The 142,259-nt window shown below is 44.9% G+C and overlaps 7 protein-coding genes across 9 annotated transcripts; 3 read left to right on the plus strand and 4 right to left on the minus strand.

Moving 5' to 3' along the window:
* Window positions 1–931: 931 nt before the first annotated feature.
* Window positions 932–13,662, plus strand: LOC128398904 (uncharacterized). The gene is made up of 13 exons (XM_053360169.1): window positions 932–1,211; window positions 2,426–2,689; window positions 3,772–3,835; window positions 4,572–4,858; window positions 4,950–5,095; window positions 6,190–6,254; window positions 7,241–7,464; window positions 8,345–8,589; window positions 10,413–10,541; window positions 10,714–10,855; window positions 10,959–11,009; window positions 11,355–11,424; window positions 12,205–13,662. Exons 1-13 carry the CDS (start codon window positions 1,139–1,141, stop codon window positions 12,488–12,490), a joined length of 2,046 nt encoding a protein of 681 aa, XP_053216144.1. The 5' UTR covers window positions 932–1,138; the 3' UTR covers window positions 12,491–13,662.
* A 2,854-nt stretch (window positions 13,663–16,516) lies between these two features.
* Window positions 16,517–38,849, minus strand: LOC128399706 (interferon-induced very large GTPase 1-like). Its single transcript, XM_053361394.1, is given in 8 exon segments — window positions 16,517–21,371; window positions 22,336–22,407; window positions 23,342–23,413; window positions 24,105–24,176; window positions 28,483–28,542; window positions 29,204–29,266; window positions 29,375–29,667; window positions 38,754–38,849. Coding segments are annotated over 7 exon segments (5,337 nt in total). The 5' UTR covers window positions 29,652–29,667; window positions 38,754–38,849; the 3' UTR covers window positions 16,517–16,650.
* On the plus strand, window positions 37,478–54,315 carry LOC128398905 (uncharacterized). The gene is made up of 11 exons (XM_053360170.1): window positions 37,478–37,557; window positions 39,639–39,972; window positions 45,954–46,161; window positions 47,201–47,258; window positions 47,881–48,167; window positions 48,259–48,404; window positions 49,630–49,694; window positions 50,670–50,893; window positions 51,794–52,038; window positions 53,862–53,990; window positions 54,163–54,315. The coding sequence occupies exons 1-11, from the start codon at window positions 37,478–37,480 to the stop codon at window positions 54,313–54,315; spliced, it is 1,929 nt and encodes a 642-aa protein (XP_053216145.1).
* Window positions 54,316–55,608: 1,293 nt separating this feature from the next.
* Window positions 55,609–56,298, plus strand: LOC128399704 (pyrin domain-containing protein 1-like). The gene has a single exon (XM_053361391.1). The coding sequence runs from the start codon at window positions 55,639–55,641 to the stop codon at window positions 55,918–55,920; it is 282 nt and encodes a 93-aa protein (XP_053217366.1). The 5' UTR covers window positions 55,609–55,638; the 3' UTR covers window positions 55,921–56,298.
* Window positions 56,299–61,470: 5,172 nt separating this feature from the next.
* Window positions 61,471–80,752, minus strand: LOC128399696 (interferon-induced very large GTPase 1-like). The gene is made up of 8 exons (XM_053361369.1): window positions 79,685–80,752; window positions 77,474–77,892; window positions 75,546–76,160; window positions 74,720–74,864; window positions 70,266–70,561; window positions 68,592–68,663; window positions 67,098–67,169; window positions 61,471–66,253 (listed from the first exon to the last, which is right to left on the minus strand). The coding sequence occupies exons 2-8, from the start codon at window positions 77,772–77,774 to the stop codon at window positions 61,533–61,535; spliced, it is 6,222 nt and encodes a 2,073-aa protein (XP_053217344.1). The 5' UTR covers window positions 77,775–77,892; window positions 79,685–80,752; the 3' UTR covers window positions 61,471–61,532.
* Window positions 80,753–84,255: 3,503 nt separating this feature from the next.
* Window positions 84,256–107,598, minus strand: BCKDK (branched chain keto acid dehydrogenase kinase). 3 transcript variants are annotated; one of them, XM_053361366.1, is made up of 13 exons: window positions 107,474–107,598; window positions 100,615–100,681; window positions 96,944–97,159; window positions 95,132–95,200; window positions 94,015–94,125; window positions 92,670–92,717; window positions 91,414–91,533; window positions 89,908–90,006; window positions 89,388–89,461; window positions 87,595–87,723; window positions 86,570–86,659; window positions 86,155–86,316; window positions 84,256–85,327 (listed from the first exon to the last, which is right to left on the minus strand). In XM_053361366.1, exons 3-13 carry the CDS (start codon window positions 97,139–97,141, stop codon window positions 85,183–85,185), a joined length of 1,245 nt encoding a protein of 414 aa, XP_053217341.1. In that variant the 5' UTR covers window positions 97,142–97,159; window positions 100,615–100,681; window positions 107,474–107,598; the 3' UTR covers window positions 84,256–85,182. The 3 variants fall into 3 exon arrangements, with proteins under 3 accessions (XP_053217341.1, XP_053217343.1, XP_053217342.1); XM_053361368.1 differs by lacking the exon at window positions 107,474–107,598 and adding an exon at window positions 107,176–107,225; XM_053361367.1 differs by lacking the exon at window positions 107,474–107,598 and adding an exon at window positions 103,738–104,104.
* A 4,876-nt stretch (window positions 107,599–112,474) lies between these two features.
* VKORC1 (vitamin K epoxide reductase complex subunit 1) lies at window positions 112,475–115,256 on the minus strand. The gene is made up of 3 exons (XM_053360738.1): window positions 114,999–115,256; window positions 114,086–114,195; window positions 112,475–113,240 (listed from the first exon to the last, which is right to left on the minus strand). Exons 1-3 carry the CDS (start codon window positions 115,166–115,168, stop codon window positions 113,011–113,013), a joined length of 510 nt encoding a protein of 169 aa, XP_053216713.1. The 5' UTR covers window positions 115,169–115,256; the 3' UTR covers window positions 112,475–113,010.
* Between the last annotated feature and the right edge of the window lie 27,003 nt (window positions 115,257–142,259).

A 142,259-nucleotide genomic window follows, 5' to 3' on the forward strand; every position in this document is an offset into this window, starting at 1 on the left:
CTTTATATCTTGTCCAGACATTAAACAATGCTTTCCTGACAATATGGTTTTTAAATACTTTATGTGCTTTAACCTTGTCGTACCACAAGTATGCATGCCACCCAAAAACATTATTAAAACCTTCTAAATCCAAAATGTCTGTGTTCTCAAGAAGCAGCCATTCTTTCAACCAGCAGAATGCTGCTGATTCATAATAAAGTTTAAGTTCTGGCAGGGCAAATCCACCTCTTTCCTTTGCATCAGTTAATATTTTAAATTTTATTCTGGGCTTCTTGCCCTGCCAGACAAATCTAGAGATATCTCTCTGCCACTTCTTGAAACAGTCCATTTTGTCCAAAACTTGTAATGATTGAAACAGAAATAACATTCTTGGCAATACATTCATCTTTATAGCCGCAATTCGCCCCAACAAGGAAAGCTTCAAATTTGATCATATTTCTAGGTCCTTTTTCACTTCTGACCAGCATTTTTCATAGTTGTCTTTAAGAGACTCCAGGATTTCAAGAAAGTCTGTCCCATCCCTTGCTGGAGACCCCAGGGGTTGAACCTGGGACCTTCTGCATACAAAGCAAATGTCCCAACCACTGAATCAGAGTCTTCCAATGGCTTGCAATCATATGCTGTGCTGCGTGTCATCAAGGGAGCAATGAGGCTCTTGTGGGAAAGTTGTTGAGCAGCTTCTGAATAGTATGATAGGAGTGCTATTTTAACTAATCAAAAAGACCACATTTGAAAATCTGACGTATCAGGCAGATGTTGTGATGTGGGTGTAGGTCCCTGTTTCCAAGCCGCAGCGACGGTGCTTTCTGAGGACTGCAGCCCCGCCCACTTCCTTCCTTCCTCCCTTGCTTGTTTTTCGATGCTGCGACCTCTGCAGCCTCGCGACTTTTGGTGGAAGGGGCCAGCAACTAGCTACGGTTTTACCCCTTCCCGCTGCCCAGTCGCCCTCGGGAAGATTCGGTCTCCCGTGCCCGCTGCTGAAGACCCTGCCGGGTCTGGGCGAGGACGACCCGAAGAAGTTCACGGGCAAACTCCGCGGGATCCCTGTCCTGAAAGGCTATGCCCATTTCCCCGAAGCGTATCCTGCTTGGCGCCTTACAGACCTGTTGATCAGCTCCCACACTGCGTCCTGGACGGGATGGCCGATGCACCGAGGGACATCGATGGCAAGGACGAGGCGAGCAGCCTGGTCCTCTCCTTCACCAGGCCAGGTAAACCTGCGTACGTCCTGATCATCCCAAGAGTTGAGTCTGCCATGGGAGCAGATTTCTTGGCTGTGCGTGCCTTCATATGCAAAGCCTGCTGATAGCAATCAGATACAGTGGTACATACGCTTCAGGTTACAGACTCCACTGACCCAGAAATAATGCTTCAGGTTAAGAACTTTGCTTCAGGATGAGAACAGAAATCGTGCAGCGGTGTCGCAGCGGCAGCAGGAGGCCCCATTAGCTAAAGTGGTGCTTCAGGTTAAGAACAGTTTCAGGTTAAGAACAGACCTCCAGAACGAATTAAGTACTTAACCTTAGGTACCACTGTACACAGAAGCCACCTAAGGGCCCAAGGAGGTCTTTGGCCATAAGCATAACCAGGGGGGTGCAGGAGGGCAGCCGCCCCGCCAAGTCAAGTCAATAAATAAAAATACTTAACTGACCAATTGCGTCACAGATAGATCGGTTCTCCCTCCCCCTAACAAAAGTCCTGCCCTCCCCTAATATACCGTAAATCCTGGCTACGCCCATGCTTCGCCCTCCCCCAATAAAATATTTGAGGGGGGCCACTTCCCCCAACTTGATGAGCATTGCCATTCAAATGGTGTGTGTGTGTGTGTGTGTGTGTGTGTGTGTACAGCATCATGTGCTTGATTATGCGGGGAGGGGCTTACCTGCCCCTCCCCCAATGTTTTATTCAAGTTGGCACCTCTGACTTGTGTAAAGAGTTACTATTATTCCTTAAGGCATTACAAATACCTTCAACACCCTTAGGATACACAGAACAGCAAAAACGAAGGAAAGGAATTGCCTCAGTCCTTTGGACTTGGGGTTCGGGTTGTCCTATGCAGAAGGCAGAGTCTTATTCCGCTCCTGTTTCAGCACTGCAAATATTTAACAACAGGTTAAGTTCAGAAACAATAAGTTCAGAAAGCTTGCAGGCCTTCCCAGACCCTCTGGAACACCAGAAGCTCCCATCTAATATCTGAATTGGTCCATCTAGTTAGTCCAGCATTGAACCTGGGGCTTTCTGCAAGCAAAGCATGTGGCCTGCCTCTCAGCCACATCCCTTCCCCAGTCAGCCCAGCCTGACGACCTTGAATGAATGACTTTGAAACTGCTAGGAAGGGAAGGGGAAGGGGAAATACTGTATTTTATGTTGGTAAATGTGGTGGGCTCACTGGATTTGCCCCCATCAATATTATTATGCAAAACAGTGAGAAGAGCATGGCCTTCACATACCTTTCTACTGAACACTCTGAAAATATTGAAGGAGTCTGAGCTAAAGAAGTTCAAGGGCAAACTCCACCATTTCCCCATCAAGAAGCGCTTTGTGAATATTTCAAAGGAGTTGCTGGAGGAAGCAAGTGTTTCGCACCTCAGCCAGCTGCTCCTCGTCTACTATGGCCCGGATTATGCCTTGGAAGTGACGGCCAGAGTTCTGAAAGCGATCAACTGTGAGCTGCAGGCAGACAGGGAAGGTAAGGAATTTGGGAATAAACAGCCATCAGTTTTGAACAATGCTCATTGCTATGTGGTGATTTGAAACCCGCAAGAAGTTTTGGGTCACACCAAATATCCTCAATATGTAGAAAAAGAAAGAGGAAGTGAACATGTGTACCCCAAAATAAGCTCAGGGTCACTTCAGATAATATGCTCACCATCCTCTACAAGGTGGCATTGAGTTGTGTCCAGCCCAATGCTTTTGGGGGGCACAAAATACCGTTAAGGGTGTCTGCCTATGCCAATACAGTGGTACCTCGGGTTACAGACACTTCAGGTTACATACGCTTCAGGTTACAGACTCCACTAACCCAGAAATAGTACCTCAGGTTAAGAACTTTGCTTCAGGATGAAAACAGAAATTATGCTCTGGCGGCGCAGCGGCAGCAGGAGGCCCCATTAGCTAAAGTGGTGCTTCAGGTTAAGAACAGTTTCAGGTTAAGAACAGACCTCCAGAACGAATTAAGTTCTTGACCTGAGGTACCACTGTAATAGCCAAACTATGTGAAAGAAAGGAAGAGGAGGGAGGCAGGAAATTAAATGGCATTTTCCACAAAGGTTATTTCTGAAAAATTTCCAGTGCAGTGAGTTGAAATAGTTTCTTCTAGATAATTTACAACTCCCTCAATATTTTTTGTAACAGTTTTACTTTAAAATATATATCGCTTAAAATTGAAAATCAAAACCATAGCTTATTCAAGGAGGAGAAATTGTGTTGTTTACTCAATTGGAAGGGGCCAACATTTGCTGCATAGATAAATTCTGCCACCTTTGAATAACTTCTGGTCGTGCGGTTTGGATGCAGTCAAGCCTGCTTTGACAACACAGAAATTACACTGTATATGGACTCTGCATTCAACTCCACTCCCACTTGCCATACACACTGGAAATATATTTGGGGTGGGGAGTCAGTGTGACCCCCCCCCCCCGCCTGGGGTATTGGATGGAGATTAAGAACATAAATAGTTTCGCACCAATAAATGTGTTTTTTTGGGGGGGGAATTAAACAAATAAGACTATGGGGGAATAAACAACTGGTATGGATCTTTCCCACTCGCAGATGACCTGGTCATGCCCGCTGATGTGGACAGAGTGCAGAGAGAGGTGGGAAAGAAACGAGTGTGGTAAGTTCATTGCTATTTTGCTTGGCAGCTTACAGAGAAAGGGCTAGGACTCCTGTCTGGCAGCATATCACGTTAGTTGGCATGAGGCAACATTAGCAATTTCCTTGGGAGGGTGATGCAGCTAGAAACAAGGATGTTTCCTGGTCAATGTGGGGAGACTCATCCTTGAAGAAATCTTGGGTGCGAGGCCAGAGGGCAACCTGTCAGCCAGTTCAAGCTTCTGTATGCACGGCCATTGGTCATGCTTTGCAAGCAGAAAATGTCACTAAGGCCAGGCGGTGGGGTACAACCTGGAGAAAGATGCAAAGTGGACCACAAAGACTAGATACCATATTTTTCGCTCTATAACACGCACCCGACCTTAACACGCAAGTAGTTTTTAGAGGAGGAAAATCCGTAGGCATGCCACCCGTAGGCATTTCCTCCATAACATGCACAGACATTTCCCCTTACTTTCTAGGAGGAAAAAAGCGAGTGTTATGGTGCAAAAAATACGGTATATACTTGACAGTTATTAAAGTGGTGGCAAATCACATCCTAGTTTCTTTTCATTACGGATTATTTAAGCATGTTTTCCGGGCGGCAGATGAGAGTCAGATTGCAGGTGGCCGAGAGGGTCAGCGAGGGCAGGAGACCAGGCGTGGGGAACCTCAGGGCCAGCTTGTAGCCTAACCAGATTCTAAGGCTTTCTTCCCCTGTCCTGATGCCTGAAACAAATGGAACATTTCTGCAACAGGCCACTGGAAGGAGTCGCAATCTCTGCTAAGAAGATTATCTGCAAGGGAAGGAAAGAATTAACTGAGATTCTTGGAAGGGACATTTTACATGTGTTATACTCTCGCTATATTATCACACGGAAAGAATTCTGGGACTTGCTGGAAGCAGAGGAAGACTCCAAGGAGAAAAGTAAAAAATTGCTGCGTATGATCCAGGAAAGGGGGGAGCAAGCTTGTTGCCAGTTCCTTGAATGTGTAGAAATGGAACATCTGGGTTCCATCCAGAATCTGCTGCTTGCAATACATGGTGAGTTTGGCTTAGAGTCCAAGGACAATGCAATTTCCTCCTTCCTCCTTGCAACAATCAATTCAGGTAAAGAGTTGTATTTCTTTTACAGGCTCGGGGCAAGATCCAGTCCAGACTTCTGGCCACTCAGGGCTACAGTTAGAATCCCCCCTGTTTGCAGAGGAAGGAGGAAGCACAAAGATGGAAAACCCGGCAGGTTCTGGGGAAAGTAGCCGGGGTAGCTGGTGCCTCAGTGAGGTAAGAGGATGCAGTTTTAATCATTTGCATCACCAATGGTACTTTTAAAGCAAAGGTTCTGAATCTGAATTTCTAATTCATTGTGTACATTAATTAATGAACTTGCTGTTCAGCTTCAAAGGCTGCCTCTAGACAGGTGGCTCCTGGTGCTAAGAAATCATCACACTTCTGCAGAATTGCCAGCGGCATTGCAGTGGACTTTCTGTGCTGTGATTCCTGTTCAGTGTGCCTCGCACCCATTTTACAGAGGGCCCACATGCTGTGGTCGTCCTCCCCCTGTAATCCTCCTGCAGTTTCCTGTGCTTTAAACATAGGCCATTAATGTGCATTCAGCTTGTGTTAGACTTCAGGTGTCAGCCTCCTGAAGTTAATTCTCTGAGCGCATCTTGGCTCCAAATGCCTGAACACTTATTCCATTATCCTTACTTATCAGGAAGGTGAATGTTGTTGAGTTTGTGTGAGTTGCAGCAGTCCTATGCAGACAATTCCCCATTTACATGGGGGGTTTTTTCAGCGGTATTTTCAGCAGATCCGTTACATTTTTTATGAGACGTTAGAGTTGAGTATAGTTTAAGGTCAGGGAGAGGAGGGGTGGTGTGGTGAAACTTACCGGTAAATTATTTTTTATAGTGTAGGTATGTGTTTTTTACAGCATTTCTGAGTCACTTCTGGGTTCGGCATGATGCGTGCATGTGCAGTCTCACACATATTAAAAAGGTAACGGACCCCTGACAGTTAAACCCAGTTGCAGATGACTCTGGGGTTGAGGCGCTCATCTCGCTTTACTGGCTGAGGAAGCCAACGTTTGTCCTCAGCATGACTAAGCCACTTCTGGTGAAACCAGAGCAGCGTGTGGAAACACCATTTACCTTCCTGCCAGAGTGGTATCTATTTATCTACTTGCTTTCAAACTGCTAGGTTGGCAGGAGCTGGGACAGAGCAACGGGAGCTCACCCCGTCGTGGGGATTCGAACCACGGACCTTCCGATCGGCAAGCCCTAGGCTCAGGGGTGTCAGATACAGACAAGAATACCCTGTTTTCAGATGGGAAAAGAGATCTGCCCTCCACACTAATGGTTACCATTTTCTTGTAGGAGCTTCCAGAAAAAATCAAACCAGACATTGTTTGGGACTCAGAAGGGGGTCACAAAAAATACAGGTGTGTGAAATTTCTCTTGGATCTTTTAAGGATTTCTCACATCAGGGAACAGTTTAAACTGTGATTTGAATTTTGGGATTCTGACCCTTTGGAATCCTCTCCCATTATACATTGGACAGGTGATGTAGCTCTGAAGACCTTCTTCCTCCAAAAAGAGTTTAGATCTTCATCTCAGTCTCCACCTGCATTGGAAGTACTTTCAAATGCTTTTGTATATGAATTTTAAAAATGTTTATATAGATATTTAAAAAAAAAACTATGGAACTGTTTTTTAACTGATTTTATACTTCTCCTTACCTCTTGGTTCTAAATGTTTTGTTTTCATAATTGTATATTTCCTTGTTGTAACCTGCCCTGGGCCCTTATGGAAAAGAGCAAGTAAGGAAGCTAAATCAAATAAATAAATGCTCCCCATCTGCATTCTATCCTGCTTTTCACCAGCTCTTGACCCACTCAAATAACAAACAGGAGTGCTGACTATGGGGCAAACTAGATGTGATGGTGACTGGTCCACTTTTTTACACCTGAGTCTCTTCCAATTACTTGAAAGAAGTTTTTTTGGGGGGCTAGGTCCAGTTTTTAGAGCAAAAAGGGGTACATGTTGTAGAATATTTGTAGAATATTTGCTGTGAGAATTTTCACTGAAATGCTAACAGACACCAAAACACTGGTGAAAACAAGGTGAGTAGTTACTCACAAGTTTACTTTGTACCCACTTGAGCATTTAAAAGTCACCTTTCCCGTATCGGAAGAAAATGTGTTTTATTTATTAGGCCGTCTCTTAGTGAAAGTGTTTCTCTATGGCAAAATGCTTGAATGCAACAGAGCGATGTTTACCCAGGCAATTTCCTTCCCTAAACTTTTCACCTCCTTACTTGGCATATGAAGGGTCTCCTTGAAGAAAAATTGATAAGAACAGCAGAAGAAGTTCTCTTCATCCATGTTCAACCCACTTCCCCTTTCATCTTCCCCTTTGTGCCATTCAGAGTGAGCTCCACAAAGGCTGGCTCCTTCTCTTGTTTAGATACGGATCTCATATGTGAGGTGAGAGAAGCTGTGACCTTAACATACTACTTTGATTCGTGGCTGGAGCTCCTGGAAGTACAGAACACTGAGGAGTTGCATGTCGCTGGCCCTCTGCTCAACATTCAAGTGGATGTAGTGGAGGCTGTGACAGCCATTCACATCCCTCACTTCCTGTCTCTTTCAGGTAGGGCGGAGGGAAGGAAATCTTCCAAGTGTATAACCGTAAGAGGAGATCCTAAAGAGGAATAACTTGCATGGACAGGCGAAGAATGCTATGGGGTTCCATGGCTCAATAGTGCTGGCTTTCCTGTGTCTTGTATCATTTTTGTGTTACAGTGCAAACTTGGTTGTCAAACGCTTTGGAAGTTGATCATTTCGGAAGTGAATGCTTGTTTTCAAATGCACCTTGGAAGTCAAATGGCTTCTGAAGTACTTTTCTCCATTTTTTTTCACATTTCTTCTGACCGGCAATTGCGCCTCAGTTGTCAAACGTTTCAGAAGTTGAACGGTCTTCCGGAACAGATTACATTCGACAACTGAGGTTCCACTATATATTTTAACTGTGCTATTCCCATTGTTTCCCGTGGTTTATCATATTTTGTTTGCAAGCTGCCTTGAGAGGATATTGTTCCATAAAATGACATAAACAAACTTTAATTGAGAAGAATGATGATGACAACATAAATACTTGCATGAAACAGGCAGGCTGAAGTGATGAGCTTTGTCACTCAGTCCAGCCATGAGGGAGGTGAAGCCATTGCCTCAGGCGTGGCAGGCTTGGGACTCTTCCTCCATGCCGCTACCTGCTCTGGCTTCCTCCCCCTGCAGGCCTTATTTTTTACCTCCTTTTTTAACCCCTTTTCTTGTCTTTTGTCAGGGGGGAGCAGCAGAGGAGGACACGGGAGGAGGCCGTGTCGGCTGGGGGTTGGGGAGGAGGCAGCATGAGGACGGCACTTTCTGTTTTGCCTCAGTGGCACAATGGGCTGGGCCAGCCCTGTTGTCCCCCAGACTCAAGTCCACACTTGTAACACATTTATCTATGCTTCCTTTGGGCTCCTTTTTAGCTGAAGACCATTCCAGGGTCTACATTGCGCATTTTATCAAAGGGGAGATGAATCTGGAGAAGCCAGACCGAGTGGAGCCTCATCACGTTGTGCTGGAAAACCCCAAGTTCTCTTCCCTTGGAATCATTTTCAAAAAGATGTTTAATCAAAAGATCAACACTGTGGCAAGGCTCTATCAGAGACTTCGATTCAAAATGCCAATATTCCACCTATACCTCTTACCCAATGACCCCTCCCTGATAAAGGTAAGCGGGAACCCCCAAGTTTGATTTGCATTCCAGATTGCCTGGATCATACTAATCCTACCACAATAGCAATGCAAAAATCATGCACCAGGATGTGCTATTGTTAGTGAACTGCTTTAGTTGGGCTGCAGCTAATTTACCAAACTTCTTGTTGTTGTTTAGTCCTCAGCTTCAGGATCTGTCCTTCCAGTGAGCACTCAGCGCTGATTTCCTTAAGAATGGATAGGTTTGATCTTCTTGCAGTCCATGGGACTCTCAAGAGTCTCCTCCAGCACCGTAATTCAAAAGCACCAATTCTTCAGCGATCAGCTTTCTTTTTGGTCCAGCTCTCACTTATAGCACAAACTTATAGCCGACATGAAAATGCCACCAGATATGTGATTATCAGCTGCCATTCACGAGGTTACTTTGGTTCCCAACAACAGTGATGTTTACTAAAAGTGAACTTTCCAATATTGAAATAAACAGTTTTCATTTGTTTGGCAGTCTCCTTGCTAATGGCTAAAGGTCTTGCCTAGAGAACCAGTTAGCAGTTGTTGCCAAATTGTGAAAATGGAATATATTTATGCTACACTGAAGCCAGTGGGGCTTCCCTCAGAGAAAACACATTTCATGAAGAGCAAATTCCCCTTAGCTCATTTAGCAAAAGACTTGGAACAGTGGTACCTCGGTTTATGAACTTAATCCATTCCGGAAGTCCGTTCTTAAACTGAAACCGTTCTTAAAATGGAGCGCGCTTCCCCCCTTTTTAGTTATCAGTCCTATTATTCAAATTTGTAAGGGACCTTATTTTATTTTATTTCCAATTTATTTAACACAATTATTACAAAATATAAGCAAAATATTGTAAATACATGCATACATATATATTTCAGATAAGCACACACATATATAAAAAGAACAAAAAAGAAGAAAAGGAACAAAAGAAAAAAGAAAAAGCAAAGATAAGGAGAAAAAGAAGAAGAAAAGTTGGAAGAATTTCCTCCAAATTTATTCTACAAATATCTCAATAATAAAATTTCATTGATTGACTTCCATCGCTTACACTGCACTTCCTATATACATTTTAAGCAAGATTGCATCTGTTATTGCATATTTTCCCCATACAATCTCACACACAATCTTCCACCATTCAGATTCTGTTCTTAGACCGAGGTAAAGTTCTCAAACACTACTTCCGGTACTGTCCTTAAACAGAGGTACCACTGTACTTATGAGCTCTTTGAGGAAAACATCCCTCCTGGTTTGCAATGTTGGCATGTTGGAGATAAAGCACACTGTTATTTTGCCTTATCAATTTCAGTGCTCCTAGAAATGTTGCCTTATGTTTCGTGGTAATATTGAAGTATAATTCCTTCTGTGGGTTCCTGCATTGTCTCATCAGGAGACTGACCCAGGGTTGCTGGTAGCTCTCTGCTGTGTCACAGTTCAAGGTAGCCAATCCAAGAGCCCCAACTTCAGTTTCTCATGTGGCCAATAAATCTCCTGTCCCCATTATAGTTTCTAGTGCCAAAGCAGTTTAGTTTTCCTTGCCCTGTGGATGGAGAACCTGTGTCCTTTCAGGTGTTGTTAGACTACAACATCCACCATCCTTGCCCCATGCTGGCTGGGGCGGAAGGAAAGCCAACACAACCTGGAAGGCAGCAGATTCCCTATCCCTGCCTTATCGACTGTAACTGTGCCAAGAAAGTTGTGGGGCTTCGAGGAAAAGAGCTGAGCTTCTGCTCCAAATGCCCTTCACCCTATTTGAAAGGGACCAAGTATTGTAGGAGCTTGCTGCCTTCTTTGCATGCCTCAGAAGTGACCTCGTTTGCCCTTCCCAGGCTGTGGATGAGCACGAAGCAAATTGCCATTCACGGAGAATAGAGAAACCCCCTGGGACCCTGAAAAGTCTGAAGATTGGCACTCCCGTCTTTGTGCAGACCTTAGACGACGTCACAATCTGGCCTGAGGTGAGACACAAAGATGATGAAATATTCTGTCAATGCAGAGCCAAGCGGTGATGCATGAGAATGGGAAGGAACTAAAGCAGGACCCCTGCTCGCCCTTTAATTTGACTCTGTTGGGATCATGGGCGGGGCTAAGCCACATTCACACCTACAGTGGTTTCCCGCTTTCCCTCAGGAAGTGAAGCTTCAATACCTGGATGCTGAGAAGCTGCAGCAGTACGTGGAGCTGTCTGCTGAGCAAATGCAAGAGAAGTTCAGCTTCACGCTGGTGGAGAAGCACACAAATAAACTCATCTGGAAGGCCCATGTGAAACGAGGTGCATTTTGACCGAGGGAAGATCACAAGGTTGGACTGTAGGTTGGGAGGCAGGATGGCAAAGGGCATCCCAGTCACATTGCCTCTTTCCTGTTCTCTTGCAGAAGAGTTAGATCCAGGTCAGATGAATTCCTCTATTCTACGCCCAGTACAAGGTAAACAAGTTTTATTTCCCTGTATTTATATCCCACCTCCCTCCCAAGGTGGCACAGAGCAACTGGTGATACAGCGCTACACACATGGCAGAATAATAATAAAAAGTAACATTTGTAATGTCATGGAAGAGCCTTCCTAGACAAGCTGACCTGGCTTCATCATGTTCTTTGCTGCCTGATCAAGATCTTTAAAAACACCTAGGTTTTTAAAGTTTGGCTGAACTCAGCTATCTAGACATGTCAGAGGAATCCAGTGCATGGGCTCCCAATAACTCATCTCCCATCGTCATCAATTTCTTATAGTTCCTGCTTGCTTCATTCATATCCTCTCTCTCTCCTTTCCAGGTGATTGTGGCTACTCACTGCCCCATACACCATGCCAGAGAACTGACTCAGGCCGTGATGCAGAAGGCAGGTAGGGATTAACACTTTCTCTTGAAGGAGATGGGAAAATATATTAATTCCTGTGACCTGTGTGTGTGTGTGTGTGTGTGTGTGTGTGAATTAACAAGAGGAAAATTGCTGGGTACCTAGATTAAAAAGCTGGGGCTGAACACACACTCCACTAGGAGAGAGCCTCAGTTGCAAAGTAAAGACCAATAATAATAATATACAGTGGTACCTCGGGTTACAGACGCTTCAGGTTACAGACTCCGCTAACCCAGAAATACCTTGGGTTAAGAACTTTGCTTCAGGATGAGAACAGAAATTGTGTGGTGGCGGTGCGGCGGCAGCAGGAGGCCCCATTAGCTAAAGTGGTGCTTCAGGTTAAAAACAATTTCAGGTTAAGAACAGACCTCCAGAACGAATTAAGTTCTTAACCCGAGGTATCACTGTATTACTTTTACCCCACCCATCTGGCTGGGTTGCCCCAGCCACTCTGGGCGGCTTCCAGCAAAACATAACAGGCATGATGGAGCCGGCCTTTCATAGCAGAGCTGATGAAGGGAATTCTGCTTCTCTGCTCTCCCAGTGCTAGAATGGTCAGGCAGCAGTATAATGTTGAAATACAGGTCATTTGACCTCCTTTATCCCATTTTGGCTCCATGTAGCAGCCAACCTCTTCCCCTCAGTGTCATTCCTAGTTGTGGAAGTTGGCAGTATCTTCTAATGATCTGCCTCATTCCCAGGTCCATTTGCTGAGCTTCTCTTGCTTTGTGCCTGCTTTTCCTTGCTGCTGGGGGTGACATTGCAGGGCAATGGAGAAGACCATCGCAGACTGCCTGATGTCCACGCTGGAGAACTTGCGGGAGGACGAACTCAAGAGATTCAAGCTCAAGCTCAACGAGTTCCCCCTCAGGGAGGGCTATGACAACATCCCCCTAGGGACACTGGAGAAGGCAGATGTGGTGGACTTAAGCCAGCACCTTCTGAGTTTCTACCTGGAAGATTATGCTGTGCAGGTGACGGCCGAGGTCCTCAGAGCCATCAACTGCAGAAACGAGGCACAGAGGCTCCTTGCCCTCACCGGGAAGGAGTAAGGAAAAAGGAATGCCGTCTCATGGAACTCACCATGAGTTAAGGGGAAAGGACTGTCATTTTCCTCAGCCCTCTGCAAATGGAGGGAGATTGATTCTGATCCTCTTTTCATGGGAGTCATGAGGGTGGAAGTGGTAGTTTAAATGCATGCAGAATCTTGTTCAGTTATGTATCTGCGTTTGCAAAGCACAGGAAATTTAGGTTGCTAGGCCGTTTAAATATCCCAGTATTAGGCACTGACAATGTGCTCTCCCATCTCTACCCCTCTGGCAATGAATTGGACCACATGTTGCACAAGTTTTAAAAGGTTTACTACTTCCATAATACAAGGTCTTAGTCACAGATCTGAGCGCCACAGCAAAAGCAATGCAGGTAGACAAATTAACTGAGTACAAAATTACAAAGTCAGTTCCAAAATGGAGTCTGGGTTCAGGAAGGAGCTCAGACACGTGTTCTCTGATCTATGTTCCACAAAGGAGAGGGAGAGAGAGAGAGAGAGAGAGAGAGAGAGAGAGAGGAATAGGAAGAAAGCTTTCGTTACGGAAAAATCTAGGTGCGAGGCTGCTCAGTCACCCAGCTCGTCTCTCAGGAGGAGTGACGTCACGGAGCCTTCTCTAGGCAATTAAGAAACTGTGAGGTTTTTAAGCCCTCCATTCAAAATGCTGGGCTGCAAAAATCTTCCACAATGCCTCCATCGTTGTCTTTTTTTGTCCCTGCAGCCGGAAACCCTTTCTATACCAACACGTCTAAATACAACAATTGTAACCTTGGGGTGTTCAGTCTGTATGATGCTCGAGCCCAGTGTAATTCCTGGGGTCCTGGATCCAGCGAGGATTAAAATGTAATGGAGGATTCAATTCCATTGCTGAACTAGTCAGGCATGTTTTTTTGTGATAGAACTGGCCATGGCTCCCACCTAAGGACCATCATTCTTAGTATAACAAAAGAAGTGATGGTGCCTTCTGGGCAAATGGATTGGGGTGGCATGCAGCAACAACATTTTTGATGATGTCACACATACAGATTAATACATATTTTTAACTGCCGCTATATCTGAATTGTCTGTTATACCTAACTGTGATTCAATGTATTCCTGTTGTGTTTTATGATTTTCCTGATACTGTAAGTGAGCCGGAACTGGTCTGTGACTGTAATAATAAAATTCATTCATTCACCTTCTGACCCCCTCCTTTATCTGCCTCCTCCTCAAGAGGTCTGGAGAGTGGCAAAACGAGAATGCTCTCCTCTGGAAGTTCACCTGGAGCCTTCATAATACACCTTTAGGTGCCAAGCAGAAACGTTCCTTTTTAACCAGACCTTTGGTTGATTTTGATGCACGTAGAGACCTATAAGCTTGAAATGTGGGGGGTTTTTGGGTGGGGTCGTTATTGGGTTGTTGTTTTTATATTTTGTGGTTTTATTTTTAAAAACAAGCAGAGCTTGAATCATAGCTGTCAACAGATTTGAAAATAAGGGATCAGCAGCCTCGAAAATAAGGGATCAGCAGCCTCACCTGTCCCGGGGACAGTCTATGGGATATCTAACAATCCGGGATAGCAGTGGGAAACTGCGCTGGAATAAGGGAATTTCCCGTAAAAAGGGAGAAGGTTGACAGCTATGGCTTGAATCTTGGCAAGACTGAGGTACTGTGAACAAATAGCTCCTGCGCCTGAAATATTGGCCTGCTGCCTACCCTGGATGGGGTTGCGCTCCTGCTGAAGGAGCAGGTTCACAGTTTGGAGGTGCTTCTCCATCCAGCTACTGGAGGCTCAGGTAGCCTCAGTGGCTGGAAATGCCTTTTACCAACTGTGGCCGGTTCAACAGCTACAGCCATTTCTGTACCGGAAAAACCTTGCCACAGTAGTTCATGCATTGATTACAGTGGTACCTCTGGATACGTACTTCATTCGTTCCGGAGGTCCATTCTTAACCTGAAACTGTTCTTAACCTGAAGCACCACTTTAGCTAATGGGGACCCCCGCTGCCACCGTGCCCCCGCCGCACCGCCACCACACAATTTCTGTTCTCATCCTGAAGCAAAGTTCTTAACCCGAGGTACTATTTCTGGGTTAGCGGAGTCTGTAACCTGAAGCGTATTTAACCGAGGTACCACTGTACTTCAAGACTGGGTGGCTGCAATGCACTGTACAGTATGTGGGGCGCCCCTCACTCTTTGTACGGAGGCTGCAGTTAGTGCAGGATGCTGCCACATGACTGCTGACAGGAGTGAGGACTTGTCAGCATATACTAACTGAGCCTGGATAGTTCAATTGGTAAAGAACATGGTGCCGATAATGCCAAGGTTGCAGGTTTGATCCCTGTGTGGGACAGCTGCATATTCCTAAGTTGCAGGGCGTTCAACTAGATCAGGAGTGCCCAAACTTTTTTCAAAGAGGGCCAGATTTGATGAAGTGAACATGCGTGAGGGCTGACCAAAGTTGTTGAGGATTTGACCCCCCCCCCAACAAATAAACTGCCACAGGGGCCGGACTAGGTGATGATCCTCAAGGTCCCTTCCAACTCTACAATTCTATGATACGTAGCTCACACTAAAACAAAATGGACCTAGAGAGCAGAGAGAGAAATGGCGCCACAAGAAATGTCACACTCAGGCAACAATTAATTGTATATTTGATACACTTCCCTTATTGTATTTTCCCTGATTTGGGAAAATCAGAATTTACTGTGGGAAAAAACTGTTGGACAAGTAAGACCTCAAGTGGACAACACCCAAAGAACTTAAGACACATCCAGCTTCAAATACACATTAAATGCCCTTGTGATTAAACCCAGAGTCTGCAAGGGGATAGTTATCTACATCTGGATGACGTCTGCCTGCATTTTGAAGATCTCTAAACTTTTTGGATCTTTGTCCATTTAAGATTCTGCACTCTCCCATCTGTATTGCAGTTCTGTAGCAATGAAGATAAATGGCCTTAACTGGGAGACTTGGAAGGATTTGGAGTGGTGCATCCGTAGATCAACTGACCTGAATTTCTCCACACCACCCAACCAATCACTCTGAAAAGGACTTGTGTGTTTCCCTGAAAACAGTCTGTTCTTTCAGAGGGAAGCTGAAGACTAATGGATTTTTTTAAGCGGTAGAACTCTTTAAAAATATGTTTATTAATATTGTTTTCATTGCAAGACAGTGCATTACAGAATACATTGCATTCATGTAGACAAGTACATGAAATTGGACCCAAAATACCTTCAGACATTCATTTTACTATCATTTTTATAAATGTCATCGCAAAAAAGAAGTGAAAATCAGCATTGGTAGACTCTACCATTCCTAAAGGCTAAAGCTTACTAAAGAAATTCTACTCAACAAAAGTTTTCTTCCAAACATGAGAGTAGATAGGGAATTACAATTATCATGATAACTGAGAGAGTAATAATAATAAACAGGAAGGGAAGCAAGGTTACCATCTGTAGAACCCCCACTATGAGCAAGCCTGAGCTGGCATTGAGCTGTACTGCTGCCATCACCTGGTGAATTTCAAATTCCAAGTTAGCAGCAGTATTTTAATACAATGGAGTGGAAGAGAAAAGATTGCTGCTCAGGGTAAATAATATGCTCTGGATTAAGGGCATCGGGAAAGAGAAGAAAAATGAGACTGGAATAAACGTGCACCTGAACGGAAAAGATGAACATAGTGATACAGGTAGACACGACTGGCTGAAAACATTCCACTATATGTGGCACAAAATGTAATAAATGGAAATCCAGCCAGGGACTTAGGGATGCAGAACCCTAATTGTCCTATCTATCAGCCAGTGTGGTGTAGTGGTTAAGAGTGGTAGTCTCGTAATCTGGGGAACCGGGTTCGCGTCTCCGCTCCTCCACATGCAGCTGCTGGGTGACCTTGGGCCAGTCATACTTCTTTGAAGTCTCTCAGCCTCACTCACCTCACAGAGTGTTTGTTGTGGGGGAGGAAGGGAAAGGAGAATGTTAGCCGCTTTGAGACTCCTTAAAGGGAGTGAAAGGCGGGATATCAAATCCAAACTCTTCTTCTTCTTCTATCAGTGTTAGGGATCCTTCAAAGAGATCCATTTTAATTTTCAAGGGGCCTTTTCTACGTTATTAAGACTTGCATACTTTGTGGAATGCTTTCATGGGAAGATTATCCATGTTTCTCTTCTGCTAAGATAAGAATGCTCACTTCATATTATAAATGCCCTTTAAGGCCTCCAGTGCTTGTTCTTCAGTAATGTTTTTCCAGTCCGCTGGCAGATCAGCTGGTTTAGCTTCATATATTCTTGCAAAATCATGGTTATATTTGTTCAAAACAAACTTCCAGTAATCTGAAGCATTGATACTGGGATCTGGTTGGATGCACCAGTCTGGATAATATGCACGATAATCTTTGAATGGATAGAATTCCCAATTTGTGTCCCGATTTTTGAACTTAGTGTTGGATGCCACAGCAGTTGAACAGATATCATAAACAAGCTTTTTTGACTCTTCTTCTCTGCACCTTCCCAGTCCTTGAGGCCGATGGACAGTTGCAAAATGCTCTTGATGAGCACTCCCTCCAGCTTCACAGGGGACTTTGCAGAAAGGACACTGCTTCCCACAGCCAAACACCCGCTTGAAGATCTCATCCTGGGGGCTCACAGGCAATTTGGAGAGTTTAGACTGGAGATCCAGGATATTATATTCAGCTATTATTTGCTGCTGCAAATCGGGAAGGAAGTTTTCAACACAAGCAGCAAACTGTGCAGGATCCGTTGCATTCTTAAACTGTACCCCTAACAGACTGTCCTTAGAAATGACTAACTCCTTCTGCATTTCTCTGCAAAAACTGTCCAAAAATTCTGAGACTGTCTCAATATCTTGATGCTTTAATTTTTCCAGTGTTTCTATAATTTTCTTTACTATCGCAGAGAGAATCTCTTCCTCCAGTTTCTTCAGACCCTCATTCTCTGCATAGTAATCCAAAATTTGTTTCTGGATCCAGTTTTTGACAAACTTTTCATAAGCCCTGATGTATTTTACGTAACTGTCGACATTACCCTCTTCCAACAGTTCCTTCAGGACAGTAAACTGGAAGAAGCTCCGACTGGCATACCCAATGGACTGTGCACTGTTGAGAAGATCATCTACTATTTCTATCCCAAGTCTTTTGTTGATATAACTCACAAGGGCAGGATGGAGACCCTGGTCACAGAAATCCTTGGCACTGATTTGCTAGGCATATTTTTCCAGATAAAGATCTCTGAAAATTGAGAAATAATGAGGCTTCAGTTTCTCTAAGCGTATATAGGGATCATTTTCTTTAATAAACTCTTCATGCATCTTTTGAAATTCATGAGCTGCTTCCCCCAAAATGTGAAGCTTTAGATCTACTTCAAAGCATGTTGTTATATGAAGTTTCTGAGCATCAGACTGTTGAAGCATTTCATTGATAATCTGTAAAAGTTCACCACAATATGTATCATCATAGTCTCCTTTGGAATCAACCTTTTTACAAATGTAGGAACTGCATTTAGCCATCAAGGAGTTAGCAAGTTTTTCTATCTCATGCAAACCATCATTTTTAACAATCAAGTGTTTCACATGGCGCCACCATGTTGAATCCATGTATTCAGATTTCATTTGAAAAGTATTCATTCTGTAGCTTAACAAAGATTTTGCTCCCTGTACTTCTACATTGACTGAACTGCCTCGATGTGACAATTCCTTTCTCAAATATAAGTCAACCTCTTCATATATTTGTCGTTTCTCTAAGGGAACAGGTGATATTTCTGACAATGTTTCCATCCACATTCTTTCAAACTCTTTTTCCAGTTCTTGATCTTCAATCCTATCTTCATTTTCCCGGCATTTTTTAAGTAGCCCATCAACCTTTCCTTCAATTATTTTCAAGTATTCAGTTTGTAGAGAGTGAATCTTGTGAAGCCCCTTTTTAATGCGAACAGCTTCCTGACATTTGTTGTAAGAATAACTTTCAAGTTCCTGCTTGAGGCTGTGAGCACTGCGGACAAAATCTTCTCTGTACCTTTCTACCAAATGCAGATTTGCTGCTCTGCTTTCAAAGTATTGCTTCAAATTCTCCAAAATCTGCTGTTCTCCAGCTAACAGCTTCTGATAAAGCTCATTTTGCAAACTGCGTATATCAAATTCATCAGGAGAAACATTCTGTATTGATGTTTCCTGTTCAGATACCCAGAGGTGCATCTCTCTGCGAAAATGCCAGTCCCATTCAGAATATTTCATGGAGAGCTGGTTATAAGCTTCTGCTATGAGGCTGTTTCGGAAGCTGAAGATGAAGTTCTCATGTTTCACAGCATTCCACAGACTTTTCACCCATTCAATAAACTGAGGGATGTCCTTGGGAGGTATTTTACATGTGCGGTTCTTTATGAATTCAAATATGTACTTCTTTAATTCAAGGACTTTTTCACTGTATCCCATGTTAACTGGGGCCATGGGTGGGACTCCATGCCAAAGACCTGGGATGTACCAATTGTGCATTTCTGGGTCATAGTCCATGATGTCTGAAAACTTGATATCCCTATTGAGTTTTTCCATTTTTGCTGCAGCCTGGGTCATTTCATTCAGCTGTTCTAAAAGACGCTTCCTGTCCCTCATGTTTTGGTCATGTGCAGAAACATCACTGACGTTCTGATGAACAAACTGGCAGTTGGGTTTTTGCCCAATCCTCTCCATCCTGAGGAAGGCATGGGTCACAATTTGCAGGATGTCCTTCATTTCGGTGGCATTCTCCATGGCCATGTTGACAATGGTGATGTCGCTCAGCCCAATGACTAGAGTGGCTAATTCGTTGTCATGCTGATAGCTGTCTTCCAGTTTGGCCAGTTCAGGGGCTTTCAAGCCCTCTGTGTCTATCACCAGGATGAAGTCACAGCCAAGTTCCTGAACCATATTCTCTCTGACGTTAAGAAGCGTCATGAAGGCACCTCGTGTGCACCGCCCACTGCTGACAGCAAACTGCAGGCCAAACATGGTGTTCAGAAGGGTGGATTTCCCAGTGCTCTGCACCCCCAGAACGGTTATCACCATCATCTTGGATTGTCCCCTAAGTTTGTTATTGAGTTTATTCAGAACATCAGTTATCCACTGCAGGGGGATATTGGATGCATCACCATCAATGAGCTCCAGGGGAAACCCTTCCAGCAGTAGTTCAGCTGCAATGCTTGGGAAATGGGCAAACTGTCTATTGTTTTTAGCTATTTTGCCCTCATTAACCATTGAGCATTCTGCCTCATAGAACTGCCCCAGCTCACGCATGAAATGCTCAACTCCCAAGGAAGAGGATGATATCAACTGGTCTACCTCTGCAATCTTCTGCCCATCATCTCCTGACTTCTTGCATTTCTCTTTATAGTCAGCACGTAACTTGGAAAGATTTCCCCTAGCAATATGGTCCAGGTTGAACTTCATCCATTTCAAGAAGTAATTCCTCTCTGCATCCTTCAAATGTGTTATGCCGTGGATGAAATATATTAAACCAATGGTGAGATCACATTGACTCTGTTGCTTACGCAGTTCCAACCATCTGCCTCTCAATTCTGATCTGTATTTTTCCGAAGGCATGTCCCCTTGTCTTTCCATTCTGCATAGTTCTTTCTCCACTTTGGCCAGATTTTTCCAGAGATCACCTTGGAGTATCAGTGTTTCCTTCTTATAAACTGCTACATCTTTTATCTCTCCTGAAATTTCTGTGGCACGTCTGAGGGCATCCTGACATTCTTTGTGGTCTTCATCCACCTGGATTGTAAGTTCATGGGCCGTTGAACACATCTTACCAATACTTATACACTTAGGATTTGAGGCTATTATTTTTCCAACTGCAGCTCGAAGGAGTTCTACAAATACTGCTTTATTCGTCATGGCAGTCTTTACCAATATATGTGAATTGTCAAGTTTAATCACTGGTGCCAGTTTATTTAAGAACTCCAAGGTACAACCAGATTTTCTACTGCGACCTTCTAAGATAAAGTAGAACTGAGTTGACAAGTCCTTCAGTGATGACAAGAGAGTATATTCTCTCTCGCCAATGCATTCAGCAAATATGAAGACAGCTGAGGAGACCTGCGTTAAAAAGCTGAACTGCACCCAGTGAGACTCAACATCTCCACGGAGATTTGCAACAGCAACTGGCTCTGGGAAGAGATCTGTGTTTGTCCATCCTCCTGGGAAATACCAGGCAATCTCTACAAGCCCATCAGCAATTTCCCGAGGGACGTTCCCACACTCCATATCTCGGTGTAGAAAGAAATCATTATGCTGCTGAGAAGGGCTGAGGAACTCGTTGAGGACTTTGGACTTGGATATGTTACAGTTTCCCATCCGTACGAAGGAAACAGTCGGCATGGATGTCAGTACCAGGCTGTCCTCCCTAAAGCCTCTGCTTTCAGCCAAGGAATGGGGCCTCCATTTTTTCACAATGTCCCTCATGGCCCAGAGCATCAGGGTGCATTTGGGAGTCTCCAAGGGAGGGAGGAGCAAAGGCAGGGCAAACTGGCACATGGACATTTTGAGGAGGATCTCCTGTTGGAGGAAACTGTCAGAACAAAGCAGAACAGCACAAAGGACATCAAGGGGGTTGACAGAATGACTCTCACCCATTTCAAGAGTAACAAAAATGTCCTTATCAATCCTCTCATTCCCCTCCTTTCTTCTAAGTACTTGATCATCAGAAACAACTTGTTTGAAGCTGGTGCTCCTGGCTGTCACATTCAGAGCCAATATCTTCCTCAGAAAATGCCAAGGCAAATCTTCCCAGGTTTGAGGGGTGAATTCCTTCAAGCTCCCTGAACCTATTTTCAGGACTTCTTGGAGGGAGAGCGCCTTGCTTTTATGCTTTTCTAGATTTAGTTTGCACAGAATATCCATAACTGCTTTTCTTTTCTCTGTAGAAAATGAGAAACGTATTTACTAATATATTAAAATTGATAATAACATAAAAAACCATAATAACAAACACCCCCTCTGTTTAAAAGGCCATGAATTTTGTTTAACTAGCAAAAGGCCTAAGAGAAGAAAAATGTTTTTGCTTGGAACCAAAAGATATGTAACAAAGGAACCAGGCAAGCCTCCCTAGGGAGAGCATTCCACAAGCAGGGGGCCATTGCAGGAAAGGCCCGTTCTCGTGCTGCCTCCCTCTAGATCTCTCATGGAGGAGGCACAAGAAGATGATGATTGCAGGTTCTTGGTTGCTTTGTATGGGGAGAGGTATTGTGGTCCTGAACTGTTTCAGGATGATCCTACTCAGTGGTTTCAAGTAGATGTTTAACAGCATAGGAGATAAAATTGAACCCCAAGGAACTCCACATTGATGGTTCCATGGAGCTGAAGAGCACCCCCTAACATCACCGCAAACCAGTGCCACCCACTCCTAGCTTGGATAGCCACTCCAGAAGGATAGTATGGGAGATAGTATTGAAAGACTGAGAAGAATTTACAAGAACACATTCCCCCTATTTCTCTCTTGACAGATTCAGCTTGTGCAATTAAAAAGCAGATTTGGCACCCTTGTGCAACAGAGCTGCATCCCCCACAAGGTGGACTGTTTGGACGAAGATGAGTGATGGGACAACAGACATCAGCGTGTTACAATGTTAAATATCGCTGCACATTTCTGTTATGTTCAATAAGATTTTTGAAGAAGATGCAGTTACATTCCTTTGTGGGTTACTTTCCAAAGGCCGCAGGCCAATGGTTGGGTGAGGGCACAGAGGCAGATGTGGGCAGAGCAAAACAAATATGATGACTTTTCCAGCAGATCATGTCATTGCTCCTGCTCTGAAAAAGGAATCCCTGAGCTGCACGCCCTCACTTTCTCCATTCATTACACCATTGATTAGGTGGGATTACCTATTTCAAGATCTCTCTTCTCTTCCTCTGGGTGTTTCTGTATTTCACCTTCCTCTTCACCAACTGACCAACCTAGAAACAAACAAGTTTCTAGCAAAATGGGGTAGACATTCTGAAGATTTGCAGTTATACAGTATGCTAGATCAGGAGGAGGAGGAGGAGTTTGGGTTTGACATCCCGCTTTATCACTACCCGAAGGAGTCTCAAAGCAGCTAACATTCTCCTTTCCCTTCCTCCCCCACAACAAACACTCTGTGAGGTGAGTGGGGCTGAGAGACTTCAGAGAAGTGTGACTAGCCCAAGGTCACCCAGTAGCTGCATGTGGAGGAGCGGAGACGTGAACCCGGTTCACCAGATTACGAGTCCACCGCTCTTCACCACTACACCACACTGGACCAGGGGATGAGAAACCTGTGGACACGCCCTCCCAAGGTTGTTGGACTATAATAGGCATGTCCAAATTCAAATAGGTTGTGATCTACTACCAGTATATCAAACTGGCTTTGATCTACCACCCTCCAAAGTCATTTAAGTTTATTTGTTTATCTATTTATTTACTTAATTAATACCCAATCAATCAATCAAATGGATCTTTATTTCACATATACAATAGTCATGTTTGGATATCTTCATGAAAGATTCAAATTGTTACTAGATGGACAAGTAACTAAACCTGTGAGAAAAGTCAAACAGACCTGAGGAGACTGTCGGAGCGCGCAGGCCTCTCTCCACCCCCCACCCCAAAGCAGGCCTTTCTCTCTGAGGAGACTGTGGGTGGTCCTGAACTGTTTCAGGATGACCCTACTCAGTGGTTTCATGTAGATGTTAAACAGCATAGGGGATAAAATTGAACCCTGAAGTACTCCTCACTCCATGGAGCTGAAGAGCACTCCCTAAGCATGCAGCATTTACTCTGCTACGAGAGCGTAAGATCTCTCTTCCAAAACTCTCTCTCCAACACACCCTACATTCCCTTTCCACTGTGATGATGATTAGGAGGGATTACCTGTGGTGGGGTGTTTATTCTCTTCCTCCAATTCTTCCCGGACATCATCTTCTTTCTCTTGACTTGGACAACCTAGAGACAGAAGCTCACATTAGCACAACCATCTAAAAATGCCTTCTCCAATGTGGCAACCTATTTACGTATATATTTCCCATGAAACATCTCAAAGTGGTTTAACAACAAAAGCTACATGCTGAGATAAGAATCACCACTAAAAAGCCATGTTCCCCATTAAGTGACCAACAATGGGACAGACATTTCTGCAGCCTTGGCCAATATTCGTAACAGCTCCTGAAACCACACAGCAGCAGTGATGACGAACGAAACTGTACTAGTAAATTCTTTCGTTCAGGAGCTCCTCAACTTCACAGGTACTTTTCCAGCAGATCATGTCATTCCTCCTGCTCTGAAAAAGGAATCCAAGAGCTGTACCCCCTCACTAGAGCCTAGGACTTCCTGATCAGAAGGTCGGCGGTTCGAATCCCTGCGACGGGGTTGAGCTGCCGTTGCTCGGTCCCTGCTCCTGCCAACCTAGTAGTTCGAAAGCACGTCAAAGTGCAAGTAGATAAATAGGTACCGCTACGGCGGGAAGGGAAACGGCGTTTCCGAGCGCTGCTCTAGTTCGCCAGAAGTGGCTTAGTCATGCTGGCCCCACGACCCGGAAGCTGTACGCCTGCTCCCTCGGCTGATAAAGCGAGATGAGCGCCACAACCCCAGAGTCGGCCATGACTGGACCTAATGGTGTGGGGTCGCTTTACCTTACCGATTTCAAGATCTATCTTCTCTTCCTCTGGGTGTTTCTGTATTTCACCTTCCTCTTCACCAACTGAGCAACCTAGAAACAAACAAGTTTCTAGCAAAATGGGGTATACATTCTGAACATTTGCGATTATACAGTATGCTAGATCGGGGTGAGAAACCTGCGGACACACCCTCCCAAGGTTCAACAACTTCCTTCATTCTTGACGTCTAGCCATGCTGGCTGGGGGATGATGGGAGATGGAGGACCACAGGTTCCCCACTCCTGGAAACAGATGCCAAGGCCTGGTTTCCAGTCACACCCACAAATATGGTGCCTGCTCTCCTCTGCTCTCTGGTGCAGGGGTGGAGATTCCAGCAGGGGTTAACCAGATTTTTATGAGGTGAAATTCCTGGCAATGCTCCTCATGGGATACTGGGGAGTTCACTGTATCCTGTGGTGTCGCTTAAGTCCAAGGCTGCCTAAAGCAGGCACAGGCAAACTCTGGCTCTCCAGATGTTTGGGACTACAATTCCCATCATCCCTGACCACCGGTCCTGTTAGCTAGGGATGATGGGAATCGTAGTCCCAAACATCTGGAGGGCTGGAGTTTGCCTATGCCTGGCCTAAACTGAAAGGCAGTATGGATGCAACCTGGGAGCGTGTCCCTGCCATGGATGCTCCTCCATCGGCGGCTTGATTTGTGAAGGGTTTCTTAACACTTTGAAACACTGAGGGCAATCAATGTCCTGAAGCGACATATGATAATGGGCCAAACAATCGGCTGCGAAAAGGACCGCAATTAGCTCCCTGGAGGTATTGGATGAACTTTCTGTTTGAAGTGTGACAAACTTTACTTCAGCAACTGATGGAAGGGGAGGACAGGGGGGTTTGTGCTCTCTCTATATGGATGCCAAATGGTTTCTTTTGCCTGTCCTCACCTGCGAAAATAAAAGAACCGTGTGTATGTTGTGTTGATGTTATTGTGTTTGTACTAAAGTGGTACCTCTGGGTTACAAATGGGATCCATTCCGGAGCCCCAGCCATATCCCATAAAGTCCATAACCGAAGGTGCCCTTCTGCACATCCTGCATTCACAACCCGAAGTTTATGTATCCAGAGGGATACGTAAGCAGAGGTACGACTGTACTGTGATACTGAGGAAAGGGGGGGGCAAATAATTTATGTTTAACAAGGATTTAAAATGATTTTACTATGTCCTACCCCCCCTCCCCGACCAAGGTTGAATGGACGGCAATTAAAATGATTTATAGATCAGACCTGTAGGGAGGGAGAAAAGGCCCAAAGTGGATCATCCGGGGAAAGTTTGTGTTAAGGGAAACACCAGAGTAGAATTACAATGGCACAGTATGAATATGTTATCTGGGAGCTATTTTTAGCCTTCAGACAAGAAGGCTTGGAATGTGACTTTGTAAAAGTCGCAGAGAATGAAACAAAGAGGACAAACCAATATTGCTCTACAACAGGTCTGAGAACAGCAATTTGAATTTTACAACAGCAATTGATGGAATTTGCACAACAGGATTACCAAGAAAATAAGGGGGGAGGGCAAATATGCTTAATAAGGAATTTAAAATGATTTTACTACACCCTACACCCCAGCCCAAGGTTGAATGAACTGTAATTAAAAGGATTTACGGACCAGATCTGTAGAGAGGGAGAAAGGTGCCGAAGTGGATTATCTGGGAAAAGACTTTGTGTCAAGGAAAAGCAAGCTATTTTTAGCCTGCAAGCAAGATGGTTTGGAATGCGACTTTGCAAAAGCTGCAGGGATGGAAACAAGAAGTGAGACCAAATATCCCTCCACAACAGGTCTGAGAATATTGATTTGAATGACTATACATGTGAAAAGGAATCTGTACTTATGGAAAATAAGAAGACTACTGTTTATAAAGATGATATATCGGCAGCAGTGAGAATGATTTACATTTGACTTCCGGGTTGGCGCCTCTGGCAATGGCGGAGCTCCTCCGATCGGGAGGGACTAGCTCCGTGAAAAGCAGGGTCTGACCGCCACGGCGAAGGCGGAGACCCACTGAAATCACAGGCAGGAGAAGCTTGTGAACTTGGGATTCGGCTGGCACCTTTTGCGCCTCCCCTACTCGCGGGGAAACCCTGTTTTGGGGATCCGGAGCGAAGTGGGGTGAGCGGTGTGGTGCTTCGAATCGACTGCTTTTTTCACGGAGTGAAGCCGCATTGCTGTTGCCGGAGAGCGCTGACTTTTTCCTGTGGACTATTGGACTTTAAACAACTACCCGTGAGTAGAACGGAAAATTGGATTTCAAATATCTTAATTTGGCATCGAAACGGGAAGGTTCTAAACAGGAAGTCCGCCTTCCTCTTTTGTAAATATTTTGAAGCAAAGACGTCACAAGCTAAAGTCGTGGAAAATCTTTGGTAAAGGATTAAATTTCCATCTGATAAAAGCACCAAATCCCCCTTGGAAGCAGGAGAAGAGGGGGGAAATTTTGAACCTAGTGAGCCTGCAGGAGAGAGTGAAAAACCAAATTACCACCGCTCTGAACCTGGAAGGGCTGCTAGAAAAAGTGACGTTTTGGGAGAGTTCATTGACTGTGAACAGAACAGAACGTATTTGACAGCTAACTAAATAAGAGAAGTATACTGTTTCCATTGTCCTTTTCTGCATTTAAAAAGGAGGAAAAGTAACTGAAAATTGAAACTATTTTTATTGCTTGAGTTGTTTTTGAAAGGATTGATACAAGTGGAGACTGTTTCCCTCTAGAGGGAGCTTTTGAAATGTTACAGGAGTGGAACTAGGGAATCCCCAGCTGCTAGATAAGAAAGTGTGAGAACAGGGAATTGACCTTGGACTATTTAAGAATGATGACAGAAGCCATAGTGACCGTACTATGCAAGATAAGCTATTCGCTGGAACAGCTTCATAACAAGACAGATGATATGACTATTAAAATTGATAGCTTGGGACAAAAAGTGAATAATTTGAAACAAAAAGTGAGTACCAATACAGAAATAATTCAGGACCTGGTACAGGAATCCACTTTGGCAGGACAAACTGTGGAGGAGAAGGAGAAAGCTGTGGAGGACCATAGGTTGAGGCCTTCCATGATTGAATCTAGGAAAAGTCAGATTTTGAGGATCGGATCCCGGCTTGGACCGAAGAAGGAAAGTTGGAAAGATCCCTCTATGCAGGGATCAATTGACTTTTGGGACATGGATTTGGGTTTGGAGGAGACTGAAGTTAGGGGGGCCTTTGGATTTGGAGGAATCTTGAAACATGTCCTGAATTACTTTATGGATCTTAGCCTCAACTATGGAAATTTGGCTGACCTGTCCAGAAGGAATAAAAGTATTGTTGGGTTGGAGTTTTCTCGAAACCTGTTCTTTAGCATTAAAGAATATGAAGAAGATCTGCAGAAGGGACTTGGAAGATAGCTAAGAGCAACGGATATAAGATCGCCAGGTTGATGGACTATATGGAATTGACGGAAAGGACTGGCAGAACCCGAAACCAGGGGGGGGAGATGGTGGATGAAGATTGGAAAATTTAAAGTTTATATATAGATATATTGTAAAATTAATGAGTGATAGAAAAATGGTGGAATGAATCCTTATGGCCTTAGCAGAAATGTTATATGGAGTAAAGCATATATAAGTATTTTATCTTTAATGGAAAATAAGGTTAAAAATATGTTAAGATATTTATATTATGATAGAAAATAGAGAAAGATGGAAAGGATATGCTGAAACAATTAACAGAAGTGGAATACAAAAAGGGAGGTGAGAGGAGGTCGAGGAAATAAGGGAATGAAAGATAGATATGGAAAAGGTGTGATGTATGTTTTCAAATGGTTTTTGTTTTGTTTTGTTTTGTTTTGTTTAGGGTTAGGGTGGGTTAGGGCTTTGTTTAGTTTAGTTTATTGTGTTTAATCTAATGGGTTTAGGTTGTGTTCTGTATTGTTTATATATTGTATTGTACTGTTTCTTTTTTCCTTTGTTCCTTCTTTTTTGTCTTTGTCTTGTCTTTTTCCCTTTTCTGTACTCTTTAAAAGTAATAAATATCATTTTTTAAAAAAGAGAATGATTTACATTTAGCGAAGATTTTAAGTGGATTTTAAGAAAAAATGAAATGGCAACAGAAGAGATGGACATATGTGGGCAACAGGAGCGGAAAACCTGATTTTATAAAACTGTATTAAATTAAATTCATTAGGTCTGATTTGTAATAATTTGGAAAACCAATAATAAAAAAGAGAGGTGCCAAGGCCTTTCTGTGGGGTTTAGACAGACTCTTCTTTAATGTGATACAGCTCAGTAATTTCCTTCTTTCCCAGATATTTGCACTTTTTGGTCCTTTCGGTATTGACTTTGAGGTGTGCTCTTGCTTTACGAAATTAAGTACCCCTGAAAGCGTCCAGCCATGTTCTTGGGCTGTCATCTTTCTCCTTGGGGAATGAATGCTCTATGAAGGGACACAGAAATAGGCTCCTGATGAAGGTGTAACTCATGGAATTCTACTCAGTATTGATCCAGAGCAGAACTCTGACGTAAGTTAGCAGAGTAAAAACTTAAACATGTTGCAGGATTCCCCCCAAAATAGACCAGAGGCAATTATATTTCATCCAGCAGAGCTTTACTGCTACTGAAGGCAAATGTGCATAATGGTCACAAATCCCATACATTCAGGATTGACACTCTCCATAAGAAATCAGTTGCAGCAGACTTAACTTAAACTTACAGTAACTTATAATAAGACTAAACCTGAACACCATCTATTTGGTGAATAGCAAGTGGGAGGTCATGCGCAGCACACTCTACAAGCTCCTCCCCTTCAGCAGTCTATGAAGAACTTTCCTTTTCAGTTCTCTAATGCCAAATCTCCCAGAGGTCCTGCATAACATGAAGGTATATGTAGAAACTAGTCTTTTTACCAAAAAAATGCATTTGTTGCTCCACCCACTTTTGCCTTTGGCCCCACCCACCACCAGCAGGGAAGGTTGGCCAGAAAGGAATGCAGCCCTCGGGCAGAAAAATATTTTCCTGCACCTGCCTCAAAGAAATAGGTTTAAAAAGGCAAAAACAAACCAATGGCTCCAGCCTCTGCTGCTAAACTGCAAACTCACCTGGATGGGATTCCGACATCAGCACTGAGTGGCCAGAACTCTGGAGTGGATTTTGAGTCTCATCTGTAAAGTGATAAGTGGTTTCTTAACTCATATGGCTGTTGTGATAACAAGGAAGAAGGAAGATATATCTAAACGTTTTTAAGGTTTGGGAAGAATGGTGAGACTCACCGTGTTTTTGAACTTGCAGGGCATGATTTGAACCAGGACATGCGACTTCTAAGCATTCCAGGAACTGGCTACAGGCAGCTTCCCCTTTTTCTTGTATCAGAATAAGCAACTCTCTACTTTTTTTCTTTGAGTCTTTGATTTTCTCCAGGCCCTCATATTCTTCTTTTGTGATGACAGTTTCTATGCGTAACTCATCTAAAACACAGTCTATGTCCTTCTGAAGTATATCAATTAATTGCTTTCTCCCTTTACGTATAATTTCATAGCTGGACATCATCTCTGAAAGCAGCAGTCTGTGGAAGAAACACTTTATTTAAAGAATAAGAGGAGGGGGGAAAGAATTAGAACCTGTTCAGCTTTCAGAAAAACAGACAGAACAAAAAAAAATGGATTTGGCAATGAGCCCTCTAAATTTGAAATAGTGCTGTTAAATAATGACACCAAGATTATCACAAGGATGTACCGACTCCTCCTTGACTGGGAAGTCAAGGAGGAGGAGATGAAGGTGGTTATGATTAGATGGGTGCAGAATATCGGACGTCCCATTATGATAAGAGAATGGGAATCACTCTGGAAAATTACGGTAACATGAACTTTACTGCATGTTACACCATCAAAGAAAATATGATGAAAATGCAGTTTTGATGGTATCTTACACCATCAAAAATCTCCAAAATGTATAAAAATAGTTCGAATAAGTGTTGGAAGTGTGGAGAAAAAATAGGAGATTTTTATCATATGTGGTGGACATGCAGAAAAGTCCAAGACTTTTGGAATATTGTTTATGATGAGATGAATGTCAATAAATAATTTTTTCATCCTCCCCCCCCCAAAAAAGAACCGGTTCAGCTTTCAAAAGTTGTCTTATACCAAATCGGGCTTTTGTTTTTCTACTTCAGCTGGAAACTGTGGGTGGTTCCAGACGTGCTATTTTAGGGTGGGATTCAGTCGGTTACCAGCAAATTTAATTTGCGCAATTTGTTTTTTTGCACTTGCAGCACAAAACCCCCTCCCCTCTTCTGCCAGACTTTTTTGAGCCCTTAGCAAGGGGCTCTATTGGCACCTCTGAAGCTGGAATAGACCATGGACCAGAAATGTTTTCTTTTTGTTGCCTTTCACTCTCTGCCAGTGACTTCCTCCTCAGCCACTGGGGTCAGGTGTGCTCTGTTCTGCCTCTCCTTCTCCATCTATCTATCTATCTATCTATCTATCTATCTATCTATCTATCTATCTAATCTATCTATCTATCAATCTGCCTGCCTGCCTACCTGCCTGCCTGCCTGCCTGCCTTCCTGCTCCCACTCACTGCTTTCCCTTCTGCCTTCTACATGCCTCCCTCTCTCCCTTTTTCCTCCTCCTGCAACTCATGCTCACCCTCTCTGCCTTTTTTCACTCTAAGCTGCTCACACTAGGTAGGGGCCATACAGGGCTGCTGCCACGGCCCATGCTGGTTTTCTCCACCAGCGTGCCTGCACGTCTCGTCGCTGCCCCCCCCCAAGGAGCAGCAGAGGAGCATCCTGGGCAGTGTTACTGACAGACAGCCACTCTGAGCCACTCTGGGAGTAGCCAGGATTCTTTTTTGGGGGGGGTCCCTATTTTTAATGCTTTTCAATAATTTCTGTGGATCTGCCGCTAACAGGAAGTGGTGATTCACTCTGTGCTGTGAAATGCTTCTCTGCCTCTTCCTGCGCAGCAAAAACTTCAGTAAAAGATGCAGAACACAGCATTTTTTAATGATCAGTTGGCAACCATACTGATTATGCCTACCAGTTTTTCATTGCCCTGTATAGGTTTTCAGATAGGAAGAACACATGCAAGCAGTTTCCAAAAATATATAAAATCTCTTTTGTGTTGTTCCCCACAAGATAGAAAGATAGAAACAGGGGTTCGGCGAGTGAACTGATAATAAATCAAAGGCATTACAGTAGAGGTTAGGAGAATCTACAGAGAGTCTATAGAGGCAGGCAGCTCCTGATTGCCTGATACACATTTCATTAGAACCAGGCAACTTAGGGAGTCTATCCAGCTTGGCCAGATAAGACACAACCAGGCTCGCTGGGACTCGCTGCTTTCAGCCATCCTTACCAATGATCATAAGAAATTTTGGAAGGCTATTGCAGACCCCCCACAGACTCAAGAGCACCGACTGACATTGATTCCATTTATGCTTTGGGTAGAGCTTTTTAAGGCGATCTTTTATGATGATTGTATTCCATCAGACAGCCAAGATCTTGCCCCTTCCTCAACCCTGGTCAAGTGGCCCCCTGTCTCCATTACTGAAGTCAAAAATTTAATTTCTCAATGAAACTAGGCAAAGCCGCAGGCCCTGATGCCATCCCGTCTGTTATGTACTGAGTTGAATAGGATCCAAACTGCAGCAGTCTGATTGGTCCTAGAACAATAGGATCCAAATGCAGCAGTCTGATTGGTCCTAGAACAATGCAGCAGTATGATTGGTTGGCAGGAACTACCCAATCATGCTCCAGATAGAAGTGAATCCACAACCTGATTGGCTTACAGTAGAATTCCGGAATTAGCCAATCATGTGCAGCCCATTGTGTAAATAATGTATATAAAGCAGATACTTTGAGGGGACTTTCATTCATTCCTCCTCACCACTATGAGCTGAATAAAGAGCATGAAATCACTTTGCGACTCTGAGTATATTTCACTGGCGACGAGGATGGGATCCCGCTGAGCTGACTGCCACACACAGCACCGCAGCACCGCCACCTGCCGCACTGCTGCCTCGCACCGTGTATCCAGGCTTCAGCTCCGGGACACAAGGAACTCAGAATGGCAACCGACAGCAGCTTCTCGCCATTCAACCCAGCATCTGGAGACTGGGAAGCGTACGCCTCCCGTTTCACCTTCCTCCTAGAAGCCAAAGGGGTCACTGATGAAGAAGACGCCAAGAAGAGGGCAATATTCTTCAGCGTCTGCGGAGAGGAGACGTTTGAAATCGCCCAGGCTCTCCTTGCGCCTGAAGACGTCGCTACTGTTCCATACAAAACAATAATGGAACAGCTGAAGGGGCACTTTTCGCCACAGCCCTCAGTGGTGGCTCGTCGAAATGCCTTCTACGCAAAGCGGCAAGCCCCTGGGGAAACCATAACTGGGTTTGTGACCTCTCTCCGCCAAGCCGCCCGGTTCTGCAACTTCTCAGAGCTGGAGAACATGCTTCGTGACCGCCTCGTCGGTGGCCTGAAGGATGAGAAGCTGCAACGACGCCTCTACGCTAAGAAGGACCTAACGTTCCAGGTCGCTCTGGAGGAGGCCCTGGCAACGGAAGCTGCCGAGAGGTCGACGCAAGAGGCACGGCCGAGCCAGCCGTCCCAACCGAGGGTCCACCACGAAGACCTCACCGACGACTCAGGATCCAACAGGGAGGAGGTGCACCGAGTACAGCAGCGCACTCAAGCAGCCCACACACCACAGCTGCCTCGACGAGAAGGAGGGAACTGCGCAAGCTGTGGAGAAAGTCACGAGAGGAGGACCTGCCGTTTCCGCAACGCACAGTGCAGGCAGTGCAGAAAATCGGGACACATCGCCCGGGTGTGTTGGGCTCGGCCCACCCGACGCCAGGCATCAGATGACCAATCCAAGAGCCCCAGCTCCCGGGGCCCAACGCACCAAGGCAACTCGACGGAGCTCACGGACTTCCAGGTATACCAGTTGCCCCACCCCAACGTAGAGAAAATTTATGTTGACGTACAGATAGAGTGGGCCCCATGCCGCATGGAGCTTGACACGGGTTCAACTCTATCCATAATCTCGGCAAGGACCTTAAGGAAACTGTGTCCTACTGGGGGTCCCAAACTCAGGCCGGCCCCATTCACCCTCCGGGACTTCCAGAAACGTAAGGTCCCCACAATGGGGGTGGGGACCTTCAGGGTGCAATATCAAGGGCGGACGCGGCAACTGGAATTGCTGGTGGTCAAGGGCCCCTACATTAGCTTACTGGGATTGGCATGGTTTGGACCACTGGGGCTAGCTGTCACCGGGGTGAACCACACTAGCTTACAAGTGGACGTGGACACCATATGCAAGGAATTTCCGGGGGTTTTCGATGGGAAATTGGGACAGTATATGGGCCCCCCTTGCTCTACAGCTTGACCCCGCAGTACGACCGGTCAGGCTCAAGGCCCGCCGGGTCCCGTTCGCCCTGAAACCCCGTATAGATGAGGAATTGGACCGGCTCGTGGAGCAAGGAGTGCTGGAGCCGGTGCCTAATGCCCCCTGGGAAACCCCAATCGTCACACCCGTCAAGCCTAATGGTTCGGTCCGCATCTGCGCAGACTACAAATGTACCATAAACAAGGCCCTCACGGCCCATGCATACCCAGTGCCAGTGGTCAGCCATGTTCTTGCCACCCTGGCTGGGTCAAAAATTTTTGGCAAGCTGGACTTGGCCCAAGCATATCAACAGCTGCCAGTAGATGAGGCCACAGCAGAGGCACAGACGATTGTGACACACATAGGAGCATTCAGGGTAAAGCGGCTGCAATTCGGTGTCAGCGTGGCACCAGGCATATTCCAGAATCTAATGGACTCTCTACTTAAAGGGATTCCTGGCGTCACCCCCTTCTTCGATGATGTGTTGATTGCCGGGCCCACACCAGAGGAGTTTGAGGACCGCCTCCGCACCGTTCTGCACCGTTTCCAGACGGCGGGTCTCAAGGTGAAGCGGGAAAAATGTCTACTAGGAGTGCCTCAGGTGGACTTTCTGGGATTTATGGTGGACGCAGAAGGGGTCCACCCGACTGGGGACAAGGTACGGGCCATTTGTGATGCCCCAGCGCCCAAGAACAAGACTGAACTTCAGGCCTTCTTGGGACTATTGAACTTTTACCATTCCTTCCTTCCCCACAAGGCGGCGGTAGCGGAGCCCCTACACAGACTCCTGGACAAACGGGCCCCTTGGGTGTGGGGCCAGCGCCAGGAGGCCGCATTCCAGGCAGTCAAGGACTTGCTTGTCTCAAACTCGGTCTTGGCACACTTCGACGAGAGGCTGCCGGTGGTGCTAGCATGCGACGCCTCGCCCTATGGAATTGGCGCTGTCCTGGGACACCAACTCCCGGATGGAAGAGAGGTACCAGTGGCATACTTTTCCCAGACACTCAACGCAACCGAGCGGAACTACTCGCAAATCGACAAGGAGGGTCTGGCAATCGTGAAGGGAGTATAAAAATTCCATGATTTCTTGTACGGGTGGGCCCTTCACCGTGGTGACTGACCACAAGCCGTTGCTTGGCTTGTTTGCCCCCGAAAAGCAGACCCCCCCAAGTGCTGTCTCCTCGCGTTCTCAGGTGGTCAATTTTCCTTGCCAGCTACCAGTATGCACTGATTCACCATCCGGGGAAGGTGATGGGCCATGCGGATGCCCTCAGCAGGCTACCACTACCGGAAACAGGCCCCGACCCAGCACCTGCACAAGAGGTTATGAGCCTGGAGCTGCTTCCCGACCGCCCCATTCAGGCACAAGAAGTTGCACACCATTCCAAGAAAGATAGGGTCATCTCCCGGGTCCTGGACTGGGTGTGGAGGGGATGGCCCAGCAGCAGCCCCGGGCCAGAATTCGACAGCTACACAACCCGCAAACATGAACTGTCAGCCCACAAGGGGTGCCTGTTATGGGGAAGCAGGGTCGTTGTTCCCCAGCCCCTCCGCAAAAGGGTCCTCACAGCCCTACACGAGACACACCCAGGGGTAGTAAGAATGAAGGCCCTTGCCAGGAGTTATGTGTGGTGGCCGGGGATCGACGGAGAGATAGAGGCCTGGGTCAAACACTGCCAGGCCTGCCAAGAATCCCGCCCAGATCCCCCAAGGGCCCCAGTCCAGTCCTGGGAGTCCGCCCGAGCACCAAGGTCACACCTGCGTGTGGACTTCGCTGGCCCCTTTCAGGGGAAAACATTCTTCATAGTGGTGGACTCCTACACCAAATGGCTGGAAGTCGCACTGGTACCGTCCACTTCTACGTCCGCAGCCATCCGGGTACTACGCAGGCTGTTTGCAACCCACGGGCTCCCTGATACTCTCGTCTCAGACAACGGGACTGCATTTACGTCAGGAGAATTCCAAACCTTCACAGCGCAGAACGCCATCCGCCACATCCGTTTGGCGCCATTCCACCCTGCCACCAATGGCCAAGCAGAACGCATGGTGCGGACCACCAAGGACACCCTTCGCCGCATGACGCAAGGGGATTGGGAGTACCGCCTTGCCACATTCCTTCTAGCACAGCACCCCCAGCTCAACGACTGGCCGGAGCCCCGCTGAACTACTAATGGGTCGGCGCCTTGCAATCAGATTGGACCGCCTTCACCCCGATAGAGCTCAGGATGAGGTAGTGGTGGGGGAAGGCAAGAACCCCCGGACCTTCGAGGCTCAGGACCCAAAGAATTTTGGGGCAGGCCCAGCATGGGTACCCGCCACAGTCACCAGGGTCACTGGCCCCGTGTCGTATGAGGTGCTAACGGATGGGGGGCAATGCTGGCGCCGCCACTGCGACCAGATACGGCGACGATTCCTGGGAGAAAACCAGGAGGTGGAAAGGGCAGAGGAGTCCCGAGGGAACAGAGGGGCAGTGAGGCCCATAGAGCACAAGGGGCCAGCAGGAGAGGCAGAATCAGTAAATACAGAGAGGACCTGCGAGGCCGAAAGGACACCGGAACCAGAACCACGACTGAGCGAGCCGGTTGCGCCAGACCAAATAGCCCCATCACAGCCAGCATCCTTGGAACACGAGCCAGAACCTGAACCCCGGACCAGGGAACACCCCAGGCCGCAACGCACACGTAGGCTGCCGGTGTACCTCGAGGACTATGAATGCGACCTCCCGGGCAGGACTGGAACTTAGAGGGGAGGGGTGTTATGTACTGAGTTGAATAAGATCCAAACTGCAGCAGTCTGATTGGTCCTAGAACAATAGGATCCAAATGCAGCAGTCTGATTGGTCCTAGAACAATGCAGCAGTATGATTGGTTGGCAGGAACTACCCAATCATGCTCCAGATAGAAGTGAATCCACAACCTGATTGGCTTACAGTAGAATTCCGGAATTAGCCAATCATGTGCAGCCCATTGTGTAAATAATGTATATAAAGCAGATACTTTGAGGGGACTTTCATTCATTCCTCCTCACCACTATGAGCTGAATAAAGAGCATGAAATCACTTTGCGACTCTGAGTATATTTCACCGTCTGAACTAACTAAATCCAAGGCAGACTGGTGGGCTCCGATTCTAGCAGAACTATTCACTGTGGTGGACAGAACTGGAATTATGCCTAATTCATGGCAGAAATCCATAATTATCCCAATCTTTAAAAAAGGGGACAAAAAGTTACCTTCCAACTATCGACCAATAGGCCTATTGTCAAATATTGGGAAATTGTATACAAAACATCTATTATCCAAATTAACTATGTGGTTCGACGTGAACAACATCATAGGCCCAGAGCAGGCAGGGTTTAGACCAGGGAAATCCACTTCACGTAACTGTATAGTGCTATCCCATTTAGCCGCCAAGTACACACGGCACCATAAAGAAGGCCTATTTGTGGCCTTTTTAGATCTTAAGGCTGCTTTTGACTCAGTCGAAGGGGGCTGTTATGGTCCAAACTGGAGTCACTGGGCTTAGACCCCAGGTTACTTGACCTGATTAAAAAGCTTTACTCAAATAATACCTGTCATATAAGAATAACTCCAGGGGACGAGGTGTCAGACCCTGTTGCTTTAAACTGAGGTGTCAAGCAGGGCTGTGTTCTTGCTCTCTCTCTCTTTAATCTCTTCTTAAATGACCTTGCCCCTTTACTAAAACTGGTGGATGCTCACAGCCCAAAACTCAATGCATCAAAAATTCCCATTCTCCTATATGCAGATGATATGATTCTGCTCTCACAGGACTAGAATCGGCTTAAAGCGTTTGTTAAATGCCTGTATCGACTATCTGTCTAGAATGAAAAGGAGTATGAACTTCGATAAAAGCAAAATAATGGTCTTCAGGAATTCTCGTAAGAGATATAGTTGGGTTTTTGCTGGGAAACACATCCAGCAGGTATTTGAATTCAACTATTTGGGGATCACTTTCCATCACAGGCTCCGATGGTCTTCACACTGCGCAGGGGCGGTAAATGCCAGCAAGCTGTCTATGCAGGCCATATTGTGCCTCTTTGCAACAAGAGGTAACCAACACATCCCTTCTGCCCTCAAGGTTTTTAATGCTAAAGTTAGAGCTCAGCTGCTCTAAGGAATTTCAACCTGGATGTCAGGGTTTACCCAGTCAGTGGAACGAGTCCAAGCAGCCTTTCTATTTAAGATTTTCACTGTCCCACGCTCTTACCTTATGCAGCCCTGTGTTTAGAGGGAGGCCAACATAAGCTAGAGACAGTTGCCTGGACGAGTTTTCTTTTATGCTGGCTAAGCATTTGTTTTTCAGCAGACAAAGATACTTTACTTAGCAAAGTTCTGTCAGACTCCTTCCCTTCCCCAGGGCTACAACTGTTTTGCACAAATACACGGCAACTCGGGCTTTCAGAGGATCTCCTGGGTGCTGTGGCTTTCCCAATTGCCAAGGCCATGTTAAAAACTAGGCTGTGGAACATAGATCACCAGGAACTAATCTCAGCTGTGGAAAAAACATGTTCCCCTCTTTATTTTCGACTCTTTTAGGAGCAGGAATTATTTACAATTTTTGTTTAACCCGCAAGAAAGAAGGGCTTTTTCGCTGGCTAGGTTCAATTCTAATCCTTCTAACATGCTTTGGTGTAGGTTTGTGGGTATGGCAGAAGGAGATAAGATCTGCCCATGCGATGCCCACCCTGTGGAAACTCTAGCTCACATGGCCCTTAAATGTAAAATGTATGATGATCTCTGCCAACAATTTCTAGACCATCTATTTATACCAACATGGAAACCGGAGACAGAGGTTATACGCTTCTTATTACAGGGAGAGACCAGGAGCTCACCAAGACAGTAGTTAAGTTCCTCTATTTGATTTTTTGTCGTCGCAGTACCCTACAGGATCCTGCCCTTGATAGAGACCCATAGAGATGAAATAGATTGCTCGCCTCTTCTTCCCTTTGGCAAATGACTGTATTGTTGAAATGGCGATGAAATCGCACTGGCCTTTTTATTCTGAATGTTTGTATGTGATGCCAATAAAGGTTTGATGATGATGATGGATAGAGATATTTGCTACAGAAAGGACCACTGATTTGGACACACAGTGGATACTAATATCACCCCAAATGTAGGGCTGGATCTATCACAATTGGAAATTCCATTTAAGAAGGAAGAGTTTGTGAAATGTACACAAACTCTAAGCATTCACATAAGATCTGTATGCTTTGCATCTCTGGTAGAAAGGAATAGAACCTACCTTCTTTTCTCTGTAGGAGCAGCAGAAAGACTTCTCAGCTCCAGCTAGCAAACACTTGTGCGTCTCCTATATTTAAAGGCAGAGAGCAGAAACTGAAAGTCTCCATCTGACATGGGTTCCAAGATAACACATGATTTCTGGTAAACTGTTTCTGTTGCACTTCTTCCCCACGTAGCGCCTGACTGTCTGTTTCCTTTAAGGATTGATGAAGAGAGGAAACTTGAGTACTGTACAGCGTTTGGGCTGGGTGGGTTAAGTTGCTGTCTCCTCCATTACAAATTGGTGGAAAGGAATTGGCTCACAGCCCTTTGGAGTTGGGGGTTCAGTTTGTCTTTTCAGAAGAAGGCAGGGTTTTTTCTTTCTTTCATGCAGATATTTTAAAACGGACCTGAAAGGTCAGAAAACTCGCTGGTCTTTTAAGCTACACAGATATGCAGGAAGCTCCTTACTACCAAGCTACACTCTAGCTCCGTGTTGCTGTCACTGAGTGACAGAGACGCCAGGATTTCAAGAAAGGCTGTCCCATCCCTAGCTGGAGACCCCAGGGATTGAACCTGGGACCTTCTGCATTCAAAGCAAATGTCCCAACCACTGAATCAGAGTCTTCCAATGGCTTGCAATCATATGCTGTGCTGCGTGTCATCAAGGGAGCAATGAGACTCTTGTGGGAAAGTTGTTGAGCAGCTTCTGAATAGCATGATAGGAGTGCTATTTTAATTAATCAAAAAGACCACGTGAAAATTATCTGACGTATCAAACAGGTGTATTGATGTGGGTGTAGGTCCCTGTTTCCAAGCCGCAGCGGCGGTGCTTTCTGAGGACTGCAGCCCCGCCCACTTCCTTCCTTCCTCCCTTGCTTGTTTTTCGATGCTGCGACCTCTGCAGCCTCGCGACTTTTGGTGGAAGGGGCCAGCAACTAGCTACGGTTTTACCCCTTCCCGCTGCCCAGTCGCCCTCGGGAAAATTCGGTCTCCCGTGCCCGCTGCTGAAGACCCTGCCGGGTCTGGGCGAGGACGACCCGAAGAAGTTCACGGGCAAACTCCGCGGGATCCCTGTCCTGAAAGGCTATGCCCATTTCCCCGAAGCGTATCCTGCTTGGCGCCTTACAGACCTGTTGATCAGCTCCCACACTGCGTCCTGGACGGGATGGCCGACGCACCGAGGGACATCGATGGCAAGGACGAGGCGAGCAGCCTGCTCCTCTCCTTCACCAGGGCAGGTAAACCTGCGTGCGTCCCGATCGTCGCAGGAGTTGAGTCTGCCCTGGCAGCAGATTTCTTGGCTGCACGTGCCTTCATATGCAAAGCCTGCTGATAGCAATCAGATACACAGAAGCCACCTCCTAGGGGCCCGAGGAGGTCTTTGGCCATAAGGGTAGCCAGGGGGGCGCAGGAGGGCAGCCGCCCCGCCAAGTCAAGTCAGTAAATAAAAATACTTAACTGACCAATTGCGTCACAGATAGATCGGGTCTCCCTCCCCCCAACAAAAGTCCTGCCCTCCCCTAACATAAATCCTGGCTATGATTATGCAGGGATGGGGCTTACCTGCTTACCCCCCCCCCCAAATCAAATCAAAATGTTTATTCGGCTTTACGCCCATCATGAAACACAACACAACAAAACAAATCAAATAAAACAGCGGACTCGTACAAACCACAAGTAGTATAACACAGTTCACAACTCACAAGGACAGATATTAGCCGTTCATAAAAAAAAAGTTTAAGATTAAAAATTTTAGGCACTACACTAAAATCAATATCTGATGTCATTATAGAAAATTCTTATAACTATCAATAATCAGCTAACATTCCATTCCGTCTCTTGTACGAGAAGACGGCTGTTAGGAATTTAGCAACCTGTAGGGTAATATAAGGATCCACATCTTGAAGAACCCAGGCAAGCTTTAGGTCTACTGGTTTGTCAGCCATAGGCTGGATTATGGAGTTTAGTATACTAGCACGGGCTGAACTGTAGAAAGGGCAGATAAACATAACATGATGTATAGATTCAGATGTTTTCATTTCACAAGCACACATTAAAGGGGCTTGGCCCTTAGTGAATCTATGTCTCAGCACGTTTGTTGGAAAGACATTGAACCTAGCTCTAATGAAGGCATATCGGTGAGACGCGGCCATAAGCGAAGTTAAGTAGGACGGAGCGCGGGAGATAGAGGTTATGCCGAAATTTAACGGCGAGCAGGCTCCACCACCAGCTACGAAATTTTGGTATAGCTCCACATCATCCAGCCTTTGATTTATACACCTTTTTGCCACATTTAGATCCAGTTTGAGCAATTCAGTGGGCGAGATCTCATAGGACAGCAATTTGGCATGGATTTTTCCTGACCACAAATTTGTGAAGTCATCTCGCCACATGCATTGAATGAGATAGTGGTTCGGGAGTTTCTGCCATAGGGATATCCAATAAATCAAAACTCTCCTCCATATAACTAGCTCCACTGAGGGGATCTTCATTTCTAAGCGAATAGCCGCATTACTTATGCATGTTGGTAATTTTAGAAGTCGGCGTAAGAATTGGCTTTGAAGTGACTCTAAAGGTGAGAGGTTTGCAAAGGCAGCCCATAAAGGTGCAGCATAGGCCATTGTGGCCATCACTTTGATGCTATACACTTTCAAGGCCGCAGGGATGAATAAGGCCCCCTCAGAGTAGAAAAAACGGAGGAGGGAGTGTGATAGGGCTTTTGTCTTGTTTTGAAGATATTCAACGTGCGCTTTCCACCCTAAATTATATTGAAAATAAATTCCTAAATATTTAAATTTATATACTTGTTCGATTTTCGTGCCCTCCAGTTTCCATGAATAAAGTTTTCGACTCCTTGAAAATATCAGTACTTTGGACTTGGTGTGGTTGATAGACAGATGATTAGAATGGCAATATGTCGCGAAAATCTTTAGTGCCCTCCTTAAACCCACTCTGGAGTAAGAGAGTAGTACCGCATCATCTGCGTAGAGAAGTAAAGGACAACGGTAATCTGCTATACGAGGGGTGTGGATAAATTTTTGTGAGACGGCTAATGGGATCCTCATATCACTGATAAATAAGTTAAAAAGAAGAGGCGCTAAAATACAACCCTGGCGTACACCCTTATTTACTGGCACTGGGTTAGTCAGGTCTCCAGCAGGGGATAATCTCACCCTGGCCACGGACCCGGCATGAAGTTGGGAGATAAGCCACAGGAGCCTTCTATCTATTCCCCAACAGGCAAGTTTGTCCCATAGTAATTTCCTCGGAATACTATCAAACGCAGCTTTCAAATCTATGAAAGCTGCGCAAAGTTGGCCCTGTCGAGGTGTCGAGTATTTCTGGGCTAAGTGGTAAAGAATAATTGCCTGGTCTGTTGTGGATCGATTTAATCTAAATCCAATCAGGTCAGCCTCAACTGACCACTTCATCAACCTTGCCAGCAAAAAACGGGCATATATTTTCCCAATGGACGATAGCAGACTGATATTCCAATAATTCCCTGGGTCACCGGGAGGGCCTTTTTTGTAGACAGGAATTATAATGGCCTCCTTCCACATTCCTGGTATTAAGCCCGTGGCATTTATTGCATCGAACGCTTTAGCTAAAATCCCTGCCCACCATGCAGAATGAAGCTTTATAGCCTCAACAGGGACCAAATCTGGCCCAGGGGCCTTACCAGTTTTCAGCTCAGCTATCAATTCTAGGATTTCAGCAGGGTCGGTATTAGGCCAGACGGGAAGGGGATTAGAAGGTCCCCAATGAGTGGCTGGAGCTTCTGCCACTGAGAAATATTTTCTCAGGAACTGCTCCCATGTCGGGGCTGGGATCACCGTTAAGGGATATTTCGTGTTTCTTCCCTTTATTAAGGACCAAAATTGGGTGGGAGCGGTCGAGCAACTGCCAGTCAACACATAACTTGGTTATCAGGGGAAGATGGCCACTAAATTGGGTATTATCAATTTTAAAAGAGGTGACATTCAAAAATAGATCTCGGGAAACCATTACATAGTCGAGAACACTGTTTGATTTTAACCCCAGGTGGGTGAACTCTCCTGGTATGTCTGGAGGACACCTGCCATTTAATATAATTAAATTAAGGCGTAGAGTCATCTGATAAAGCATCACTCCCGCCTTATTGACTTTTACATCCTTTGATATTCTAGTGGGGGTGTATACTAGATCGTAAGTTTGAGCGCCGGGGTCAACCCACCACTTAGACTTTTTAAGAGCCTCCCGATTTGAGGCTATCCCAGCGTTAAAATCGCCTCCAGTAATGGAGGGGACATTGGGATATTTAAGATAGCAAGAAAGTAAAAAATCCTCTAGGGATTCCCATCTAGCAGTAAGATCAGCTGCTAACCCTCCCGGAGGGAAATAGACATTTGTAACCAATAAAGAGAAGTTTCCACCAGAGGTCAGTCCGGTAATAGCATAAGGCGGAAATGCATGCACTAGTGAAAGTTTAGCCCGAAGTTTGAGGGAGATACCAATTGTAAGGCCACCTTTAGGGCGGCCACCATTCGTTGACGGGCTAGCAGGCAGACATATAAACTCAAAGCCATTTAACTCAATTTCCTGCTCCACCCAAGTTTCTTGTAATAGTATGATAAGAAAGGAATTAATATATTTTTGGAATTCTGGATCTAATTTTTTACTTTTCCATCCAGCAATGTTCCAACTTAATATTGAAGGCTGGGGTTTCCCCGTTCCTCCAATTGACTGTCATTCGGAAAATTGGCTCAACTTTAATACGGGAAGAGGGGAGCCAATAAAGAAATCAGTTATCTTCCTCTGATGAAAAACCTCTCGTAAAGGCTGAGTGGGATTTACAAGGTCATCTGACTGTTGAGCTTGGCCACTCGATCTACTAGGAGTAGGACTTTGAACAGGGGCGGACCCCTTTTCCAAAAGAGTTTGGTGGGCCACCCGGGGTGGACCAGCTATCTCGTCAGAAGTTTGGTCTCTCTGTAGCCTGCTGTTGGTCTTTTGGGCTACTTGATTTATGTGGCCTGTTGGATCTTCAATCAGTTCCATCACTGGTCTTGCTGTTGAATCCATAATACTCGGCAAAGAGGGAGAAGGCTGGGCGAGAGGGCTATTTGGGAAGGTTGGCAAAGGCACCTCTTCTCTTGATTGGTCAGTGCTATAAGAAGGTTCCAGGTCTGGCATCGATGAATGTGTAGAAGGGGATTTTTCCTGTTGTGTGCTGCTTTCTTCAGGTATGTTTTTCGATGGACGGTCATGTAAATCTATTAAGAGCACAGAGGATTGTTCTGCTTGGAGGGAAGGACTGGTAGTTGCTTCTTGGGATTGTATCTTATCCTCCATTGCCGACATCCATTTAGCATTAGATATTGAGAGATCCATATGATCTGGTTCTTCTAGGGAGTCATGTTCGCTGTACGTGAGTATTCTGGTGCTGAGCTTCCTAATAAGTTGGGTTTTAAGCGATTCCAGTCTATTAATAATTTCTTTTTGTTCCACCACTGGTAAATCTGCAAAGGAGGCAATGAGTTCGATCTCTTCTGGTGGTGTCATGCCACTTTCCGGATGGTCATTGTTCTTTGCTAGGGGAGTGGAGGCCACATAATTCTTCTCCTGGGATTGAACTCCCACTCCAGTGTCCACTGGTGGATCGGGTTTAGCAGATTTTGAGCCCTCTTTGGTTATTGCCTCCAACAGTAGGGGTTTAGGCGTAGGGTCTATAAAGGCTCTCGTTGGTGCTATCCCACAGCGAAACAAAAATGCTTTCTTTCGTAATATGATAGTGGGAATTTTTGTGGATTGGAACGCAAGCAGGACTCTCTGGGATTTATGATGATGGACAAGGGGGAGGACTGCACAGAGGTCAATTTGTGTTGCCTCCATATTTAACAGCACCTTTAGGAGTTCCTTGGCACCACCCAGAGTTCTCCATCTTGGGTCCCCATTTTGTATGGTTAGGCTCACTTTCCTTGGTGTTAAGATCAAGGATTGATGACCTAATTGAAGGTTAAGGTTGTATTTAAATTTGTCAGTACGTTTGTTATTTAAGGACAAACTCCTCGTCCCCTTCCTCTCTTCAAGGGACTTAACACCGGCTGGCGCTGGGGAAGTAGTAACCAGCTTTTGTTGGAGGCTGTGCAGCTGGGACGAAAGATCATCTAGTCTTTTGAATATACAGTGCAAGGTTTTGATTATTAAATGGGACTGTTCAAATGTCATATGATTGGCCGTGCCAAGGACCAGTTCCTCCTTCTGAGGAGAGACTACACTCTTACTGTTGGCCACATCGCTTGTTATTTGTGGAATTATTCGCTCTTCATCTTTAAGTGCTAACGCGCAATCAATCAGTGGGTTGAAACGGTTCTGAGTTTCTACCATGTAGGAACAATCCAGTAGATTACTCCCTTCTTTAAAGTGACATGGTTCAACCCTTGTTTGCTTTGATCTCGGAAAGGGAACGGGGACTATCTCCTCGGAATCTCTAAGACGTTTCCCATATCCCATAATTCGAGAAGAGGGGGGATAGTATTTCAAAGTCGGCGTCTTCACCTTCACCCTCACAGGCCGGCAATTTAGGTCTCTGCGCCACTCCAGGAAAAAACCAGCACTGGTTAAACCTATTTAGTTGTTTGCTAATCCACATATCCCCGAGGTTTTGTCCCCCCCCCCAATGTTTTATTCAAGTTGGCACCTCTGACTTGAGTAAAGAGTTACTATTATTCCTTAAGGCGTTACAAATACCTTCAGCACCCTTAGGATACACAGAAAAGCAAAAACGAAGGAAAGGAATTGCCTCAGTCCTTTGGACTTGGGGTTCAGTTGTCCTATGCAGAAGGCAGAGTCTTATTCCGCTCCTGTTTCAGCGCTGCAAATATTTAGCAACAGGCCTGTAATAAGTTCAGAAAGCTTGCAGGCCTTCCCAGACCCTCTGGAACGCCAGAAGCTCCCATCTAATATCTGAATTGGTCCATCCAGCATTGAACCTGGTGCCTTTGCATGCAAAGCATGTGGCCTGCTTCTCAGCCACATCCCTTCCCCAGTCAGCCCAACCTTGAATGAATGACTTTGAAACTGCTAGGAAGGGAAGGGAAAGGGGAAATACTATATTTTATGTTGGTAAATGTGGTGGGCTCACTGGATTCCCCCCCCCCCATCAATATTATTACGCAAAACAGTGAGAAGAGCATGGCCTTCACATACCTTTCTACTGAACACTCTGAAAATATTGAAGGAGTCTGAGCTAAAGAAGTTCAAGGGCAAACTCCACCATTTCCCCATCCAGAAGCGCTTTGTGAATATTTCAAAGGAGTTGCTGGAGGAAGCAAGTGTTTCGCACCTCAGCCAGCTGCTCCTCGTCTACTATGGCCCGGATTATGCCTTGGAAGTGACGGCCAGAGTTCTGAAAGCGATCAACTGTGAGCTGCTGGCAGACAGGGAAGGTAAGGAATTTGGGAATAAATAGCCATCGGTTTTGATCAATGCTCATTGCTATGTGGTGATTTGAACCCCGCAAGAAGTTTTGGGCCACACCAAATATCCGCAAAAAGAAAGAGGAAGTGAACATGTGTACCCCAAAATAAGCTCAGGGTCACTTCAGATGAGATGCTCACCATCCTCTACAAGGTGGCATTGAGTTGTGTCCAGCCCAATGCTTTTGGGGGGCAGAAAATGCCATTAAGGGTGTCTGCCTATGCCAATACAGTGGTTCCTCGGGTTATGGACACTTCAGGTTACAGATGCTTCAGGTTATAGACTCCGCTAACCCAGAAATAGTACCTCAGGTTAAGAACTTTGCTTCAGGATGAGAACAGAAATCGCACGGCAGCTGCGCAGCGGCAGCAGGAGGCCCCATTAGCTAAAGTGGTACCTCAGGTTAAGAACAGTTTCAGATTAAGAATGGACATCCAGAACGAATTAAGTTCTTAACCTGAGGTACCACTGTAATAGCCAAACTATGTGAAAGAAAGGAAGAGGAGGGAGGCAGGAAATTAAACGGCATTTTCCACAAAGGTTATTTCCCACAAATTTTCAGTGCAGTGAGTTGAAATAGTTTCTTCTAGACAATTTACAACCCCCCCCCCATATTTTTTGTAACAGTTTTACTTTATATATTGCTTAAAATTGAAAATCAAACCCATAGCTTATTCAAGGAGGAGAAATTGTCTTGTTTACTCAATCGGAAGGGGCCAACATTTGCTGCATAGATAAATTCTGCCGCCTTTGAATAACTTCTGGCCATGCGGTTTGGATGCAGTCAAGCCTGCTTTGACAACACAGACATTATATGGACTCTGCATTCAACTCCACTCCCACTTGCCATACACACTGGAAATATATTTGGGGTGGGGAGTCAGTGTGCCCCCCCCCGGGCATTGGATGGAGATTAAGAACATAAATAGTTTTGCACCAATAAATGTTTTTTAAACAAATAAGACTATGGGGGAATAAACAACTGGCATGGATCTTTCCCACTCGCAGATGACCTGGTCATGCCCGCTGATGTGGGCAGAATGCAGAGAGAGGTGGAAAGGAACAAGTGTGGTAAATTCATTGCTATTTTGCTTGGCAGCTTACAGAGAAAGGGCTAGGACTCCTGTCTGGCAGCATTTCACGTTAGTTGGCATGAGGCAAAAGTAGCAATTTCCTTGGGAGGGAGATGCAACTAGAAACAAGGATGGGCAAATCTGTTCCTAGGGTGGACTGTGCTGTTTTTGGGTGGTAGGTAAAAGTTTCCTGGTCAACGTGGGGAGACTCATCCTTGAAGAAATCTCGGGTGCGAGGCCAGAGGGCAACCTGTCAGGCAGTTCAAGCTTCTGTATGCACGGCCATTGGTCATGCTTTGCAAGCAGAAAATGCCACTAAGGCCAGGCAATGGGGTACAACCTGGAGAAAGATGCAAAATGGACCACAAAGACTAGATATATACTTGACAGTTATTAAAGTGGTGGCAAATCACATCCTAGTTTCTTTTCATTATGGATTATTTAAGCATGTTTTCCGGGCGGCAGATTAGAGTCAGATCGCAGGTGGCGGAGAGGGTCAGCGAGGGCAGGAGACCAGGCGTGGGGAACCTCAGGGCCAGCTTGTAGCCTAACCAGATTCTAAGGCTTTCTTCCCCTCTCCTGATGCCTGAAACAAATGGAACATTTCTGCAACAGGCCACTGGAAGGAGTCACAATCTCTGCTAAGAAGATTATCTGCAAGGGAAGGAAAGAATTAATTGAGATTCTTGGAAGGGACATTTTACATGTGTTATTCTCTCGCTATATTATCACACGGAAAGAATTCTGGGACTTGCTGGAAGCAGAGGAAGACTCCAAGGAGAAAAGTAAAAAATTGCTGCGTATGATCCAGGGAAGGGGGGAGCAAGCTTGTTGCCAGTTCCTTGAATGTGTAGAAATGGAACATCTGGGTTCCATCCAGAATCTGCTGCTTGCAATACGTGGTGAGTTTGGCTTAGAGTCCAAGGACAATGCAATTTCCTCCTTCCTCCTTGCAACAATCAATTCAGGTAAAGAGTTGTATTTCTTTTACAGGCTCGGGGCAAGATCCAGTCCAGACTTCTGGCCACTCAGGGCTACAGTTAGAATCCCCCCTGTTTGCAGAGGAAGGAGGAAGCACAAAGATGGAAAACCCGGCAGGTTCTGGGGAAAGTAGCCGGGGTAGCTGGTGCCCCAGTGAGGTAAGAGGATGCAGTTTTAATCATTTGCATCACCAATGGTACTTTTAAAGCAAAGGTTCTGAATCTGAATTTCTAATTCCATGTGTACATTAATTAATGAACTTGCTGTTCAGCTTCAAAGGCTGCCTCTAGACAAGTGGCTCCTGGTGCTAAGAAATCGTCGCACTGTAATTCCTGTTCAGTGCGCCTCGCACCCATTTTACAGAGGGCCCACATGCTGTGGTCGTCATCCCCCTGTAATCCTCCTGCAGTTTCCTGTGCTTTAAACATAGGCCATTAATGTGCATTCAGCTTGTGTTAGACTTCAGGTGTCAGCCTCCTGAAGTTAATTCTCTGAGCGCATCTTGGCTCCAAATGCCTGAACACTTATTCCATTATCCTTACTTATCAGGAGGGTGAATGTTGTTGAGTTTGTGTGAGTTGCAGCAGTCCTATGCAGACAATTCCCCATTTACATGGGGGTTTCGTTCCAAGACACCTCATGCCTTTGTGAAATTATGTACAATTGGAACACCAATTGAAAAAGCACCCCTACCCCTTTTTGTGATGTTTTTATGGCGTTTCTTTTTTAAATAATTTTTATTAAAGATTTTCTTGGTTTACAAAAGTACGTGCATTGTCTCTCTTTTTAGTTTGTAAAGTCTTTTCAGCAGATCCATTACATTTGTATGAGATGTTAGAGTTGAGTATAGTTTAAGGTCGGGGAGAGGAGGGGTGGTGTGGTGATACTTACCGGTAAATTATTTTTTATAGTGTAGATATGTGTTTTTTACGGCGTTTCTGAGTCACTTCTGGGTTCGGCATGATGCGTGCATGCGCAGGCTCACACATATTAAAAAGGTAACGGACCCCTGACAGTTAAACCCAGTTGCAGATGACTCTGGGGTTGAGGCGCTCATCTCGCTTTACTGGCTGAGGAAGCCAACGTTTGTCCTCAGACAGTTTTTCCAGGTCATGTGGCCAGCATGACTAAGCCACTTCTGGTGAAACCAGAGCAGCGCGTGGAAACACTCTTTATCTTCCTGCCAGAGCGGCTTTTGAACTGCTAGGTTGGCAGGAGCTGGGACAGAGCAACGGGAGCTCACCCCGTCATGGGGTTTTGAACCGCTGACCTTCCGATTGGCAAGCCCTAGGCTCAGGGGTGTCAGATACAGACAGGAATACCCTGTTTTCAGATGGGAAAAGAGATCTGGCATCCACACTAATGGTTACTATTTTCTTGTAGGAGCTTCCAGAAAAAATCAAACCAGACATGGTTTGGGACTCAGAAGGGGGTCACAAAAAATACAGGTGTGTGAAATTTCTCTTGGATCTTTTAAGCATTTCTCACGTCAGGGAACAGTTTATACTGTGAATTGAATTTTGGGATTCTGACCCTTTGGAATCCTCTCCCATTACACATTGGACAGGTGATGTTGCTCTGAAGACTTTCTTCCTCCAAAAAGAGTTTAGATCTTCATCTCAGTCTCCATCTGCACTGGAAGTACTTTCAAATGCTTTTGTATATGAATTTTAAAGATGTTTATATAGCTGTTGTTTTTTAAAAAAATATGGAGCTATTTTTTAACTGATTTTACACTTCTCCTTACCTGTTGGTTCTAAATGCTTTGTTTTCATAATTGTATATTTCATTGGTGTAACCTGCCCTGGGCCTTTATGGAAAAGAGCAAGTAAGGAAGCTAAATCAAATAAATAAATGCTCCCCATCTGCATTCTATCCTGCTTTTCACTAGCTATTGACCCATTCAAATAACAAACAGGAGTGCTGACTATGGGGCAAACTTGATGTGATGGTGACTGGTCCACTTTTTTACACCTGAGTCTCTCCCAATTACTTGAAAGAAGTTTTTTTGGGGGGCTAGGTCCAGTTTTTAGAGCAAAAAGGGGTACATGTTGTAGAATATTTGCTGTGAGAATTTTCACTGAAATGCCAACAGACCCAAAACACTGGTGAAAACAAGGTGAGTAGCTACTCACAAGTTTACTTTGCACCCACTTGACCATTTAAAAGTCACCTTTCCCGTATCGGAGAAAACGTGTTTTATTTATTAGACCGTCTCTTAGTGAAAGTGTTTCTCTATGGCAAAATGCTTGAATGCAACAGAGCGATGTTAACCCAGGCAATTTCCTTCCCTAAACTTTTCACCTCCTTACTTGGCATATGAAGAGTCTCCTTGAAGAAATATAAATTAGAACAGCAGAAGAAGTTCTCTTCATCCATGTTCAACCCGCTTCCCCTTTCATCTTTCCCTTTGTGCCATTCAGAGTGAGCTCCACAAAGGCTGGCTCCTTCTCTTGTTTAGATTCAGATCTCATATGTGAGGTGAGAGAAGCTGTGACCTTAACATACTATTTTGATTCGTGGCTGAAGCTCTTGGAAGTACAGAACACTGAGGAGTTGCATGTCGCTGGCCCTCTGCTCAACATTCAAGTGGATGTAGTGGAGGCTGTGACAGCCATTCACATCCCTCACTTCCTGTCTCTTTCAGGTAGGGCGGAGGGAAGGAAATCTTCCAAGTGTATAACCGTAAGAGGAGATCCTAAAGAGGAATAACTTGCATGGACAGGCGAAGAATGCTATGGGGTTCCATGGCTCGATAGTGCTGGCTTTCTTGTGTCTTGTATCATTTTTGTGCTACAGTGGAAACTTGGTTGTCGAACGCTTCGGAAGTTGATCATTTCAGCTTTTGAACGCTGACAACCCAGAAGTGAATGCTTGTTTTCAAACGCACCTTGGAAGTCAAACGGCTTCTGAAGCACTTTTCTCCATTTTTTTCACATTTCTTCTGACCGGCAATTGCGCCTCGGTTGTCAAACATTTCAGGAGTTGAACGGTCTTCCGGAACAGATTACATTCGACAACTGAGGTTCCACTATATATTTTAACTGTGCTATTCCCATTGTTTCCCGTGGTTTATCATATTTTGTTTGCAAGCTGCCTTGAGAGGATATTGTTCCATAAAATGACATAAACAAACTTTAATTGAGAAGAATGATGATGACAACATAAATACTTGCATGAAACAGGCAGGCTGAAGTGATGAGCTTTGTCACTCAGTCCAGCCATGAGGGAGGTGAAGCCATTGCCTCAGGCCTGGCAGGCTTGGGACTCTTCCTCCATGCCGCTACCTGCTCTGGCTTCCTCCCCCTGCAGGCCTTCTTTTTGACCTCCTTTTTAAACCCCTTTTCTTGTCTTTTGTCAGGGGGGAGCAGCAGAGGAGGACACGGGAGGAGGCCGTGTCGGCTGAGGGTTGGGGAGGAGGCAGCATGAGGACGGCACTTTCTGCTTTACCTCAGTGGCACAATGTGCTGGGCCAGCCCTGTTGTCCCCCAGGCTCAAGTCCACACTTGTAACACATTGTCTATGCTTCCTTTGCACTCCTTTTTAGCTGAAGACCATTCTGGGGTCTATATTGCACATTTTGTCAAAGGGGAGATGAAGCTGGAGAAGCCAGACCGAGTGGAGCCTCATCACGTTGTGTTGGAAAACCCCAAGTTCTCTTCCCTTGGAATCATTTTCAAAAAGATGTTTAATCAAAAGATCAACACCGTGGCAAGGCTCTATCAGAGACTTCGATTCAAAATGCTAATATTCCACCTATACCTCTTACCCAATGACCCCTCCCTGATAAAGGTAAGCGGGAACCCCCAAGTTTGATTTGCATTCCAGATTGCCTGGATCATACTAATCCTGACACAATAGCAATGCAAAAATCATGCACCAGGATGTGCTATTGTTAGTGAACTGCTTTAGTTGGGCTGCAGCTAATTTACCAAACTTCTTGTTGTTGTTTAGTCCTCAGCTTCAGGATCTGTCCTTCCAGTGAGCACTCAGCGCTGATTTCCTTAAGAATGGATAGGTTTGATCTTCTTGCAGTCCATGGGACTCTCAAGAGTCTCCTCCAGCACCGTAATTCAAAAGCACCAATTCTTCAGCAATCAGCTTTCTTTTTGGTCCAGCTCTTACTTATAGCACAAACTTATAGCCGACATGAAAATGCCACCAGATATGTGATTATCAGCTGCCCTTCACGAGGTTACTTTGGTTCCCAACAACAGTGGTGTTTACTAAAAGTGAACTTTCCAATATTGAAATAAACAATTTTCATTTGTTTGGCAGTCTCCTTGCTAATGGCTAAAGGTCTTGCCTAGAGAACCAGTTAGCAGTTGTTGCCAAATTGTGAAAATGGAATATATTTATGCTACACTGAAGCCAGTGGGGCTTCCCTCAGAGAAAACACATTTCATGAAGAGCAAATTCCCCTTAGCTCATTTAGCAAAAGACTTGGAACAGTGGTACCTCGGTTTACAAACTTAATCCATTCCGGAAGTCCGTTCTTAAACTGAAACCGTTCTTAAAATGGAGCGCGCTTCCCCCCTTTTTAGTTATCAGTCCTATTATTCAAATTTGTAAGGGACCTTATTTTATTTTATTTCCAATTTATTTAACACAATTATTACAAAATATAAGCAAAATATTGTAAATACATGCATACATATATATTTCAGATAAGCACACACATATATAAAAAGAACAAAAAAGAAGAAAAGGAACAAAAGAAAAAAGAAAAAGCAAAGATAAGGAGAAAAAGAAGAAGAAAAGTTGGAAGAATTTCCTCCAAATTTATTCTACAAATATCTCAATAATAAAATTTCATTGATTGACTTCCATCGCTTACACTGCACTTCCTATATACATTTTAAGCAAGATTGCATCTGTTATTGCATATTTTCCCCATACAATCTCACACACAATCTTCCACCATTCAGATTCTGTTCTTAGACCGAGGTAAAGTTCTCAAACACTACTTCCGGTACTGTCCTTAAACAGAGGTACCACTGTACTTATGAGCTCTTTGAGGAATACATCCCTCCTGGTTTGCAATGTTGGCATGTTGGAGATAAAGCACACTGTTATTTTGCCTTATCAATTTCAGTGCTCCTAGAAATGTTGCCTTATGTTTCGTGGTAATATTGAAGTATAATTCCTTCTGTGGGTTCCTGCATTGTCTCATCAGGAGACTGACCCAGGGTTGCTGGTAGCTCTCTGCTGTGTCACAGTTCAAGGTAGCCAATCCAAGAGCCCCAACTTCAGTTTCTCATGTGGCCAATAAATCTCCTGTCCCCATTATAGTTTCTAGTGCCAAAGCAGTTTAGTTTTCCTTGCCCTGTGGATGGAGAACCTGTGTCCTTTCAGGTGCTGTTAGACTACAACATCCACCATCCTTGACCCATGCTGGCTGGGGCGGAAGGAAAGCCAACACCACCTGGAAGGCAGCAGATTCCCTATCCCTGCCTTATCGACTGTAACTGTGCCAAGAAAGTTGTGGGGCTTCGAGGAAAAGAGCTGAGCTTCTGCTCCAAATGCCCTTCACCCTATTTGAAATGGACCCAGTATTGTAGGAACTTGCTGCCTTCTTTGCATGTCTCAAAAGTGACCTTGTTTGCCTTTCCCAGGCTGTGGATGAGCATGAAGCAAATTGCCATTCACAGAGACTAGAGAAACCCCCTGGGACCCTGAAAAGTCTGAAGATTGGCACTCCCGTCTTTGTGCAGACCTTAGACGACGTCACAATCTGGCCTGAGGTGAGGCACAAAGATGATGAAATATTCTGTCAATGCAGAGCCAAGCGGTGATGCATGAGAATGGGAAGGAACTAAAGCAGGACCCCTGCTCGCCCTTTAATTTGACTCTGTTGGGATCATGGGCGGGGCTAAGCCACATTCACACCTACAGTGGTTTCCCGCTTTCCCTCAGGAAGTGAAGCTTCAATACCTGGATGCTGAGAAGCTGCAGCAGTACGTGGAGCTGTCTGCTGAGCAAATGCAAGAGAAGTTCAGCTTCACGCTGGTGGAGAAGCGCACAAATAAGCTCATCTGGAAGGCCCATGTGAAACAAGGTGCATTTTGACCGAGGGAAGATCACAAGGTTGGACTGTAGGTTGGGAGGCAGGATGGCAAAGGGCATCCCAGTCACATTGCCTCTTTCCTGTTCTCTTGCAGAAGAGTTAGATCCAGGTCAGATGAATTCCTCTATTCTACGCCCAGTACAAGGTAAACAAGTTTTATTTCCCTGTATTTATATCCCACCTCCCTCCCAAGGTGGCACAGAGCAACTGGTGATACAGCGCTACACACATGGCAGAATAATAATAAAAAGTAACATTTGTAGTGTCATGGAAGAGCCTTCCTAGACAAGCTGACCTGGCTTCATCATGTTCTTTGGTGCCAGATCAAGATCTTTAAAAACACCTAGGTTTTTAAAGTTTGGCTGAACTCAGCTATCTAGACATGCCAGAGGAATCCAGTGCATGGGCTCCCAATAACTCATCTCCCATCGTCATCAATTTCTTATAGTTCCTGCTTGCTTCATTCATATCCTCTCTCTCTCTCTCCTTTCCAGGTGATTGTGGCTACTCACTGCCCCATACACCATGCCAGAGAACTGACTCAGGCCATGATGCAGAAGGCAGGTAGGGATTAACCCTTTCTCTTGAAGGAGATGGGAAAATATATTAATTCCTGTGACCTGTGTGAGTGTGTGTGTGAATTAACAAGAGGAAAATTGCTGGGTACCTAGATTAAAAAGCTGGGGCTGAACACACACTCCACTAGGAGAGAGCCCCAGTTGCAAAGTAAAGACCAATAATAATAATATACAGTGGTACCTCGGGTTACAGACGCTTCAGGTTGCAGACTCCACTAACCCAGAAATACCTTGGGTTAAGAACTTTGCTTCAGGATGAGAACAGACATTGTGTGGTGGCGGCGCGGCGGCAGCAGGAGGCCCCATTAGCTAAAGTGGTGCTTCAGGTTAAAAACAGTTTCAGGTTAAGAACAGACCTCCAGAACGAATTAAGTTCTTAACCCGAGGTATCACTGTATTACTTTTACCCCACCCATCTGGCTGGGTTGCCCCAGCCACTCCAGCAAAACATAACAGGCATGATGGAGCCGGCCTTTCATAGCAGAGCTGATGAAGGGAATTCTGCTTCTCGGCTCTCCCAGTGCTAGAATGGTCAGGCAGCAGTATAATGTTGAAATACAGGTCATTTGACCTCCTTTATCCCATTTTGGCTCCATGTAGCAGCCAACCGCTTCTCCTCAGTGTCATTCCTAGTTGTGGAAGTTGGCAGTATCTTCTAATGATCTGCCTCATTCCCAGGTCCATTTGCTGAGCTTCTCTTGTTTTGTGTTTGCTTTTCCTTGCTGCTGGGGGTGACATTGCAGGGCAATGGAGAAGACCATCGCAGACTGCCTGATGTCCACGCTGGAGAACTTGCGGGAGGACGAACTCAAGAGATTCAAGCTCAAGCTCAACGAGTTCCCCCTCAGGGAGGGCTATGACAACATCCCCCTAGGGACACTGGAGAAGGCAGATGTGGTGGACTTAAGCCACCACCTTCTGAGTTTCTACCTGGAAGATTATGCTGTGCAGGTGACGGCCGAGGTCCTCAGAGCCATCAACTGCAGAAACGAGGCACAGAGGCTCCTTGCCCTCACCGGGAAGGAGTAAGGAAAAAGGAATGCCGTCTCATGGAACTCACCATGAGTTAAGGGGAAAGGACTGTCATTTTCCTCAGCCCTCTGCAAATGGAGGGAGATTGATTCTGATCCTCTTTTCATGGGAGTCATGAGGGTGGAAGTGGTAGTTTAAAAAGCATGCAGAATCTTGTTCAGTTATGTATCTGCATTTGCAAAGCACAGGAAATTTAGGTTGCTAGGCCTTTTAAATATCCCAGTATTAGGCACTGACAATGTGCTCTCCCATCTCTACCCCTCTGGCAATGAATTGGACCACATGTTGCACAAGTTTTAAAAGGTTTACTACTTCCATAATACAAGGTCTTAGTCACAGATCTGAGTGCCACAGCAAAAGCAATGCAGGTAGACAAATTAATGGAGTACAAAATTACAAAGCCAGTTCCAAAATGGAGTCTGGATTCAGGGAGGAGCTCAGACACGTGTTCCACAAAGGAGAGAGAGACAAAGAAAGAGAGGAATTGGAAGAAAGCTTTACTTCCTCTCAGGAGGAGAGGGTAAGTAACCTCACAGAGCCTTCTCTAGCAATTAAGAAGCTCTGAGGTTTTTAAGCCCTCCATTCAAAATGCTGGGCTGCAAATATCTACCTCCCATCTAGTTGCTCACTGGAGCAAGACAGTTTGAACTTATTACACCAATGCTGGTCTGACCGCACTGGCTACCAGTTAATGTCTGGGCCCAATTCAAAGTGCTGGTTTTGACCTATAAAGCCTTAACAGCTCAGGACCGCAATACCTCAAAGCCCGCCTCTTTCCATATGAACCTACCCGGACCCTGAGATCACCTTCTGAGTTTATCCAAGGAAATCCAAACCTCCCATGGTGTTAAACAAGGCTGCGTCCTTGCACCTACTTTATTCAACTTCTATATTACCTTGGGGTTTTCCCCACAGGTCCTGATAGCTGTAGGTTATGAGAAAGCTAGAGCAATAATCCACCAACGAATTTGGGATGTGGCACTGCCAAGCCACATGAACGTGATGAACACCCAGCTATAAAAGATAATTGGAGAGGATTTACCCCAGCAAATTATTTGTCAAAATTACAAATACCCACAGTTACAAATACCCAAATACAGACGTTCATTTACCCTCGCTAGATTCAACGTGCTGCCATCTGGCTTATTGCAGGGCAGATTCGAGGGTAAACCATATGTGGAACAAGTCTGCCCCTGCAGCTTGATGGAGGTAGAAACTGTCTCTCATGTCTTGTTACGCTGCCGTTTCTATGGGGATATAAGCTCGGTATTTATCACTCCTGTTATACAAAATCTCCAAATGGGTCCAAACTTCAATGTCTAAAACTCCTGGTAGAGGACAAGGATCTAGAGATCACGCTAAGGGTGGCCAAATTCTGTGCGACTGCCATAAAACTTAGGGAACAAGCTGTACTACCAAAACGATTAAGGGTTTAAATGACAATTTTAGGTTATATTTTAATGAACAAGTTTTAATATATATTTTTAACTGCCGCTGTATCCGAATTGTCTCTGTTATACCCAATTGCAATGCAATGTATTCCTGTCGTGTTTTATGATTTTCCTGATACTGTAAGTGAGCCGGAACTGGTCTGTGACTGTAATAATAAAATTCATTCGTTCACCTTCTGAGGCCCTCCTTTTATTTTTATTTTGTTCTGTGAACCACACTGAGACCTACAGGTATAGGGTGGTATATAAATTCAATAAATAATAATCATAACTGAAAAGTGATTTAAGATAGACACCCTAAATTGCAAGAGCCTCCAAAATGAATCAGACGATACTCACTGGTGTCGACACTGTCTCTTTTGCATTCTCTGGAACGAGAGATGAGGACAGCCATGGTTTGGAATGGAACCAGCAAGTTGCAAATATCCCGTTTTGGGGGGAAGTGGTGGAGAGGGCTGTAGTGGGGCAGCTGCAAGCATTCTTGAAGGATATGGATTATGGAGATCCTTTCCAATATGGGTTCTTACTAGAGAACTGAGAGCTTATCCACACTTGCTTTTCTCCTGCAGCTCTCCCCTGGGGAAAACCTCTTTTTAGCGCTCAAATCGGAGCAAATGGAAATTTGAGTGTTCCCTGGATTGCTATTTGTTCTATTGCTACCTAAAGGGGGCTTGTCCTTTGTAAGGAGTGCGCCAAGTGGGAAACCACTCAGCTCCATGCCTAGGAAGCACTGGTCAAGTGGAAAACTGCTTAAACCTGTGCTGTTTAATCATGGCACAAGCAGAAATGTGGATGAGCCCCCAAGTGGGTCTTGGCCACCCTGACGAATGAGCTTTGCGGAGAGTGACACAGCAGAAGTGCTACCTTGCTCCTGCTTCCTGATCACTTGCTGGCTTTTGATACCATCAACCATGATTTCCTCCTGGGGAATGAGAATCGGGGGCACTGTATTACCATAGTTCCAAGCCTACTGCCAGGACCGAGCCAGAGAGTAGCATTGGGCGAGTGCCTTTCGGCCCCCTGGCAGCTACGGTATGGGGTGCCACAGGGGCCCCTATCTTATATCTAGTGCTATTTAATATCTACATGAAGCTGCTGGGAGTGGGCATTAGGATTTTCAGGCCGAGGTGCCATCAGTATGCTGAAGGCACTGAGCTCTATTTCTCCAAAACATCTGAACATCTGAGAAGCTGCTCAGTGTCTGGGTTATTGTCTGGACACAGTGGTTAAATGGTTGAGGAAAAACAAGCTGAGCTTGAATCCTGGAAAGACAGAGTGAATAGCTCCTGCGCCTGAGAAATTTGTCTGCTGCCTACCCTGGATGATGGTGCACTCCTGCTGAAGGAGCAGGTTCACAGTTTGGAGGTGCTTCTCCATCCAGCTCTGTCACTGGAGGCTCAGGTAGCCTCAGTGGCTGGAAATGCCTTTTACCAACTGTGGCCGGTTCAACAGCTACAGCCATTTCTGTACCGGAAAAACCTTGCCACAGTAGTTCATGCATTGGTAACTTCAAGACTGGGTTACTGCAATGCACTCTACACTCTGCAAGAAGTGAGGTTACAGGGAACCAGGCAGAGGCCTTCTCGGTAGTGGTGCCCACCCTGTGGAACGCCCTCCCATCAGATGTCAAGGAAACAAACAACTATCTGACTTTTAGAAGACATGTTTAGGGTAGTTTGTAATATTTGATGTTTTACCGTGTTTTTAATATTCAGTTGCGAGCCACCCAGAGTGGCTGTGGAAATATAAATATATTGTTGATGATGATGATGATGGATGTGGGGCATCCCTCACACTTTATCCAGAGGCTGCAGTTAGTGCAGGATGCTGCCACATGACTGCTGACAGGAGTGAGGACTTGTCAGCATATACTAACTGAGCCTGGATAGCTCAGTTGGTAAAGAGTATGGTGCCGATGATGCCACGGTTGCAGGTTTGATCCCTGTGTGGGACAGCTGCATAGGTTGGACTAGACACTAGAGGATCCTCACAATTCTATAATATGTAGCTCACATGAAAACACAACGGACCTAGAGAGCAGAGAGATAAATGGCGCCACAAAAAATGTCACCAGAAACCACCCGCCCACACAATGAACTCTGTGATATTCACAGTCAGGCAACAATTTTATATTTGATACACTTCCCTTACTGGATTTCCCCTGATTTGGGAAGAAAATAATTTACTGTGGAAAAAGCTGTTGGAGAGGTAGAACCTCAAGTGGACAACACCCAAAGAACTGAGACACACCCAGCTTAAAATACACATTAAATGCCCATGTGGTTAAACCCACAGTCTGCAAAGGGATATACACCTGGATGACGTCTGCCTGCATTTCGAAGATCTCTAAACCTTTTGTTTCTTTGTCCATTTAAAATTCTGAACTCTTGCATCTGTATTGCTTGTTGCAGTTCTGTAGAAGTGAAGATAAATGTCCTTAACTAGGAGACTTGGAAGGAACCATGGAAGGATCTAGAGTGGTACATAAGTAGATCAACCATCCTGAATTTCTCCACATCACCCAACCAATCAAGGCACTCTGAAAAGGACTTGTGTGTCTCCCTGAAAACACTTAGTTGGTCTCTAAGGTGCAACTGGAAGGAATATTTTTATTTTGTCCCTGAAAACAGTCTGTTCTTCCAGAGAGAAGTTGAAGACTAATGGCTTTTTTAAAGTGGTAGAACTTTTAAAATATATGTTTATTAATATTGTTTTCATTGCAAGGAATTGCATTACAGAATACATTGCATTCCTGTAGACAATTACATGAAATTATCATGATAACTGAGAGAGTAATAATAATAAACAGGAAGGGAAGCAAGGTTACCATCTGCAGAACCCCCACTATGAGCAAGCCTGAGTTGGGAGTTGAGCCTCTCCGACCTTTCTCCTCGGCGGCGGCAGAAGCAACAACAACTACACCCCGCAGCCGCGGGCTACTCCGCGGCATCCGTCTCCCCCCCCCCAAGCCCTTTCCCGCTGCCTCTGCGCGCTCAGGGCGCTATCAGTTTCAAAGAAAAACTCAACAGGCCGTGCGTCGTCGAAAGAAAACTGAGGCGGGAGGAGCAGCAGTCTCCATCCTGCCGGGGAACGAGGGGGTTAGCAACACAGGCCCAATGTCCTCCCTGCCCTCTCGCCTTGCCTCTCCCGGCGGGGGTGCAGCTGTCCTCGGCTCGGCTGCGGAGCTGGAGAGACCATCCCCTTCCTCTCTTCCTCCCTAGGAAATCTGGTGGGGAGAGATGAGCGAGTGGGGAAGAAGCGAGAGGCGGAGGTCACGGTGAAAGGAAGGCTTGCGGGGAATGAGGGGAGCTGGGCAGCCCCCACTTCATGCTAGTCACAACATGGGAACCACCGCTTGAGGCTTCGTTTGGCTGCTGGTTGTCTAAAATCCCTTATTTTGGCTCCTGATCCCTTATTTTCGAGGCTGCTGGTCCCTTATTTTCAAATCTGTAAATTGACAGCTATGATTTTGGTCTCTAAGGTGCTACTGGAAGGATTTTTTTTATTTTGTCCTGAAAACTTCTCCAGAGAGAAGTTGAAGACTAATGGATTTTTTAAAGTGATAGAACTTTTAAAATATATGTTTATTAATATTGCTTTCATTGCAAGGTAGTGAATTACAGAATACATTGCATTCCTGTAGACAATTACATGAAATTATCGTGATAACTGAGAGAGTAATAATAATAAACAGGAAGGGAAGCAAATTACCATCTGTAGAACCCCCACTATGAGCAAGCCTGAGTTGGGGGTGAGCTGTACTGCTGCCATCACCTGGTGAATTTCAAATTCCAAGTTAGCAGCAGTATTTTAATACAATGGAGGGGAAGAGGAAAGATTGCTGCTCAGGGTAAATAATATGCTCTGGATTAAGGACAATCGGGAAAGAGAAGAAAAATGAGATTGGATAAACGTGCACCTGAATGCAGAAGATGAACACAGTGATAAAGGTATGTGGCACAAAACGTAAGGCACAGTGAAATAAATGGAAATCCAGCGAGGGACTTAGGAATGCAGAACCCTATTTGCCCTATCTATCAGTGTTATCTGAAAATTAAGGATCCTTCAAACTTTCAAGGGGCCCTTTCTGTGGCATGCTTTGTGGCATGCTTTCATGGGAAGAAGATCCATGTTTCTCTTCTGCCAAGATAAGAATGCTCACTTCATATTATAAATGTCCTTTAAGGCCTTCAGTGCTTGTTCTTCAGTAATGTTTTTCCAGTCTGCTGGCAGATCAGCTGGTTTAGCTTCATATATTCTTGCAAAATCACAGTTATATTTGTTCAAAACAAACTTCCAGTAATCTGAAGCATTGATACTGGGATCTGGTTGGATGCACCAGTCTGGATAATATGCACGATAATCTTTGTATGGATAGAGTTCCCAATTTGTGTCCTGATTTTTGAACTTAGTGTTGGATGCCACAGCAGTTGAACAGATATCATAAACAAGCTTTTCTGACACTATTTCTCTGTACGTTCCCAGTCCTTGAGGCCGATGGACAGTTGCAAAATGCTCTTGATGAGCACTCCCTCCAGCTTCACAGGGGACTTTGCAGAAAGGACACTGCTTCCCACAGCCAAACACCCGCTTGAAGATCTCATCCTGGGGGCTCACAGGCAATTTGGAGAGTTTAGACTGGATATCCAGCAAATCATATTCAGATATTATTTGCTGTTGCAAATCAGCAAGGAAGTTTTCAACACAAGCAGAAAACTGTGCAGGATCAGTTGCATTCTTAAACTGTACCCCTAACAGACTGTCCTTAGAAATGACTAACTCCTTCTGCATTTCTCTGCAAAAACTGTCCAAAAATTCTGAGACTGTCTCGATATCTTGATGCTTTAATTTTTTCAGTGTTTCTATAATTTTCTTTACTATCGCAGAGAGAATCTCTTCCTCCAGTTTCTTCAGACACTCATTCTCTGCATAGTAATCCAAAATTTGTTCCTGGATCCAGTTTTTGACAAACTTTTCATAAGCCCCAAGGTATTCTAGGTAACTGTCGACATTACCCTCTTCCAACAGTTCCTTCAGGACAGTAAACTGGAAGAAGCTCCGACTGGCATACCCAATGGACTGTGCACTGTTGAGAATGTCATCTACTATTTCTATCCCAAGTCTTTTGTTGATATAACTCACAAGGGCAGGATGGAGACACTGGTCACAGAAATCCTTGGCTCTGATTTGCTGGGCATCTTTTTCCAGATAAAGATCTCTGAAAATTGAGAAATAATGAGGCTTCAGTTTCTCTAAGCGTATATAGGGATCATTTTCCTTAATAAACTCTTCATGCATCTTTTGAAATTCATGAGCTGCTTCCCCCAAAATGTGAAACTTTAGATCTACTTCAAAGCATGTTGTTGTATGAAGTTTCTGAGCATCAGATTGTTGAAGCATTTCATTGATAATCTGTAAAAGTTCACCACAATATGTATCATCATAGTCTCCTTTGGAATCAACCTTTTTACAAATGTAGGAACTGCATTTAACCATCAAGGATTTAGCAAGTTCTTCTATCTCATGCAAACGCTCCTTTTTAGCAAACAAGTGTTTCACACGGCACCACAATGTTGAATCCATATATTCAGATTTCATTTGAAAAGTATTCATTCTGTAGCTTAACAAAGATTTTGCTCCCTGTACTTTTACATTGACTGAACTTCCTCGATGTGCCAATTCCCTTCTCAAATATAAGTCAAGCTCTTCATATATTTGTCGTTTCTCTAAGGGAACAGGTGATATTTCTGACAATGTTTCCATCCACATTCTTTCAAACTCTTTTTCCAGTTCTTGATCTTCAATCCTATCTTCATTTTCCCGGCATTTTTTAAGTAGCCCATCAACCTTTCCTTCAATTATTTTCAAGTATTCAGTTTGTAGAGAGTGAATCTTGTGAAGCCCCTTTTTAATGCGAACAGCTTCCTGACATTTGCTGTAAGAATAACTTTCCAGTTCCTGCTTGAGGCTGTGAGCACTGCGGACAAAATCTTCTCTGTACCTTTCTACCAAATGCAGATTTGCTGCTCTGCTTTCAAAGTATTGCTTCAAATTCTCCAAAATCTGCTGTTCTCCAGCCAACAGCTTCTGATAAAGCTCATTTTGCAAACTGCGTATATCAAATTCATCAGGAGAAACATTCTGTATTGACGTTTCCTGTTCAGATACCCACAGGTGCATCTCTCTGCGAAAATGCCATTCCCATTCAGAATATTTCATGGAGAGCTGGTTATAAGCTTCTGCTATGAGGCTGTTTCGGAAGCTGAAGATGAAGTTCTCATGTTTCACAGCATTCCACAGACTTTTCACCCATTCAATAAACTGAGGGATGTCCTTGGGAGGTATTTTACATGTGCGGTTCTTTATGAATTCAAATATGTACTTCTTTAATTCAAGGACTTTTTCACTGTATCCCATGTTAACTGGGGCCATTGGTGGGACTCCATGCCAAAGACCTGGGATGTACCAATTGTGCATTTCTGGGTCGTAGTCCATGATGTCTGAAAACTTGATATCCCTATTGAGTTTTTCCATTTTTGCTGCAGCCTGGGTCATTTCATTCAGCTGTTCCAAAAGATGCTTCCTGTCCCTCATGTTTTGGTCATGTGCAGAAACATCACTGACGTTCTGATGAACAAACTGGCAGTTGGGTTTTTGCCCAATCCTCTCCATCCTGAGGAAGGCATGGGTCACAATTTGCAGGATGTCCTTCATTTCGGTGGCATTCTCCATGGCCATGTTGACAATGGTGATGTCGCTCAGCCCAATGACTAGAGTGGCTAATTCGTTGTCATGCTGATAGCTGTCTTCCAGTTTGGCCAGTTCAGGGGCTTTCAAGCCCTCTGTATCTATCACCAGGATGAAGTCACAGCCAAGATCCTGAACCATATTCTCTCTGACGTTAAGAAGCGTCATGAAGGCACCTCGTGTGCACCGCCCACTGCTGACAGCAAACTGCAGGCCAAACATGGTGTTCAGAAGGGTCGATTTCCCAGTGCTCTGCACCCCCAGAACGGTTATCACCATCATCTTGGATTGTCCCCTAAGTTTGTTATTGAGTTTATTCAGAACATCAGTTATCCACTGCAGGGGGATATTGGATGCATCACCATCAATGAGCTCCAGGGGAAACCCTTCCAGCAGTAGTTCAGCAGCAATGCTTGGGAAATGGGCAAACTGCCTTTTGTTTTTAGCTATTTTGCCCTCATTAACCATTGAGCATTCTGCCTCATAGAACTGCCCCAGCTCACGCATGAAATGCTCAACTCCCAAGGAAGAGGATGATATCAACTGGTCTACCTCTGCAATCTTCCGCCCATCATCTCCTAAATTCTTGCATTTCTCTTTATAGTCAGCACGTAACTTGGAAAGATTTCCCCTAGCAATATGGTCCAGGTTGAACTTCATCCATTTCAAGAAATAATTCCTCTCTGCATCCTTCAAATGTTTTATGCCGTGGATGAAATTAATCAAACCAATGGTGAGATCACATTGACTCTGCTGCTTACGCAGTTCCGACCATCTGCCTCTCAATTCTGATCTGTATTTTTCCGAAGGCATGTCCCCTTGTCTTTCCATTCTGCATAGTTCTTTCTCCACTTTGGCCAGATTCTTCCAGAGATCACCTTGGAGTATCAGTGTTTCTTTCTTGTAAGCTGCTACATTTTTGATCTCTCCTGAAATTTCTGTGGCACATCTGAGGGCATCCTGACATTCTTTGTGGTCTTCATCCACCTGGATTGTAAGTTCATGGGCTGTTGTACACATCTTATCAATACTTACACACTTAGGATTTGAGGCTATTATTTTTCCAACTGCAGCTCGAAGGAGTTCTACAAATACTGCTTTATTCATTGTGGCATTCTTTACCAATATATGTGAATTGTCAAGTTTAATCACTGGTGCCAGTTTATTTAAGAACTCCAAGGTACAACCAGATTTTCTACTGCGACCTTCCAAGATAAAGTAGAACTGAGTTGACAGGTCCTTCAGTGACAACAAAAGAGTATGTTCTCTCTCGCCAATGCATTCAGCAAATATGAACACAGCTGAGGAGACCTGCGTTAAAAAGCTGAACTGCACCCAGTGAGACTCAACATCTCCACGGAGATTTGCAACAGCAACTGGCTCTGGGAAGAGATCTGTGTTCATCCGTCCTCCTGGGAAATACCAGGCAATCTCTACAAGCCCATCAGCAATTTCCCGAGGGATGTTCCCACACTCCATATCTCGGTGTAGAAAGAAATCATTATGCTGCTGAGAAGGGCTGAGGAACTCGTTGAGGACTTTGGACTTAGATATGTTACAGTTTCCCATCCGTACGAAGGAAACAGTCGGCATGGATGTCAGTACCAGGCTGTCCTCCCTAAAGCCTCTGCTTTCAGCCAAGGAATGGGGCCTCCATTTTTTCACAATGTCTCTCATGGCCCAGAGCATCAGGGTGCACTTGGAGGTCTTGACGGGAGGCAGAATCAAAGGCAGGGCAAACTGGCACATGGACATTTTGAGGAGGATCTCCTGTTGGAGGAAACTGTCAGAACAAAGCAGAACAGCACAAAGGACATCAAGGGGGTTCACAGAATCTATCTCATCTGTTTTGGTATCAAAGAAGATTCTCTCATCAATCCTTTTTTCCTTCTCCTTTAACGGCATTCCTTTATTGTCCTGTGTTTCATGTTGAAGGCTTGTGCTCCTGGCTGTCACATTCAAAGCCAAGACCTTCTTCAGAAAATGCCAAGGCAAGTCTCCCAATGTACACGGGCTGAAGTCTTTTAGATTTCCAGAACTGATTTCCAGAATTTCTTTCAGGGCAAGTTTCTTGCTTGAATACTTCCGAAACTTCAACTTAGCAATGATGTTCTTAAGCGCTTTTCTTCCTTCTACAGAACCATTAGAAAATAAGTATTATTCTTTTTTCACCCAGGTGTATCCAAGATTACTGTTTCAGTGCCAAATTTTCTAATGTGTGTTTAACAATGCAATTGCATGACTCTCTTTTTTTTAAAAAAAAGATCAATGCAAGCGCAAGCGATGTGTGTAATATCACATGGACTTTGGCTCTTAGCCTCTGCATCTTTTTCTTCCCTACCACACTTGCCCACACCCTGGTACATTTCTCTTTTGCGTACAAGGGGTTGCTACAGTATTTACACTGCATGCATTTATTAAGAAAGAAGGCAGCTACTACTAGGGCAGTGGCAGCAACTGAGAGGTCAGCTTTTGCCTCCTGAAGCAAAACCGAAAATGCTATCTGCTACAGTACACACAATGCCTAAGGCACCACCCACCGGTGGGTTGCCCCTGAGAGAAGAAAACACGTGGGAATGATCATATTTCTGACATGGTAAATAAACCATTTCAAACAATAAAGCTAGTCATCTGATAATGAAACTGAGTTTACCCTAACCCAGAAATTTTTATTCAAGAAACTCCAACTTCCCTTAAGGGCAACATAGTAGCCAAAGCTGCATTAACCAAGTGGCAGGATTTCCAGATTCTGCAACCAGAAAAATGAAATTCTGCAATCATCATAAAACGGGTAACCTAGTTTAATATGTTTCTCTGAACAAATGAAACAAGACTAAAGGCAACAGACTGCGAACACCTGATATAACTGGGGAATGCCTGGATAAGATTCTATGATTCTAAGATGCTATCTGGAAACATGGCTCCACCCTCCACTGTAGGGAGGATACAAAATTAAGGTGCAAAAGACAGAAATACCTTTGCAAGCATGTTTCTTTTTTTGCTCTGCTTCTGACTCAAGCTCATCTTCTTTCTCTTGTCCTGCAGGGACTAGAAACACACACAAACCTTTAACCATGTAATGTTATACCATAGTTTACTTAAAACAGTTGATTTTAAGCTATGGTTTAATGCCCATGGGCATATTGTTCCTCCCTGTTCTTTTTCCCCTTCTCCCAGAGCCCACCGCAGAAACAAATGAGTTTGGCTTGTTATAGCAGCATGCAAACTTGGCTCGAGTGGTAAGTCAGGAATAAGCCATGGATTCCCGGATTATTGCTTGGTGTTTGTTGGGAGCAAACAAATCATAAGCTGGATATGAACGACACAAGCCCAACTGTGTCTTGCCTCTGTTACACCGGGTGGGGGGGGGAGATACTATTGTGTGTGCTAATCCATAGTTTAAAAGAACTATGATTTAATGTTGTGTGAAAACGCAGTCATAGACCATGTTCATGTCACAGGGAAGCCATAGTTAAAATAAATTATGGCTTATTGTGAACCTGCTGAAATAATGGGTGCTTTGTGTGGGATGTAACATGACAAAAGCAGTCAAGTACAACATTTCCTGTTTGCCCAGAGTAGACACACAGGGGAATGTTGCTCCAGCCGGGAGAACTTCCTGTTACACCTGGTCTGGACCATCTTCCCCGAGTGTGACCAGGTAGATGGGCGTGACCCTAGGAGACCCCATAAAAGGGCTGGTCATGCAGCCATCTTTCCCTTTTTTCCTCTTGATGCTCTTCCAGATGTACTATCTTGATGCTCTTTTGCTGTGCGCTGGCTCTCAGCCAGCAGCACATGGGCTCATCCCTCACAAGAGGATGAACCCACACTTTCCTCTGTAACTGTAACTACAAGCTAAAGCCTGCCTTCGGGATCACACTGTGGACTGAATGTGAGTAAGACTTATCATTACTTTTAAAAAAGACTGTTGTGTCATTGTTGTTTTTAAGAGGGAACAAAAGGGGATTTACCAGGAAGAAATCCAATCTGGATTGCTTAACTGAAGTGCTTCTCACGAATCCAATCAACTTGCTTCCTACTATGTATATGGGAATGTGCTCTGCTACAAGTCTGGATGGGAAAGGAGATTTGAAAGTCACACCTACACCATACATTTAAAGCCTATCTATACTGCTTTAGCAGCCATGGCTTCCCCCAGAGAACCCTGGGATTTGTATTTTCCCCCTCCTATCACCCTTAATAAACTACAGTTCCCAGGATACTTTGGGGGGGGGAGCCATACACTTTAAATGAATGGTCAGGAGACGGTTATCCAAACTTCATCAGAGGTAGGAGGAATCTTCCTCCCTTCAGCAGAGCCCAGGCTGCCCCATCCTGCCTGGCTTGCTTACGGAAAGGCTAAGCAGGAAAGGAGAATTAGACCAGGGGGTCAGCAGGACCTATTCTGAAGAAACCAGTAACAACCAAATGTCGTTGTCCCTCTTCCTCAATCACGAAAAGAGATACCTTTGGGAATTGCTTCTTCTGTCTCTCCCAATACTCCTGGGCTTCCAGTCTTCTCCTCTGGAGGCAAACGCTCTAGGGAGAAAAATATAAGCTACATTAGTTCCCTTCCAACAGCACAGTTCTACGATTCCTGGTCCAAAAAGTCATGCAGACAAATATTCTAAAGCAAACCACAACAAGCCACTTGTTGGTATGCCATTAACTGGGGATGTGGATGTAGAACTGCAATGGCCATCTGAATGCATAAGCTGTCTGTGCAAATATGAGACCTGATAAGGTAAATCAGAAAGTCCAAGTCTCCTCTTAGCATCTCTTTTAAAGAATACACTAACCACTCCTGTTTCCTAATTTCCCTGCTGCAGCTGGGGTGGTGAGAAAGTCCCCCCCGCCAGTTCATCTGCCTTTAGGACATGTGGTTAAAACAAAAATGTAAAATGAAGACATTACTGATTACTAATATCCATGGGATTCCACTTGCCGAATGATCTCTCTTGTCCAATAGCAAACTCAACTAGTGAATGCAAAGGCTAGGTAGCCCAAACAGGCTTACAAGACAGAGAAATTATTTTGCCTGGGGAGAAACAAAAGTAGTTTTTTTAAGAACTAAAGGGGTAACCCTGCTCCAAAACAAAACACAGACCAATGAGCACTTGACTATACAGAACCTAACAGTTACCGGTAAGTTGAGAGAATACTTTGTGCTTTGCTCACTGAACCACTGAAGAATTGCGAAAAGGAATTACCGTATATACTCAAGTATAAGCCGATTTTTTTCAGCACATTTTTTATGCTGAAAAAGCCCCCCTCAGCTTACACTTGAGTGGGGTCCTTTCGGGCTGCTCCTTCTTCCTTCTCCGCCTTTGCCGCTGGTGGCGGCGGAGGAACGAGCAGCCTGAAAACAGCCCTGTTGGGCTGCTTGTTATTCCTCCACCGCTGCCACCACCACCAGGTTTGTGGTGTGGTGAACTGGCTTATACTCGAGTCAATACATTTCCCCCAGTTTTTTGTGCTAAAATTAGGGCCTCGGCTTATATGCGGGTCGGCTTATACTCGAGTATATACGGTACTTAAGAGGTGCTGCTCCACCATCTCATAGATCATATTTGGGGAAACACACAGCAAGGCATCTCTCTTCCCTAAGGATCTCAGAAAAGGAAACTGATGAAAAATATTTTGTTCAAAAAGAAGAATGGTTATTAAAATTAAGCGGATACCTCGAACTGGCGAAATTAACAGAAATGGTAAGAAACCAACCACGTGATAAAATCAGGAGAGAATGGGATGTCTTTGCAAATTACATGAAGAAAGTCGATTCCCAAAATTATAATTGGCTTAATCTAGACTAAAGATTCCACAGGTAAATAAACAGTATCTCCATTAATGCAAAATGATTACAGACAACTAAAGATATGAGATCATATAAACTGTATAGTGGTCAAAGGAAGTCAACCTTTTCTATTTTCCTTTTGACTTTAAAAAAAAATTCTCTCTCTTTTTTTCTTTTCAATATGTATCATTTTCTTAATTTTTGTATTTTTCATCCTATTTTTAGTAGCATTTTGGCATTCAGGAACTCGTAGCATTTGTGTAACTATTATTTTTTTTTGGAATGTACGTAATATTTATATAATAAATGTAATAAAACATTTTAAAAATAGTTTTATTCAGACTCACCATGTATTGAATTTTGCAGAACCTGATTTGAACCTGGACGTGAAATTTCTAAACATTCCAGGAACTTGCCACAGGCTATTTCTCCCATTTTCTGTATCATTATCAGCAGTTTCCGAATTTTCTTCTTGGAATCCTCCTCGGTTTTGTCTAAGGCCTCATATTCTTCCTCTGTGATAATGGACTGGGAGAATAACTCGTCTAGAACAAGTTCTAGGTCCTTCTGGAGGATTTCAATTAATTGTTTTCTCGCCTTGCGGATTATCTCACCACCAGAGACCATCACTGAATCCATTGATCTGTGGTAGAATAAATGTATTTTATTGATTAATGGAAAAAGGGAAACAAACATTAGAACTAGTAAGTAACTCTTTTCACTCATGCATGCTGATTAAGGAACAATCCAATGCTCACCGTCTCTGCATAGAATGAAATCTTATTGCATTCAATGGCTCTTCCTCACAGGCAAGTGGGGCAGGGAAGACGGCAGCCTGATTTGGCATACTGTCTGCCTAGCTGCTAGTGAATCTACGCTCATGGTTAGGAATGACACTATAATCATGGGTATCTATTCCATACTAAACCATCTAATCCATTTTTAGGTTAATAGTCTATGTTCTTAAGAATGTTGGGTTGGGTACTGACTGTCACTCATGGAAGGGGGAGCAGGAAGAAACCTAAACATGTACTGCAGAGTTCCCAAAAAAACAGACCAGAGGCAATTGTACTTCATCCAGCAGAGCTTTACTGCTACTGAAGGCAAATGAGCATAATGGTCACAAATCCAATACATTCAGGATTGGCACAGTCCATAAAAATCCAGTTGCAGCTGTGATGGAAAAGTTGGTTTTGATGGACAGGATGCATCAACAAGTGTTTCTTTTCTTTTCTTTCCCTGCCAGCAAATGGTTAATGAATGGCAGCCTGTGATTGACCATGGTTCCAGGAGGGAGAGTTTAAAATTTTGATTTGAGAGAGTTGGTCAAGGTGTTAGGAGTTGAAATAAAAAATTAAGATCTTATGTATATAATAAAGGTTCATAAATGTACCAAGCAAACACGTACATAAATATATAAACCAGATGTCTGAAGCAGCACAGGAGAACAGCCATGAAGCCATTTTGATTCCCAGGTGTTTTCTCTGCAAAGTCAAATGGAAAAGCCTCCCCATTGTCTTTTCCTTCACAAATCCTGTCTTAAGGGGTATGTCTGTGTATGAATAGGGTGAGCCTGTGACTTGGCTCAGGAACTAAGTATTTATCATTACAAAAGACTAGCCAGGCTCCCCAGGCAATCCAATCAAGTAAGCATTAACAGGTAACTTGCCAGACAGGAGGTAAACAACCCACTCAGATTTCTGCTGTAGCCTGCCCTTTCTGTGGTGTAGGTATGATGTGCCTGGGGGGGTGATTTTAAACTACACCCCTTCTGTGATGTATGTATGATGTTTCTGGGGGTGGTCTTGATCTACAGGGTGGCAATTTCAAAAGTCTTTATAAGGCCTTGCACACTATTGTTCTGGGTTCCTCCTCCTTTCCTGTGGGTGAGGGGAGCACCCTGTTGCAACAGTTCAATAAAGAACAGGCTTACTAGCTGCTTTGCTTCTCAAAAATCTCTGGTTGGCCTGTTACTTTCTCCAACCGATGGAGAACCTGCAAAGGACTCTAAAAGGGCTCTTGTGTCCCCCTTAAGGGAATAAGGGCAGATTTTTCTTTATTACAAAGTTAAGGGAGTAAGAGGGTTGAAATTGAGGGGGACAGGTTAGGAGACAGGTTGAGGTATAAAGAGTGAATAGGAGAAAGCGTTGGTTTTGGAAAATCAACTTCCACTCTGAGCGTGTTGTGAAGGACAGAGTGTGGTGTCCTATAGGAGGAACAGACCAGAATTTTACTGGGAGGTAGAGGTTGAGTCAGGAGAAGTAGGAGCTGGAAAGAAACAGCCTACTTGGGACTCAAATCTAGCTTGGAGGGGAGAAATTCTTCTTAGGAAAAGAAGAAACTCCCAAACCCAATGAAGGGAGGGGGTGCAGAGAGCCCTTTAGTCTATTACTTAAAGTACCTCAGGAGCAGGAGTGTTAAAGGGGGTGGATAACTGAAAGAAAGTATCACCGTATAAAGGAACCAAACCTATAACGCAAAAACAACCGAGGATGAATTAAAGTGAAATCGCACTGTATTCTTGAAGTAACCTAAGTTTAATCCATTTGTGTTATCTTGCCTTAAATAAATCTTTTATTGTTTATTTAAAGAAAATCTGAGACTCCTAGTTACCCCCTCACAAAGATCCTCCACAGGATACTCTGGGCTAGAATTTTATGAGGGAAGGTGGGGAAAACCTTTGGGTAAAGGGTTGTTCAGTGAGGTGGGGGCAATTCATCTGAGTGAGAGTGGGCCCAATGGCGTGAGGGGGAAAAGTGGTGACGCACCCGTCATAGCAGCACTTGATATAAAACTTAGAAACTTATAATAAGACTTAACCTTAACACTAAGCATACAGAACAGAATATGAGACCAAAGAAAGAGAAAATAAGAGTGAGAGCCAGGCTCCTCCTGGCCTTACTATTATAGTCAGCTCAACCTTGACAGAAACATAACAGAATGAGTTTAAACCAGCTGTACACAGCTTCCCAGCAGAAATAACCAAAACATCAGAAACCTTCCTGTTTCTCTCACATGGAAATAAACCTTCTAGAACATTCCTGAACTAATCAGAATAGGAAAGATCTCTACACATCAGATCAATACTTTCTGTACTAAGAAATGAAGACTGACACAGGGGGAAATGGCGCCAAAGGAGGGCCTAAGGCGTTCCTTTCTGCCTTGGGTCCCGGCTTACCTCACTGCAGCAGGCAGACATTTTCTCTCAACCTTAGCAAGAGTCAAAATGTTTTTTAACTCCCCACCCTCTTCCCAAGTGAAAATAAATTGAAAATAAAATTTTATTGCTTCTTTTATTTCCTTTATTTATTTTATTTATGATTCTGACCTGTATGCCACACTGTCTCTTCTATTTATAAAAATATTTATATTAACCAGACCTTTGGCTGATTAATATTCTACAGCCTTTTAAATGTGTCTGTGGGAAGGGGAGTGTTATTGTTTTGCTGTTTTGTTTTACTTGTTTACTTGGTTTTATCCTGTATTTTATTCTGCGAACCGCCCTGGGATGTTATGATGAAGGGTGGTATATAAATCCAATAAAAAATAAATAGATTTATATATTGCTGTAACGTAATTCCCTGGGGAGGTCACTTTGGTGCTGTTAACACACAGTTGGGTTCACCTCCAGAGGTGCACTCCATTGTCTTTTGAGACAGATGAATGCCAACAATATCACAACAGTTTACAAAAAAACATAAGAAACATAAATTAAACATTATTATAAATCAATTTGAATATTTCCCATGGACATGCCATGGACCACCTAAATGAAGGTTGTGAACCACTGCTGATCAATCCACAGACCAGAGTTTGGGAACCCCTGATATAGGAGAAATCCTAAGATCTCTGGTCCAAATCTAGTCCTATATCGAGAATGTTTGCTGCCATGTACACAGCTACAGTTAACTTCATTAGGAGAAGAATGACTACCTGAGGTTAAAGATCCACCGAACTATGAACCCATCAGCCTAACCTACTTTACAGGGTGGTTGTGAGCCTAGCCACCCCCCATCCTAAATTCACTTTGGAATGAGTTGCTTCCTTCTGTCTCCCTCCCCGATACATTAAGGAAGACATTCTTTTCTTGGTTTTTGCTGGCCTCCTATTTTATCTGCACCTTCTAAGCAAGTAAGAGAAGTTCACTACACGCTCAGCCTCAAGGGGAGAAAACAAGAGAATCTTGAGAATTCTTGAGACTGATTTCAAAGTGGATGCCACACCAAGTCTCTGCTTAGTCACTTCCCCTTAACCAAGAGCCACCTTAAGAGGACCCTGAATCTTTTCAGACCAGAAAAATAACAGGCAAGATGGAGACAGGCAAAGTCATCACCCCAATTGGGAGAGGATGCTGGCATACAGGTGACACACACAGCAGAGCCTCCAAAGAGAAAAGTTCAGGAACTCATATGTAGGAGTAAGAGATCTTTCAAGAGCAACACTGAAGTGATTGAATAATTCAGCCCTAGAGAACAGAATTCTAAAATAAAGTGCCAACTTTTTAATCAGCCCTGTTCCTAGCCCTTTATTAGCAGACTATTTTGCAAAAAACAAACAAACCAAGCCAGTGGTCCAGCTTGCCCTCAATGCCAGAAAGGTTTGACGGTGCCTGTTTCTACAGATCAAGTGGCTGTTTAATGCCCTTGCAATTACTGTTTTTTCTAATAAATTTACAAGATTAATGGAGACAGAACCAAAAAAAAGAGGGAAGATAACAGCAGTTCTCTAGGACCCATAAATCACCCAATAATGTTGTTTTTACAAATCAAAACCTTGATGATAATTTAAGTATAGACGTTACCCTTTGATGGTTGTTTCATTAGGAACATCCTCCATCAGACTCCCTTTTGTCTTCTGGGAATAGGATTTCTTTTCAGCTGGGGTTAATTCGGGTGTTGATTTCTTGAGCTGCATCCTGGCTAGATCCTCTGAGGTTTGGAAGAAGGCTGTGCCGAGAAATCAAGAAAGCACCAATAAACATCTTCAGTAACCCTGTACAATTAGATCTCTTCATAAGATGAATGTGTAGAGGGAGTCAGGATCAGGCCCACAGATCCTGGCCCCAACCTTATAGTCATGCACATACAAGCTGTTAAGTGTCTAGATAACTAGAAAATGAGAATTGGCACTACGCATACATATTTTCTGTGGTTTTTGATGAACGCACAGAAATCAGGGACTTCCTAGTCAACTGCTCAAGGCTTACGAGCCAAAATACGGTTTATCTATACCTGAGTAATGTCAAAGAAAAAAGAAAATTAATACCAGGTTTTTGCATCAAGAGTCAAGATTCTGCAGCCAGTAGACGTGTTGCAGAATCAACATCCCTGTATATATAATTATTCTGCTTCTAAGTAGTATATATTTGGCTAAGAAGTATATATTTGTTACTCCCTAGATTTCTGTGCCCAAAACACCACTACTAAAGTGGTTTACAGCAAGGAAGCAGAAGCTGAACACAAAATATATGCTGCACTGGAGTCAGATTTAGATATCCATTTGTTTTAAGTGACTTTCTTAAAAATTCACTTTTGCTATGGGAAGTCTTTGATTTATTACAACTGGGGCTTTGGCCTACTGAGCAACAACTCATCCCATCCAGTGTTCCCTTTATTGTGGATACAAACCTCCTTTTGAGTTCTCAGATCTCTCCCTTCTCGTGGGAGACCCGCTTGTCCTTTTTCTCTTGGAGCAATTCAGTTGTTGGGCTCCCTCTTCTTCTCCCTTTGATGCAGAGATGCCAGGAATTTCCACCCCACTTCCTGTTCCTTCGGATTTGCCACAGTTCCCATCGCTGGTTCCACTTCCTTTGCTAGAGGACGGAGGGGCACTTGGGCTCTCGGCCCCACTTCCTACCCGCGGAGATGCAGAGCTCTCTAGATCCTCATCTCTATCTCTGTTCTCTGTGGACATGGCAGCAGCAGTGGGGTTCTCAGCTACATCTGGGGCATCTGGAGTCTTGACTTCTCTTTCTTTGCTGAAGAGCAGGAGACTGGCATCTGGGTCCTCAGTGCAGCTTGCACTCACTGGAAGCCTAACAGCATCATCTGGGCTCTGAGATTCACTTCCCGCCTCTGAGGATACAGGAAAACATATAGTCTCAACCTCTCCTACGCCCTCTGGGGACTGGGGAGCATCCTGGTTTCCAGATCTAGCCAGATCCATGCTCTTGGATCCACTTCCTTCCCCTGAAAATTCAACAGAGTCTGGGACCTGAAGGTCATTCCTGAGATTCAAGTGATCTGAAAGCATCAGATTAAAAAAACAAACAAGTAAGTAAAGGGGGGGGGCTCAATACTTCGTCATTACAAATTCAATTTCCTTCCTTTTACAATTAACTGAAAGTAATGCCCAATGACTCCTGTTGAAGCAGGGTGGATAAAAATCAATGATTTTAAAAAAATAAAAAATCAGATTTTTAAAATTAAATTTGATTTTTAAAATAAAATGCTTTTGGAGGAAAAATCTTTCTAAAGATAGTTTCCTGTTTAAGTTGCATTATTGTCCAAAAGCTATTCATCAGGAAATAAGGATTTGTTTTAAGTTTTTCATGTGTGCTAAAATTCAGTCTAAGTTGTTGTTTTTTTATTTAAAAAAAGTTGTTTAACCACATCAGTTAGCAAACATGGATACATATGCTATAATGTTATTGTTTTCATTAAAGAATTTTTTAAAATTGTTACTAAGGAAATGATTATTTTTCTCCTTCCAGTAACGTACAGCAGAAAAGTTATCCAAATATAAACAGCTAACTTATTAAACCTCAAAATAATTTTGTAATTATCTGTCCATGTATTTCTAATAGTGTAACCAAATCAGTAATTTTTGATATAACTGTAAAAACTACTCTGAAAATTTATTATTCCAAAAATGAAACCTTCATCTGGTTGTAAATATTAAGATTATACTAGCAAGAATGAGTCTTTCTGTAGAAAAAGGAAAAAGATTTAAATCAAGTCTTGCTGACTAGTGATTTAAATCGATTTGATTTAAATCAAATCCTCCCTGTGTTGAAGAAAAATCAAAAGCATCTGAGAGGTCTTGGAGAACTATCAGGCCTGCCTTCCCCTTACCTTTTTCCCAGCACAGGCCAGCCGGCAGAGAAACTCATTGCCATAACTGAGCTTGAAAACCAAGCCAAACCACACACAGTTATCCTGGCAACCTTCCAAATCCCTGACCTGGGGTGAGAGGAAGGACAGTTTTCTTGCATTGCCAAAGACCCTCAATCCCCCTGTATTGTTTCTTAATGGCCCTAGCTTGGCCAGGTCGTTTTGCATAAATTAGTTCAGGAATTCTTCTGCAACTTGTATTTCTCCCTTCACATCCCAAATAATCAAAATCCTACCATATATTAATTTCTAGGGTGTGAGGGAGGTCCCCCAAACTTATAATCATGTAAATGAAAGTTCACAAAAGCAGCACTAACAGCTTTGGACGAAATTCAAGACGCAAGAGGACTTCAAGACATAGAGAATTTGGTGCTGCTGCAGGTGAGAATTTAACCCTTAGGAAAAACAGAAAGCACCTCCAGGTTTTAAAAAGTGTTACTCACCATCTTCTACATATTCAGAAATGGGCTGAAGGCTTGGGAAGGCTTGCCTCAGGTTTTCCAGGCAGTCCAAGAACAGTTCCTGAGTTGATTCTCTTTTTCCCAGCACTAACTCGATCAGGCATTCCACAAATGCTTGTGGATCCTTTATTTCACTCAGGGAGAAGAACTCCCCCTGTGTGAGGAGCAGGTGGGAATCTGCCACATCCAAGATCAGCTCTGAGTCGATTAGAAGAAGATCTTCTGCTAATTTCCTTCTAGCCCTCCATATAATTTCAGTTGGGTTTTTCCCAGAAAATGCCATGGCTTCCAGGCAGGTAGCCCTAAAATTGTTGAAGAATGAACACACACTGTCTTTGTATAAACAGCATTGCTCTCTAAGGATTTGGAGTAATTGATCCAGCAAATGTCCAACACCAAATCTGTAATTCAACAGAGAAAGCACCTGTATGATATCGAGCGACAGAATCGTCTGGCCACAATTTTTGCCCATGGTATGATTATTTTCCACCTAGTCATTTTGACACCCTATTTGCCAAATTTAACAATTCCAAAATACAGACATGCTTTTCACTTTCGCAAGACTGAATATGCTGCCTTCGGCTGTACTTGAGGGTCGATTTCAAACAATTCCACTGGAAAAATGGTTATGTGCCTGGGGAGATGGCAGTATTGAGTCAGTGGCTCATGTGCTTCTGGCTTGCCCTCTTTATAAAGATTTGAGTTTATTATTACCCCTCTATTATTGTCTGTGCTGGGCTGCTCAACCATTGCTACTGTGTCCTTCCTTGAGCAGATCAAGATGATCAGGTGACAGCGAAAACTGCAAGGTTTTTAGCGGGGGCAATTAGAATAAGATCTATTATTAGATTACTGATGTAAACCTCCAAAATGTATTTTCTACAGTTAACTCTAAACCTGTATCTTCAGTACATTTTATTTCATTGCTATGGCTAGTGGCTGAAGCAAATAAAGACTTTTCTTCTTCTTCTGATCCAGCAAATGCTAATTGAACTATTTTCCCATCCTGAGCATTTATTTATTCAAGATGGGGCCTGCCACTAGCAGGATATAAGAAATCTGACTGAATGAGCATTCACTTTCAATAGATTAAGTGGATATCCTCACAAATGAGTGGTTTGCCTGCCCTGTTGTTACTGTCTAGCAGTATAGATTAGCTGCAACAAAGGCTACAAATAGCGTGATTAGATTAACATTACCACCTTCCTTTCTGGTGGGGGTTCTGTGCCTTTAGAAGCTAAGTCATGGGTAGAAATTCAACAGGTTCTGCTCTTTCAGCACAGCATTGAGAAGCTGCATGTGTTGGTATCTGCCTGTTAGGCAGTTATTCAAGGCTTAGAGATTGTATGCAAGCTTTTGGGGGGGGGCAATCGCCAATATTTATAATATATTTAAAATATTATGCCCATCCTGAAATATAATAAATTATTTTAAAAACAATTCCAAATAAAGCTTATCTACAGCTTTAAGATTGCTTTTAAAGGAGCGGAAAATCTAAAGTTTCCCATAAAAATGTTCAAACTTCAAAGGAAGCCCAACTGCAGTGCAAAAATGAATCCAACCTTAATTTGGCAAGGGGGGTTGACAATAAAAAGGTATTGAAAATGTATATGTTTAGGGAAGCTTTTAGTGTTTAATAGACTATTGTATTTTAATATTCTGTTGAAAGCTACCCAGAGTGACTGGGAAAACCCAGCCAGATGGGTGGGGTATAAATAATAAATTATTATTATTATGTACACATAACTGTTGTACAAAAACTTGGGAGCACCAAAACACAATGATCTGATGTACATTAAATATTCGTGTTCTCAAGTTTGTTGTGCTAATTTAGGATCGCACTGATATATGTTTGTTAAATTTACACCCCCTTCCTTCCTCCAAAATTTCATTGATTTGCTTGCATTTCGAGGAGCAAGGCTTCTTGTTTATCAGAGTATTTAATGCTTCCAGTAACTTGTATTTTCGCAATTGCTACTTGTTTTAGCTTTTGAAGTGGCTTTTATCTGAGAGCTGACTTTGCACCTCTGAATTAATAGCCGTGAAAGACTCCATTAGCTATTCTGCGTTCACACAAGCACACACAAAATCCACCTATGTTTTTCTGTTTATTGCAAGCAGAGGTTAAGGAATATGGTCAGTAAAAATTATAGCTGACAACCTAAATCATCAAAATTAAATGCATATACTTACGTGAGATGTAAAGCGCAGTGCCTACGTTCGTTCCCTGCGAGTTAAGTTTCTATGCTTTGCGCTTTCGCTTTTCCTGTAAACGACCCCACCGCTAGAGAACAGAAGAAACGAAACTGAAGGTAGAAAAAAAGGAAACACATTTAACTGTTTCTATGACTAGATGGGCTGGGAGGAGCTGGGAGGAGATTGTGCTATTGCCTCTGACTGATTGCTTTGTCATTGTTACTTATTAGTTCATACCGTTGTTTATACACATTATATCCAATTGTTTTAAGTTGCTTTAAATTTCATCTTCTGTAAGTTGCTATATCTTGTTTTATTTTCTATCTGCAAATTCCACAGTCTTTCATAATACCAGTGAACTTGTAGACTAATAAACTGAGTGATTTGTTTCAGTCACAATCCATTCCTGTGGTCTTACTGGTTCCACTTGGTTCCTTCTGAGCAAATTAGAACCTTGAATGAAGGTTAATGCATTGGCCAGGATTTGGCACGATATTTGGATCTCCAAATAAACAATGGCCACCTGTCAATCAAACCCACTTGGATCACCGGTGCTTAAAATGCCACCATTTCCAAACTTCTTTGTCTCTCTTGACCCCACTCAAACTACAACTGCTGCTCGAAGCCAACAGCACCAGAGGTGGCAACTGCTTTTTGCCGTGTTAACTTGTGCATGGACAATCAGACCAATGTTCTGATATAGGGTTTTATTTCCATTTTGCTCTGCATATTAAATTATCGTTTGGGATAAGCTGCTGAATTGGATTTCTGAGCTATGTCGAACTCTGGACGCACTCAAGGGGTGTTTTCTCCCCCATCTCCTCCATCGCCCAGTGCTTGGGATAGCGGGTGGGTGGATAGATTGAAGTAGGCAAGCAGGAGATTTGGGATTCATCTGGATGCTTCCCTGCTCCAGAGGAGACCCATTTAATGATTTAATTTACCAAAATTGGGAATGCCTAAATGCTTTACCTTGTGTGATTAATTCTAGAATGCTCCCCAGTAACTCTCGTGTGATTAAAATAAATAAAAAAATGTCCAGTAGCACTGTAAAGGTAAAGGGACCCCTGACCATTAGGTCCAGTCGCAGACAACTCTGGGGTTGTGGCGCTCATCTTGCTTTACTGGCCTTGGGAGCCGGCGTACAGCTTCCAGGTCATGTGGCCAGCATGACTAAGCGGCTTCTGGCGAACCAGAGCAGCACACAGAAACGCTGTTTACCTTCCTGCCAGAGCAGTACCTATTTATCTACTTGCACTTTGATGTGCTTTCGAACTGCTAGGTTGGCAGGAGCAGGGATAGAGGAGAGCTAATGTTTCTCTGTGAATGTACCATATTGGCCCGAATACAAGCCACATCTTTAAAATTGGAGGAGCCAACCTGTAGTAAAGTTAGTGTTTAATTAGAAGCTATTCCTTGGTCAAGCAATGAGAGTGAGGCCTTGTGGGTAACCAACAAGCCACAAGGACCATGGGAAATAAGCTCTGTCCCTTTAACCCCAGACTAACAGGCTCCTTGGGTGTGAAAGGTTTATTATGGGAAAGGAAACCCCTGATTTAATGAAATGTTTGACACCTGGGTCCAAAGTTATGTGCATTCCCTCAGTGATGTTATCTAGCCTTGAATTGCCTGGGAATGTACATCTGCATAAACTTCACGAAGGGAGGAAACGCCTTTGATTTAGGCTCTGGGTTCTTAATGGGTCCAGCTGCCAGAAGTTAGATTGATTAGCTTGCCAGCCAGTCATTGGAGAATTTAAAAATACTCAAAAGTTATGATTGGTTTTGGGGGTTCCGATGCCATGTGCAAATTGGGGATAAAAGGTTTGGGAAATGGCCGAGAAAGTGCGCTCTGCAATCTGCAAATCCCCCGGCTGCTGAGGTTCCAGCTAAGTAGCCGTCCTTTCGTCCTTTGTGATGGAGAACTGTTAACATCTTTTGAATGCAGATCATTGAAAAGGACTCTAACTATTCTATCAGTGTCTTAGTCGTGAGTATGTAAGTTAGCTAGACTTTACAATGTCTTTATTTTTCTTGTCTGTAACTTGCTAAAAGAAGTGCCTGCTTATTTGAGCATGTTATCTTATGTTCTTTTTAAATAAATTTTAAGAAAGAAACTGTTTTAGTTGTGTGCCTTTCCGGGGGAAAAGCTAATTCCTAGCCTTACGCTTGGTTGTGCTCTACCGTAGAATTTCTATCTGCAAGTCTGTAACTATTACTTGTGGAGTGGGGGTAACCAGCGATAACGGGACACAGCCTTCTCCCTGGGTTGTGGCTCTGGATTCCCCGGGACAAAGGGAGTGGTGGCAGCCTTACCGGATCTATGTTGACCTGTTTCTGTATAACGTAAACGTGCCTGCCAGCCCTGCTCAAGAAACCTGGTCTGGCTGGAGAGCAAAGACAGGTGAGGGAGGGGCGAGCAGCTGGGGGCAAGTTTACTACACAACCCTTCTCCCATATTTGAGGACCTGCAAAATGTTTAGTTTGGACATAGCTACCGCTGCACGGATGGGACTTGCAAGCCAAGTTTCTTGAGGCCAGCTCCACACAGATATCAGCAGCAGTAACACTGGAGTTAGCATGGTGATCAAGAGCTCACCTCCCAGGCTGAGCAAGCAGTAGTGGGAAGATACTGTTGCACGCCGCCCCAATCTCCGAGTGGTGCAAGATTCCAGGAGTTCTGGGCCAGGGTTCATGTTTTGGGGATGAGGCACAACTGACACTGTGCTGTCTTTGGTTTGTTTACGCACACATATATAACCTGAGCCTGTGATGGAGGGGTTCACAGCATTAACAACCAAAAAAGGTCTTGTTTCTATCATAGCTGCAGTCTTGGATCCAAAAAAATAAATAAAAGTATTGGTGTTCTCTCTATCTTTCTAGCCTGCAGCTTTTTATTCCAGCTTCTGGTTCACATCACTCAACTCTGACCTTTTGTCTTTCCAACTATCCAGGGAGGGAGGCTGGCAAGTTCCCTTCAGGCAGAGCTTTCCAAACGTTTCATGTTGGTGACACACTTATTTGACATGCATCATTTCATGACACAGTAGTTCAGTTTTTACTAGCAAAGCGGAGGTTCAGCTAACCCCTTTCCAGCCCCTGGAGGAGCACATGGACACATGACACACTAACATGTCACAACACAGAGTTTGGAAAACTCTGCCTTAAGGACTCCTGCTGGGGCCATTACCAGGCTGACTGGCTATTCCAGCCTTTGCATCCATGCTGCATCCAGGAATTAGAAGGGGCAGGCATTTAGCCTACCCCCCAAAAGTCATAACAATATATAGCCAGCAGAGGATTAATTCTTCCTAAAGGTAAAGGGACCCCTGACCATTAGGTCCAGTCGTGGCTGACTCTGGGGTTGTGGTGCTCATCTCGCTTTATTGGCCAAGGGAGCCGGCGTACAGCTTCTGGGTCATGTGGGCAGCATGACTAAGCCGCTCCTGGCGAACCAGAGCAGCGCACGGAAACGCCGTTTACCTTCCCGCCAGAGCGATCAACATGAACAGTCATCATTTTACTTATCTGCAAAGTGTGCTTGCAGAGAAGGGATTCTTGGGGAGGCAGTCTGCAATCATCCACCTGTGACCACTTGGCTGTTGAACTATATCCCAGCAATGACATACAGTAGCTTCTCTTCCCCAGGGCTGACACCCCAGCTTATTTCCCACAGTCTATTTTCAAACAATTTGATCAGTGATATGGTTAATAAATGGTATTCTTATAAAAGGGTGTGTGTGTTCGTGTCTCCCTCCAAGCTCCTAGTTTTAGATCTGCAATAAGGGATTCTATAGGGGAAAGACTGCTAAAAGTGGCCATACAGTGGTACCTCCGGTTAATTCATTCCGGAGGTCTATTCTTAACCTGAAACTGTTCTTAACCTGAATCGGCACTTTAGCTAATGGGGCCTCCTGCTGCTGCCGCGCTGCCAGAGCACAATTTCTGTTCTCATCCTGAAGCAAAGTTCTTAACCTGAAGCACTATTTCTGGGTTAGCGGAGTATGTAACCTGAAGCGTATGTAACCCGAGGTACCACTGTACTAGCCTTGTTGTTAATAGCCGCAGCCAAGTCTGTTAAATATCTCTTTGCTTGACTAAAGAGATGCTTCCAGAAGGTTGAACTAAGCAAGCAGGCCTCCCTCCCTCCCCAGCTGGGATGTCATCAGTTAGTGGAGCAGAATAGGCTCTCAGCTTGGACTGGGCTGGAAAAAAGAGAGAGAGGCATGGGCGTAGCCAAGGGGGAGCATCTGTCCCCCTAAATCAATAAAAATACATAAATAACTGAGGTTCTCTCCCCCCCCACAAAAATCCTGCCTTTGCCCATGCACAGAAACTTAGCTTCCTCTCTTCCAGCTATGAAACAAAGTGTTCTGCTTTTCTACGTCCTGGAAGTAGTTGGCTATCCCTGGTCATGTTTATTCAAAGGAATACGTTGCCTTTGTATCCTCCTTCTGCAGCGTTATTTCTCCCACCGCTGTTAAATACAAGATTTGATGGATATTCAGTCCTACTTTATTAACAAGGCAAACAGGCTAGACCATGGAGATTACACAGTGTTCGCTAGACTTGGGAATTTGCACTTTTTTATTGGAGTATCACAGCAAAAAATAAAATAAAAATCCCTCTAAAACAGTGATGAGGTCAGAGGGAAACCCTTCGTCCTGATGCCTGATTTTTTTTCTTTTTTTAAAAAAAGTTGATGGTAACGGAAAGATCGAGTGGAGAGAGGGAGGACGGAAATAATACATCATTGTGCAGCGAAGGGGAAGAACATTCTGGAATCCCACACCATTTGTGGCAAAGGTGCCAACTTGGTGTGGTGAAAGTCTTTTCCTCTCAAGGTGAGGGGGGTGTTTTTGGTGCTTGTGCAACGGAGAAATCCTTCCCTGGCGGAAGACTGCTGTCTTGCTTTTGGTTCCCCCCAAAGAGTGTGCAATAGAAACTCCTCCCCTGGCAGAAGGAAGGGGAATTTTCTTTTGGTGCCGGGCGCTGTAAGGAAAGTCTTTCCTGTGAGTTCAAGAACAGCCCGAGAGGGCCAAACGAGAATCAGTACATGCGACAGTAAAAGCTTCCGGCTCACCCAATCTTTGTATCCACGAAAAGAAACAGAGAAAAATTAGGCCACACAAGAGCCTGGATGAGCTGGCTGTGTACAACAGTTGTATGGCGGCTTTAGAAGTTCTCAAAGGGGGGAGGATGAATGATGTCCACAGGCTGTCCCAGTAAATCTGGATTCGAGAGATCTGTGGTTAACCCACCCATCCCCAAAGGACTGGAATAACCAGCAGTAAGTGGATGACGTCCCATCAGCAATTGGACAGGAAGAAGGAAACTACCTCAACTATTTTCTCAGCTTCAGTAGGATAGCATAGCACATTCGTAGGAATCCATAGGAGAACAAGCACATCCATGGGAAATTAGGTTTGGTGTCATGTGCTGAAACTTCCTCCTGCAGCCAAGGAAGGTTCAGCCCACACGCGAGAGAGGGGATCTTTAGATGCGGAAGCTCTCCTCTTTGCCATCAATGTGCTTGAGGCGCAGGTACACATCGGTGCCAATCCCCTGCATAGACTGGAGGGTCAGGGAGCCACCCAGATACTCGGCATAAGCACGGGACGTCGGTAGTCCAAATCCAAACCTAGAGAGAGACAGGACAGACAGACAGAGGAGTCCTTAGTTCCACAGCCAATTTTGAAGGGAGAGCAAGCTTCAGTTGACTGGGGGGGTCTGGAAGGAACACTCTGCAACACATTTATATGGTAGTTAAGTCTTAGTCTATGTAGTTTTCATTCCACAGAATGCTTTCGCCACATGATTTTTTGAAAGGGGGAGACATTTCAGAGAGAGCTGCCGCTTGAGGAAAGCTACAAAAAGGCCAGGATATCTTGTGACAATTGCGTTTTTAATAATACATCTTTTTTTGCCAGGGCCCTGCGTGATCTGCTGCTGCACTACGTGTAAAAAACACTAAATTTTGCATTTTGAGAATTTCATTATTGTTCCTCTTTTTCCTCCCTCCTTCAAATGGCAAGCTTCTAGGTCAACGATGGGGAACCCATGGCCTCCCAGATGTTCCTAGACTACAAATCCCATCATCCTTTTCTATTGGCCATGCTTGACCATGCCTGATGCGAGTTGGAGCCCAGTATCACCTTGGAAGCCCCCAGGTTCTCCAGCCCCCAAGGTGGAAAGAAGTTTGAAAGAAAACCTGGTCCAATTAGTGCCACAAGTATTTATCTATTTACTACATTTCTGTTCCATACTTCCACCCAAAGGAACCCGAAGCAGAAAGTCCTTTAGGTACTCCGTCAGTTTCTATTTTTAGTACTCATGATGTCTGCAGATTGACTGGTGTTTTCTTCCCAGATATGTATAATTCTTTTCCCCCTAAGAAAACACCCTTCGTGCAGCAGCTGCTGGAAATCCCATTTGCCCCTTCTGTCCCCCCCCCTCCTTTGTTCTCACCCATGCATGGGTCCCGACTGGGCGCTGTTCCCCATTTCCACCATGTTCCCAAAGAGGGTGTTCATGCGGGGGTCCTGGGCGCTCGCTTCTGCTGTGGTGAAGTGGTAATCTGTCACCTTCTCAACGTGGTCATGAGGAATTCCGGCACCTCGGTCTGAAATCCTGCCGGGAGAAAGAGGAGTGTGGCGTTAAGGAGCCACACATTACAGTTCCCAAGATGCTTTAGTCCCTTTTCACCTGCCAACGCCCGTCCCTCCCCACCAAGAGGAAGATCATCTCAAGCTGTCCGCCTCAATGGGAGTCCCTGGTATTTGGCCGCTGTTGCCAAGTTCCCACCAAGATGGCGGAAATGGGTGGTGGCCTAAAACCTCTAGGAAAGGGGAGAAACTGAAGAGGCTTCCCTAGCAAACCATACCGTATGATCAGGTCAATGTCATTGTTGGCAATGGTGATGATGATGTCTGGCACGTTATAAGGGGTATCCAAGTGAGACTCCATCGTGGCTCTGAAAGCAAGGGAATGGCAAGGGAATAAGTCTGTGTCCTACCTAAGCAGGACCCCTGCACCCTTTCCCACTTGGGATGAAGCTCTCCTCCATTCACAAAGTCTTGCAAGCCTATCCTTGTTGCCAAAGATTTGGTAGAATACTTCCAATCAGCACACCAAATCCTGCCTTCCATAACCTCTGCAGCCGCTGGCCACAAGCCCCTCTCCCTTCTGCAAATTCCCTCACTCAGTTAAGAGTCAGGAACGTTGCTCAGAATAGAGTGTATGCTTCCAGAATTAATGCTAAATACATTACTTCTGATAAATGAGCCACCATAGCTGCTAGAGGGCCATGAAAATTTGTGTCCTGGGCTTTTTAGACTTGTCTACCCATGTACTATCTGAAACCAAAGGGTTGCCAGATGTGAAATATCTTGGTATTGTTTCCAGCTCTCCCACCCCACTAAATGGTCACTTTTTAAAGCCAGCGTTTGTCAACTTTGGGTCAGGGATGATGGGAGTTGTAGTCCAGCAACATCCAGGGACCAAAGGTTCTAACCAATAGTTTCACCCCTCTGTGTTTATGTATTCCAACCCAACCCAAACCAGTGTCCTTCAGGCTACAGCTCCCATCATCCCTGACTCACCAGCCAGGACTGATGGGAGTTGTAGTCCAACAACATCAGGAGAACACCAAGCTTGAGTAAGGTTGATCTATTCCTTTCAAAATGAAACAAGCAACTTTTGAGATAGGAGGGGTTTGCACCAGATTGGCCCTATAAAAAAGGGAGTGAATCAGTGCTATGGGCTTTTATATTTCATTATTCATATAGGTATTTACATGCCACCTTATCAAAAGATCACAGGGCAGTGGAAGGCCCAAAAAGCCATTTCCCTTGCAGATTCTAGCCTGCGTCTCATCCCGGGCTACAAAGAGGAGGATAAATAGCGCACCTCATGGCATTCTTGAGCAGCTCTGGAAGGATGTAGTCAAGAGGCATCGGGATGAAAGGGAAGCGGGCGGCCACATGGCCATTGATCCGCACCCGAGGCGCGTTCCCGTACTTGTGCTCACAGAGGCGCCTGCGAGGAAATACGGAAGCAGGATTAAGTGCAGACTCCACTGCTGGTGGCTTCCCTGGGAGCAAGCTGTATTTGAGCAGAGCTGCCGGCACCAAACAGAGTCTCCATCCCCATTCCTGTGCCCTACATGTGTTTATTTAATGCAGCGGTTCTCAACCTGTGGGTCCCCAGATGTTGTTGGACTACAACTCCCATCATCCCTGAGCTCTGGCCTTGCTAGCTAGGGGTGATGGGAGTTGTAGTCCAACAACATCTGGGGACCCACAGGTTGAGGAAGGCTGGTTTAATGGGATTTCCTACCTGTCCCTCCCCAGAAGATCACAACAATATAATATAGAGTTATATAAAGGACAAACCCATTACAGTTATAAAAACAAGTGAACTGTTCCCAAATGGATCTGAGCATTACAATTTAAGCCAAAAAGGTGTGTCCTAAGAAACAATAATACCCTCAGTTTCAAACACCAGGGTTAAGATGTGCCTCTTTGTCATATGGCAAATGCTGTACAATGAAGATGCTGGAGACACAACTCCGTGGAGAGAGAGTTGTACCCCCAAAACCCTCCCCCCTGGGCCATAGCCCCCTCCCACCCAAGAACTTTTGAGGGTGGCAGAACTGCTGAGGGGGCCCCTCTGCAGATCTCAATACTCAAGAAGGTTGGGGCATAAACCTTTAGGGCTATGCTCTATGTGAGCCTAACTTGGCACTCACAAATGACCCTGGGGAGCTTCTGGGGCCCAGCTCTCTTACTGTATCTGTTTGGCCTCCATTCCAGTGAGTCCCATCTTAAATCCAGATTATTACGCAGGAGGGGAAAGCCACAAGGCCTTAGGGATCAGGGCAATTGATGTGGGATGCTGAGCTTTACCACTTATGTTTGTTTGCAACTACAGCAAAGCTTCCTGCCTAGCAATCCTAACAGCTGACTATTTGTATTTCATTTACATATTTTACGTTTCAAGTGACTTTTAAAACCAATATTAAAAAATAAGGTTACTTATGTATGCAACAACAGCAGCCCACGTTTTGTTAGTCCAAAAATGGAAAATGAGCGAGGTCCCAACTAAAGAAGATTGGCAACTTAAGTTGACAGAATATGCGCAGCTTGCAGGCTTAACATATAGAAGAAGAGGAGAAGAAGAACATACGTTTAAAGAAGGTTAGAAAACTTATATTAAATATATGGAAAATAATTGTGTACAGCTGAAAATGCTGGCAGCATTAAGATAAATTTGACAGCGTAAATAAGTTTTGATGGATGCAATAATGGAAAACCAATTGGTATAGTTTTTGTAAAATATGCAGGGATATAAGATATGCAAAATGAACCATGGAAAAAGAAGAAGGGAAGTCATTGATATCTTAAGTATGTAAAATGTTTATCTGAAATTGTAAAACAGAGAATTTAATAAAAATCCTATTAAAAATAGAAAACCCATATTAATTTTTTTAAAAAAGATTATTACATTGCATTATTGCCACAATTAATTGGCTTTCATTAAAAAAAAGCAATGGAAAAAAAGTTAAACTGTCAGAAAGAAATGCAGCAGAATGAGGAAGATGGAGCCGCAGAATATGGCCATGAGAGGGAGCCATAGACTGCTGTACACACATAGCCAGTATGACAACAGGATGATTTGAAATAATCAACAGAACTGAGTACCTGGCAAAATCTACCCATTTCTCAATTATTTTCTTTGGAGACAAGCGAGTGCAGATGATCCCAACGAAGTCTGGCTGCAGGAAGATGAAAGAAGGAGAGGATGACATTTCAATGTAGGATCAAGACCTAGAATAACGGTTTCTAAACTTTTCCTGCATGGACCACTGGAAAACAGATGAGGGCAGACCACTTAATGATTTTCCTTCATGTTTTGAAAGCAGAAAGCCTCCAGTCCAATCTGTGCCATCTCTAGTTACTCAAAAGATGTCTTAGAAAACAGGGCCAGGGGGAAAATCTCTTACCCAAGGCCCCGTAGAGCTGTTGTGGGTTATAGGAGCAAAAACAGCATTAGATGAGGCAGTGTTATGTATGGGTTGCTATAAGGCAGCTACATACGTTCACATGCATGGAAAATGCAGAGGACACCAAATGTTAAGTATCAATTCTGGGTCTCTCCCTCTCTGGTCACACAGCTGTTCACGAAATCTATGTCCCGTTCAAGTAAGAAGAAAAGTTGTACCTTGTCTTCATGCAAGGAAAGATGATGAATGGCCAACATCCGGATGCCCAGGCGAGAGGTGAGGGTCTTGTCCAGGAAAGAACGGATCAGCTTCTCATCCTGAGAAAGGAACAGGAAAAGCTCACCATCTGTAGAGCGGCCCTCACAAGTGGTTGCCCCATACAGGCATGCCCAAAGTCTGTTTCAGGGGCCTAATCTAGCCCACTGGTTGGTTTTATCCGGCTCCTGTGGCAGTTTATTTCCTGGGGTAAAATCCTAAAAAACCCTCAGCAACTTCAACCGTAAAAAAACAACTCCACAGCTTTGGGGTAAAATCATAAAAAAGCTCAGCAACTTCAATCCTAAAAAATGGTGAACAACTTTGGTTGGCCGTTTGGTTGGCCCTCACGGTCCTTCACTTCATCAAATCTGGCCTTCTTTGAAAAAAGCTTGGACACCACTGTTTGAAACCTGTCCAGGAAAAAGTCTGAGGGAAGGGGACACGTGAAGATGCACGGGTGTGTGTGTGTGTGTGTGTGTGTGTGTGACATGTGAAGACAGACTAACCTCTTACCACATCCTCTGCTTAGTGCAAATCAACTGCAGTTCGAAGGATGACACTGAAGGGGCCAGGGTGGACTTGATTTAAATTAAATCGATTTAAATCACGATTTAAATCATGATTTAAATCACTAGTCAGTAAGACTTGATTTAAATCTTTTTTCTTTTTTTTTTAAAGAAAGACTCATTCTTGCTGGTATAATCTTAATATTTACAACCAGATGAAGGTTTCATTTTTGGAACAATAAATTTCCAGAGTCGTTTTCAGTGTTATACAAAAAAATACTGATTTGGTTATACTATTAGAAATACATAGACAGATAATTATGAAATTATTGTAAGGTTAACTGTTTATATTTGGACAACTTTTCTGCTGTACTTTGTTGCAAGGAGAAAAATAATCATTTCCTTAACAATTTATTTAACTAAAACAATAACATTATAGCATATGTATCCATGTTTGTTAACTGATGTGGTTAGACAGGTTTTTTTTAAAAAAACACACCTTAGACTGAGTTTTAGCAGACATGAAAAACTTAAAACAAATCCTTATTTCCTGATGAATACCCTTTGGACTATAATGTAACTTAAACAGAAAACTATCTTTAGAGAGATTTTTCCTCCATAAGCATTTTATTTTAAAAATCCAATTAAAATAATAAAAATATGATTACCCCCCCCCCACCAATTTTGATTTAAAAAAACAACAACATTGATTTTTATCCACCCTGGAAGGTGCTGAAGTGACAAGGACCAGGCTGGGCTGAGGATCTATAGCAGGCCTGAGTAAACATCTCGGGAGTCTGCACTCTTCTCTTTGAAACCCACCCTCTTCCCAGAAGAGTTGCCCTGCCCAAACCCACCAACCCTACTTTTCCAAGTCTTTCTTCCTCCCAAGCATGTTGTGGGGATCTTGAGCGGCAGACAGTCGACCCAAGCTACCCAAATGGACCAGGAAAGCGGTACCTGTATGTGCTTCCGACATTCCCGTAAGCCCTCAGCCAGCAACGTCACCACATCCTTGTGGTCGTCTAGGAGCTGCCGGACCAGTTTGCAATACTGGGCCTCTGACTCTTGGTCCTTGATCTGTAAAGCAGAGAAGAGACAGAGGAGAGGGAGAGTGCGCATCAAAAAGGGATAGAACTTGGGGAGGGAGGTGAGAAGAAGCAGGCAGGAGTCAGCCATTTCATCCCACTCACCCCAGAACCAGCAGCCCCATATTTATCACCCTACAGAGCAGGGATGGGGAACCCTTTTTCAGCCTCAGGACTGGGTAACCTTCTGGAAATAGCTGCCAGTGGTGGGTGGAGCAACAGATTAGACTAGGCATCCCCAAACTTGGCCCTGCAGATGTTTTGGGACTACAACTCACATCATTCCTAGCTAACAGGACCAGTGGTCAGGGATGATGGGAATTGTAGTTCCAAAAACGTCTAGAGGGCCGAGTTTGGGGATGCCTGGATTAGACTCTAGTAGCTGGCAGTCCAGCCACACAACAGCTGATGGTTGTGTGTGTGTACATCTCTCTACCCAAGGCAAGCGAGAGGCATTATGACCATTCAAGGACAGGGCCGCCGAGGGGTGTGGCTTATGGAGACAGCAGAGGGCCACAGAGAGAGACCTGGAGGACCACATTAGTCTCTGGGCCTGAGATTTTCCATCCCTTCCGTAATAGCACCTTGAAACAGCACTGCAGGCCATTTTAACGAATAAATAAAAACAGGAGCTTCCCGATTTGAAAGCAACACCATGCCCCTTTGTTTATAGAAATGACATACACGAGGCCTGTTAAAGTTTGTTTGTTACCGTTCCATTCATTGTGCAAAACCAGTACAGTGGTACCTCAGGTTAAGTACTTAATTCGTTCCGGAGGTCCGTACTTAACCTGAAACTGTTCTTAACCTGAAGCACCACTTTAGCTAATGGGGCCTCCTGCTCCTGCCACGCCACCGGAACACGATTTCTGTTCTTATCCTGAAGCAAAGTTCTTAACCTGAAGCACTATTTCTGGGTTAGCGGAGTGTGTAACCTGAAGCGTATGTAACCTGAAGAGTATGTAACCCAAGGTACCGCTGTAAAATACATTTGGGAAAACAACAAGGTCAACATCCCTGTACGCTCCGGTTGCCATTCACACGGCTATTCAATTAAATGTGGCCGACTCAATAGGACTCGGGACATGTTTAGCAACTTCTGCATTCAAAGACGAAGCACATGCTTACCGGGGGAAATTCGCTCAGCTTCTGGAACGCTCGGATGTAAAGCTCATGCTGAAAGAAGAAGACAGAAGCGAGTCAAGGAGAGAGGCACAGGCTACAAAACAGATTTGACACCAAGGCCCTGAATCCCCCTGCTAGCTTCTGATAAGGATGTGGGATCTAAAAAGGTTAAAAGCCAGAGGTGCTAGGAGCCCATACTCCAGGGTAGGGTGCGATATCTTGCGTTTATATGGGGCACTGGGTGGCTTCGAAAGCAGATTAGACAAATCCATGAAGGGAAAGGCTATTCATATCTCCACTGTGGAGGCAGTATGCTTGCAGGCTTCCCATAGGCAAAGATGGGCCCTTAGACTGAACCAGCCAAGCAGTTCTTATGCTCTTTTGCTAGGTGCCCTAAGACTGATGAGGTGAAAGGAAGCTCCACCCATTGGGGAAAGGCCTAAAAACTGCTAGGTCAACTGTGTGGAATATATGTTTATTCTCTTCTGCATTATTGCCATTTGTTTTAAACCACCTTGGTGAACAATTAATTCAAAGGCGGAGAACTAAGATGCATGCTGTGGTAAAAGGATAAAACTGGTCATGATTATGCACTTTTATTTTCTATTATTTGAATGCCAGCTGTCCTGGTACCTCAAGGCCTGTCACACGGAGGATGGAGCAAACTTGTTTCCTCCTGCTCCAGAGGTTGGAACCTGAACCAAAGGCTTCAAGTTACAAGAAAAGAGATTCTGACTAAACATTGGGAAGAACTTTCTGACGGTAAGAGCTGTTCAATAGTGAAACGGTCTCCCTCAGGAGATTGTGGACTCTCCTTCCCTTGGAGGTTTTCAAGCAGAGGTCCTCTGTGCTGGATGATTCAGTTGAGATTCCTGCATTCCAAGGGGTTGGACTGGATGACCCTCAGAGTCCCTTCCAAATCTGCAATTCTAAGATTCTATGAGGTTTCGAAACTATCCTTCAGTTATCACTACTTCTCGGTAGTGGCGCCTGCCCTGTGAACGCCCTCCCTTCAGATGTGAAGGCAATAAGCAGCTATTTTATCTTTAGAAGACATCTGAAGGCAACCCTGTTTAGGGAAGTTTTTAATATTTAATGCTGTATTGTTTTTAACACTCGATTGGGAGCTGCCCAGAGTGGCTGGGGGAACTCAGCCAGATGGGCAGGATACAAATAAATTATTATTATTATTATTATTATTATTATTATTATTATTATTATTATTATTTCAGCCATCTCTTTCAGTCAGCCCCTGCCAACCTGGTGCCCTCCAGATGTTTCAGACTCCCATCAGCCCCGGCCAGCTGTGGCAGAGGCTGTTTCAGGCGCTTTCCTGCCAGGCACCTACCACATGAAGGATGGTGGGGTTGCACCCAATAATGAAGGGAAGACTCCGAAAGCCTTTGATGCGATGAGCAATGCGGACGGGGAGTTCGTGGTGCAGGTAGCGGGCGCTTTTCTGTAACAGAGCACAAGGACACGTTAGTGGGTTGAAGTTTCCAGAAGGAGGAGAGGAGCTGAGTTCTCTCCCATGCCCTGCGATATAGATTGTATTAGAGTGATGGGTAAGGCGGCTTTGCTTCGTGTGCAGAAGGTGTCAGGCTCAATCTCTGGCATCTCCAAGCAGGGCTGGGAGGGAGCCTTGCCTGAAACCCTGCAGAGCTGCTGCCAATCGGTGCAGAGAATACAATACTAAGCTACATGGGCCAATGGCCTGTCTTGGTATAAGGCAGGTTCCTATGTATTTATGTTCCATCTCACTCTGCCTAAGGATAGGGCCGGCCCTGTTCTTTTGGGCTCTTAAGGCCATCAGAGTGCCACAAATTGACCAATGTGGTTATGTGCAGCCAGGCAGGTTCAAAGAGACCGTTTCACATGGTGGTCTTCATTCCAGGCAGCATTATATTAGCTGAGCAGCTTCAGGTGGTTTGGGCCCAATTAAGTCTACAATGAAAGAACCCTCATTCCTTCAAAATGGAGTGCGCAGAGCTTACAAGCCAGTTTCCCCCCTAAAGGCATTCAGGGAGACAACAGCTACTGAGTTATGGTGTTGCTGCAGCTACAGATTTTCATCTCCTGGAGAAGTGGGAGTAGAGATCCTTCTCTGAGCCAAAACTGGCCGTGGAGATATTGTGGGCTTTCTAGTTGCTTGGGCTGAAGCAAAAAGCAAACACAAAGTAGACCTAGAAAGAAGCCTCCTGCCCCCAGAGAAGCAATGGGGAAACAGGGATTCCTCTGCCACTGGGCATAGTGGGATTCCTTGTTATGTCCGCTACAAAACTAACATCCTGCCCTTAGAAAGTGAGTCTAGAAGACAGGACTTTGCAGAGTTGAAAATGAGAAGGGGATGATGCAGTGCTAAGGCCTAAGCAATTAAGAGTAGTGAAAGGAAAGAATGGGGCTGGTATCCAGGAGTCCCAAATTCAACCTGTAGCTTTGAGGACAGACGTTAATCTCACACCTACCAGCAGGTGGCTCCCATCTTGGGACCGTCCAGAATACAACATGGTGGTCGGCGTCAACCTCACAGAGGGCTGGGAAGAGAGAAGAGGAAACAAGTGTTCAAAAAGGCTCCAGAGAGCCCTCGTGAGGTCAGGCAGAATAGCGCCAGCATTGAGCATTGCCAGCCACAAAAATACCGTCTATCATTACTTAATGCCTTCCTCTTCTGTGGTACGAAGGGGAGTTTCCCCCCCGAGCTCATGGCTTCTTAAGGATGCCCTCTCCACACGCCAGAGATGGGCAACTTTTGGCCCTCCAGATGTTGCTGAACTACAACTCCCATCAGGCCCAGAAAGCCAACGGGATGATGGAAGCCATAGTTCAGCAACATCTGGAAGACCAGATGTTCCCCACATATCCCATACACTCTCACTTGAACAGAGAGCACTAGAAATTGGACCCATCTTACTTCCTGCTGAGAAAAACAACTGACTCTGGTTGTAATGGCTAACCTTCCAATCTTCTATAATTCCCTCTCGCCCTCGCAGACCAACCATAAACACTATTTATTACTGGGGAGCAAGATTCCCAGTATTCATTCATTCATTTATAAGATTTCTTACCAGCTCTTCACCACATGATCCCAGGGCAGCTGTTACAGCGATACAATCAGACAAGAACAAATGCAGCCTTTCAGATATTTGGGTCTTAAGTCGCTAGGCTTCAGTTCCCTGTACGGCTCACTGCCACCATTACCATAGCAGCCAGGAGTAAAATAAAAAGGACCTGCTTCATAAGCAAATATGTGGAACTGGTTTTCTTATTAACAGAAACTGCTTTGTTATCAAGCAAATGGTGGTTGCCATCTCTGGCACTGCACATGCAACTTTCAGGAGCTGCAAGGATGTATAAGCGCAGCACTCCCCCAGCGCACAGCTGCAACAAGGGGGGAAAGCTGCACCTGTTGCATTTCTGCCTGGCAGAAAAGCATGGAAGCCCAAGGTAAGGGGAAGGAAGGAAAGAGTGCAATTAACACTGGCAAGTGGTTCCTCCAGACGTGTGAGGACACCTCTTTTCCAACCCCACACCTAAAACAAGGACGCTGCAGTCCTATGCAAGTAACTTCAGAAAGAAGTTTGTCTAAACCTAAGCAGGCAATGTGTTCCTGCAAGGAGACATATCAGGAACTTCTCCTGCCAGGCCTCTGTATAATGGCAGGCAGGTGGTTTATTTAATTAACCAGCATTCTCCCCAGGGCAGGCTCCAGACGGCCGGGAAAAGAATTAGGCCTCTCTTCTCCCCAAAGCCCATACTGTGGACTGCCTCTCCAGAGCCATTGCCAAGTTGTTAGGGGAAGTCATTAAACAGTAGCGATTAGCAAAACAGGTTGAGGGATCATACTGCTCAAAACAATAGCTGGAGGGATTTCAGAGGGGGGAAATGAACACAGAGAACTCTCTGCTACATGCACACACCCATCCCTCATGTCTCATCTTGCCCCGTGAGCACTAAAACAGCACTGGCCATGCCAAAACCAACAGCCTTCTCAGGCTGCTGAAGGCCATCTGTTTTTCCACTAGGCCTGAAACCAGCACCAAAGGAATGCAATCCACCTGCTCAGGCCTGTCCTTCATATAACACTCCTTTCTTGAGGAGAACTTCTGCCGCCAAGGAGCACAAGCGTGGAAAAGCCTAGACCTGCTCCTGGCTCCCAGCCTACAGTTTTAGGAAGGCGAGGCAAAACCTGCCCTCAGAGAGGCGGCGGTTGAGGAAACGGGAGCATCGACCACCTTTGCTGTGCGCACAGCATGTTCAGCGGCCATGTTTGCGCTCACCTTCTCGGCCGCAATGTCAATGGCTGACTGGTTGTAGAAGGAGGTAACGGTCTTGGATCGCTCGCGGGCCAGTTCGTGGTGCTGGTCAATGGCCGAAGAGGACCGGTACCGCAGGACCGAGGGGAAGGAAGGGAGAGCACAGGGAGCCCGACCCCCTGCTCCCCCCAGCTCCAGCATCAGTAATGTCTTCCACATCATTCTCTCTTCCGTAGGAACCTGGAGGCGGAAAGACAGACAAGGCAGTGCTAGGGGATTAGCGAGGCAGAAAACTTTTCCAGCGTTTTATTTTCCAGCGGTTCCGGCCCCCCCCCCATCGCAAGTTCATTAGTAATGGTGAACAGATGAACAGATGCCAAATATCTAATGCAGTATGAGGCAACCTTGGCAATTTCCTGGCTTGTTTGGTTTTTAAGGTTCATTTACTAAATACAGATAAAACAAACATACTAAAATAGATCACCCGCGAGGCCAGGGATGGGGAACCTGTGGCCTGCCAGCTGTTGTGTACCTTGAAATCTCTCTCCCTCTCCAGTATGTGTGTGTACACACACGTTTGAATACAGCTTTACTCTGTGCAAAAGAGAGAGGGAGGCAGACACAGAGACAGAAAGTCTCCGAATGCATTTCCACTCCAGTTGTGAACTTCGAGACATCTGGCTGAGGTTAGAATTGTTAAGTTCAATAGTGCACTGATCTGATCCAGGTCAATTCTCAGATTTCTTTTTTTAAAAAAAAAATTATTTGGTTTTTCAGATTAAAGTTTTACAATCACATATCCAACATACAACATAAAAACAAGATTCCAAAGAACCTCCTGGACTTCCCTCCTCCCCTTTGTGGGTCCTATTGCTAATCATTCCTCCTCCATCTTTTATGATAATCCAAATCTTTTACATCTCCATTATGTCCAAGAATTCACCATTGAACTACAAGTGTTATTCCAATCCGACTAACAATTTTAGCTGTTTACAATGGTTTTTAAGATAAATTATAAATTTCTTCCATTCCTTATTCAAATTTTGGTCTTTCTGATTCTTCCGGTCATTTTAGCCATTTCAGCATAATCCATCAACTTAAATCTGCCATTCTTCTCTGGTAGGGACTTTATCTTCTTTCCATCTCTGGGAATTGAATTGCCCAGAGATGCAATTCTCAGATTCCTATGGCATCTCCCACTCACCACACCCTGACGGCTTGTATTTCCTGAAATGTTTAGCTACTGGCCATTTTGGCTATACAGTCGTACCTTGGAAGTCAAATGGAATCCATTCTAGAAGTCTGTTCGACTTCCAAATCGTGGCTTCTGATTGGCTGCAGGAAGCTCCTGCAGCCAATCGGAAGCTGTGGAAGCCCCATTGGACATTCGGCTTCCAAAAGAACATTCGGAAACCGGGAACAGTCACTTCCAGGTTTTGATTGTTTGGGAACCAAAATGTCTGAGTTCCAGGGCGTTCGACAACCAAGGTACGACTGTACTCCATAGTCGGATGCAGTATGCTTCAGAATACCAGTGGCTGGAACCCACAAGGAAGAAAGAATGCTCTTGTGAGAATGGTTTCTGCCTGCTGGTCTCCCATTAGCCGCCATTGTGAGAACAGGATGCCTGTCTAGATGGGCCACTGGCCTGATCCAGTAGGCTCTCTTTATGACCATAGAGGCAGCCAAGAGTCTGCCTCGCATGGCAAGCTTTGGCTGCCATCCAGCGAAGCAAAGAGAGGTAGATCTATAAATAAGTAGGCATAAGTCAGAAAGATCTATAAATGAGTCGGCTTAAATCTGACTCATTGGACTTCATCCACTGGGAAGCTGCCCTGAAAACACCCCACCAAAGTGAACAGGGGCACAGCAAGTTTGCCCCATGCTCTAAAAATGTGGGCCCAACTTTCCAGTCAAGGGCACTAGATTATGAGCAGCTTCTGGGGTGCTGCAGGAGGGTAAGAAGCAAACAAGGAAGATGTGCTGTATGTATGGTTATTACAGTGAGGAAGTTGGAGAAGAAAGCCATAGCATATATAATAAACAGGGTAGGAAGTTAAGGCAGCCCGATAGCCAAGGGCATACGAAGCCTGGGTTCATGCCGCCAGAACCAATATGAGTTTGCTCCTTGAATGATATGGATCCACACACACCCCTTCCCTCACGTTAGCAATAATACTTACTCCTAAGATAAGGTTACCAGGGGTTTTTTAAATGAATCTGGGGACACTTTTCAACTTCAGTCGAATTCAGTGGATTTTGTCAGGGGACTGATTTGTAAACTGGGAAACGGGGATGTCTGGTAACCTTATCCTAAGATTACAAGTTACATGGACGTTTCTGCTTCCCCCAGATCTGGGCACTGCTATCTCTCATGCATGCCCAATGGGGGGAAGACACAGGCCTAGTCCATAACTCGGCTTCATTACCAAACACTTGACTGGCTCGACTTAACTTGGCTCTACTGAAAACAGCGTTACATCTGCGGGGAGGTGAAATGAAACCTGCTGCCGAAGAAGAAGGAGGAGAAGGAGTTGGAGTTTGGATTTGATACCCCGCTTTATCACTACCCAAAGGAATCTCAAAGCGGTTAACATTCTCCTTTCCCTTCCTCTTCCACAACAAACACTCTGTGAGGTGAGTGGGGCTGAGAGACTTCAGAGAAGTGTGAGTAGCCCAAGGTCACCCAGCAGCTGCATGTGGAGGAGCGGGGAAGCGAACCCGGGTCACCAGATTATGAGACTACCACTCCTAACCACTACACCACACTGGCTCTCTAGGAGGCACTAGGAGAGGTGTGGTGAACCTCCCTAAAGCTGTTGATAAACTGCAACTCCCATCAGCCATGCCTCTGTAGTTCAGCAACATCTGGAAGACCTACTCTAACTTTTGACAGCTCCCATTCGCATATGCAAGTTGCTGAGGGGGTGAACGCAAAGTGTGTGAAGCCACCAAAAGGGGATTCTAGCTCATTTAAAAGATCTAATGTGTGTATCCCCCCCACCATCTTTCAAGATGAGGGCAGGAAAATAGGCGGGGAGGTTGTTAGGACGGACACAAATATCTGAAGAAGTGTGCATGCATGAAAGCTTATACCAAGAACAAACTCAGTTGGTCTCTAAGTGCTACTAGACAATTTTTTTTATTTTTTTACATATTTCGACTGTGTCAGATCAACACAGCTACCTACCTGAATCTAGACACACACACACACACACACACACACACACACACACACACACACACACACACGTGTCCTCCCTGCTCTGACAACTCCAGATGGATTTCAAATGCGGAAGTGTGCAAGAAGAGGATCGTCTTTCTCTCGCCAAGAGGCGGTTTTCCCTTTCGTCCAATCATCTGACAGCTAAGAGCCACATGGAATGCCGGAACATTCTGAGAAGCCTTCCAATTATGAGGCCACGTGCTCCAAGCATGCCACAAATGCCATGTCTGCCACAGCCGGCCTGTCGTCATCCAAACACTGAATCAGCACCGTCTCTCCCCGGGTGACAGACAGACATATTTCCCTGCCCTCCCCCTGTTCACTTAACGCCACAGAGTCCAATATCCCTGGGTTCACAGCTTGTTTTTTAAACTCAAGGCTTAAACCTTAGCTTCTTAGAAACAGGAAATAATATCCCATTAAAACACCAAAGAAAACCTGGAGGAGATCCCACAGAGACCCTACTTACCTCAAGTAAACTTGGTTATCTTATGCCAGCTTCCTTGTTCTACAGGGGCAGATAGCTCCGTTTCCATCTGGGAGTGGGAGAAGCAGCGGAGAGATCCAGTTATCATAAAGACAGCGGATTGCAGAAGAGAAGCTTTTGAGCCGTTTACTGTTGGGATAGCAAACTGATTCACATGGGTTGTTTTTTTTTAATACACAGGATTGCTTCTGGTAGTTTATCCTGGCGAGAAGCAACCACAGTAATAACCATAAAAATGAGACCTTGCAAAAGCCTACAGTGGGAATGGAGAGTTATTTCGGTCCAATTCCATTGTGAACCACCACTGCATTCCAGGTGGAAAAGTGGGTGGAGGAGCAATGGATGCCTTTCTACCATACGCTACAATTCGACCATACAAAACTCTCATGTACACACACTGCTTGCAGTGGGGTTGGTAAGGAGTGTGCCTTAGGGAAAGGGGTGTGCATGTGAAGAGGTGTCTGATAAGAGATGCCTAAACTCCCTATGTCTGACCTAGTGCACCACTGCAAATTAACCTCCAGATTTGCCAATCTAAACGCATTTCTCTCTACACAGATCTCCAGGAGCAGAATTAATCTGATTAGTGATGGCGGTAGAACCAAGCAGCTGAAATACGTTGTATTTAAATAATAATAATAATAATAATAATAATAATAATAATAATAATAATTAGGTGGGGGGGAGGAACAGCCATTATGGCTTCTTTGATACAACCTGAAATCTGTTCTTTTGGCTATTCTTAATTTACTCAATTGATTAGTTACTTGCTACAAAGGAATCTCTAAGCAACTTGGAAAATTTTAAGCATAGCATAAACATCAGAAAACGAACAATATACTGCAGCAGAAGCCATACAATAACAAGCCATAGAACAGACCCAGTAAACCGGTGGCAAACACCTATCATCACCAACAAATTCATTAGCACCTAGCAGAGGCTCATCTCATCAAATCTGCACAGTTCCTCCTGCACTTCACCGTAGGACTTAACAGACTCTGGGCTTCCAATTAGCATCCATCCTGAAAGAAACATCTAGAAAACTTGCTCCCTGCTGTGTGACATTTTAGCTGGTCCTACTTTTTTTTAGGTCTAACGTGGTAGTCAGCAAGTATAATACCTGATTATAGCTTCTGATTTAATTTTCCTACTATTGGACCAACGAAACTGCCTACAATTTTTGTGTGATGTCAGGATTGTCACAGGAAAAGCTACACGGTTGACCCAGACCTGGAAGAGTAATTGAAAGATGGCAGGAGCAGGGGATCCATGGCATCCTTCTTCTGGATTTATTTACTTCCTTCATCCTTTGCCAACCTGGTGCTCTCCAACTGTTTTGGACTACAAATCCCATCAGCACTGGCTGGGGCTGATAGGAGTTGTAGTTCAAAACAGCAGGATTGCACGAGGTTGACAGAGACTGAAGGGAATATACTTACGATATTTAAATCAGCTTCCCAGTAACTCTGTTATTTAGTCACTCAACAAACGTAAACATGTTTTAAAACAACAAGCCATAAAACAGCAATAACACTCCATATAAAAATGTATCGGCATAGAGGGACCTGAAACTAGTTCACGGCACAAGTATAAATATACAAGTGGTGGTTAAAAAATTTAAAGATTCTTTTAAGGCCACAGATTTAAAAGGACAAAATGACTACAGAGAAGGTGTCAGGCAAGTCTGTCTGGGCCTCACTCCCTACTTCCTCAGGGAAGCTCTGAGTTTTCGTTTCCAGCTCCCCCACTGTGTAACCACTAGCCTGTGCTACCCAGGCATGCAGACGTTATTTGTTACTACATTTCAAGCCTGCATTTTCTCCAATCAGTTCAAGGAACCAAACATGCTTCTCCCCCTCCCCATTTTATCCTCAAAACAACCCTCTGAGGTGGGTCAGGCTGACAGACTGCAACTGGCCCAAGGTCACCCTAGTGAGTTTCACGGCTGAGTGGGGACTTGAACCCTGGTCTCCCAGGCCCTAACCTAGTCCAACACTCTAACCATTACACCACACTGACGCATTAGTTCTCCCTGCTCTGACCACTAGATACACCTTCATGAGCTACCACAAAAAAAATGACTTCTGTGCCCATTTAGCGCAGGCCATGCCAGTATGATTTATTGCTCTTGAGAAATATGCCAGGAAAAATGCAGACATGAAATGGAGACAAAAGGTTGTGGAGTTGCACTTCCATCAAACTGGGGTGGGGTGATGAATAATATTTAATACATAAAATCAAGCAGGAAAACAAGGTTGGAAGGTGGGCAGGGGAGAAGGCAACATTGCTGAACAGTCCTGCCCCAACCTAGGCTGATCTCTCAGATGTCCTCAACCTGGATCTGAGCCTTCAAGCGAGTGTGGGGGCTCCTCTATACAAACAAACTCCCTGCACATAGAAAGCTAGCATGACAGGGTTGCCGCCTCCTCTTCTGCCTGATACCCTTTAATGCTCAGGGAATTTTTATTTGCAGGGAAAACAACAGAAAGGCCGGGGGTAGGGTGGATGGTAACCCAAGGACCACATGCAGCCTGCGGTGGAAATACCGCAGAGGGGAGGTGTTGTGGCATCCACTTTTTCCAAGGCCACAGGTTTGAATCCCCAGCATCTCCAGACAAGGGCTGGGGGCAGCTCCCCTGTCTGAAAACCGCTGGCAGACAGTGCGGGCAGCGTTGAGCCAGGTGGATAAAGGGCTGTTTTTGCTGGTGGCAAAGAGGAAGGGAAAGGGGTTGGCAGAAAGAGAGAGAAGGCTGCATAAGCCGGCTTGGAAGCAGCGGCCCAAGGAATTGGGCCACAAGACGCCAGGACTCCTGGGTTCTCTGGGGCTTCAAACAAGAGGGGCCGGGAGCCCTGGGACACCTGGGTTCCATTTCTTGGAAGCAGCGGCCCAAGGAATTGGGCCACAAGACGCCAGGACTCCTGGGTTCTCTGGGGCTTCAAACAAGAGGGGCCGGGAGCCCCGGGACACCTGGGTTCCATTTCTAGCTCCGGGAAGCCGGGCGAGGAGGCCTTGCGGGCTCCCGGAAGCATAAGCCTGGACTCATTCCCGGGGGAGGGGAGGAAGGAGCACCGGGGGGGGCGGGTCTCCGGAACACAAGCACCCACCTCCTGCTCAAGCAGCTCGGGGTCCTTTTCCATATGGCGCTCCCCGGATCCCACGGGCGATGCAACGCCACAAAGAAGAAGAAGAAGAAGAAGACGAGGAGGAGCAAAAGGAGGAGGAGGAGGAGAAGCAGCCGCTGCCCTCTTTTAATCCGGGCCAAGTGTACACGCGCACAGCAGCCAGGCTGGCCCCGCCCCCCGGCTCCGACCTCATTTCACCCCAAGCAGCTGAAATCTGCAAGGGCGGGGAGGGGGGAGGAAACGGAGCAGCGCCGCGCAAACAAGAGAGATGCCAGAGATCTTGCAGGTTCCGGAACGCGCAGACAACTTCAAGAACGCCCCGAGATCGCGACGTGCGGATCTCACCACGCGCTGCGCTCATGCACGCATGCAGGCACACAGCACACCGCGAAGTCTGTCTACAAACTGGGTAGCCAATCAACAGTCGAGATTTTGCTCGGAAAAGAAAGCGGGGGGGGGGAGGAAGCGCGCGCGCGCGTTATAAAAGAAGCTGCCTCCCTCTCGACGTTTCACTTTCAATTAACTTGTCATCGTGAGCTGTCGAAATAGAAGGAACAACTCCATGGCCGCTAGCGCTCCCTGGAACAGAGGAGAGCTGGACACCAGGTTCCCCCCAAACATGTTTTCAAGTGTTCAGGCAATATGCAATATCCTAATATTCAGATGTATTATTCGTCTACCAACAAGAACTCCAGGAAGGCAACTCTCTCTACCCAATAAGGGACTTAAAGAGACTTTTCTGGAAGCATTATATTGACAACTAAAGCTGTCGCTAATTGTCACTAAATGCTTGTTACTGAAGTCACAGTGTGGGTGCACTGAGGCTACTAGCTCTGAATTACTGGTTCAAATCTCAGTTTAAACAAGAGGCCAAAACCAGCCCATCTCAGTCTATCCCAGAATAATTCTAGCCTACTTCACATAGGGCACCCTCAGCTGAGTAGCTATCCCTGATTTTCAAAATCTGCTTCTGGCCACCTAGCTATACCAGTCAGTTATTTAAAAGAAAAGGTTAACAGGCTACTCTTTACCAACAGATTAAGGTGAGCTATTTACACGCTAGTCATTATTTAACTAGCGATTACTTTCACTTACGCAGAATGTTTTAAAACCTATCTGTCTTTCATCTTCGCAGCTCTATTATTCTAACTGCCGTAAACTGAGACCAAGATATACTATCTCTCCAAGACTCAGCAGGGGAGGGGGGATTCGGCCCCAGATCCCTTAGACCTTTCTTGAAAACTAAGGCATCTATCAGTGGCTTTCAAAGCTTCTGTTTCCTGGGGACTTATTTCCACTTGTCTGTCAAAGAACTTCTGTGTGTCTGCTATAGGACCTCCGGGTACTGTGGAGGATTCCAGAGGGGACAACATTCTGAAACACAAACACCAGGCCTGTTAGGCCTCATTGCTGTCCCTCGGGAGTTGAGAGCATGCCCAGAATTGTCATGTGGCTGCACATTTTAGGCCGGCTGTCCTAGGCAAAGTGTCTTTCAGGGAAATCCATGTGTCTTTACCAACCGTCTCTTTTTAAAAAATAAATAAATTATAATTTTCATTTATATACATTACAATTATTTAACCAAGTTTTAACATTTTCAGTTTTGACTCCCTTCCCCCTTTTTCTGCGGTTCCTTACATTTAGTTTCATTCTTTCCTGCATACTCCAAATTGCCTTAAGTTATTCTTTTAATTGTCTATTCTCATATATATCTCATATATATATTTAAAGCAGCAGGTTTTTACCATAATCCTGCTAGTGTCTTGATCTGTTTACACTTTGTTTGTAAATACTCAATAAGCCACTTTCATTCCTTTCTAAAAAGTTTGTTGTCTTGATTTCTTATTCTTCCAGTAAGTTTCGCCATTTCTGCATGCTCCATTAGTTTCTGTATCCAATCTTATTTTGTCAGGACCTCTTCATCCTTCCACTTTTGGCAAATAACATTCTTGCAACTGTAGTTGCATGCATAAATAAGTTTCTACATTATTTGGGTAGTTCTAATCCTTTTTATATTAATCTATTTGACTCTTTTCGAATTGCAAGACCATACTGTCACCCAGCAGTTTTTTTTGCTTTTGCATACTTTGATTTTACTTGGAAAAATTCATCCACTGCCGCACTGACCTCATCTTCTCTTTACCAACTGTCTCACTGAGGAATCCCAGATAAGTAAACCCCAGGGTTCTCCAAGACACAGACTGAAAACTCACTGAATTAATTCAGTGGCTCTTCAACTACTTTGACTGCCAATCCCAACAACTTTAAAGCAATGCACCAGACTCCTTCCTTGTTCATTCAAAATATTTATCTCCCGCCTTTCTGTCAGAAAAAGGAGGCATTTGAGGCAGCTAACAAAATGCCTTTGTTTTAGAAACATACTCTCTCAAACTACCAGACTCTCCAAATGGATCTGAAGTACTTAGGTGCTCTAAGCTCTTTATATATTATCTAGATTTATCTCTCACCTCCCAGCATAATATTTTATACCATGGGAACATGGAACATGGTACGTTATAGAACATAAGCTAAAAAGAGAGAGAAGTTCTCTGCCTTTGCGAAGAAAAGTGACGCAGGGGGTAGATCCATCCTGAATATTGACTTTCCAACGCACCTCATTTGTATGCCTTTTTTGAGCATTCATTTGTAGGAACTGCTGCCTCATGCCAAGAGTTTTAGAACAATCATCCCTCCCTTGCCAAGTCCAGTGTTTACATTCCCAGGTCGCAGCAGGCTAAGGGGAAAGGAGCAACACAGAACGTCTTGGATACCAGCCTCAGCCTATCGCAATGCCCTAGGTCTTGGTTTCAATGGCAAAGAACGAAGGAACAGATCCAGCCCATGCCAGCAGCTGCACTTTTCTCCCTGGAGTCCCCTTGCTTTAACCTACTGGACTCAGGGCTGGGAGTCAATGACTTCAATTCTCTAGGCTCCAATCCAACCCAGATCCCTGTCATTAGGGGAACTGTTTATAGCACCACCAACGAGCACGGTGCTTTATGGAGCAAGCCAATCAGCAGCAGCAACAAAGTGCCCCAATGAGCTTACAATCTGAATGCTCGCAGTAACAGTGGTGGCTGCTGCAGCAGCAGCATGGGGTGGGGGTGGGGACTAAGAAAACCAGGGAACGGGAGAAACAGGGGTGCAAAAAAAAAAAAAATAACAGAGGGCACCAGAGGTGAATGGATCACAGGAAAATAATCCTGGCACTTTGGCCCCATAAATTTCCCACCCACTCCAGGGGATCAGACACACTGGGGGACCAGGAGTCGTTAACCCAAAGATCTACCCAGAAGTCCTCCCCATAGATTATAGGAGTTTAAACACTCATCATCCCCTGCTCTAATCTGGCCCGCCCCAAACTCAAAGAAGCACGCGCTACCCTCCTGACTGAAGAGGACCCGGGATCCCCAACCCCACCTGTCTCCTCTAAAACCTCCTGCTGTCTTCCCTTCCGGAGATCCAAGGAATCCTGGCTCCCCAACGCCACCTCCATTTACCAGCCCACCAGGCTCCTCCCTATGCTGAGAAGGGAACCCAATGACAATCGCGGCTCCCTCCCAGTCGTCTCCCTCCTAACCCGCTTCTTCCTTGCTAGAAACCCAGCAGTTTTGCATCCTGTTCTCCACCCTCGGGGTAGAGACTGTAACGCACGAGCCTCCGCCCCCCCCTCCCCCGGCAGCGTTCACAATGGTACTTTCCGCAGAGGATCCCTTACCGCCAATTCCAAACACCGCAGCAGCTCCCGCACTTGGGGACCGGACTGAACCAGCTGTCTCTTTCTCGTTAGGGGTGGGTGGCTGGGTGCGGGGAAGGGGACTGACGACAAGGCAGTCTCTGACGGAGAAGGGAGCAGTGCAGCATGGGAAATGTAGTCTCGTCAACGCACTCTCTGCATGCCTTCAGTGCGCTGACAAAACTAAGATACCCAGAAACCCCTGCGCGGTAAGGCGGGATTATGGTGGGGGAATTTTTTTTTGCTTGTTAGTGCCTCATGGGAAATGCAGTCCGTCAATGAGGCAAAACAGGGAACAAGGCAAGTTGAAAACAATTCCTGCTAAAAGACGGGAGAGCATAAGGCGGACGTTTTCAGCACATTTTTGGGACACAGATTAACTGCTGCGTTTAAAGAGGAGCACCTTTCAAACCAACCAACGTTATTATGGTGTAAGCTTCATAATGCAGTCATGGCAGCATGGTGTAGTGGTTAGAAACGTTGGACGAGGGCCTGGGAGACCAGGGTTTAAATCCTCATTCATTCATGATGCTCACTAGGTTACCTTGGGCTCGCCTGTCTCTCAGCCTAACCTGCCTCACAGGGTTGTTGTGGGGATAAAATGGGTCTGGAGGTTGCCATGTATATGCCAGCTTCTTGGAGGAAAGGTGGAATATCAGTAATAAATAATAGTGCAAAGGTTTGAGTGTGCTTATGTATCAGATGTGTGCATCGGAAAACTGGTCGCCCACTACAAAGTGCACATCTGAAGCCTCTGACAAGAATCAAATTCAAACCAGAGTATTTGTACAAGAGAAGATGTGTCAAATAATTTAAATTTTGGCGCAGTATATTGGCCAACATGCATCGTGCCGCAACAAGGAACTTATTTCACAAATGAGATGCATTCCCCTTTTAAAAACAACACACAATTAAGCCTGGCCTATGCAGAATTCCTATACCAATTGCCATTGGAGCTTGGGCTATAAATGTTAGAAATAAATAAATGGGTTTTGGCTTGCCTATCTCTGCAAAGAATTGATGCTTTTGAATTATGGTGCTGGAGGAGACTCTTGAGAGTCCCATGGACTGCAAGAAGATCAAACCTCTCCATTCTTAAGGAAATCAGCCCTGAGTGCTCACTGGAAGGACAGATCCTGAAGCTGAGGCTCCAATACTTTGGCCACCTCATGAGAAGAGAAGACTCCCTGGAAAAGACCCTGATGTTGGGAAAGATGGAGGGCACAAGGAGAAGGGGACGACAGAGGACGAGATGGTTGGACAGTGTTCTCGAAGCTACAAACATGAGTCTGACCAAACTGCGGGAGACAGTGGAAGACAGGAGTGCCTGGCGTGCTCTGGTCCATGGGGTCACGAAGAGTTGGACACTACTAAACGACTAAACAACAACAACATCTCTACAAAGGATGGCCAGGTTGCCACAACATGGAGGTGGAAACTAATTTCCACATGTATATAGAATCGAGCTCTTAACTGTGGCATAAACATTTCATGAGCAGTGAAGTAAGAGAAGGCTGAATGGCAGGAATGGGGATGCTGGTTGAAAGAATACTTATAGTTCCCTTCATGTTTGGGAGACAAATTCACCCTAAGCACTTAGGAGTCCCACTGGAACATAGGAAGCTGTCTTATATCGGATAGTCAGCCCTTTGGTCCATCTAGCTTAGTACTGCTTACACAGGCTGGCAGTGGCTCCCCAAGGTTTCAGGCAAGGAATCTTTCAAAGCCCTACCTGGAGATTCCAGGGATTAAAGCTACAACCTTCAGCATGCAAAACTGATGTTCTCCCACTGAGCTACATCCCTTTCCCATTGAGTTCAATGGGACATACTCAGAAGTGTGCCTAGAATTTTAGAAGGAACAAGGCTAAAGTGAGGCACAGCTTGAATTGTTGGTAATATTTGAAACACTGTTGACTCTGATCTTGTATTACATTACTGTACAGTGGTACCTCGCAAGACGAATGCCTCGCAAGACAAAAAACTCGCCAGACGAAAGGGTTTTTTGTTTTTTGAGCTGCTTCGCAAGATGATTTTCCCTATGGGCTTGCTTCGCAAGACGGAAACGTCTTGCAAGTTTGTTTCCTTTTTCTTAACACCGTTAATACAGTTGCGACTTGACTTCGAGGAGCAACTCATAGAACGCGGTGTGGTAGCCTTTTTTGAGGTTTTTAAAGACTTTGGTGATTTTTGAAGCTTTTCCAAAGCTTTCCCGACACCGTGCTTCGCAAGACGAAAAAAATCGCAAGGCGACAAAACTCGCGGAACGAATTAATTTCGTCTTGCGAGGCACCACTGTATCTTCAGTGACAAAGCTGGGGAATCAGAGAAAGCACTGGAATTACTCAATAAGCTAGCTCAGGTGTTGACTACGAGTTACACTGACAGAGTGGGGCTGAAATAATGTCGACATTGTGAAAGTCCCATCAGAGGAATGGTAGGCACAGCTGTGAAGTCACAATCCTTTGGGATGCAAGCATATGAAGATCATAGAATTGTAGGGTTGGAAGGGACCCTAAGAGTCATCTAGTCCAACCCCCTGCGATGCAGGAATCTCAACACACAGCCTCCCAATTTGAAACCATAACTGGATGAATGTTACGTTGTGAGCATTCTTGACATGGCAATCACTACAAAAGTCCAAGAGGTTGCAAGAGAAGATTTCTAAAACCCCAGAAGCCCCCCTGGAAGAACATTGGGAAGATCAAGAAGGGACTGTTCAAAATGAAGGACTTTAAAGAGATGCTTCTGAAGACTATGCGTCTCTGCTGAGAAACAAACTTCTGCAGCTAGAACAGGAGCAGCATAAGCACACTCTTGTCAGAGGTGGTTAAATTCAGTGGCACAACAGGATGTTTGCTTCCAGCTTATAAGCGTTGCTTCTGCTGCAGCTGAAACATTGTTTTGATCCTGTGAGGAGGGGGAACATTTCTAAACCACAGGCTGCATGTAAGGCAGAATGTCCTGTTATTGGCGAAGCCATGCATAGACAGAGTCCAGTGAGCTGATCCCAGACCGTTCCTTAGGGGCTGAACACTTTGTGGAAGAGACGAGCCAGTTCTTTATGAACTTTTTCTGAAAAGCCTGAAATTAAAAATGAGGTACCACCACTCTTGCCCCGCCCCACAAAAAAAAAATGAAAGCTAGGAATTCAAGAGGCTGCTTTCTCCAGATATATTTTTTTTATTGTTACAGAGGTTTTTCTTTCTGCTAGGATTGCTATTTTAAATTGATCAGTCAGTTTAATCAAATATCCTTTGACTGATGGTTGTTTTTACAGTGCTCTTGATTATCTGGGAAACAAAGCAGTGTGGCGGACCCTATTAATACAAGCACTTATTTAAAAAGTTAAGGCTGCACCTTAAAAAAAACACAATTCCCTTTTATGTTTTGCGCAGAACTCACTACGTCTTCTAAGATGCTACCTGACGCAACAACACTCAAAAGCAAAGTACATTCAGAAGAAAAAGTCGTGTTGTTTTTGTTCATATGTAACTTTATGCGGACTGAATCAATCAAGACTCTCATTATCAATCATGATTTCTTGCATTAGGTGGCAAGCTGTTTTCTTTCTTGGATGGCTCTATTGTGCTTCATACAAAAAACCTATTTCTTGCTTACTTTCAGACTGTTAACGGTGGCTACACAGTGACCCCTGCAGTTGGCTGGGAGTACATACAGAGAAGGGATGCGGGTGGCGCTGTGGGTAAAAGCCTCAGCGCCTAGGGCTTGCCGATCGAAAGGTCGGCGGTTCGAATCCCCGCGGCGGGGTGCGCTCCCGTTGTTCGGTCCCAGCGCCTGCCAACCTAGCAGTTCGAAAGCACCCCCGGGTGCAAGTAGATAAATAGGGACCGCTTACTAGCGGGAAGGTAAACGGCGTTTCCGTGTGCGGCTCTGGCTCGCCAGAGCAGCAATGTCACGCTGGCCACGTGACCCAGAAGTGTCTTCGGACAGCACTGGCCCCCGGCCTCTTGAGTGAGATGGGTGCACAACCCTAGAGTCTGTCAAGACTGGCCCGTACGGGCAGGGGTACCTTTACCTTTACCTTACATACAGAGAAATAGAACCACCATTTCAAATTGGGGAAAAAATACTGGTAAGTCATTCACTTTCGACTTTATAGTCTATGCCAGCAATTGCCAACCTGGTGGTTGCCAGATGTTCTGGACCATAACTTCCATCAGCCCCAACCAGCTGCTGGCTGAGACTGAAGAGAGTTGCAGTCTCAGGCTTCTGGAGGGACCCAGGGTGCTTAAGTCAGCTGCATGGTCCCCCCCCCGATAATTCTAATGCACAAAGATGTTTTAAGGTCTACTCTGCCTCACTTTCTCTGAAAATGGGTATTGAAAGCTGTGCTGGAAGCCTGTAGAAAACAAATTGAAAAGTGGCTGCTTGCCCATCTTTTGCCAGACCCAGTTTTTTTTTGGTATCTAAGGCTGCAAACCCAAATTTCCCACCGCACTGTAGTGGTACACATATAATGGTAAACATGTAGTGGTGCTCATCAGATGTTGCTGGGCTTGAAATCCAATCAGCCCGAGCCAGCATGGCCGGGGGGTGGGGTGGGGGAACAGGACCAGAGTCAAAAAACAACTCGAGCGGCCATCCTTGGCCTTGCGGTTTCAATCCTAATGAAAATAATTCACAGTTTGCTACCATTTTAATGGTACCTCAGAATCTGTGGCCTGCTTCAGCCTTCCTAACAGAAGGGCCCTCCTGTTATGTAAAAGGCAGCTGTTATTAATTATGGTGAGAAAGGATGAGCTTTTGTTTGTGCTTCAGTAACTAAGCCAAGCCCAGTCACAAGCTGGTTCTGCTCAATTTTGTATCTATTCAGTGCTCTTTTTCAAAAAGGAAAAATGGTGATGGTACTCACCATGAAGTTGTTGCAGTAAGTGCCACACTTTTAAAACATGGGGGGAGAGAAGTGCCCGTACTGCATACCTTGAGTATCCCCAGAAAAAAGCACTCTATTACAACCAAAAAGAGACATAACAGCTCTCAATTCAACGCTTTTCAATGTGATCACGAATAGCTGTATTTTACAAATTGCTCTGTATACAATTTTTTTCTAAAAAGAGCTATAAAAATAAGTTTTGTATTAAAAAGAAATAAGGAAAGGAACAAAGGGCTTGATTTACGTATCTGTAGGTCAGCCCAACCAAAAACTGCATCCATTTAAGTTCCAAAATGGAGGTTCATAAGCTAATCTGAATGGAGTCCGAAGGGTCAGACAAGTGGAATGCTGATCTCATCGATTTCTGGGAAGACGTTTTCCAAGCTGGAAGAGCATTCAGGTGATATAGAAACAGATTAATGGGTTGCAAGCTACCTGCATTTAGTTCCCACTGGAGTCCATAAGACTAATGATAAACTTTTTGCCTTGAATTTCAATGGGACCTAAGCGCAATGAATTTGGCCCAGATCCAACCCAGTGCTTAAGGAAACACCATAGGTAGGTGAGACCCCTGGGAAACCTCCACCCTCGCAGGACTTCCCAGCCTGAGGTGCCGCCTTCATTCACTGCCTCTTGGCTTTGGCCACGGGGCGCTTCCAGGCCTGGTTGAGGTAGCCGAGGCGCTTGTAGTTGAGCAAGAGGAGGGCAAAGTTGAGGAGGTAGGTGCTGATGCAGACCACGCAAAAGTCGTGGAGCACAAAGAACAGGATGTAGGCCAGGTACAGCGAGCCAACTATGGAGACGACTGAAGAGCCCAGCAGAGCAATGGCCGCCAGGCCGCTGTTGGAGAAGCCTGTGTGGATGAAGGGGTCTGGGTTACTTTTGTGTTCAGCTGCAAAAGGGGAAATCATGCTGGCAAGATGGGATTGAAAGATAAAACCGGCCTCCAGCCTTTCGGCTGACCAGCCCAACTTTGGATTTCCAGTCCCCACCTGTGAATCAACAAAGGTTTTTGACCACACACATGAGAATGTCAACAAAACGTTACAGTATATCCTCCCTCCTAATGTTCTTGTTCGGGGTTCTAGTTAGCTCCTCCCACCGAGCAGAGCATTCCATTTTCTCCACCCATCGCATTCAGCGTCTGTCCGCCCCCCCCCTACATTCTGTAGCTACTCAGCATGCTTGGTCTTCTCTGTTTGGGGCTGCCCCTAGAGTTTGCATTCTTTAGATTATTATAATTTTTTTTTGTACACTTGCAAACCCCCAAAGTTCCCCTCTACACATTCCTCTTATTTCTCAGTGGCCTTGTTTTGGCTCCACTTCTTTGAGCACTCTCCATTTTAGTCCAGCATTCTGTTTTCTCACTGGCCAGCCGTGGAAGACCACAAGCAGAACTTGATTGCGACAGCACTTTCCCTGATTCCCTTGACCTTGTATCCAGAGGTAGTACACTGGAGGTAGTGCAGAGCAGGAGTGTGCAACAGCTCTGGTCTGCCCCGAATTACTAAATGTTGCTAATACCTGATGTAGTCGTCAGGGGAGCACAACACACCTGGTAACATACAGAGTTGAAAACATGGGCAGCTAGATTCTCCTCTGCCCAGTGTTTGGATTGGATGCTGTGTTAGCGACACCTGCATCCACGTGTGGACACCTGTGTTCTCTTTGACGCATCCATCTGCATGTGTCACTCACCCAGAAGGATTTGCAGGGTGTAGAAAGCGATCCCAAAGACGCTATTAGGCTGGTTGAACACGCTACGAGGTCCCAGAAACGTGGCCACCAGGCCAAAACCACGACCCCACCTGTAATGGGAGGAGATGGTGCAGAATGTTAGCAATAAACAGTAATTATGATACTTAAGTCTTTATAGAACACTGTGGATTGTCTAAGATCATGCAATGACAGTGTCTGGCTGGCTGCCTAAGGCAAACTGGGCCAATATGAAGAAGCATCTTACCAATGTCAGATCTTTTATAGACCACAGGAGGCCCATTCTGCGTCACCTCCAGCATACATAAGGGACACGTCATCCACCTCATTCACATTCTCCAGCCAAATAATAAAGGGTCAGTTACCCTGGGGACGTCCTTCCTGGCTGTTTACAGAAGATTAGGCGAGCATACCAATGACTTCTGCTAACAATTTCCCCCCTCCTCTCCTGCCACCGGTTAAGAGACCCTTTCTCAATTGTGCTACAAGCGGGAAAGGATTCAGAAGATCGATTGCAGCTTTTCAGCGGAACTGAGAAAACTCCAGGACAAATAATACTTTCCTAAAAGAAGTGGAATTTAACCCAACACGGGCAGGGATAGTCCACACCTTGAACTCCACTGGGTGGTAGTAGGGAGAGATTTCAACCCTTTGCATTTCGTCCCGATTAAGCATGCCAATTGCACAGGGTCAGGCTGCAATCCCACGCACACTTACTCGGAAGTAAATCCCAGCGGGACCTCTTTTTTGAAACAAGCACGCCCCGGCACGTGGGATCCGGCTGTGCGCCGGGGGGGGGCGGATGCCACCAGGGTGCAAATCGCAGGAGATCACCCAGCAAGATTTGGGGCTCCTGGCGCAGGAGCAGCCGGGTGTGTGCGGGGCATTCATTCACCTGGAAGTGAAGACGCGGGAGCAGCTGACGGCTGCGCTGATGTCGCACATGGCCCGGTAGGCGGCGTCCCGCTCCTTCGAGGTCTCCACGTGGAAAGCGTAAGCAGACAGCGCCAGCCCCGCCGCGCAGAGCAGGAGCCGGGCCGCGCGCTCCCAGCCGGGCACCGCCATCCTGCCGCGAGCGAGAGGCGCAATGGGCCGCTTCCTTCTTGCTGGACGGCGCGCCCCTTCTAGCCTGGCGCTGGAGACTTGAGCCGTTCCTCATTGCGCACCGATCCTGCCAATCAGGCACAGCTGCCATTCAGCGAGCAGCGGGCGGTACGAGAGGCAGCAAGGCGTGCCGGGAGTTGTAGTCAGTGGGGGGGGGCGTGGCGACGTGGTCGTTTTGTTTACGTGTCCATCGCCCTCCAGCCGCCTGCAATCCAGGAAAGTTTATGCCCTGATCCAACTGCTGTTGCGCAATGGTACTGCATGTTTGCTGTGAACCTGTTAAGTAGGGTTAGGGCAGCAGGGACAGGGCTTAATCTTTAAAAAACATATATATATAAGCAGCATAAAAACTGTATAGCCCATCAATCATCATAATTTATTTTCTCCTTTTCAAAGTATCTGATTCATTTGTAACTGAAAAGCAATAAAATACAAACTATAACCATAGCCCAGATAAAATTAGTCGGGAGCCAAGGCATTAAAAGGCTTAGGAAAATAAGGCTAGTAAGGCTCTCAGTCTAAGTTGCCTTTTTTCCATGCCCCTTCCTGCCTGGATTTCTGCAACACATTTATTGCACATACATTGCCCAAAAGACGCTCCAGAAATTTCCTTTTAATTCAGAGCACAGCTGCAAGATTTGTAATCAGGTAGAATGCTGTTAAGGTGCTACACTCAATATGCCAACAAATTTGGAAAACTCAGCAGTGGCCAGAGGATTGGAGAAGATCAGTCTACATCCCAATCCCAAATAAGGGAAGTGCCAAAGAACGTTCCAACTACCGCACAATTGCACTCATTTCACCCTAGCAAGGTTATGCTTAAAATTCTACAAGGCAGGCTCAAGCAGTATGTGGACCGAGAACTCCCAGAAGTGCAAGCTGGATTTCGAAGGGGCAGAGGAACCAGAGACCAAATTGCAAACATGCGCTGGATTATGGAGAAAGCTAGAGAGTTCCAGAAAGACATCTACTTCTGCTTCATTGACTATGCAAAAGCCTTTGACTGTGTCGACCACAGCAAACTATGGCAAGTTCTTAACGAAATGGGAGTGCCTGATCACCTCATCTGTCTCCTGAGAAATCTCTATGCGGGGCAAGAAGCTACAGTTAGAACTGGATATGGAACAACTGATTGGTTCAAAATTGGGAAAGGAGTACGGCAAGGCTGTATATTGTCTCCCTGCTTATTTAACTTATATGCAGAATTCTTCATGCGAAAGGCTGGGCTGGATGAATCCCAAGCCGGAATTAAGATCGCCGGAAGAAATATCAACAACCTCAGATATGCAGATGACACAACCTTGATGGCAGAAAGTGAGGAGGAATTAAAGAACCTTTTAATGAGGGTGAAAGAGGAGAGCGCAAAATATGGTCTGAAGCTCAACATCAAAAAAACGAAGATCATGGCCACTGGTCCCATCACCTCCTGGCAAATAGAAGGGGAAGAAATGGAGGCAGTGAGAGATTTTACTTTATTGGGCTCCATGATCACTGCAGATGGTGACAGCAGTCACGAAATTAAAAGACGCCTGCTCCTTGGGAGAAAGGCGAAGGCCAACCTAGACAGCATCTTAAAAAGCAGAGACATCACCTTACCAACAAAGGTCCGTATAGTTAAAGCCATGGTTTTCCCAGTGGTGATGTATGGAAGTGAGAGCTGGACCATAAAGAAGGCTGATCGCCGAAGAATTGATGCTTTTGAATTATGGTGCTGGAGGAGACTCTTGAGAGTCCCATGGACTGCAAGAAGATCAAACCTCTCTATTCTTAAGGAAATCAGCCCTGAGTGCTCACTGGAAGGACAGATCGTGAAGCTGAGGCTCCAATACTTTGGCCACCTCATGAGAAGAGAAGACTCCCTGGAAAAGACCCTGATGTTGGGAAAGATGGAGGGCACAAGGAGAAGGGGACGACAGAGGACAAGATGGTTGGACGGTGTTCTCGAAGCTACAAACATGAGTCTGACCAAACTGCGGGAGGCAGTGGAAGACAGGAGGGCCTGGCATGCTCTGGTCCATGGGGTCACGAAGAGTCGGACACGACTAAACAACAACAGAATGAGTATACTGTATCACTTTGAATGGGGCCATGGGGCCCAGAAACAGTCTAGTTGCAAACTTCACTGGCTCCCAGTCTACTTGGGGCTCCAGTTCACAGGTTGGATTTTGGCCTTCAAGGTTCGGGAGCAGGGAGCCATGAGGATTGTTTGCACCAAATCATCTGGCCAGCCAGCTCCCCAAAAAAGTTTTAGAACTAAGGTGAAAACAGCCCCAGAAATAGCTCAGTGAGAGCTGAGCATGTTCCATGGACAAGGGATGCTGACTTTGGGGGGTGGGGGTTACAGAAAATAGGGGGACGGACTGACTGGAATGGAGTATCATAAAAGGGTGCATGGCAGTCCATAGTGTTCAGGAGCAACCCACATTGCAACTTTCTTCCAAGGTCTCTTGTGAAAGAAGTAAACCTGTTCCTACTTTCCAATGTTCTGACTGTGGCAAAAAAACTAGGAGAACAAACACCTGGTACTTATTTCTCCATGATTTTTAAAGATTACATTGTATTTTATTAATATTTAACTTTAAACATATTAGTGCTTAGGTTCTGGCTGTTCTGTGTTAATTCTACACATCCTCTCTCTGTCACACACACCTGTGTGCAACCTCAGGTCCTTTAACCATATAATGTTTTGGCTACAGACCTGCTTTAATTTAACCCTGAACACTTATGAACATGCACAGAGTTATTTCACCACTCCACAGCCACAGTCAGCTCTTCCCCATCAGTGACAGGAGCAAGGGCTGCCAGACATCTTCAGGCAGGCATTTGCTTTTTAAAATAACTTCTGTATTTGCTATTGGACAGTGTTCTCGAAGCCACAAACATGAGTCTGACCAAACTGCGGGAGGCAGTGGAAGACAGGAGTGCCTGGCGTGCTCTGGTCCATGGGGTCACGAAGAGTCGGACACGACTAAACGACTAAACAACAACAACATTTGCTATTAATTGTTTCCACAGCACTACATACTTGGAAGGTGAACCAGGTCCAAAATATATGTAGCAGAAAGTCTGATAAATTTGTGTGTGTGTGTTTAATACTTTATTATAAAATAGACTGTGCATACGGGAATGATTCTGTGATTGCCAGCAGCAGCAGCAGCCTCTTACTGCACAAGTTCAGAGAGCCTTTATCTTCTTTGATCGATCACTCATAGCTGAGTAAGATTGTCTTCCATAAACACGGTTTTAACAATGAGTCCGTAAGTGACTGTGGAGGCCAATTCTGGACCCACATGTCCTTCCACAGTGGGGACATTGGTTCCCAGGCAGGAGTTGATCACAGTGTGGATTTGCCAAGCGTGCCTTCCTCTTAGCACGTTTCTCCCTTGTGTTCTGAGTTCAAGTGTCTTCAAAGCCCATGACACCTTTGGTAAAGGCTGTTCTCCAACTGGAGCGCTCGCAGGCCAGTGTTTCCCAGTTGTCGGTGTTTATACTACATTTTTTTAGATTTGCCTTGAGACAGTCTTTAAAACTCTTTTGTTGACCACCAGCATTACGCTTTCCATTTTTAAGTTCGGAATAGAGTAGTTGCTTTGGAAGACGATCATCAGGCATAAGTACAACATGACCAGTCCAACGAAGTTGATGTTGAAGAATCATTGCTTCAACACTGGTGATCAGTGTGGTGTTGGACTAGGATTGTGAAGACTAACCTACCACAGAGAGTTGTTGTGTGAATAAGGAGGAGAAACCCACATTTTCTGCCTTGAGCTTCTTAGACAAATGGTGAACAATTGCTTTAACAGCATTATAGTATCTTATTTTAAAAAGAAACTGGTTGCTCCCCCCACACCACTTATGGTTGAAATGTCTACTGTGTCCGAACCACAGTGGCCTCATCCTTCAAGATTTGCCCACTGGCTGGGACTCCACATTCCCTTAGTTTGCCACCCTCCCAAAAACCCTGAGACAAACTCATCATTACTTCCATTGCACTCCAAAATTTTGCAAGCAGACGGATATGGATAGGTTAAGATAAACATGCTAGGTTTTCCTGTTCCAGAACTGCTTTCTTAACTTGCACAGACCAGTCTAAGGTAAACCTGCATCTTTAAAAGTTGAAGCAGCTACTCCTCTGACTGCATTTATAGGGATGCCATTCCATCTCTATGTCCACATTACTTAAGTGAACACGCAAAATGACCTCAGAGCTCTTTTGTTTTATGAATTGTGACGCTTGAGGTTGATGAGCTGGCAAAGTGCTTGCGTGGTCTGACTGCTCCTTCCAGCTCCACAGGGCACATAACAGAAGGGGCACTGCTTCCTTCCTTGTGATTCCCAGTAACTGGTGTTCAGAGGCATCCCACCTCCCACGGTGGAGGTAGAACGTAAGCCACCGTCGCTGGAAGCCATCTTATCCTCTGTGAATTTGTCTTATATTTCAAAGCCAAGAGACCAATACTGGTGAATTGGAAGAACAGAGATAAGATTCCCTTTAATCAATGGCTTGACAACATGACAACATTGCCAAGCTGGAAATTGTAGGCTAGGCTTTATAAATCAAGAAATAATGTATGAATACATAGAAATATGTATCTCAAAAAGAACAAGTAAGGCAGACTCTATGTTTTGTGAACCAGTTCTGAACAGGGAGACATCCATTACATCCTGTCATACATTTTTCTATGCTGATTTTAAATGCACTTAAGGCTTGCATGTAGGATACAGATGCGAAGCAGATTGTTATACAGTGGTACCTCAGGTTAAGAACTTAATTCATTCTGGAGGTCTGTTCTTAACCTGAAACTGTTCTTAACCTGAGGCACCACTTTAGCTAATGGGGCCTCCTGCTGCCACCATGCTGCCACCACACGATTTCTGTTCTCATCCTGAAGCAAAGTTCTTAACCTGAGGTACTATTTCTGGGTTAGCGGAGTCTGTAACCTGAAGTGTCTGTAATCTGAAGCATCTGTAATCTGAGGTACCACTGTACTGGGTACCTGGCAGTGTATAATAGCTCTGCCTGTTTACCCTTAATTTAAAAACAAAAACAAAAATCCTTAATGATTGATCGGCATATACAAAACAATAATTCCATAACAGAATCAGGCACTTGGGTATCAGATTAAAATGGCGGCAGCTGTTACCTATTATTTCATATTAAATTATTCTTGGATGCTCACCAGCACTTGCTCCTTGGTTATTTTTTTCCAGTCCTGAGGGAGATATGCAGGGAGAGCATGATAAGCTTGAGGAAAATGCTGGCAGAACTCCTTGAACACAAACTTCCAGTAGTCTGAGACTGTGATGCTATCAACAGGCTGGATACACCAGTTGGGATAATACTGGCAATATTTTTTATATACGGATGCTATTCTCCACTTGTGTGCCTGTTTCTGAAACTGGCATTTGAGACGACATCAGAGGAGCATAAGGAATATACCAGCTTTCTAGTTTCATGGTTTCTGTACCTCCCTACTCCTTAAGGCCAATGAACTGATGCAAAATGTTCCTGCTCACTGTCACCTCCAGCTTCACAGGGGACTTTGTAGAACAGACAATGCTTCCCACAGCCAAACACCTGCTTCAAGATTTCATCCTGGGGCTTGAATGTTGTTGTTGTTTAGTCATTTAGTCGTGTCCGACTCTTCGTGACCCCGTGGACCAGAGCACGCCAGGCACTCCTGTCTTCCACTGCCTCCCACAGTTTGGTCAAACTCATGCTGGTAGCTTCGAGAACACTGTCCAACCATCTCGTCCTCTGTCGTCCCCTTCTCCTTGTGCCCTCCATCTTTCCCAAAATAGAATGTTTGAAAGTATCATCTCAACATTCATCTTAAACTTCTCTGAAGGGATTCCTTCCATCATCTCAGGAACATAGGTCTGTACCTCAGCTAAGAAAGGTCCAGTCTCGGCACTATTGTTGAACAAAATGACATCCAACGAGTCCTTGGAAACTGCAAGTTCTTCATTCATCTCGTGGCAGCAATGCTCCAAGGATTCAGACAAACTCATCTGTTTTGCAGAGATCTCCAGAGCCTCTCTTGTTTTCTTTATCACAGAGGATAGGATTCCTCTCTCCAAGACTGCCATGTCCTCCCTGTAATGGTCTAACACAGGGGTCAGCAAACTTTTTCAGCAGAGGGCCGGTCCACTGTCCCTCAGACCTTGTGGGGGGCCGGACTATATTTTGGAAGAAAAAAAAATGAACGAATTCCTATACCCCACAAATAACCCAGGGATGTATTTTAAATAAACACGCAGATTCTACTCATGTAAAAACACCAGGCAGGCCCCACAAATAACCCAGAGATGCATTTTAAATAAAAGGACATACTCTACTCATGTAAAAACACGCTGATTCCTGGACTGTTTGTCGGCCGTATTTAGAAGGCGAATGGGCTGCATCTGGCCCCTGGGTCTTAGTTTGCCTACTCATGGTTTAACAGGTGTGCCTGTATCCAAGATTTCATTTCAGGTTAAATATTGTTATGTCACTGAGCCCGATCACCAGGGTGGCCAGCTCATTGTCATGTTCGCAACTGTCCTCCTTCTGCGGTTTTCAAACCTTCTGTGCCAATCACCAGAATGAAATCACAACCAAGTTCTTGCTGAAAATACTCTGTGACTCTAAGGAGTGTCATGAATGCTCCTCATGTACATCACCCGCTGCTGGCTGCAAACTGCAGTCCAAACATGGCATTGAGAAGGGTGGATTTGCCAGTGCTCTGTACAACAAGAACAGTTAGAACTTGCATCCTGGATTTCCCCACAAGCTTAGCATGTCAAACACTTGTTAATAGAGTGAACCCGTTGATTCCTCTAATAGCATGCTTGAGTGCCAACAACTTTGCAGTCAAAACAGGCCACTGAGAAACAACATCAGGTATCAGCATTTTCAGAGGTAGGGTGGATACAAATAAATGATTTTATAATTTTTAAAAAAATAATAATCAGATTTTTTTATTTAAATTGGATTTTTAAAATAAAATGCTATTAGACGGAAAATCTTTCTAAAGATAGTTCTCTATTTAAGTTACATTATAGTCCAAAGGCTATTCATCAGGAAATAAGGATTTATTTTCAGTTTTTCATGTGTGCTAAAACTCAGTCTAAGTTGTTGTTGTTGTTTTGAAAAAAACTGTTTAACCACATCAGTTAACAAACATGGATACATATGCTATAATGTTATTGTTTTAGTTAAGTAAATTGTTAAGGTAATGATTATTTTTCTCCTTCCAACAAAGTACAGCAGAAAGGTTGTCCAAATATAAACAGTTAACTTATTAAACCTCACAATAATTTCATAATTATGTATTTCTATGTATTTCTAATAGTCAATGTATTTCTAATAGTATAACCAAATCAGTAATTTTTGATATAACTGTAAAAACTATTCTGAAAATGTATTATTCCAAAAATGGAACCTTCATCTGGTTGCAAATATTAAGATTATATCAGCAAGAATGAGTCTTTCTGTAAAAAAAAAAATGATTTAAATCAAGACTTACTGACTTAAATCAAATCTACCCTGTTCAGGGACTCTTAAAGTTGTGGAAGTGTGTGTGTGAGAGAGAGTCTGGATAAATTTAAAGAAGAAAAATACCCCCCCCCCCAAATTATCACAGGCCAATGAGGATTGAACCTGCTCAATAGCCATGGAATATAGGAGAAAATGAAAAAGCAGGTGGCCACGCATTTGTATGTGGGAAAAGGCAAAAGAAGAGAGCAGAAGGCATGTATTCTGCAAGCCAAATAGTTTGGCATATAATTAGTCAAAGGTGGAGGTTTTTTTAAAAAAAAATAGAAGCCCAGCAAGCACTTGATGCAAGAGGCAGTCCAATGTGGCCTTACTGGCCACATTTTTGCGCATAGATCCATTTAAAATGGATTCCTCCTTCATCCCTAGTGGCGGAGTGGACCTGCTGCCTGGCAGAGCACCTGTTTGCCTGCGCCTCTACCTGTATACCAGCAAACAAAGCAAAATGGTGGGAGTTTTCAATGCTCTCTCTGCCAGTGGAATCCCAAAATCTAGTTACTGCTGTCTGTGGAACTCACTGTTCAGGAGAAGTGGGATTTTGCCCTTTTGTGGCTCCTTGGCTCCCTCACAAACCCAAGAGTTCTTAATAGCAAAATAAAATGCAGGGGGTTTTTTTTGGGGGGGGGGAGGAACATGTCTCCTTTATATAAACAATTATGGGTATCATAATCCTTTTCCCTGAATGAACCACCATAAGCCCCTCAAAGCACCTTCAAATTCTAATAGGTGTTTTCTGTTCATGTACACAAGCTTTTTCTTCAATCCAGAAATATATACCATCTGTCAATTTAAATGTTCGGAAAAGTTTGGACTGTTACTTGACAGGAAGCGTGAAGCCTGGCTCCCTGAGGTAAAAAACAAGCTGTCAACTTCCATTATTACTATCCTATGAAAAGCCACACAAAAAATGGATGTCTCATTATTTTACTCTTCCCCACAATCCAGAGCTGGTGACTAGAGGTTGACAAGGAGGGAAATATCTGAAGAAAATGGACTGAACTATAAATTACACCAAACATGCTTATAAATACATGTGCTTTAAGACTGCCACTTTTATTTTAAAAGAAGAACAGGCACAGGGTCCCTGCTGATGTGCTCCTGATTTGGATCTAAGCACCGTACCAGATTCTGCCAAAATTTATTTCCCTACCCTTCCTATTTCCCCACAAGAAGGTGCTGGTTAGTGCAGAAGAGGAGATTTTTGGGGGCGGGAAACCAGCACAAGGCCTTGATTCAGATTGGGAGGGTGGTATAGTGTGGGGGCCCTGTGCCTATTTGCTTTGGGGGGGGGGGATATCACAGCTCAATAGGATTTGTAATCTATTATGTTCTGCTCTTGCTTCCTGTGGCGTTTGCCCGTTCGTTTAGAAAATGCTTGAACGGGGGGAGAGATAGGGTTCACAGGTACCAGGACAGGATTACCACAAGAAAAATATAGACCAATAGGAAAGCCGGAGGCGGAGCCTACCTGTGTATAAAAGGGCTTAGCGCAAGGTTTGAGTTAGCTGTTGGGAGTTGTTGGTGGTTGGTTGGTTGGGAAAGGCAGTTGGAGAAGCAGTTGGCAGGCAGTTGGAAATAGAGAGACAGGGCAGTGGGTTCTTGAGTGAGGGGAGGTAGAAGAGATAGAGAGAGGAAAATAAGACTAAGAAAGTAAAGAGTAACAACGTTTGGAATGCCGTAAAAATTTGTTTGTGTCTGAAATAAAACACACTCTTCTTTATTAATTGAGAACCTGATTGAGGCTGAAGTGATTTTACCGGGGAGGACCTGGTTGGTGGCAGCAGATTAGTGGTGTACGGGTCAATAGTTCGTGAGACGACCGGGGGCTCCGCATGAACGCCACACTTCCATTCACCTGAAGCAAAGACAGTGCTGTCCCTAAGGTATGGCAAACTGGGGCAATGGCCTCAGGCCCTGTGATCTGGGGGGGGGGGCACACAGGCCAGGCAATAGGCATTGCGCCACTCAAGGTGGGTGTCATCACCACCACTCCTCCTCTCCTCATTGGGATGTTGGAAAAAACTCCTGCAAAAATGGAAACAGGAGTGGAAATTGCTGGTGTTCACAAATTTGTCCCATGTCCAGGACAAAGATCAATCTAGTGAATAAGATAGCTACTTGCTGTTGTTGATACAAAATAGATTACCCACCCCCATTGACATTGTTTCCTTTGTATTGAAGTAGAAAGGGTGGAACAGCAAAACAACAATATTGTTTGCAAAATTATGTAAGTTACATAATTTTGCCACAGCAGAGAACAAGACAAACAACATAGGCTTGGGCAGAAGACAACTTGCACATGAACAGAAGCAGAAGCAGCATGGGATACACACACTCACACTCACACACGTGTGCAATGGGAAAGGTTGCCTAAGACTCTTGCAGCAAAAAGGGGGTAATTTGAGCTTCCTTAAGCACCTAGCCTACAAGAGATAATGACTGCCTTTACTCATGTCTCATGAGCTACTGTATCCAGTCAGAACATGAAAATATGCTCTCCTCAGCAGCTTAATTGAGAAAGAAGCTCCTTCCTCCGTATCCAACATGAAAACACTTGGTCAAACATGCAGCTTGCCTGGGACTAAGATAAGATGCTCTCCTTATGAGAGCCAGGGGGTCAGGGAAAAGGCTTGTTTAGCAATATTAATATTTACAAGATTAAGTAAGCACACGTCTTGTTTGCACCGTCAGTGACAGCCTGTTTAAAGAGCCAAGCCAAAAACCAATTATACTCCCTGACGTTCCAGCTTGGCTCCTTCTATTGACCTGTTTAAAACCTTATCTTTTCACTCTGGCATGCTCAAACCCATCTCCCTGCTGTTATAAGAATTTTAAGGTCATATATATATATATATATATATATATATATATATATATATATATATATCAGGGGACGCGGGTGGCGCTGTGGGTAAAACCTCAGCGCCTAGGACTTGCCAATCGCATGGTTGGCGGTTCAAATCCCCGCGGCGGGGTGCGCTCCCGTCGTTCGGTCCCAGCGCCTGCCAACCTAGCAGTTCGAAAGCACCTCCGGGTGCAAGTAGATAAATAGGGACCGCTTACCAGCGGGAAGGTAAACGGCGTTCTGTGTGCTGCGCTGGCTTGCCAGATGCAGCTTTGTCACACTGGCCACGTGACCCGGAAGTGTCTCCAGACAGCGCCTATAGAGTGAGATGAGCGCACAACCCTAGAGTCTGGCAAGACTGGCCCGTACGGGCAGGGGTACCTTTACCTACATATATATATATATATATATATATATATATATATATATATATGAGATGAGATAAATGTTCATAAATGTACCAATGTCTGGAGCAGCACAGGAAGACCTTCTTGAAACCATTTGGACTCCCTGAAACCATTTTGACTCCCAAACTGACCAAATGTTTTCTCTGCAAGGAGGGAGGGGGTGGGGGAATGTCAGGGAACTGACATCGGAGCGAGAGGCGGAGGCAAGGCTCCCAAGCGATGCTGGAGAAGGGCCCAGCAGGGAGAGAGGCAACTCATCGGCTGGGGAAGGAAATCAACGTAACACCAGGGATAAAGGGGGGCAGATGGGGGAATCGGCGAGGGGGCTCCAGGACTCCTCGCCAGAGACCAGCGGGGAGAGCACGGGTCCTCCGCTACCCACACCCACCCTGCGCAGAAGACTTCCGCGCAGGGAAAGTAGACGTAGACTTGGCGTCAAAGAACTTCTTTGCTGGAAGAAGTTCAAGAAACGCCCACTGACGGATCCTGCTAGCGACTGAAACAGCCACGAAGTGAAGGGCTGTCCAGACAGAAAAGGTTTTACCAGGCAACCTAGCCAGGAGTGGTGGCAACTTACGCACGAGCAACCCCTATAACCATTACAGGGAACTTTCCCATTGTCTCAGGAAGTGGGTGATCACCATTTCAGAGGAATGGGCAGACTACCAGGAGAGGCAATCAGATAAGGCATTATCAGAAAACCAGCCAAACAGGACAAACAACAGCACTCAAATTTCTGTTGTAGATCGCCTTTTCGGTGATGTAGGTATGATGTTTGTGGGGGGTGGTCTTGGATTACACCCCTTCTGTGATGTATGTATGATGTATAGAGGGGTGGTCTTGAGCTCCAGGGCAGGGGATTTAAAATATCTATATAAGGGCAGGCACACTGTTGTTCTAGGTCCTCCTCCTTTCCTACGGGTAAGCAGAGCACCCTGTTGCAACAGATCAATAAAGATCAGGCTTACTAGCTGCTTTGCTTCTCAATATTCTCTGGTTGGCCTCTGTTATTTTCTCCTACCAATAGGGAACCTATGTAAGGACTCTATATGGGCTCTTGGATACTCCATAAGGGAAGAAGGGCAGATTTTGTTTACAACACTGCTCTGCCTTTTCCCTTCACCCCCCATTCCCTTGCATGTCCACTTATAACTAGATGTTATCCCAGTGCACAGATCATTCAGAATCCCAATTACTTGAGATAAAGGGAAGATGGGAGCAGTTGCTTAACCACAGGAAACTCTTATGCAAATTCAGGCCACTGGCCCACCAAGCTCAGTGCTGTCTCTGGTGACTGACAGCCTCTCTCCAGGATTTTGGACAAGCGACCTTCCCAGCCCTACCCGGAGGTTGAACCTGAGATCTTGTGCAAGCAAAGCAGCTCATCCACCACTGAGCTGTGGTGATTCCCCCAAAGGGGAAGTAAACAGACCCCTCCCAGGTCTGGATATTCTGGTATGCAAATGCCCCACTCACTAGGGGCATTTTGCCCACTTCCTGTAAGCCTAGATTTTGGAGGGATGAATTTACTTCCACTGCTCCTGCCTGTCAATTCTCCCCTGTAAGTATGCCCCATATGAGGGAAACACAAGCAGCATTAAGGCATTTTAAGAGAGGATTGATCTGCACACACAAGTCCTGCCCTGAACATCTTCATTAACTGTAGTCTGAGACCTTCATGCATTGGGCAGACGTTATGAAGAGGTATTTTCCATGCATTCTGTTGAATGCACTAAGAACCCACCTTCAGATTTTCCTGTTCAGGGCTCCCTGCTGTATGAAGGTGCAAACAGGGCTATGGGGGGATAGGAATACAGTGGTATCTTGGGTTAAGAACTTAATTCATTCTGGAGGTCCGTTAACCTGAAACTGTTCTTAACTTGAGGTACCACTTTAGCTAATGGGGCCTCCCGCTGCCACCACGCCGCTGCCATGTGATTTCTGTTCTTAACCCAAGGTACTATTTCTGGGTTAGTGGAGTCTGTAACCTGAAGCGTCTGTAAACTGAAGCGTCTGTAACCTGAGGTACCACTGTATGTAGTTATACCCATAGAATCTAAGCATGAGCCCCCATCTTGTAAAACAGATGGATCTAGTTTGCTTAGGGGCATTAAAAATCTAGCTTGCATAGGGGCATTAGAAATAATGATTATTTCCCCAGGCAATTTCACTCAGCATGTTCCTTCTTAAGGGGAAAGTCTTTCAAATAAAGATCGTGCGAATAGTACAGAAACAACACACTTACTCCAGAACAACCCCTGCAGAGATGGGTAACACTGCTTGCCTTTGTTCATAGGAAAGTAGTTTATTCTGAAGCAACCGCAGTATGGAGGAACTGGGCAGAGAGATGTTTTTCTTCCTCTCTTATAAGTCTAAAAAGCCTGGAGTCCTCCAGGACAGGAGAGTGAGGAGGACTGACAAATGGAAGTACGTTTTCATACAGCACACAGTTAAAAACAATGGAATGCGCTATCACCAAATATAATGGCCACCAATTTATATGGCTTTTACTGGGGATTAGATATTTGTGAAGATAAAGCATTGAAAGGCTACTAAATCATCACTGCTATATGGTACCACCAGGTTCAGAAGAACCAGTGCTGGATTTACGTATAAGCTGAACAAGCCATAGCTTAGGGCCCCACTCTTTTGGGCCCCCCAAAAAATTTAAAGGAAAAAAACACCTGGATGTACATTTCCAAAATATAAGATAAAAAACAAATAAAATAAAACCTACATATAGCAACAGTGGTAAATTGCTTTAGTTATCTATTAGGTCCATAAATTACCATATAGCATATATTCAACACAAAAAACAGTGACAATTTGTTGTTGACAAAGCCTTTGGTCTAATCTGCCAGGGTTCTTCTTATGTTCTTAACCTTGTTTTCAGAGAATTCCATGCCCTTCAAAATGCCTTGCTCCATCTTTGTCACTTCCATATCAAGATCTTGCTCACTCGATATGTTTGACGATTCTGTATGTAAACACAGAAACAAAAGACTGTTAAGCAGAAAATAAGTATCCCTCATTCTTCCAAGCCACATTCAGGATAAGGGACGGATTACACGTCTGAAGAAATTAGTGCGTCTGTGTTTGAATATCAGTGACACCCTCCCTTCCCCAACCCAAACTAGGGTGCTGCGATATTCCAGAATGTGCTAAGAGGGGAAGGTTCAGTTGGGGAATGTTTAACTGTTGAGCTGCTGTGAGGAAAGCAAAAAATATGTTTTGCTAGAAAGGAACCTTGGGGTTTAGGCTTTGTTTTTCAGGATAGTTGGAGAGGTAGAAAAAGCAGATGGGCAAAAGCTTAAGCAGGCCCTAGGGTAATGAGGAGCTCCACATCATTCATCACAAAGCATGTTAAGAAATTGAGGGGTGCATGAGTGCTTTTTCATAGGATGAATCAGAATAAACGCTGTTCCTTGTTGCACTATAAACCAGTATTGTATGTGGACCAAATGGTCTGAGAAGCTTCAGTATTTTCATTTTAATGGATGTTCCTAGACCTTGAGGCTTCTGAGAAGAATGAAGGCAGTGTTATGGCTTATATTTAGACATTGCAAAGGGTTACAAACAGTTCTGGAACATCAGTAAAGAGCAAGGACTCATCCACACATCCTTTTGTCCTGCTGCTTCCCCCCCCCAGGGAAAACAGCTCTTCAGTGCTCAGTCAGAGCAAACGACAATTGGAGTTTTCTCTGGGTTGATGTTTGCTCTGAGTTAGCACTTAATGGCAGGTTTTTTCCTGGGAAAGGAGTGGCGTAAGGGGGAAATTGCTCAGACCTGTGCCTAGAAACTGCAGGTCAAGTGGAAAATCACTTGGACCGATGCTTTCTAGGCACTGGTCAAGCGGAAGTGTAGACCTAACCCTTAATTAGCATTTGTCAATAGCTACTGGTACACTACAGGACATACCTTCTGAGTCTTTGCTGCCACTCAGCATAGAAAACAGCACATTGATTGGAATTCCTGGCCCATTCTTTTCCAAAGTGTCTGGGGAACAACTTATCTGTTGGTTTGGGTACGCTGTAGGAGAAGAGCAAGCTAACAGAAAGACCTTCAGAATTAACAACTATAAAATTTTACGGCTCAGGCTCCTATGCAGTTGTTCATCCTCTCAAGGTTGAAAAGCTATCTCTCTCTCTCTCTCTCTCTCTCTCTCTCTCTCTCTCTCTCTCTCTCCTCTTCCTCACAAGCATGGGAGCACACAAACACATACAATTTGGGTTTTCTCTGGACTTACGCTTGCTCTGATCTAAAGCTAAAGAGCAGGGCTTCTTGGGGAAAGGAGTGAGGCATGGAGAAAACCACCCGGATCTGTGCTTTCTCTGCACAGGACAAGTGTGGACAACCCTAAGCGAAGAAGTCCCATATCATGCTACCTTTTTTGGTTGCCCTCTTCTGAACATTTTCTAAATCTACAGTACCCTTTTTGAGGCAAGGCAACCAAACTGTACGCACTATTCCTAATGTGGTCATATACTAGATTTGTATGACGGCATACAGTTTTATTTTCAGTTTCTTTCCTAATCTTCCATGGCATGGAATTTGCCTTTTCCACTGCTTCTACACAGTCAGTTGATGTCTTCATTGAGTTATCTACTACCACCCCAGCTTCCTGTTCCTGGTTAGTCACTATCAGTTCACACCTCATTAGTGTATTTGTGAAATTAAGATGCACGCAAGGCAGATTCCGAAATGCACTCCAACTCCCACTGGCTAATGGTGAGGGGGTAATAGGAATTGTAGCCCAGAAACATATTGAAGAGTACAGGTTCCCCATCCTTGAGCTAGCACATTGGTGAGCAGAATTTATTTATTTTTTTACACTCTCCTCTCCAGCAGAACCAGCTCAATTCAGCCTTCGGCATAACATTAAGACATAAAATGTTGAGAATAAGGCAGAGAGGGGCATTTCTCTTTGCTTCTTCCCACATTATCATGATCTCTTCCAGGGAATCTTGGTTGGCTTTCCCTGGGGCCAAAGCAGGGAAGGGCCAAATTAAGTAGTCCAAAGTTGTTGCTGAAAGAGGGGAAGTGGGAAAGGTAGAGGATGCCCTGGACTTGCAGATATTTTGGCGCTTCCCTGAATGTCGATGAATAAGTTGCAATAAAGGAAGTTCCATATTCTGTCATCAATGACAAAAAGCAGGGAAAGCTGAAAACAACAGTTTGGAACAAAAAAAAATGGTCTAAAAGTGAAAATAAGAAAATTTATCTTATGCAATTCAGTATTATGCAAAAGAGAAAAAACCCCAAAGATGACAAATTGGGTCCATTGTTCAAAATGATGACATTTCAGAGGAAAGAATATCACAAATATTTCATCAGTGGGAACTAGAAATGCAAGTGTTGCTCAAATGTATCAAGGGGAAGTTGGTTCCGCTGGGTCATTGTAACACACACTGGAGAGGTCAGATCCTTTCTGCTTTTTTTAAACACCCCAAAGTATGCTTAACCCTGGAAGTGCATGATGAAATTGAATTTGCTCACCTTCCTCTCTCCTGTCATCTCTTCTTCTGTCAGTATTTAGTTTATAAACTCCTCAGGGCAGAAAGCTGACTTTTCTACTTATGTTAGTATGTAAACATCTAATTCATAGCACTGTATAAAATATTATTAATTTCCTTAAGTATATTCACTCCAGAAGCAGCAGCAAGAGCCCTCCATGTAATCACACTGCTCTGGGTTGTTGTTTTTTGGGGGGGTGGGGATGCTGAATGTTTATTACTTTTTAAAAAGAAGATTCTAGACCTCATGGCAGAGATGAATTTCTTACATCCGTTTTTCAAGCTCTCTGAAAACAAACCACGCAAAATCAACTAGCCAGGTGCAATGTTGTCATTTCATTTCTTTCCAATCTGGGTGTTATGCTTTCTGGGATGAACAAGCATGAATTCATTCCCTGGCATAACTGTAGTTCAGTGTTCTTTTTCCATCATAATTTTCTGTTTTGAACAAAGTTGCCTCCTCCCTGATCATATGAATGAACTAATAACTACAGCGGTACCTCAGGTTAAGTACTTAATTCGTTCCGGAGGTCCGTTCTTAACCTGAAAGTGATCTTAACCTGAAGCACCACTTTAGCTAATGGGGCCTCCCGCTTCCGCTGCACTGCCACTGCACGATTTCTGTTCTCATCCTGAAGCAAAGTTCTTAACCTGAGGTACTATTTCTGGGTTAGCAGAGTCTGTAACCTGAAGCATATGTAACCTGAAGCGTATGTAACCCGAGGTACCACTGTATTATCATTGCAAGGACTGAAATTACTACACATTCAAGAAATGACTAAAAATAAATTGAACTGAATGAAAAATATATATATATATAGAAGATGGCACTTCAAATTTGGAGCGAGCCAGACATGCAAGTTCAGATGAAGGCACATGAGGGTAGCGGGGAATAATGCTCTTGCATTGGGACCCTGATCAGTGGCTTCCTTGCCAGCAGTAGGAGACATGTTGGTCCCACAATTCCATATTTGTAAATAATATTACTGACACCACAAGTCTCCTGTGCAACATGCTTACTCACCCAAAAGGAACAACATGCAGCAGTGCTGCTATGGGGGTGATGGGGAATGGAGTGCTGAGCAATACTTTCACATTGCACGCAAAATTGGAAGCATATTTGTGTCACTGGGTTCAAAATGGAAAATTTCTGCTTGTGCTGCTGCTTCTTGCCGTGCTGAGTCACCAGAAAGAAAGGAAAACAGCTGCCCTGGAGAAATCAAAACGCAGAGGAACTAGATTAAATTACCCAATGCTACCAGCCCAAGGGGTATATGAGATTTTGGGAAACTTGTTCCTAGTGCTTACGTACACCAGACACACCTCACTCCCATTTCCTCCAGAATCTCCAGGGGCGGATAGGGAGGGTCACAGGTTCCCCCACCTCCCGCTCTAAAATCTGCTGCTTGCCTTAAAGCATGGGTAGGCAAACTAAGGCCAGGGGGCTGGATCCGTCCCAATCACCTTCTAAATCTGGCCCGTGGACGGTCTGGGAATCAGAGTGTTTTTACATGAGTAGAATGTGTTCTTTTATTTAAAATGCATTTCTGGGTTATTTGTGGGGCATAGGAATTCGTTTACCTCCCCCCAATATAGTTCAGCTCCCCACAAGGTCTGAGGGACAGTGGACCGGTCCCCTGCTGAAAAAGTTTGCTGACCCCTGCAAGGCAGGAAAGTGCTGCAAATTACTTGTTTTGTTCATTCGTTTCTTTGCAAATGAAGCCTCTAAGCAGTTTACAAAGACTAAAAAGCATACATTAAGACTGTCAATAAAAATAAACATTAAGGACAGGTTGATAAAAAGCAAAATGAATAAAGCAACAACAACAGTTAAAAAGTATACTTTTCAAGCAAAAATTATGAATTAATATTCACATCAAGTTTGGGTCCCAGGACTCAAGCACACCTTTGACCCAAAGGCCATTCCCTCCAATTCTGGATGCATGAAGACTGATTGCAATTCCTCAGTGGCCCTTTTTTTGCAAATGCCCAGGCCACACTCTGCCTTCTTGCTCCCTTCCTCAAGTGTGGCATGGCTGAGTTTTTCTCCTGGGACTGAGCCTGGCTCAGATTAAGCATGACTGCACCTAAATGCTGAACTCACCAGGTACTAGTAAGTCACCATCTCTCGGTCTCAGTTACCCTGTCTTTGAAATGGGAATAATAGTAGCCTACACTCATAGGCGTGTTGCAAGGATAGCTTTTACAAGGTCATAAAACAGTGTGGAGTTAAGGTGCAGCACTCATAATTAATAGTTATTATAATAATCAGGTGGTATAAGCAAAGCCACAGGCATCCTGCAGAAAACCTTGGCACTGAATTTTTCATTTTCACCACCTTACAGGAGACAGATTGGGCAACTCAAACCATCCGGGTTCTGTTAAGGCAGGGTTGGGGAACCACCTTCCTGCATGCCTTATTAGACTTAGACACAGGCCCCAATTTGACTTGTGAGACCATTTGCCCCAAACCACACCCACATCCCCCACATCTGATGTCAGATGAGACATCAGGAGAGGGCAGGTAGAGATCTGACTGCAAAAAAAGGTGTGGGGGGGGGAAGCTTGAAGCACGTTCCTGATCGCTCCTTGCCAAGGGATATTTGTGGTCACCACCAATCAGCTGATCATCAGTGATAGCAAAGCTGTGGCATCAGCTGTGCTATGGAATTTGCCATAACTCTGCAGCACAACCAATCCTTGCTGAAAGCGGGGCTTGAGGTCAGCATCTATCACCTGCTTGGTAGATGCTGCACTTGAGCTCAAGCCACACGACAAAGGGGGTGGGGAAATGAGGCACCTGATGCCGTGATGATGTCAGGTGATTGACAGGTGGCTAGCCCCACCCACCTGTCAAAGTGCCCCACTTGGGCAAGGAAACCCAGGGCCTGGCCTGCTGGCTAGAAAATGTTCACTAACCCTGAGTGGATGTGGAGCTTTGTGAAGGACACACTGAACCGGGAGATCTGGAGAAGCAAATTCCAGAAAACTGAAAGTGTTGCTGAGCATTTACTCACTGCGTGCTGGAGGCCGTAAGTCCGGAGGCAGATTTGGAAATAGGCTCCTTGTGCCTTCCAAGAACTGCTGGCAATTCTGCTCCCCTTTGATCTGGATCTTCACTAGGAGTTTTCATACCTTCTCCTTTGGGTTTTGCATCTTATCCACAGTTTCATAATCACTCTCGGAGATCAAGTTCTGGGAGGCCACATCAACTAAGATTATATCAGGTGCTCTTTGAAGGAAGCCGATGAGTGTCTCACTGGATTGTCTCAAAGGCCATGGGTGGAGGCACCAGTGGCTGCCCTCGAGAAGAAACAGGCATGTTGCTATTAGTCTGCTTTGGCACCTCTCGCTCCGTTTTCTCCTGAGAAACCCTAATGTGCAACATCAAGATATTGTAAACCACTCAGTGGTCCTCGGATGAAGGGTGGTATAGAAATTTAATAAACAAAAGAAGATAAATAAACACCAGTTTCCTGTATGAGCAGGAGCATAATTCAACGTATTGGTGTTGATCTTTAAAGCCCTAAATGCCCTCGGCCCAGTATACCTGAAGGAGCATCTTCACCCCCATCATTCAGCTTGGACACTGAGGTCCAGCTCCGAGGGCCTTCTGGCAGTTCCCTCCCTGCAAGAAGTGAGGTTACAGCGAACCAGGCAGAGGGCCTTCTTGGTAGTGGCGCCCGCCCTGTGGAACATCCTCCCATCCCATCAAGGAAATAAACAACTATCTGACTTTTAGAAGACATCTGAAGGCAACCCTGTTTAGGGAAGTTTTTAATGTTTGATGTTTTATCGTGATTTTAATATTCTGTTGGGAGCCGCCCAGAGTGGTTGGGGAAACCCAGCCAGATGGGTGGGGTATAAATAATAAATTATGATGATGATGATGATGATGATGATGATGATGATGATGAATACAGTGGTACCTCGGGTTACATACGCTTCAGGTTACATACACTTCAGGTTACAGACTCCTCTAACCCAGAAATAGTACCTCGGGTTAAGAACTTTGCTTCAGGATGAGAACAGAAATCGTGCAGCGGTAGCGCAGTGGCAGCAGAAGGCCCAATTAGCTAAAGTGGTACCTCAGGTTAAGAACAGTTTCAGGTTAAGAACGGACCTCCGGAACGAATTAAGTACTTAACCCGAGGTACCACTGTACCTCTTCTCAGATGGTGCTTGAAGGGAAATGGATCTAAAAATCAGAGAGTGGATGCTTCCTGGCATTGCTTCAGAACCATTGATTCAGTTATATGTCAACCTAATAAATTAGGAGGTGATGATAAATCTTCACAATCTGTAACATGGGCCAGACGTGGCTGCCAACTCCCATTCCTTTATCTCCTGATCTGAAGATGAAGCACTCCACCTGCTTTTTAAACACCTGGCTCTTAAAGAGCAAGCAGAGGGCTTTATCTCCTCCCTTTAACGGCAGGTACCCTAGATCAGAGATAAAGCCCTCCACCTGCTCTTTTAAAGACAGCATTTCCAAGCACCACCGAAATGGTGCTTGCCAAAATTGTGTGCGAGTGAGAGCGCTGAGTCTGCGTGTCTGTTATGCGCCTGTTGTAGGTGTGGCGAGTGTTCGTGTATAAACATATGCGTTGGCTATACTCACTGCTGCTGGCATATGACTCATGGATGTGTGGCTGCCCCCATCACAACATCCCTGGCCTAAAAAAAGGTTAGCCCCCCCCCCCGTGATTTGTAAGATCAAGAAACTAAGATTTATTTAACTGGACAACCATTCTACAAATTCTGCACCACTATCCACAAGTGTGGCTGTTCTATATGGCTCCTTTCCAGGACTTCTTAGGGTTTTGTCCAGGGGTCAGCAAACTTTTTCAGCAAGAGGCTGGTCCACTGTCCCTCCGACCTTGTGGGGGGCCGGACTATATTTTGAAGCAGAAAAAAATGAACGAATTCCTATGCCCCACAAATAACCCAAAGATGCATTTTAAATAAAAGGACACATTCTACTCATGTAAAAACATGCTGATTCCCAGACCGTCCACGGGTTGGATTTAGAAGGCGATTGGGCCGGATCCAGCCCCTGGGCCTTAGTTTGCCTACCCATGGTTTTGACCATCAAGGTGTTTGACCCAAGGGAAAAATGCTTGGTAGCCAGGAATAGCAGGTGCCTGCATGGATGGTGCAATATTGGGGGAAAGCTTTCTCAGGCAAAGCAGCACAAAACATGGAGCTACCACTCCCCCACAGTGGTCCTGTGTTTTGCACAACAGGCAGAAATTCAACAAGTCAGCTTCACCTGCTTGTTTTTGGCCAAGCACAGAACTTCTCTCCAGAAAAAGTAGCAGCAACTCAGCTCTGTATTACATGATCCAATCTACTTGCAGTAGCTCAGATTGTATTGTGAGGGACAGGTCTTGCCATGAACAACGAATGTATCAGAGAGAAGAACAATACAGAGAGAGAGAAAGAGGCAGGCAAGGGAGTGGACAGGAGAGAAGAGCAGGTTTTGCTTTGCACATTGGTGGCTTCCATCTGTTCTTCCTTCCCTTACAAAGAAGCCCGCAGCCAGTGCGCTAGGGCTGGGGAAACAAACTGTGGCATTCCAGGTGCTGTTGACCATTGGTTGGACCTGGCAGAGGCTGATGGGAGTTGTGGTCCACCAGCAATATCTGGAGGGCCACAGGTTCCCCATCTCTATGGCTGGCAGACACTCCTCCACAAGAGTGGTGGTTCTGTTTATTCCATTCCTCTCCCTTGGAGAAGGAAGGAACTAATATGGAGATGGGGACAGAGAAAGACTAATAGTTGCGAGAGGCAGCGTGCGTTGATGGGTGTGTGTGTGTTTTGGAATTCACTAGCCAAACCGTGGGCTGCTGCTGCTGCTAGTTTGTTATATAAGATTCTGTTTTGTGATTGCCTTGGCAATTATCTTCCCGGCGATAATGAAGAACCACCTCTGTGGCTTGAGGGGAAGGTAGGGGCCATCTGTCACTGTACCTGTGAGTCCTTGAGAAGCTTCCAGAACCACTCGCCAGCCTGTTATTCTGTCTCTGCCACGGCCAGTTAGCTGGAAGGGATCCTTTGAAGGAAATAAAGCACATCCCTAAATTCTGTGTGTGTATAGCTTGTTCACATGATCCAAAAACAAATAATTGTTGTTTTAGCTCCGTAAACATTTCCGCCCTTTCCTTCACAAGTAAGCTAGCTTACCTCAAGCTAACTCATTGCTGCTCATACCTTTAACAAATAAGGACTGTTTTATGTCTGTAAACATTGTGTTTCCCCGAAGGAAGCCAACTTCTGTGCTGACATGGCTCCTCATATATACCTTAAAAAGCTGCATGAACAGCAGGAAATCTAGGGAATGAATCTGTGTGCAAGGAAAAGCTTCATCTGCTGAATTTCTGCATGTTAAAGGTAAAGGGACCCCTGACCATAAGGTCCAGTCGTGGCCGACTCTGTGGTTGCGGCGCTCATCTCGCTTTATTGGCCGAGGGAGCCGGCGTACAGCTTCCGGGTCATGTGGCCAGCATGACTAAGCCGCTTCTGGCGAACCAGAGCAGCGCACAGAAACGCCGTTTACCTTCCCACCGGAGTGGTACCTATTTATCTACTTGCACTTTGACGTGCTTTCGAACTGCTAGGTTGGCAGGAGCAGGGACTGAGCAACGGGAGCTCACCCCGTCATGGGGATTCGAACTGCTGACCTTCTGATCGGCAAGTCCTAGGCTCTGTGGTTTAACCCACAGCGCCACCCACGTCCCCTTTTCTGCATGTTACACAGCCATTATTGGAGGCACAGGAGCTTTGCAAAAAAGAAAGAAAGTTGGCAGCCCCTAGGGATACAGAGCAGCACATTTAAAACCCAAGACTTCCCCAAAGAATTCTGAGGTCTGTAGTCCCCCCCCCCCACAGAGCTACCATTTCTAGCACCATTAAACTATGCTTCCCAGGATTCTTTGGGGGAAGTCACATGCATCAATTGTATATTGAATATACTTTAAATGTATGCTGGGAATATCAGTTGCACATAAGGGGGAAAACGCTTAACGTAAGAAATTAAGCACCAGCTACAGCTAGATGCTACACAGAAGATATTAAGAATAAGGCTACTGACATCCTTACAGGTCTATCTCCTTCTCTCCCCAACTCTCCTCTTTGAAGCATATTCTGTTCTGCAGTGTAACACCAGGGTACTACAGCAAAGGGCCCAAACTTACTTTCTGTGTCAAGAATGCAAATCTGTTCCCACCCAAGGACACACATTCGTATTCAACATGATCTTTGTAAACGTCAGACAGTCTCAAGCCTCTAGTCCTCTTGGTTGCAGAAAATAAAAGGAGCTGTCCAAACAGCTGCGGAAATACGTCTATACTTTTTACACATATCGCTGCTTTCAAAAACTACTCAGGAAAAGACTACCCCACCCATTTATTATTTGAACTCTCAAAAGGAAATACTGCGGGAAGGAAAGAAGGAGGTTTTGGGTGGGTGCGTGCTTGCGTGTGCAATATTAGGAGCTTGTTTGAGAATACCCCACCACGCCATTAACAACACCCAAACCTTTGTAGCCTTGCTCCACCCTATTCCCTGGAAGTTAGCAAGAACTTACCCAGCTCTCTTCCACAGAAAGAAAAAGGGAAGCCAGAAACCTAGACCTTTTTTGGACTAGGCTCCACAGGTCTGCCACATTTTAGAGAAGTGACTACCCACGTCCAAAAGTCCTTTGGCCTAATATATGACCCTTTAACAGAGGGTAAAGGTAAAGGGACCCCTGACCATTAGGTCCAGTCATGGCCGATTCTGGGGTTGCAGCGCTCATCTCGCTTTATTGGCCGAGGGAGCCGGTATACAGCTTCCGGGTCATGTCACCAGCATGACTAAGCCGCTTCTGGCGAACCAGAGCAGCGCACGGAAACGCTGTTTACCTTCCTGCAGGAGCGATACCTATTTATCTACTTGAACTTTGACGTGCTTTCGAACTGCTAGGTTGGCAGGAGTAGGGACCGAGCAATGGGAGCTCACCCCATCGCGGAGATTCGAATCGCTGACCTTCTGATCGGCAAGTCCTAGGCTCTGTGGTTTAACCCACAGTGCCACCCGTGTCTCTAACAGAGGGTAAATAAGAACAATTCAGCAGGTAAGACTTTTCACAGCATGGAGATAAATGTGACCACCTGCAACTTGCTGTCACTCAAACTGTGATGAAGGGGCTCTCTTTTAGAAGGTAGTCTCAGTCACGTCAATCCGTTGCACCTCCCCTTTTGTCCTTCTCTGGTCTTGATTGGACCCAGCAATCCCTCAAATAAAACATAAAGGATTTGGATGTTGCCCCTTAATAACCAGATGCTTTGCAACAACAATGTTGGGCAAAAGATTCCTGTACGGCAGGAGGTTCGACTAGGTGATTCTTGTGGTCCCTTTCAACTCTACAATTTTGTGGTGGCCACTCCATCTCAAAACAAATATTGTAAAAGGTCAGGACATAGAAAAATAGCAATTGACAATGACAAGGGGGTGAGAGCTCTTTGCCTAGGAGGAGAGATGGGGAAGTTTGGAGGCTGTTTAGTTTAGGAGGGGAGAGATGAGTAAGGGATGGATAAAATTATAAACCTCTGATTTCACACCCACACACACCCTACTCTCTGCATGCTGCCTCTCATGCAGCCCCATGTGGTGGAATCAAGTGCATTTATCACATATTGCATCTGCACATGAACAACAAAAATGGCACCCCTGGCTTTATTCATTTATGTTTTTGGCTCTGCATCTAACACTTCTAGTAGCAGAACTAAAATTGTGGGTGGAGCTATATGATTCTGTCTGGGTGGACACTGAAGGACACACTGGACTGTATTGAGCCACAACACCCAAGCCAGATTATCCTGGATCACCAAGACGGACCTGCAGTTACTTCTAGCACATGGGGCTATCCCAAGATCTGATTATGGGAGCACACCCTATGGTTGCCTAGCAACTATGACAGGCTTCACAAGCACACAACCCCGCCCATCAATCTCCTGGAGTGTAATGACATGATTACCCTGAGATGCAGCTTGATAGACACCCCGCAAACTGGAATCTCTCATTGTCAAAGGCTGGACCTGAGCATCCTCTGTTTGATTTCAGTATCCCTCCATCAGCAGTAAACGGGAACTAGGGCTGGGTGATCATCTGGTTTTCAACCTCGCAAAAAATCGCCGCTAAACATCGCGATGTACCGATATATTGTGATGTCTGAAATAAGGATGGAACTAGGTAGAGGTGAACACGGAACACGCAGATTTCATTGATCTAGTTGGGAACTCCAACTTTTCCCGAAGGCCACCAGAAATGGAGGCACAGGAAGCTGCCCTGCAAAGTCAGACATACAATCCATCTAGCTCAGTATGGCCTGCTCTGACTGGCAGTGACTCACCTGAGTTTCAGGCTGGGAGGGCATTCCCAGCCCCTGCCTAGAGATGCCAGGACTCGAACCTGGGACCTTCTGCCTACTGAGGGTCAACCTCTCCGTTTCCTATCTCAGCTGCATGGTGATCTCTGGCTTTGGCATTCGGCTGCTCTTGCCTCATGCTGTATGCGTAGAATTCCCAGGGGCTCTGCAAGCCAAGGCAGGCATTTTCCTCGTCTCCTTTGCCCCTGGGGAACAATTCACATAGTCCTCATCCTACTCATGCACGTGGGGTTCCTCCCTCTCCTTGCCCAAATCCCAGTCAAGTTGCCTTAACTGACAGCCGCCGCTCAGTCTCAAATGGATGGATCCGGCGATACCATCTAGCCTGGCAGGCGAAATGCAAATTCAGCTGGGAATCTTGCCTCCTCGTGACCTCCTGAGGCGAAGGGGGAGTTCAAACACGCATGCAATCGGCATGTATGATAAAGAAAATGACATAAATAAATGATATATCACAAGGGAGAGGCCTTGGCTGGAAGGTGACTACGCTCCTTACGTGTTTGATCCTAGCGAACTTTGACTTGCCGCCTGCTTTTGAGGCCTGATGAACCCTGGCATGAACTATGCCAGCGGTGCCCAGGTCCATATTAGGAATAAAGCGTTCTATCAGGGCAAAAAGCCCTTCGGTAAAGCAACGTCCCCCAACCAGTGGCCTCCTGATGTCTTTGGACTACAATTCCTATCATCCCTTGCTACTGGACATTCGCGCAGGGGCTGATGGGTGTTGGAGTCCAACCACGCCAGGTTGGGAAAGGCTGAGCCAAAGAGCTGGCTTGTTTTCTGAAATCAAAGCCTGCTTCCTTGTTTCCTGACCACCCACACCCCTTTCCTTCTGTCCATTCTCATTCTTTTTACTTTAAGTCTCATACTTCTGTATCTGGTCTTCTCTTCCCCACATTCCAGTCTGGGCAACTCACTCTGCCTTGTCTCAGCTGTCATTTCCTAGCCCAAGGATGGAGAAGCTGTTCCACTCCAAGTGTTGCTGGACCTCGGCTTCCATCATCCCTGGCCAGTGAGCCAAACCGATAGTTCCAGATAAGCCCATTGGCCCCTGGTCTCAGCTGTTCTGCCAATGGCAGCCAGAAGCATCCCTGCCTCTCTGTGGCATATGGGCGGCTTCCTCAGTCCCACGGCAGCCCCTCCTCACGTGCCTCCATCTGTCTGGAAGTTTTGATATGGCACAAAAACAACCCCGCCACCGCCAGGATTTGGTAGAAAGCTGGTGCTTTCTAGCTGCAAGGTCTTCACCATTGCAGAGCATATGAATGATGGAGCACAGAATACAGATTATGTTCACTTACATATTACATACCTAACTAT

Source organism: Podarcis raffonei, chromosome 13 (genome assembly GCF_027172205.1).
Source record: "Podarcis raffonei isolate rPodRaf1 chromosome 13, rPodRaf1.pri, whole genome shotgun sequence".
NCBI lineage: Eukaryota > Metazoa > Chordata > Lepidosauria > Squamata > Lacertidae > Podarcis > Podarcis raffonei.

Coding starts and splice junctions, on each gene's coding strand:
- LOC128398904 (XM_053360169.1), top strand. CDS start 1,139: ATGGCCGATGCACCGAGGGACATCGATGGCAAGGACGAGGCGAGCAGC. Junction 5,096..6,189: donor GTAGCTGGTGCCTCAGTGAG/GTAAGAGGATGC, acceptor ATTTTCTTGTAG/GAGCTTCCAGAAAAAATCAA. Junction 7,465..8,344: donor TCACTTCCTGTCTCTTTCAG/GTAGGGCGGAGG, acceptor GCTCCTTTTTAG/CTGAAGACCATTCCAGGGTC.
- LOC128398905 (XM_053360170.1), top strand. CDS start 37,478: ATGGTCTTCACACTGCGCAGGGGCGGTAAATGCCAGCAAGCTGTCTAT. Junction 48,168..48,258: donor TCTGCTGCTTGCAATACGTG/GTGAGTTTGGCT, acceptor TTTCTTTTACAG/GCTCGGGGCAAGATCCAGTC. Junction 48,405..49,629: donor GTAGCTGGTGCCCCAGTGAG/GTAAGAGGATGC, acceptor ATTTTCTTGTAG/GAGCTTCCAGAAAAAATCAA.
- LOC128399704 (XM_053361391.1), top strand. CDS start 55,639: ATGGAGAAGACCATCGCAGACTGCCTGATGTCCACGCTGGAGAACTTG.
- LOC128399696 (XM_053361369.1), bottom strand. CDS start 77,774: ATGGCATTTTCTGGGAAAAACCCAACTGAAATTATATGGAGGGCTAGA. Junction 76,161..77,473: donor TTCTGAATATGTAGAAGATG/GTGAGTAACACT, acceptor TGATGCTTTCAG/ATCACTTGAATCTCAGGAAT. Junction 74,865..75,545: donor ATCTGAGAACTCAAAAGGAG/GTTTGTATCCAC, acceptor TTCTCGGCACAG/CCTTCTTCCAAACCTCAGAG.
- BCKDK (XM_053361366.1), bottom strand. CDS start 97,141: ATGATGTGGAAGACATTACTGATGCTGGAGCTGGGGGGAGCAGGGGGT. Junction 86,660..87,594: donor CTGCTCAAGAATGCCATGAG/GTGCGCTATTTA, acceptor CCTTGCTTTCAG/AGCCACGATGGAGTCTCACT. Junction 85,328..86,154: donor CAGTCGGGACCCATGCATGG/GTGAGAACAAAG, acceptor GTCTCTCTCTAG/GTTTGGATTTGGACTACCGA.
- VKORC1 (XM_053360738.1), bottom strand. CDS start 115,168: ATGGCGGTGCCCGGCTGGGAGCGCGCGGCCCGGCTCCTGCTCTGCGCG. Junction 114,196..114,998: donor TCCCGCGTCTTCACTTCCAG/GTGAATGAATGC, acceptor CTCCCATTACAG/GTGGGGTCGTGGTTTTGGCC. Junction 113,241..114,085: donor CACCCTGCAAATCCTTCTGG/GTGAGTGACACA, acceptor TCATCCACACAG/GCTTCTCCAACAGCGGCCTG.